At 32.8% G+C, this 137,919-nt stretch overlaps 7 protein-coding genes across 12 annotated transcripts; 4 read left to right on the forward strand and 3 right to left on the reverse strand.

Annotated features, from left to right (window-relative positions):
• Window positions 1–6,767: 6,767 nt before the first annotated feature.
• On the forward strand, window positions 6,768–9,215 carry LOC110662887 (glycosyltransferase family 92 protein RCOM_0530710). Its single transcript, XM_021822036.2, has 2 exons — window positions 6,768–7,225; window positions 7,487–9,215. Exons 1-2 carry the CDS (start codon window positions 7,099–7,101, stop codon window positions 9,073–9,075), a joined length of 1,716 nt encoding a protein of 571 aa, XP_021677728.2. The 5' UTR covers window positions 6,768–7,098; the 3' UTR covers window positions 9,076–9,215.
• Window positions 9,216–14,241: 5,026 nt separating this feature from the next.
• Window positions 14,242–18,877, reverse strand: LOC110662889 (probable carboxylesterase 11). Its single transcript, XM_021822043.2, has 2 exons — window positions 17,682–18,877; window positions 14,242–15,215 (listed from the first exon to the last, which is right to left on the reverse strand). Exons 1-2 carry the CDS (start codon window positions 18,569–18,571, stop codon window positions 14,678–14,680), a joined length of 1,428 nt encoding a protein of 475 aa, XP_021677735.1. The 5' UTR covers window positions 18,572–18,877; the 3' UTR covers window positions 14,242–14,677.
• A 955-nt stretch (window positions 18,878–19,832) lies between these two features.
• On the reverse strand, window positions 19,833–37,943 carry LOC110662888 (serine/threonine protein phosphatase 2A 57 kDa regulatory subunit B' theta isoform). 6 transcript variants are annotated; one of them, XM_021822041.2, is made up of 4 exons: window positions 37,696–37,943; window positions 37,379–37,456; window positions 35,637–36,921; window positions 19,833–20,896 (listed from the first exon to the last, which is right to left on the reverse strand). In XM_021822041.2, exons 3-4 carry the CDS (start codon window positions 36,849–36,851, stop codon window positions 20,537–20,539), a joined length of 1,575 nt encoding a protein of 524 aa, XP_021677733.1. In that variant the 5' UTR covers window positions 36,852–36,921; window positions 37,379–37,456; window positions 37,696–37,943; the 3' UTR covers window positions 19,833–20,536. The 6 variants fall into 6 exon arrangements, with proteins under 6 accessions (XP_021677733.1, XP_021677732.1, XP_021677730.1 ...); XM_021822040.2 differs by having other exon boundaries at window positions 37,379–37,484; XM_021822038.2 differs by having other exon boundaries at window positions 37,686–37,943.
• Window positions 37,944–40,486: 2,543 nt separating this feature from the next.
• Window positions 40,487–48,505, reverse strand: LOC110662886 (AUGMIN subunit 6). The gene is made up of 13 exons (XM_021822034.2): window positions 48,143–48,505; window positions 47,964–48,020; window positions 47,718–47,812; window positions 46,962–47,112; window positions 45,902–46,027; window positions 45,645–45,801; window positions 45,139–45,199; window positions 44,767–45,055; window positions 43,852–43,977; window positions 42,816–42,977; window positions 42,483–42,735; window positions 41,865–42,341; window positions 40,487–41,116 (listed from the first exon to the last, which is right to left on the reverse strand). Exons 1-13 carry the CDS (start codon window positions 48,356–48,358, stop codon window positions 41,076–41,078), a joined length of 2,211 nt encoding a protein of 736 aa, XP_021677726.2. The 5' UTR covers window positions 48,359–48,505; the 3' UTR covers window positions 40,487–41,075.
• A 23,604-nt stretch (window positions 48,506–72,109) lies between these two features.
• LOC110662885 (glucose-6-phosphate 1-dehydrogenase, cytoplasmic isoform) lies at window positions 72,110–78,371 on the forward strand. Its single transcript, XM_021822033.2, has 15 exons — window positions 72,110–72,362; window positions 72,618–72,703; window positions 73,125–73,185; window positions 73,292–73,478; window positions 74,587–74,744; window positions 74,827–74,895; window positions 75,149–75,207; window positions 75,539–75,575; window positions 75,918–75,989; window positions 76,271–76,418; window positions 76,584–76,679; window positions 77,013–77,083; window positions 77,531–77,646; window positions 77,804–77,849; window positions 77,933–78,371. The coding sequence occupies exons 1-15, from the start codon at window positions 72,189–72,191 to the stop codon at window positions 78,098–78,100; spliced, it is 1,548 nt and encodes a 515-aa protein (XP_021677725.2). The 5' UTR covers window positions 72,110–72,188; the 3' UTR covers window positions 78,101–78,371.
• A 6,655-nt stretch (window positions 78,372–85,026) lies between these two features.
• LOC110662884 (F-box protein SKIP14) lies at window positions 85,027–88,798 on the forward strand. Its single transcript, XM_021822032.2, has 2 exons — window positions 85,027–85,885; window positions 87,420–88,798. The coding sequence occupies exons 1-2, from the start codon at window positions 85,523–85,525 to the stop codon at window positions 87,984–87,986; spliced, it is 930 nt and encodes a 309-aa protein (XP_021677724.1). The 5' UTR covers window positions 85,027–85,522; the 3' UTR covers window positions 87,987–88,798.
• Window positions 88,799–121,596: 32,798 nt separating this feature from the next.
• Window positions 121,597–124,469, forward strand: LOC110662883 (cytosolic Fe-S cluster assembly factor NBP35). Its single transcript, XM_058140917.1, has 3 exons — window positions 121,597–121,805; window positions 121,910–122,011; window positions 123,403–124,469. The coding sequence occupies exons 1-3, from the start codon at window positions 121,769–121,771 to the stop codon at window positions 124,308–124,310; spliced, it is 1,047 nt and encodes a 348-aa protein (XP_057996900.1). The 5' UTR covers window positions 121,597–121,768; the 3' UTR covers window positions 124,311–124,469.
• Window positions 124,470–137,919: the final 13,450 nt, after the last annotated feature.

The raw sequence follows: 137,919 nt of genomic DNA on the forward strand, positions 1-137,919 counted from the left end.
ATAGTAAAAATGTCGGATAAATGAGATCGGTCAACAAAGGTTATCGGATTGAACAAATTTCCAAACCCACGAATTGACAAATGGCGATTCGTCTAGGGATCAGATCGGGTACACTTATCAGAGATCAGAAAAATAACCAATGTAATAATAAAACAAAAACATTCAAGTAAAATTTCATTTCATTTCCAAAAGATTAGATTATATCATTTGGGCGATCTCAAAAGATCAGATTACATCATTTGGGCAATCTCAAAAGATCATATTACATCATTTAGGCGATCACTCAAAATCAGCACTACATTCTACCTAACTTAAGACTACTCCGAAGCCCAGAATGCTGGCCTATGTCAAAGCTTAGTCTTGTGGCTGAATCAAAAGATGTGTTTGATCAGAAAGCCAGCAATAAATACTGGGCAGATGTACAGCTCAGATAGGGTGACTATGACTCTCATGATATTGAGTGGAGTCATCGCCGATGTCATTGACCAAAATCGAGCCACAATCGCGACACCCGATATGGTGGGGAGCCAAATGAATTTCAAGAGGCGGTCACCGACATCAAGATTAAAATTAACAGTCCTCTTGTTCCAGATCGGTCTACCGATTGTACCGGTAGACTGACTCGAGATCGGCACGGCCGTCACTTTCGACCTTGATCAGTAAATTAGTCTGGTTCCCTCGCTATCATTAGATGACATTCTCATAGCTCTCCAATCATCGGGGTCATAAATTTTCAGGCAAGGGGTAAAGGAAACAGTCAGAAAAAGATCAAAATGACCATCATAATTAGAATTATCGCCGGAAAAGCTAGAATTGGGGAAGTAGTGCATTAAAAATAAACTGAAAAAGGAAAAGTGAAGTTTGAAGGTGATTTCCTATTGCTGCATATATATAGGACCCTGGCATTTATTACGCAACTCGAAGCAGGCTCATTGGTAACCGAATAATTTATTGCTTTAACCGATACAGGTCAGATTGAGTAGGAGGTTGGAAAATAGTGAGATCGAGAAATATAAAGGACTGGATGTAAAAGAAGATAAAGATCGGAATAACAATCTTAAGATGGGTCAGTCATAACAAGATCGGAAGAAACAAGGGATAACCTATAGAGATCGGAAAACGCAGAAGGGTTGAATAACTTCCAGTCAGGACCTTCAATTAACTCCCTTCACCGTCAGATTCGAGTTAGTTAAAGTAATGCAGACATGATCAGATCCTCACCACACATCTCATTTGCAAGGACGCCCTCCTAGCCGCCAAACGCCAAACAGTTAAAGCAGTCATGTACATATCAATCTACACCATTGATTATAATTATAAAGATGAATCTAGAGCCCTCAAATCAAAAGCAGATGACAGATTCAGCGCCTTTTGTTCCCAGCCTTTGGATCCATTTTGTAAGGCGAGACCCTTGATTGTTGGATTAAGGGATGAAAGGACAGATATTTTGAACGGAACCACGACCCTCTATTTTTATTCTCTTTAATTCTTAGATATTAGGTTATGTCCTTTTGAATCCAAGCCTTCTGTCACCCCTTGATAAGATCCCAACCCTTCATTTTGAACACCCATTCCCTATAAATACCTGCATGCAACACTGTAGAAAGGAGGGAGGTGGTGATTATCGTGGAAAGACTCTAAACTCTAATTCAGTCTTACTGCATTGCCATTCGAAGCTCTCAAAGTTTTGAGAAACTTCAGAAACCAGTTTTCTGAAGTATTTCATCTAAAAGAGCCCTAAATCCTACGATTTTCATTTTCAGTACCTGTGCACTACTCTGTGAACCCATCTTCACACTGCCTCATTCCTACCACTCTAGCATCTGTGCATTACCCTCCCAGCTCAACCTCATTCTACTTTATTCCCATTACCTCGGGTAAGCTCAAGCTCTTCGGCTGTCTGCCCTCAGCTCTCCAAGATTTGTGGATACCGGAGTTGGCTCTCCTGTCTCCCTAACTTTCCACAAGTAAGCATCTAAACTGTCATTTTGTTGACTATCCTTGATTTGTTTTCTCAAGTTTTCTTTTAAATTTTTTTTATATATCCAGTTACACTAAATCTCAGAATAGGTTATCTTAGCCCGTAGTTATTTCCTTTGTCTTCTTTTTATTCATTCGTAAATTCTATTCATTGTCACCTCGTAGATGTTTGAGTCATTGGCAACTCATAAATACTCTAAAGAATATAGGCAGGAGTACTTTAACATGAGAGTTTTTGGTCTGAATAAATGAAAAATGATAAAGGAAAATAGGTATAGCAAAGGTCAAATAGGTTGGAAACAAAATTAGGTCAAACAAATAAGTTATGAGATCGGGCCTTGGGAGCCCAAACGATAAGACAATAGATCGGGAATCAAAACAAGTTCGGATCTCAGGCGAGCGACTAAAAAGAGATCGGATGTCGCAAACCAAAAAGTTCTAATAAAGCGATCATGCGGAAGATTAGCGAAGAGTTCGACCTATAGTCCGCCATCTAGTTATAAAGTCTCGTAGGCTAGGAAAAGCTTTACACAGGGGTTTCCTGTGTCTTCGGTATTTCATTCCCATATAAAAGGGATAAAAAAAGACGCTTTACTTGAATCCCTAGTTCGAAGTTATTATAAAACGTTGTTCTTATCAATATATTAAGAGATCGGGAGAGAGTTCTTACCCGAACTCAGCTTAATTTTCAATGTAATACATTGAGAGATCGGGAGAGAGTTTTTACCCGAACTCAGTCTAATTTTTAACGCAATACATTAAGAGATTGGGGGAGAGTTTTTACCCGAAATCCTTCGCTTAAATTTTAACGGAATACATTAAGAGATCGGGAGAGAGTTCTTACCCAAATTCTCTTAGCTTAAATTCAAATTAAAATATACTAAGAGATTGGAGGAGAGTTCTTACCCGAGCTCTCAAATTAAATTCTTAATACACCAAGGGATTGGCAAGAGAGTTCTTCCCAAAGTATACCAAATATTAGGTTAAGGCCCGATGGAGAGTCATCCTCAAGGAACTCATATTTATAAGACAAAAATCCCCCCTAAGAATATCACAACTTTAGTATTCATATTAACCCCCCTAAATACCTATTACACAACACCTATTCATTGAAGAGTCATCTCATGTACTCGTGTTCTTGGGCAACCCGAAATAATGAATTATCAAACACTCCTTTTATCCGTACAAAGGATTAACATCATCATTCTAACCCCAAAATTATCAATTTCAATTTATAAAGAGCACAACATTAAATTTGCTTACCCTCATTGAGGGACGAAGTGGGGTACCTAACACCTTCCTCACCCGTACACAGACCCCGAACCTAGAATCTCTGTTTTCGAAGTGGTTTTTTAATCTTTACGAATGGTTTTCTTTAATTTTCCTCAAAATTAAAGTGGTGACTCTTCACTTTTCCCACTTCGGTGAGAATCGTCCAGCGACCGCAAAACTCTTCCAATAGTATCCTTCATGTTATTATAAAATTATTATTAAAAAATTAAATATTTTATCATATAAAAATTTAGCGTTTACTACATATTAAAATTAAAATTTTAAATTTTTAATCCAATTCAAGGAGATAAACCACATTATTAGTCATAAATCTATAGCTTTTTTTTTAATTATTTATATTGAACAAAATACAACTTTAATCAAACTTAAATTTTATTTTTATATATAAATAAATTTTATTATTTCATTTTTATTAAGAGTAAAAATAAATAATTTTATATTCTCAAATTATTGTTCAATATAATAAATTAAAAATAAATTTTATTGAAAATTTTAATGAAATTATTATAATTGCAAACTTTAATGAAATTATTATAATTGCATTTCAATTTTGGCTAATTTAGGTATATAGAATAAAACTAACACTAATTTTATAATTTTAAATAAAATCAACTAAAATTTTAAATAAAATTAAAAAAGTGCTTAGAATTTTTTTAGTTAATTAATCCTATTTTATAGTTGATTTTATTATTTGCATCAATAAAATATTATAATTTATAAATATATTAAAAATTTTAGAAAAAATACTATTCATAAAAAAATAATTTTATATGAAAATATATTAATTTTATATGAAAATATAATAAAAAGAAACATAATATCAAATTCAAATACTTATTCATTTCAAATTTTTATCAATTTATATAAAATTTATATTATTATTTAATGGTCAAATGACTAAAAAAATCAAAATCTTTATAAATTTCTTTAATTTTAATCAAATCTTTTAATTTTATTAATTTAATCTCAAACTTCTACATTAGTTTCAATTTTAGTAGTTAGCATAATTGAATTACTTAATTGATAAAAGATTTAAATATTTGTGTACATTATTAATTTTACTTAATTTTTTTATTTTTATATAAATTTTAACAGTTATTCTCAAATTAATAAAAAAATATTATTTTAATTAATTCATCTATTGTTTTTAAAAATTATAATTACATTTATTTTGGTTTTATTATTTGTTCATATTTTATTTTTAAATATTTAATTTTTATTTTTTTTAACTTAAATTTAAAATAAAATGATAAAAAAGATGTGAATTAAAAGTATAAGTCTAAAGAAATAGAGAAAAAAAATTAAAATTCAGATAATAATATTAGATATATTATTCATTTATTTTTTTATCAACATGAAGTTTATTAAATTAATAAATTGAATTTATTAATAAAACTAAAAAGAGTAGTTAAAATTAATAATAAATAAAAAATTAGATTATTTTTACTAATTGATGAGTTAATTGTTTTAATTAAATGTATTATTAAAATTAAAAACATTTAAAATGGTTTATGATTAAATTAATATAATTAAAAGTGTTTACTAAAATTAATAATTGACATGAAGTTTTTGATCTTATTTTTATCTTTTAACCTTATTTAATTATATAAATATATGAGTATTTAAAGTTATATTAAAAAATAAAATTAATATATGATATATAATTATAATAATATATTTTTAAATTATATAATTTAACTTTTCATCAATATCCTACAATATATATTTTTTTAAATACTCCAATTTTTTTGATTTTTAATTTACATTACATAGAATTATATATATATATATATATATATATATATATATATATATATATATATATATATATATATATATATATATATATATATATATAAATAATAAAAATTCATTAATCATTAACTTAACCTTTTACTTATAGTGTTATAGTCTTTTCTAATAATTAATTGATAAGTATAAAAATATAAATGGGAAAATTTATGAAATGATCAAATTATTTTCTATTTTTTTAATTTATAATAAATAATAATTAACATATTAAAATTTTAGTCTTATTATAAATCTTATTTCAAAAAATACTTATATAAATAAAAATTATAACTCATAAATAATTTATTAATAGTAAATGATAATATGCAATTTAAAGGCTTAATATTAAAATTTGTTTTTTTTTCAAATTTTTATAATTATAGCTATTTTTTTTTACAATTTTAGCATGTTTATAAAATTTTTTTAACCTATAATCAAAATTGATTTAAATCAGTTAACATAATGTAATTTTGATTATTAATTTCTCTTCTAGTCATAATTTTAACCGTTAATTTATTTCAATTTTTACTATTTACTAAAAATAATAAATATTTAAAATCAAGCTAAAATTTTGAAAAATTAAAAAATTGACTATAATAACAATAAGTTTAAAAAAATTTAAAAAATGGGAAGGGGGAACATCAAGATTTTCAAAAATACCATTTATTATTTTTATTTTTTACACTAATACTAAAAAAATGTTTTTATAAAAAATTGTTAATTCTAAAATTTTTATTGTAATAAGATAAAGTAAAGCAATAAAACATATATTTTTAGCCTTATATTCCCTATTTTAAATGAAAAAAATTTGAAACTATTTTAAAAATAACTTTTAGTAAATAATAAATTTTAATTTGTAAAATCAAAATATTTATATTCTCATATCATATATTTATGGTATTTTATTTATAATATTTTAATCACTAAAATAATATATATTAAAAATTTTATTTTATGTATTTTATTTATAATATTTCAATTGGCTTAAGGAATATAAGTTATTAATTTTATTTTCTTATAACTTTTTTAAATCAATTTTAGTTATAAGTAAAATATAGCTTTACTAATAAATAACTAAATTTAATTGGCTATTGAAAATAATATATAATAATATTATTATATTATATAAAAAATTTAAAAAAATTATATAAAATAATTTTAAATTATAAATTTATATAATAATTAAATTAACGTGCAACGCATGTTAAAATAAGAATTAATTATTTAAGTAGTAATAATTTTAAATATATTTTCTATTTTCACTTATAGAGATTGTGAGAAGGATTTTTTATTTTTTATTATAATTTAAAATAAAAATAATATAACATTAAATTTATAAATTAAATATATAAATTTTATATGTCTTATAAATTAAATTTATAATAAACTAAATTTAGCTGAAAATTTTTAACAAAATAAACCTCGTAATTATGCTACCTTATAGCAAGCGATGCTCAACTTTGTTTTCTTGTCATATATATATATATATATATATATATATATATATATATATATAATTTTAAGATTTGAGTGTAACGTTCAAGTTTGAATTAGTTTTCACTTTTCATTTTCTTGTCTGCTAATTTTATGATTTTTTTTTTTTTTTTCTGTGAAGTGGCGAGAAACTACTGGTAGATCATATTTGTGTTTAAAGTTGGAGAGACACACCTGATTGCAACCATTTTGACAATGTAACGACCGCATAAAAACCGAAATGAACGGTCGAAACACCAAAGATTAGACGATGAGAGATGTTAGCCGTCTCTCTCTCCCTCCCTCCCTCCCTCTCTTTCTATCTCATTCTCAGATAAAACTTTCCGTAGACGGTTGGAGTGCTAAGTTGAATAAAAACACTCAAGAATTATATTCCACCATCTCCAAAGATTATATAACCAAACCCTATCTTTGCCTATGCCTTCATGTATGAGCAGAAACTAGTGGGTTTCCTTTTGGATTCTTTTGTGTGTTCTTCGTGGTTGTTGTTGCTTTTAACAACAGCAGCCGCCGCCGCCGCTGCCGCTTCTTCTTGTAGCGATGAAGGATCGTAGGAAACGCGACGTCGTTTCCTGGAGCCGGTTCTTTTGGTGTACTCTCTTCGTCGTTTCCTCTTGCGTCCTCTACACTGGTTTCAGTTTCTCCACTTTTCGCCTCTTACTTGGAGGTAATTTGTTCCTTTACTTTTTCTTTTTTTTTTTTCAATCCCCTTTATTCATACATATTAATTGCTAAGTTGGTGCTAAACTTGGTTCAATCTCTGATTCCTGAGTTTATTATAATAATTTTTTTTGTTTTTTCTGTTATTTAAGGAAATTCTGTTTAAGATTTTTATTAATCTTTTAAAAAATTGGGGGGAAAACTGAAATTTATTAGTCATCGATTATTTAGTATTTGTTAAATTTATTTCTATATTGTTTTGCAACAGATAAATTTCATCCAGAAAAAATCGTTTCTGCATGGCGACCGCCGGCGTTGCAAGCTATCTCCGGCGACTCTCAGATGAATTCGGCTACTATTTCAATTCGAGAAACAGTTATTCTACCAGACCAGGTTCTTATTTTCCTAAAATACCCTCAATCAGCTCGCTTATTTACCAAAGAGGACTTGGATTGCGTTTATTTCGCGGCCGGGAAATCCTCATCGTCATCCCAGCCGCAGTTCAAGCAGCCTCCTAATCAAATAGATGGTGCTGATCTGGATGACCAGATCATACGGTGTCCCCTCAATCCACGTGGCTTCCTGGTTGCGCTCGCCTTGAAATCTGGTGGGTACATCAAGCCTGGGCCGATCCACAGGTGGGACTCACTCGTGTATGAAGCAATGATCGACCGTGACAATACCACAATAGTATTTGTGAAGGGGCTCAATCTACGGCCAGATAGGCTGTACAACGCATCAAGATTCGAGTGCGTGTACGGCTGGGATCTCAGGAGGCCAAAGTTCTTATTGAGATCCAACGTCATATCGATAGCCCAAGAGATCGTACGGTGCCGAACGCCTTTTAGCATATTGAACAACCCACAGAAAGTAAACAATTCCATCAAGGTCTCAGTCAGATTGAAAGGCAGAGGAACATTACACTCTATAGCCCGACCGGCGCTCCAATTAAATCGAGACTCAGACCCGACCGCCCGAAAGCCGTATGAAATGTGCATATGCACAATGTTGCGCAACCAAGCGAGGTTCCTTGGGGAATGGGTTATGTACCATGCTCAAATTGGAGTCCAACGTTGGTTCATTTACGATAATAATAGCGAGGATAATATTGATAGTGTCATAGCATCGTTAGTGGATAACAATTTCAACATTTCAAAACATGTGTGGCCTTGGATCAAGACCCAAGAGGCAGGACTCGCGCATTGTGCATTACGGGCACGCAGCTCTTGTAAATGGGTTGGGTTCATAGACGTAGACGAATATTTTCACTTGCCAACTGGATTGAATTTGCATGATGTGCTTAGAAATCAATCCGAGTCTAGTAGTAGTGATGTCGCAGAACTACGTGTATCGTGCCATAGTTTTGGACCATCTGGGCTGGAACACATGCCGGAGCAAGGCCTCACCGTAGGATACACGTGCCGGATGATGGTGCCGGAAAGACACAAGAGTATAGTGAATCCTGAGGCATTGAATTCCACATTGATCAATGTAGTGCACCATTTTCATTTGAGGGATGGGTTCAGATATGTAAATGCTGATAGGGGAGTTTTGGTGATTAATCACTATAAGTATCAAGTATGGGAGGTGTTCAAGGAGAAATTTTACAGGAGGGTGGCTACTTATGTGGCTGATTGGCAGGATGAACAGAATGTTGGGTCCAAGGATCGTGTCCCCGGGTTGGGGACTAGGGCCGTTGAGCCACCGGATTGGGGCAGTAGGTTTTGTGAGGTGACTGACACTGGACTTAGGGATCGAGTGTTGGGAAATTTCAGAAACCCAATAACTAAACTTTTGCCATGGCAGGAAGATGGGGGAATTTTGGATGTGCAAAATATGGGCTTGTCCAGGTTATGATGGCTTTTGGGATTTTTTTTTTCTTTGGCTTAATTATGATGTAAAAATTATGTAGATATTTTATTTTTAGTGTAGATGTATACCTTTGATGTTTTGTCATCGTGTATAATTTTGAAATCAATGTCCGATTACATAGTGTCCATTTTTTTTATCATAATTTACACTTGAAAATTATAATTAAGAAAATAATTTTGATGTTTTAAGGAAATATAAATACTATTTAAAATGAATAAATTAACATTTTCAACTTGAATTAAAGAATTTCAAAAATGTAATTTAATATTTCTTTTATTAATTTTAATTTAATAAGATATCTTTAGAGAGCTCAAATATGCCTTTCTATAATCATCATGCTTACCTTTTAAAATTTAAGTGAGATTTTATTAGGCCGAAGTATATTGTTTTAGTATGATAACTATGTATCTAATAATTTTACAAGATAAAGTAAAAATTAGATTTTATTTTATTTTTTTATTTTATACTCTCAGAGGAAGGTATTTTATGAACATTTCTTTTGAAAAATTTTCATTTCATAATTTAAATATTCATATTTAATTACGTAATAAAATTTTCAAAAAAAAAAATCACACAGAGATAAATATATTGGAAAAAAAAAAACATAAACATAGAAAAATTTAATTTAATATAAAATGTCAAAAGGCCCGACATGAATAATTAAGTAAAGAAAAATTCTATGATTATTTAGTTCAAAGTAATATTTTATTTTCATAAAATAACCAAAAAACTTAAAATTTTATAAAAACTACATATTTTATTTTAGAAATTTTCTATAAAGCAAAGTAATTATTTTATGAAAATATTAAATCACCATATTTATTTCTTGTGGAGCACAGGTAAACCAAAAGTTCACCCTTCTGGTTTGGTTGTAGGAATTTTCATTTGGCTATATGATTTCATTCAGAGATCGAAGCAACCTTAATTATAATTATATAAGCATGTCTAATTTTGTGTTCTCTGGATATGTTTGTTGATCAACTTAGTCCTCACTCCTGAGAGCTTCTCTGTCTGTAGTTTTTGCAAGAAATGCCTACAATCTGCTTCTGATAAATGTGGGAAGAAATGTTCAAAGTGCAGACAGTTAATAAGGTGTGAATCCCACTAACTTAAGCTAATTTTTAGTTATTTTTGTCATAGATTTTAATTAGAATAATCTTGTATGATGATCTATATTATGTTTATTAAACTTGAGAAATGATGGAGAAACTGTCTAATGTTTATCAACCCACAAGTGCAGCAGCTGTACATACATGCATATTGTACTTGAAATCAACTGTATCAGAGTAATCATTTCTTTTTAAAGGTCAGGTTTTGATTAATTTATGATTTACAAAGGTCAATTCTTATATCAGCAATACCTAACCATGTGCAAGCAACATTTTTTTTTTTTTTTCATGCACAGGCTCTATCTCACACACACTCAGGGGCTGTTGTTTTTGATGTTTTGTTTTTCTTGCTGCTCATTTCTAAATCTTGATCTTAGGTCTTATGCATCGACAATTGACAGCCCCTTTTCTCCTCGAAACTTAATCAATTATTATCCATTAGACACAAATTTTTAATCTTCAAACATAAACAACTGATAAATCCAGCTGTAGAAACTTCACTGACTCAATAAAGAAATTTCATGCGTAACTGCCCTAGGTATCGCCATTGATGTAATCATATCATCTTCTCCGTCTCATCTGCTATAAAGCTATCCCTCTGTTTTTAGGAGGAGCCTCAATTGTGTTTCTGTGCTTAATACTCTTACAAGTTATTAGATATGGCAAGTAGAAGACTATACATTCAGCTGGCCTCAATTTGCATGATTTATACAATGCTGGCATTGCCAGCTATATCTGAAGGGGCAGTGCCTGAGCCTGCTCCATCTCCTCACCACTCCCCAGTGCCAGCTCCATCTCATACTGGAGGCACTAGTGCTGCTGTTGGTGACTGCTCTCCTCACATGTTTGCTACGACATTATTTGCTTCCTTATCCTTCTTGTTACCATTCTATCTCTCAATCTTTTACTAGTCATGGAGGAACAAGGATTACTAGTGTGTTCTGACTTTTTCTGTACATGTAAAATAAAGGGAGGAGGTTGATGCGGTTTCAGGCAGGTGATTGAGGTTGAATTTCTTCTCTTGGTTCGGTGTCGGTGTTTCTTTATTGTGATTGTATTGGAATTATTGTAATATTGATTTGTTATTTGTTTGCTAGCAAACACATTCAATGACAGCAATGGACAAGAACTGGCATGTAAAATATTGGTATCTGAAATCTGCATCCATTTGTCTAAGTATGATATGTACTTTGTCCTGTTTCTTAATGGGATCCTCATTTTTGTCAAAATGAAAAAGGGTTGAATAAGAAAGAAAAGCATATAGAGATGCTAAATTCAAATTCCAGCACATAGATATATGAATCTAATTGACAGCACTTTGATTGGTGTGCAAAAAGTTCAAGAAATTGACAAGAAACATAAGCTTCTGCTGTTTTACTCAGTAATGAACAATAACAAGTACCAAGGAAAAACACAATCCTGCTTATCCCATCAATTTGGCTATTTAATTGCTGCAAATTTTTTGCCTAAGTCATTATACACTGTGCAAGATGAACATCATAGGCATGGCCTTCTACATCAGCAGTGCTTTTTGAACTTTGTTACTGCCTTATATTTTTGTCTCTTTACAATAAGGAACTTGATTAGCGCATGTAATGCAGAAAATCCAATTCTGATCTCAGCTATACCTAACCAGGGATGGCAAATTTTTTTTCAGCTGAAGGTTGCAACATCATTTACTCCTCATTGGCTTGTCTTGGAAATGATGAGATCTTCTTTTGATCTTTCTATATTGGATCTGAAATGCATATTGACTTCTTCCTTGGTATCTTCTTAATCAAATATTGTGCATAGTCTGAAATCTTTTGTGTTTTAAAATGATTAAATAACTTATTAGCCTAAACGACTAGTTGGTTGATGAAATTTTGTGTCACAAGAGTTAACTACCCAGGTTTTAACCTCTCTTTCACTCATCATCCATAAATCTATCAGTTCTTGGGGAGTGCACTCACTTGTAATCTTTAAGAGTTCTGATACGGCCAGCAGAGGGCTATTGTTTCAGCTGGCATTCATTTACATAATTTATGCAATGCATGCATTGGAGGGCATGTCCCAAGTAATACCACCAAAGATCTCACCTGCACCAGCTCCTTCTCCTCGCCAATCACCTGCTCCAGTCCCTTCTCCTCCTTCTCCCCGCGCAGTCTCAGCTATTTAACCATCATCTAATGGCAGCACTGGAGCTGGTAACACTGGCAATGCTAGTGACTGCATTCCTCGTATGTTTGTCACAACACTAGTTACTTCCTTAGCCTTCCTATTCCCATTGTGCCTCTCAGTCTTCTACTAGGTAGTTGTTTCTTTTTTGTGCTTGTGCCTCCTTATATCTTAGTATAATAAGGATGAGAGGTAGAAGCTAGCTGCTGTCTCCATTGAACATCCCAGCTTGTGGCTCTATTGGTATTTTGATTGAATGTAATATACAGAAGTTATGTTTTGGTCCTCTAAATTTAGAAATTTTTGTGAAGATATAGTAAGATCAAATAAGCAATATCACACAAGACACTACCATGAAAGTGAAAAAATCAACTTTCAACAGCTGATGCCTGGAAGTTCCTGCTAAAATGGAAGTAAAATCAGAGTTAGTACAAACCACTCTCAAATGGAAGCCTCTTCAAAGTAATTACTATGATATTGTTATTTTTTAATTTAATAGAATAGGATATTTGAAATGTTAATTACAATTTTGTAAGAACTTCTAAAAGAATTAAGTTCAAATAACAAATAATTGCAGTTTGGTTATTCAATTTTGAATAAATTTTTTTCAATAAAATCATTATACATCACTAACCACATATTTATCATATCAAGAAAATTTTAGAAACAATATTATTGTTTATTATTTTAGCATAAAATGGCTACTCTCCATAGTCAAATCTATGTGCTAATAGAACTTTAGCAAGCAATGACATTCAACTCTAGGACATCAACAGAAAGAGATGATTAGTAAGGAATATAAAAAAGGAGAAGATGATGAGATTATTTCTTTTAAGTTGCCACAAAAGGCAACAGCAAATTTAGAGCTATGGGCACAACCTCATGTTTTCAGAGACTGCTGCTATCTGTAACATGGATGAAGTACAGAAGTAGCAGAATTCAGCAGTTATATTTGCCCCTGGCCCCAAGTGCTACCTCCGGTGCAAAACCTTAAATCTTTTATTCCCCAAGTTAAAAGATTCCTAAATTTACCAAATAAATTGCTCACTCACTACTGCCCCTCGTCACATATGTTCAACAGCAAGGTAGCAAAGTAGCGGAGCAAAGGACATGGCCTGCTACGTCCAAATGAACTCAACCCGCTCAAAGTGCTTCCAATATTGAGGCATATAGTAGCCGATAGGGCGCTGCCGCAGCTCTGCTAAAATGCTGCTGCTGCTGCTGCGCTTGCTTGCATATGCAGGGAACCAAGAGATATAGCCTCTGCCATCTCTTGTAACAGCCGGATTCTGCACCGTCATTCACTATCTCAGCTCAAAATTCTTCTTCGGCTTGTTGGTGGTTCTGAGTCACAAACTCCGATGGGAGAATGGCAAGAAACATGGTGAGGCATGGCTCATCACGTGCATTGAAGCCCCACGAGTTTCTTGGGCAATGCAATTGGATATATTTATACACTAGAATGGGACTATCAACTACCAGTAAATAGAAAGCTTACAACGAGAAAAATAAATAAATTAGTGGCTGTAGCACAATGCACTATGAATTCCATTAGCTGCAAGCTTTAAATATAAGATTATCACGAGTTGCATTGTTATCCACTTTGGAATTTCAGCGATTGTCTGCCTACCAAACTCTTCCCACCCAAGAGAGGCATCATATGCTGTCTCAAGTTGTCTGATTAACCGAGGTCCGACCAATGTTAAAATTACATGCTATCTATATTGGAATGAATTGGTGATGTTACGAATTGGTGATGCTACCAATCTAACTCCCTTATTCGATAAGCATTGCACATCTCCACCATGCTTCCATTTGCCCTCGTCTAACTAATGCACAATATAGATTACAATTCAAACTGGAGGGAGAAAGAGAGAGAGAGAGGGATCCATTAACTCTTTTCATGAGCAATACTACATTTTAATACACGGAGGGGGGAAAATTCCATCGAGATTGTCCTAATGTGGCACAAACTCGAACAGGATGTAATTTCATCTCACAAAGTCCTAAAACCTAATCCCAGAAAAAGGTTCTATATCTTACAAAACAGGAACTTGACAGGACAAGTTGTAAACCCAAAAAAGTGAGAACAACCAGGCGGCTCCTTTACCCAAAAAACAACCAATGAAATAATTATAGAACCCCTTATTCTACAACCCCAAGTAACTGGGCAGCCCCGTGTTCTCACCATTTAACATCACACAGGCAAATGATTCTCCTGCTGCAACCTTTTTCTTGACGTGCTATCCCCTCAATAAGAGAACTCATGTCCTCTGAAATGAAATTTAATTCTTGACCCAGATGGCAACGTCCTCAGCACCTCAATAAGAAAACTCATGCCCTCGGAATGAAATATACTTCTTCACCCAGATGGCAATGTCCTCAGCACAGGCCTGAGCCTGGGGGGTCTTCAGAAGCATGTCAAGAGTTGCAAATTCATGAACTGCATCCTTGTACTCGAGAACTGGTGCATCAACATTCACCTTCCTCAACTCCTCAGAGTAAGCAATGGCTCGGTCTCTCATCCAGTCATGTTCAGCAACAATTGTCAATGTTGGAGGCATGAGCTTTAAAGGAGGTCCCCTGCCTGGGACCAAGGGGTTGGCAGCGGGGTGGTCAAGGCTGAACTCTTCCTCTGGAAGGAAGAGTTTCCATGCGAGTATACACATCTGCTTATCATAGAAATAGGAATTTGCCAACTTTATCTCAGAATGTGTGGGGACACTCCCGATGAAGAATGGATACATCAAAACCTGTGCCACAACCTTAACAGGGTCCAATAGCTTGCCTGCCTCTACAGCTTTTCGAGCTACATAGTCTGCAATATTTGCACCACAACTCACTCCAAGTAGAACACATCTGTTTGAACAAAAAAAGTTAGAAATTTCAAAACAGCAACCTTGCTTTATTGTTATGGTGATTTTGCACAGAAGACAATGGTGTATATATGTGTGTGTGTGTGTGTGTGTGTATATATATATATATATATATATATATATGCACATTTTATTTACAGGGAAATCACAACTTCAAAAACAGAATAAATAGCATAGTGCATAAACATCTTCACTCAATACATAATTTTGGTAACAAGGTTTGAACAGTGAAATTTAGCCTGCTTCAATCAGGTGCAAAACTTCCAAATTAACCATGCTGTTTATTGAGAAATATATCCTAATTCCCTTTTCATATTATTGTTACATTATTAGAATTAACAACTAGACCATGTTCACCAAATCTTGTTTCTTTACTCAATCTTAGAGATTATATCTCTCAAGTTACTCCAATTTGCAGACTCCACTGAAATTCTAATCACAAAACATCTTTAAATTTGTAATGTCCAGATCAAGGTAATGGTATAGGACTAAAAAATGAATACATAGTTGATAAGTGCGTGGGGGAAGGGAAAGAGAGGAGCAAGAGCAGCAAAATTATTTCTTTTACATGCATAAGAAAAATTACAAAAAATGAATGAAGGTAAACCACTCTAGCCATTTCAAGATACATAGTTCCAACTGCTTCTTCCTTTACTCAATCTTATATCACAATCTCACTCAAGTTATTCCAATTTTCAGAATCCACTGAAAGTATAACCAAAAAAAAAAAAACAACACTTTTAATTAATAACATCCAGATCGAGGTCTTCATGTTAACATCCTATAACAATTTGAAATCTTATTGTGCTTCCCCTTTGGAAGTAACTAATATGCTTTCTAACCAAAATCTCAAATTAGTCAGGAAGTTGCCCAATCAAATTCACCAAGGCAGTGATTTCAAGAATACACACAATTTGGACAAGACACAAAAAGTGTTCACCTGAACTCTTGATCTCTCAACTTTGACCATCCACTGCTACATTCATGTAATAGACATGATGACCATTGTCTAACAGTGACTATCTCTCATGCTCAATTGAAATCTGTAACAGCTCTATTAAATGGCACTAGTGTAGGCACACAAGACCAAAAAGTACGTTTGCAAGAATTTGGAAGGCAGAAGTGAGGAGGGCTGGAGACAGGGAACTTTTACAAAATTTTATCACATTCTTAGAAGAAGAAGAAAAAAAAAAAATATATATATATATATATATATATATTACTCTCAAAGAAAAAAATTTCTTTGCCCCTGAAATGATTAAAATAAATGGAGTTTCCAACCACAAATGCCTTGCCCAAAGATACTATCAGATCCATTGTCTCTTTGCTTAAATGAATGACACACAAGCCCTTCTGTCCCACAACTGGCTTTGTTAGCACATTATGTCTAATTTTTTGAACCATTAAATTCATCACAAGCGCCCCGGCTAATAACACCTTCTGGTATCTAAAATAGGCCCAGAGCAAAGCACAACAACAATCTTTTGAAGGAAACAACGTGTCAAAGACACAAATGGCAGATTAAAAGCCAATTATTGATTCTAAAACATAAGGAAAAGAAAACAGAGAATGCATTCTGTGTTCTGCAGCTCCAAATGATATCACTTCATCTTTTGAATTTTTTCTAGCTGAATCTTGAAAGAATTAATCCTTGACTTTCTTGATCACAGAAACAGATAATCATCTACCGCTTGCACATGAACTACATAAGTATTTCAAGTGATATAACCAAAAGGAACTTTGAATTTTGGCAAGTTCTGTATGCTGAAGAATTGCTTGTATACTTCACCTTTAATGTTTCACTAGACTCCATCTCCATAAGAATTATATAGTCAGGCAGAAGTTTTAGTGTTTTTACTAGACACTGTAAGATAATTGATAATAGTTCCATTTAAAATAATTGGAAATTAAAATCAACAAGAAAGGATGTACATTAACTACCAATGCTCTTCAAGCCCTTCCAAAGTTGTCAATTTAAGAAACAGAACAAATAACTTTTTGATACCAACCAAGAAATCAATTGTTAATCATATCAAAAGTAAATTGCATTCACCTTCAAACCCATAAACCAATAAACAGAAACATAATCATATGCTTGTCAAATGCAAACTGTGCTCAATATTAATCCATTTGATAATTGAACAGCATCAATCTTGTCTAAAACTCTACTGTCATCTCCCATTTGACCAATTGCATTTCCTACTGAGGTAATGATGTTTATTTCCTAGCTTCTTTCCATTTTACCAAATCAGTAAATCAGGTAACAATGTATTATACAAATAATGCAGATCAGGAATTCACTTCCAACCTTATGGAAGCAATGTCTCGAATCCTAATATAATTTGCTTCAGTTTTCACAAGTTTGTTAACGAAAACGTTTCAAAACAGTACAATATCCAATCATTAGAATGCATATAAAATATAATAAAAAAAAGGATAATTTACTAACCTGGATGGATCACCATGTGCTGCAAGCCATGGCTCCACCATTGATGCTCCGAAGGTGTCCACAATATGCCGTTGTAGATCAGCCTTCTTGAACTCCGTGCCACCCTTGGCATTCCCCATGGACTTACTGCACTCAGCCAAATTCGCCTGCTTCCCCAACCAATGCAAAACCTTCAACCCATCCTCAAAAGCAGCTGGGTACCTATTTTCCGGCGCCAATCTATATCCAACGGCCACCACAATCACATCACAGAGTTTCGCAATCCTTCTACAAAATAAATCATTAGCCACCGAATCATTGCTCCCACTCACCCATCCACCGCCATGAAACTGCAACATTATCGGTAATTTCCTCGACTTATCAATGGAAGGCAAGTATCCTCTATACACTCCACCGACACCGTCGGATCTACAATTAAAGGCCTCCACATCATTGCTGCAACCATAGCTGTTCCTTCTAGACTCTTCCCTAAGGGATGATTCCGTGTTGCTATTTGTAGCTGAGAGGCCAAGGCTATTACGGCGTAGAGTCTGGAGGTGGTGATTGGGAATGAAGGCGGTGGAGCTGTCATTTTGATCAAGACCGAGCCATCTAGGGTTAGGCTTGGATTTAAGTTTGGAATGGTGCTTAGAATCAGGTTCAGGAGGATTAAGAGCAGACTCAGGAAGGAAGATCCTTACAGAGAGAGAGGTTAAAGGGTCGATATGAATATCCTTTGTGGCGAAGCCATCGGCAAATGACGGATTGGCAGCGGAGACGGACTCTTCGGGTCGGGTTGTAATGCCGAAGGGATTAGAATCATCATGTGGGGTTTGGATCCGATTCTGCAAACGGTGCTTCAAGAGGAACTTGAAGAAGACACTATACAACTTGACGGCGACGCTAGGCATTTCTCCCCCCTCTCTCTCTCTGTCGCTCTACTTTGTTCGCTCTAATGGAGGATTGGTTGGTGAAATTTTGAGGATTGGTTGGTGAAATTTTGTATGGAAAATTTGAGAGGTTAAGAGAAATACATGGTTAGATTAATCAGAGGACAAAGTATAATTGGGGGATTCACATGCCATTAGGGTTTTTGTAAATCTGTGGTTTGCTTTGCTGCTTTGAATAATAAAAGAATCTGATTGATTCCAATGGCGATTGAGAGAGAGGATGGGCATGAACTGCTGCTTTACGTCGTTTTTTGGGTTTTTTAAATATGTGAATTTTTAATGCAAGGTGAAGACAGAATGTGTGTGAGATGATGTGGCGTGTGGGAGATTAGGTTAGGTATTATAATTCTACGTGAGCGCTACTTTCAAGTTGTGCCGTTGAGACGAAATTACCCCTGCAGTCATTGATGTTCAAAAGGTACAATACCCAGCGATATGTTATATAATTGCTTCACAGATAATACATATTTATTATTAATTTTTTTTATATTTTAAAGTGAATCAATATTCATTAATTATATACTATAATTGTAATTTATTCAATTGCAAATGCCTACCAAAAAAACATTTTCACAAATGACATGGTCCATCATATATTATAATTAAAGTTTTAATGATTAAAAATTAAGTATGATAGTGATAATAACGGTGGTAATAAAATGGTGTAACAGTGATGATAATAACAAGGAATAATAAAAATAATAATAACTAAATAATAATAAAACAATAATTATAACCGTAATAACGGTGAGATGTTAAGCTAGCTTAGAAATGCACTCTGGGTTGATATCTCAGGGACCATTAGCATTGCCTTGCTCAATGTTATCTGCACCCTCTTTGACCGAGAACGAGAAGTCATGAGTTAAAAAGGGGCTAATGACTTATACTAATAACATTTATCGATTTGTTTTTTAATTTATTAAATTTTAAATTATATTATGAGAATTATTAATTTTTTAACATTATATAAAATTAATTTATATGTTAAAAATGAATTTTTTAATAGTATACTTTTTAACAAACAGAAAATTTTAAATTAAATAGGAATTAAATTTAATTACGAACTAAATGAAAAAAAAAATTAAAATTAAGGATGTCCCGTTTCATGTTGGTGTGAGAATTCATACCATATCAGTGAACATTAATTATAAAATTTATTTCTTATAATTTTTTTTTGTGCCTTAAAAGGTTTATCTCAACTATTAATTAACCAGACTAATCATCCCTTAAACTCTCACAATAGCCTGAAAATCACGAAAACTAAATAACGAGCTATAAAACCCCAAATCAAACGATACACTTACAACCCCCAAACTCAAACCTAAAATCTCGTCTAAACTCACATCATCATTAACCACTAAGCCAATGAATCATTGGTTCCTTGTACCTATTACTAGAAATAACAAAAGCCCTTAGATGATTGTAGCGAGCTCTGAACTGGCTGCCTACGGTCTTTTTCAACATTATCCTCAAATTTAAAATCAAAGTGTTACTTTTTCTTTTTTTTTTTTTTTTCAAGAACATGGGCAGACTTTTCATTAAACCAGAAGCAATAAACAATTGTACAATGAGTTCAAGCTTTCTTTGTCACCCTTCTCCTCGACATTAAACATATCACCACCTCAAATTTACTCACAGAACCGCGCTTTAGATATCCTCTTACCCATTTGTTTCTGCACCCTACCTGTTCTGTTGCACGCAGTCCTCCAGGATAACCAAAATGGGATTTTCCTTTTTCTGCAACAGTTGCGCCTTTCCCCCCATTGTTTTCTAATCAGATCGCAAACCAAAAATATTGAAGGTGACTATGCAAAGGAATCAATGTCTAACTTCATATTCCACCTCTTCAATCACCACCTCTATCTATGGTTTGCGTCGCACACCAACTGCTAACCAAATCAAATACCATTGAGAGTCTCCAACTATCTAGCCAGATAGTGCACGTGTCATCATTTTTGGCGAGACAAGCACTGGCTCATTACTTGTAGCCTTCACTGCAGCCATCTCCTCTAAGCGTTTCCATGTGGTTTCGCGTTTCACCTTCATCTCCTTCTCCCTTGTTTCATCTTCCTGAAACTTCAGCAGGCACTCCTCAAAGAGCTCCAGGTCAATATCAGAGAAGATCTTGCGAACATTTAGCGTCAAGCTTTGTACTGCCTGATTCCAATGCTGTCTTGCATTTCTCTCCAAGGCAGGGAAGATGATTGGTAGTATAACTTTGCGATTCTGTTGGATCAAGTTCTCAATGTGATCATTGTTCCATAAAAACAAAGCCCTCTCTGCCACCTGCAAATAAAAATAATGAAAAATTAGAGTGGAGAGAGCAGCCAAACAAATTAATGATACTATATCCCCTCTTTAAACAGAAATTTGTCTGTCTATTCATTTCACATGATTCCACACATAGCACCAAAAACCGAAGTTCTTCCCATTGAAAAGCCAATGCTCTGTTCTATTGGCTATATGTATCCAAAATGACAAATTCTGTATTAGGAAATCTTGGGTATTTTGCTCGCCATTTTTTTTTCTGTTGAAATTTTTTTCTTTTGCATGCGTGAAAAGAAAAAATGAGCAAGCCAAAAGGGCTTATTTTCAACCACCATCCCTCAAAATAGGGGGTTAATTCAGCACCATCCCTCAACATCAATTTGTATCACAAAAATCCTCCAACTTTAATTTGATATGCCACAAAGTCCTTTTGCCCAGATTCTGCTGGGACTCCAGTGAAATGCTGACCTGGCATATTGAAGTTGGCATTTTTATAATTAAAAAATTGTAACTCTCCTACACATGGCACTGACAGACTTTCTCAATTAGACTCTCGATCTTTCCATCTGTTTCCTCTTACTCTTCTCTTTAGCTTCCTTCTCTTTCTATCTATCTTGCCATGAAATATAACTGCAAGTGATTTCAGTGCATATCCAAATAAACATGATAATTTTTTCATCCATTTCCAATCTTATTACAAGTATTGAGGGGAAAAAAAAAAAGAGCAATACAAAAGCTTTTACTGCAGTGTCGCTCCTCAATTTCTGTCCAATTCCTCTTTTTTCCTATGGGCAGCATTAGGATGAACTACAACAACATGCTGTTAGTCCACCGTTCCTTTATAAAATTTCAAAAGCATAGAGGTAAAAACCCAAAAGCACACAGATATTTTCAGTAGCAGATTGCTACAAGCATGAAGCTCCCCAAATGCAGGATGTGAGTAGGGATCCTTGGGTGAAAATAGAGCTCTAACTTGCTTGATTGTGAATTGGGTATAACATCCATCCGGGTCTAGGTATAATTTCTTGGTATGTAGAAGAGGAAAATGCTAGATAGAAGAAAGAAAGAAGCAAAAAATCTGCAACAATTCATTTTCAATCAAAAACCCATTCTCAAACTGATGTAGAACCAAGAATAAAGAACAACACAAGGACTAATCCTTGGAAAAGAGAACTAATTCTCAATAATTTTCTCCAATAATAACCATAGTCAAAGCTACTAAATAATAGAAAATTAACTTTATTTATAGAGCTTACAACCCCAATCAAATTAGAAATAGAAACCTAATTAACTCTAATTAAGAATACTAAATAAAATAAAATAAGAAATAATAGACCTAATAATAATAAAATTCTTAAACAATAAAAACTCTTCAAGTCTCCTAAATCTATAATAATTAATATTCCTAAATAAAATTTTAAGCTTCCTATACTGCATCCAAATTGATGTAGAACCAAGAACAAGGACAAAGAATAAAGAACAAAACAAGGACCAATCCTTGGAAAAGAGAAATAATTCTTAATAATTTTATTAATCTCAAATAATAATCATAATCAAAGCTACTGAATAATAGAAAATTAGTTCTATTTATAGAACTTACAACCCTAATCAAATTAAGAATAGAAATCCTAATTAACTATAATTAGGAATACTAAATAGATAAAATAGAAAATAATAGACCTAACAATAATAAAATTCCTAAACAATAACAATTCTTTAAATTTCCTAACTCTATAATAATTAATATTCCTAACTCTAAACAATAAAATTCCTAAACAATAAAAATTCTTTAAATTTCCTAACTCTATAATAATTAATATTCCTATATAAACTTTAAACTTCATATGCTGCATCACAAACTAAAAACCTATTCCCAACTAAAAACCCATTTCTCAAACCATGCAAAAACCCATCCACAATTAAAAATTAAAATAAAAAAATAAAACTCCAACATTCCTTTGAATTGAACTTCAATCAAACTCTATCAAAATCCATTCCCAAACTAAAACTCCAGCATATGGTGAAGGGTGTCCCAAGCTCGGACCCGTCAATCTTATTGTTAGCAACGATCTAATTTTTTGCTTCATAGCTTCCTCTTCGCATTAACACCATATCACCAAGTTCACCAATGCATCCTATCTCACGAACCACACTATATTCATTTTTTTAGGATTTTTGGAGAGAGGGGACTTGGCAAGTTTTGATGAGGCTGGTAGGGGGTGTTTTAGAAGACTTTAGGAAGGAGAGGATGAATAAAAATCGAGTGGTGCGAAGATAGAGGGAGAGAAGAAAAGAGGAGAACAAGGGGGAATGGCAAGAATGAAGGTGATGGAAATCAACAAGAATAATAAGATCCTAAGAATGTTCGTGAGATGATTCAAGATGCAATTGCACAAAAATCTCCAATCACAAGGACTAGAGTTAAGAAGATGCAAGAGTTGATTGAGCAAGTAGTTGCATAAGAAGCTAAATATGGAGATACAACCAATAAATTGGGATTACAAGAAGACAAGAAGTAGCTTAATTTGATCCAAGTTTGCGTGGGTAATGATCAAGAAATATTTGGACAGAATTGATGGATTGTTATGCAAATTTAGTGTTTTTTATTTTATCTAGGACAAATCTTAATAGTTTTATTTAATTATTTTTTGTCAGATATATGTTTTCGGCCTTATTTATGTGTTTTTGGGCCTTAAGTAGGAGTGCAGCCCACTCCAGGTTTTTTATTAGTTTTAGAGTTTTATTTTATTTTTTTAAGTTTAGGGAATTAGGGTTTTCGCCGCATGTATAAGGCTAACTTAATACTTTTTGAGGGGAACATTACTTTTGATTAAATTAATACAAGAGAGGGATTTTTTTTAAGTTCTTTCTTGAACTAAACTAAATTCTTTAAAAGTAATTAATCTTGTAGGATTTAACAAACTTGATATTCTTGATTCTTGTTTTATTATAAACTTTGGGTCAAGAATCCTTCATTCTACTTTTGAATTATCTTGATTTTCAATTCTATATAATTGATAGGTCAAGGTATTCTTTGGTGTCTAAACTTGATTTTGGCTTTCTTGGGATTATAAACCAAACCTGTTCGTGGGTTTCAAGGCATTGTTATTGAGGTTCGCATCAATTTTGGTATCAAAGCTTTGGCTCCAAATCAGGTTCTATCTATCCTTTTGTACTTTCTCTTTTGTTATTTGTTCATCGTATTATTTCGTTTTATGACTTGTTCATCGATTTCCTTATTTCTTTATGTCTTGCGTTTTCTTCAATAATTCTTAATCTGAATTTTGTTTTCTTCCTTCCTTTCCTTTTGTGTCTCTTGTTTCAAAAAAAAAACTGCAGATTTTTTTCCTGCAAACAAATTTCAGATTTGCCATTTGAGTATTAAAAAAAAAAAAGAATTGCAGATTTTTTTTTTCTGCAAAACTTCAGTTCTGCCAAAAAAAAAACAGAACTGCAGATTTTTCTGCAGAATTTCTGTTCTGCTGTTACAGTAAAAAAAAAAAACTGCAGAATTTCAATTTTTTTTTCTGCCGAATTTCAGTTCTGCCATCTAAAAAAAAAACTGCAGAATTTCAGATCTGCTGCTGGAGTAAAAAAAAATAAAAAGAGGCAGATTTGGTGTGACACAACTAGGGTTCACTACACATCCTAAATTATTGAATTCTTATCTAGGCTTTTGCTTCTTTACTATTTCGTTTGCTTCACAACAATAACCCTCCCATGAAGAGTTCGAATATGAGCAGGATGAGGAAGATGAGAATAATGATGATCGAGCTTCGATCATAAATGAAGGCAGATTTTATCAGAGGAGAGAAAGGCATGAAAGAAAGCTGAGGAGAGATGACAGAGGGGGTTGATCGACACATTGGGAGTATCAAAATGAAAATTTCATCTTTCCAAGGGAAGAATGATCCAAATGTTTACCTTGAGTGCGAACACAAAGTTGAGCTATTCTTTGACTGTCACAACTATTCTCTTGTATGATCCAAAGGTAAAACTTGCTGCTGTTGAATGTACTGACTATGCTCTTGTATGGTGGGATCAAATGATTTTAAGCATAAGAAGAAACAGAGAGAGGCCTATTGATACCTGGGATGAGATGAAAGCTATCATGAGAAGAAGATTTGTCCCTAACCATTATTAGGGAGAATTGCATCAGAGGCTCCAGAGACTCACACAAGGGAAAAAGAGTACGGAAGAATACCATAAGGAGATGGAGATGGCTATGATTCGGGAAAATGTTGAGGAGGACAGAGAAGCCACAATGGCTCGATTCTTAGGTGGTTTGAATAAAGAAATAGCTGATTTAGTTGAGTTACAGCATTATGTGGAGCTAGAGGACATGGTGCATATGGCCATCAAAATTGAAAAGCAACTTAGAAGGAAAAGGATGCCGAGGTATGGGAGTAGCACAAGTTCAGTTCCTAAGAGCTCATGGAAATCGAATTGGCCTAAGGAGGATAAGACTGTTTCCAAGCCTAAGCACGAAGAAAGTAAGAGTAAGCCTCATGGGGATAACAAAAATAAAGGTATGAATTCTTCCCAATCTCAAACAAATAGAGATACAAAGTGTGTTAGATGTTTGGGGATAGGTCATATTGCTTCACAATGCCCCAATAAAAGGGCAATGATCTTAAGGAATAATGGGGATATAGAGACTGAAAGTGACAAAGATAGCAATTCTATGCCTCCATTAGAAGCAGTGTTGTAAAAGGTGAGAAAAGGAGTCAGGCAAGTCGAGAGGCAAGACGAGGCGAGCATGCTGCGACTCCCATGGCCAAGGCAAGGTGACTTCAAAGAGGCGGCCGCCCCGAAGCCAAGAGGCGACGAGGCGCCAAGGCCTCTTGAAAGTGACGGGAATTTTTTTTTTTTTATTCTTAACAGCTGAGAAAAAAATGAAACTCTAAAACCTATTGTCACTTACTTGATTGCAAGAAGCCAGCGAGCCACCAAGACGATCCTTCCCAGTGACTGCAAGAAAATGAAGAACAGAGCATCGCGCACCACAGCAACGAGGTATGTTGTCCCTCTGTCTGTCTCTCTCTCTCTCTCTCTCTCTCTCTCATTTGCACTTCTCCTCTCACTACTGCCATCAATCTGCTCCTGTCATTGCTGCAATCAATCTGCTCTACTTCTTTCTTTTTTTTCTTTTCTACTCTGGTCCATGCCGCCATCACATGCCGTTATGTTGCCCGATTTATTACAAGGTCTAGGATATTTTTTTTTTTGTTAAATACTTAGATTTATTAAAAATTTAGTGTGATGTAATTTTATTATTAAATGGGTATTATGTGATAATGTAATTAAATGAGTATTGTGATTGTGATTATGATTATATGATATGTTTTTATTAAATGAGTATTAATGCTTTTGATGTGTAAATTGTAATTTCTTATTGTGCAAATTATTATTTATTTATTAAATGTTTAACATTTTAATTTCTTATTTGCTTGAATTGGGAGTTTGGGGGAGAATTGAGAATTATTGCTTTAATTAATTAATTTGCAATTTGCTTCTCTATGTTGCATTATTGTTAGTATTATAAATGCTTTTGAAATATACCAATATAGCATGATCTATAACTATGCAAATTATTGAAAAAAATCAAATGTTTAATATTTTAATTTATTATTTGCTTGAATTGGGAGTTTGGGGAAGAATTGAGAATTATTGATTTAATTAATTAATTTGTAATTTGCTTCTCTATGTTGATTATTGTTAGTATTATAAATGCTTTTGAAATATACCAATATAGCATGATGGATAATTATGCAAATTTATGAAAAAATCAAATATTTAATATTTTAATTTCTTATTTGCTTGAATTGGGAGTTTGGGAAAGTATTGAGAATTATTGCTTAATTAATTAATTTGTAATTTGCTTCTCTATGTTGATTATTGTTAGGATTATAAATGCTTTTGAAATATATCAATATGGCATGATGTATAATTATTAAAGTTTGAACTTCTAGAATTTGCATGTTCTATTTTATGATTCAACTTCTTTTATTATTATTATCAGTATTGTTACTTATGCTATGAATTTCAATTTTATACTATCAACTTTTATCTCGTACTTTAGTAAGAAATGTAGGCATACACGATTTCTTTTTCTTTTTTATATTAGCATCTCTTATTATTATTTGTATTATTGCTTATACTATGAGTTTTAATTTTATAGCCCCACTTTTATCTTTTACTTAAGCTGAAAATGCAGGTCTGCACAATTTTCAATTTTTTTTATCTTACATATAGACATAATGTAAATAATGTTTTTCTTTTCTTTTCAATATGTATTTTTTTACATATCAAACTAGTTAAAAGTATGAATTTTATGTTACAAGTACACATATATATATAATTTAGACAATTTAGACTATGGCGCCTTGCTTCGAAAAGGCCTCATCTCGCCTCGCCTCGCCTCTCGCCTCTCGCCTAAGGCCATAAGGTCTCTTGTCGCCTTAGTGTCGCCTTTCGCCTTGATAACACTGATTAGAAGATGCTCCTGATGTGGAGTATGCTATAGAGGGTAGTGCATTAGTTACTAGGAGAGTATTGAATATGCAAATGAAGGGAGAGGTTGGTGAAGAGGAGCAAAGGAAAAATATATTTCATACTAGATGCCTCATTCAAGATAAAGCATGTAGTATGATAATAGATGGAGGTAGTTGTGCCAATGTAGCTAGTACACTATTGGTTGAGAAATTGAAGTTGCCTACTTTGAAACATCCTAGGTCATATAAGTTACAATGGTTGAATGAATGTGGAGAAGTTAAAGTGATTAAGCAAGCACTAGTTGCTTTTTCCATTGATAGATATCATGATGAGGTTATATGTGATATAGTACCTATGCATGCTGGTCATCTGTTACTTGGTAGACCATGACAATTTGATAGGTGAGTGGTACATGATGATTACAGAAATCGATATTCTTTTAAAAAGGATGGCCGAAAGATAACATTGGCTCCGTTAAATCTTAGACAAGTATATGAGGATCAAGTGAAATTGAGGAGATCAATTGAGAAGGAAAACACCGGTGAAACTGAGAGTAAAAGTATAGAAAAAGAAGAGGCCGAGAGTTCTAGCAAGGAGAAGAGAGTGATTGAGAGTAAAAATAAAGAGAAAAATAAAGAGATGAGTGAAAAGTCATTGAGTGAGACTGGAAAGAGAGTGAGTCAAGTGCAAAAGGAGAGCAAAGAGAGAAAAATGAGCTTATTTGCAAAAGAAAAAGATCTTAAGAGTGCATTTTTTGCTAGAAAGCCAATGATTGTACTTATGCACAAAGAGGCTTATTTGAATCTTGCTGACCTTAACAGTTCTTTGCCTAGTTCTGCTGTTTCTCTTTTACAGGAGTTTGAAGATGTCTTTCCTGAGGATATGCCTAATGAGTTGTCACCTATTAGAGGGATCGAACATCAGATTGATTTTGTCTTGGAGCAGTAATTCTTAATTGACCAGCTTACAAAAGTAATCCTGAGGAGACAAAGGAACTTCAGAGGCAAATTGAGGAGTTATTGGCAAAAAGGTATGCAAGAGAAAGCATGAGTCCATATGCAGTTCCAGTGCTATTGGTGCCTAAGAAAGATGGTTCTTGGAGGATGTGTGTTGACTTTCGAGTTGTCAACAAGATAACGATAAAGTATAGATATCCCATTCTCAAGCTAGATGACATGTTAGATGAATTGCATGTTGCTTGTGTCTTTTCGAAAATTGATTTGAAAAGTGGATACCACCAGATAAGGATGAAAGTAGGAGATGAGTAGAAAACTGCTTTCAAAACAAAATATGGTTTATATGAGTGGTTAGTTATGCCTTTTGGATTGACTAATGCACCTAGTACATTCATAAGATTAATGAACCATATTTTGCGTGCATTCATTGATAAATTTGTAGTGGTATACTTTGATGATATATTAGTGTACAATAAAAACATGGAAGAACATATGCGTCATTTGAGGCGTGTTTGAAGTGCTTAGAAAAGAGAAATTGTATGCTAATCTTAAAAAGTGTACTTTTTGCATAGAAAGAGTTGTGTTTTTTGGTTATGTGATTAGTGCAAAAGGTATTGAGGTGGATGAAGAGAAGGTGAAAGCTATCCGTGACTGGCCATTTCCTACATCTATTACTGAGGTACGTAGTTTTCATGGTTTAGCTAGTTTTTATAGAAGGTTTGTGAAGGATTTCAATACTTTAACTGCACCCTTGACGGAGATTATTAAAAAGAATGTTGATTTTACTTGGGGTGAGGAACAAAACTGTGCTTTTAACTTAATTAAAGATAAGTTATGTTCAGCACCATTACTGAATCTTCCTGATTTCACTAAAACATTTGAAATAGAATGTGATGCTTCTGGGATTAGTATAGGTGCTGTTTTGATGCAGGAGAGACGTCCTATTACATATTTTAGTGAAAAGCAGAATGGTGCAGCATTGAACTACTCAACGTATGACAAAGAGCTTTATGCCTTGGTTTGAGCATTGAAGACATGGCAGCATTATTTGTGGCCAAAGGAATTCGTGATTCATTCTGACCATGAGTCATTGAAACACTTGAAGGGGCAAAACAAGCTCAACCGTAGGCATGCCAAATGAGTAGAATTTATTGAGACTTTTTCTTATGTTATCCAGTATAAGCAAGGTAAGGAAAACGTAGTTACTGATGCATTGTCACGCAAGTATGCTCTTATCTCTACTCTTAATGCTAAATTGTTAGGCTTTGAGTATGTGAAGGAGTTGTATGCTAAGGATTCTAATTTTACTGTTGTTTATGATGCATGTGAGAAAATTGCCTTTCAAAAGTTTTATAGGCATGATGGATTTTTATTTCATGAGAATAAATTATGTGTGCCTAATTGCTCTATGAGGGAGTTACTTGTGTGTGAGTCACATGGTGGTGGTCTCATGGTACATTTTGGGGTTAGTAAGACTTTGGATATATTGAGGGAACACTTCTTTTCACCTCATATGAAGAGAGATGTGGAGAGAGTCTGTTCTAAGTGTATCACATGTAAGAAAGCGAAGTCCAAGGTCTTACCTCCAGGCTTATATACACCTTTGCCTATACCTATTGAACCATGGGTTGATTTGTTTATGGACTTTATTTTGGGGTTGCCTAGATCTAGGGAATGTAAAGATTCTATATTTGTGATAGTGGACAGATTTTCCAAGATGACACATTTTATTCCTTGCCATAAAACTGATGATACCACAAATATTGCTAATTTATTCTTTAGAGAAGTTGTGAGGTTGTGTGGCATCCCTAAGAGCATTGTTAGTGATAGAGATGTTAAGTTCCTAAGTTACTTTTGAAAAGTATTGTGGTGTAAGTTGAATACTAAACTGCTATTTTCTACTACATGCCACCCACAAGACTGATGGACAAACTGAAGTAGTTAATAGAACTTTAACAACTCTTTCGCGTGCTGTTATTAAAAAGAATTTGAAATCATGGGAAAGATGTATATCATTTGTTGAATTTGCATATAACCGAAGTGTGCATTCTTCTACTGGTTTTTCACCTTTTGAGATTGTTTATGGGTTTAATCCTTTAACTTCATTAGATTTGTTTCTTTTGCCTGTGTATGAGATTTCAAGTTTAGATGGAAAGAAGCCTGAATTGGTTAAAAGGATCCATGAACAAGCTAAACAGCATATTGAGAAGAAGAATAAGAGATATGCAGTTCAAGCTAATAAAGGAAGAAAGCAAGTTACTTTCCAACCAGGAGATTGCGTTTGGGTGCATATGAGGAAGGAAAGATTTCCAATTCAAAAGAAGTTAAGCTTCATTCTAGAGAAGATGGTCCATTTCAAGTGATGGCCAAGATTAATGACAATGCTTATAAGTTGGATCTTCCTGGTGAGTATAATGTGAGTGCTACTTTTAATGTTACTGATCTTTCCCTTTTTAATGTAGGTGAAGATTCGAGGACAAATCATTTTGAAGAGGGAGGGGATGATGGAAATAATAAGAACAACAAAATCTTAGGAATGTTCGTGAGATGATTCAATATGCAATTGCACAAGAAGCTCCAATCACAAGGACTAGAGTTAAGAAGATGCAAGAGTTGATTGAGGAAGTAATTGCACAATAAGCTAAATATGGATACAACCAATAAATTGGAGTTACAAGAAGATGGGAAGTGGCTTAATTTGATCCAAGTTTGCGTAGGTGATGATCAAGAAATATTTGAACAGAATTAATGGATTGTTACGCAAATTTAGTGTCTTTTATTTTATCTACGATAAATCTGAATAGTTTTATTTAATTATTTTTGGTCAGATATATATTTTCGGCCTTATTTATGTGTTTGGGCCTTAAGTAGGAGTGCAACCCACTCCAAGTTTTTTATTAGTTTTAGAGTTTTATTTTATTTTTTTAAGTTTAGGGAATTAGGGTTTCCGCCGCACATATAAGGCTAACTTAATACTTTTTGACGGGAACATTACTTTTGATTAAATTAATAAAAGAGAGGGATTTTCCTCAAGTTCTTTCTTGAACTAAACTAAATTCTTTAAGAGTGATTAATCTTGTAGGATTTAACAATCTTGATATTCTTGGTTCTTGTTTGATTATAAACTTTGGGTCAAGAATCCTTAATTCTACCTTTGAATTATCTTGATTTTCAATTCTATATAATTGATAGGTCAAGGTATTCTTTGGTGTCTAAACTTGATTTTGACTTTCTTGAGATTATAAACCAAACCTATTCGTGAATTTCAAAGCATCGTTCTTGAGGTTCGCATAAGAAGGTAAGGAAGATGGTCAAGTCAACTGATGAAAGAGAGAAGATGAGTAAGTCAAAAAGGAAAGAGAAGGAAAAAGATTAGAATGAAGGTGAGAGGTGGAGGAGAGATACAATTTTTTTTATTACGAATGTCCCAATTGGACATGTTAAGTCAGCATTTAGTCGAAACCCTAACATAATCGAGGTAAAATGACTTTGTAGCATATCAAATTGAAATTAAAGGATATTTATAATACAAATTGAAATTGAAGGACGGTGCTAAAATAACCCCTTAAGTTAAGGGCCGATAGGTAAAATTAAGCCAGCCAAAAGTTTTTGGGTCATGTAACAAAAAAAAATAGCCAAAAGGCCAAAAAGAATAGTAAAGACATGCCAAGGACAATAAAGAGTGCAAATTGCTCTCATCCATGATTGTCATTAGAAAAGATTGCAGGCTAAAAAGGCCAACGAAGACATGCCAAGGACATTAAAAAGTTGCAAATTGCTCCCATAAGAGTGTTTTCAGAAAGGATTGCATATAATTTGGAAGCCCATTCAAGCAGCATAGAACTCAACTAAACTTCAATAGCAACTAAAATGATCAAACTCATTTTGCACCATTCTTTTCCATTAGAAGTAAGATCTTGTCTCAAGTTTACAATATTACCCCCTTTTCATAATTTGAATAATTGTGTTCCACTTGTCTTTGATGTCCTGCACTCTTCACAAGTCATCTTCCATTTTTGTCCTCAATTCAATCCATTTGTCCACAATTAAGTTTATATCATAATCTAGTTGTTCATGTAATACACCCCCCCCCCCCCAAAAAAAAAAAAAATTCTTGGCATTCTTATCTCCCCAACACTCATTGTTTATCATGTCCCTTTACTGCCAAAACTCATTTGCATAAACCATAGCTTTTCATTTGAGTGTACTTGAAAAGCTTTATTGTGACATAAGAACCCCATATTCTTAAAATACAACGCATAAACTAAAGAAAATCCTTCCAACCGAGTCCCCTTATATCCAACTCCACACCACTGGCACCTTCTACCAATGTCATCAACACTTTCTAGCTTTACATCAATAATCATACCCACACTAGATAGTTAAAATTGAAATGATAATAAAAACATAAAAGAAGGGCAAAAAAAAGAACGCATTTCATGTCTAATAAAATTATTCAATATTCAATATTACCAACACATTATCCACATGCTAAACTTCACAGGATATAAATCTTGTAATTCCATTTTATTCTAAAAATCCTCAAAACTAAAATTATGCTTCTAAAATCCAAGCATCGCCATCAATAGATTCACAAAAGCAAACTATTCCATCGTAATAGCACAAGAAAAACATGATCCTCTATAATGCATACTCATCCATATTGCAAGGATGGTTTGTATCAAGTTGGTGCGGTGATGGATATCACAAAAGGAGGCTTCAGTCCATTTGTACACAAAATACTCAAACTGAGGACATTCTAGTTACATATAGAAGGATCAGATATAGAAAAAAGAGAGTTAATGGAGCTGAGAATGAAGTTGAGAAAAGTTGAGAGCTGGAGTTGACTAAGAAAGAATTTGGAGGGAAATCAGGAGTAGTTTTATAGATAAGTTCTGTTATAGGCAATTAATGCTAAAAAAAAAAAAAAAAAAAAACTGTTGCAAGTCTAAGTCAGAAATTAATAAAGAATTCTCTCATTTTCTCTAATTCTCTTATGTGCTTTCTTTCTATTCTTTCTTCCCATTTCCTTCCATTTCTTCCCTCCATTTCCCAAATTTCTAAGTTCTGGATTCGAGACCATGTTCCTAGGGTTTCAAATTAACAATTCCCAAACACAATTACGAAACCAATATATTCAGGTAGCCAACATCTATAAATCTCGAATCACCTAACTAGAGGCCTAATTACCAAAATAAATATAAATTTGAGGCTTTTGCTAGTTTCTCAAAGGTTCAAACTCAAAACAAAAATTATCAAGGACCTATTCACTTGCGAAAATTTGGAGTAGTTTTCTGCAATGGTTTTATAAAAAAGCTGAAAAACAGAATTTCATATTCACATGCGCTAGTTTTTTGAAATTTAACTAAGATTTGAAAAACGCCTTTAAGTTGTTTTTCACTGTTTTTCTTTATAACAAAAGTCATGTTTTCTAACTAATTCCCAAGTAAAAAACAACTTTTCTATAGCCAAAATTATACTATAGCTTTTTCATAACTAAAATTGAATATTAATTATTTGGAAAAATAATTAGTTATAATGATAAAAAATTAATCATATTATTACAAAATAAATGAATAACACATATTGAAAATTTTTTTAAGTAAAATAAGTTTTTCAATATATTTTATAATGATTTTTTTTAATTATAAAATATATGAATATTTTTTAATTTTTTGAACTAGAAAACTGTTTTCATTTATTAACAGAAACACATTTTTCATATCTTTCCTTGTTTTCCATGAAAAATGAAAAATGGAAAACAGAAAATTGTTTCCACAAGTAAATAGGCCCTAAGCGTTTTGATTCGGCATTCAAAAATATTGATCCTTTCATTTCATTGAAGATTTATCTGGACTTCACCGACTCGCCCATGCATCTAGCACTATTAATGGCTAAAATCACCTCATTACAGAAATAAAGCAATTTGCGTAATGGTGCGCTCAGTTTACTTTATCACTCTTGTATTCTCTCAATGCCATCTGATTTTCCTTTTATTGTAGTAGCTTGCACCTTGCCACCATCAAAAGATATTGTCTCATGTCATGTAATTGATTCATCATATCTGATCCTTTTGATTATGTCCTATCCCATGCATTGCAACCTAGAGGGTAAAGACAAATTCCTGTTTTACAACCAAGTGATCCACTCACCTCATAACCGTTGTTGGATTGCTCTCTAATTCTTGCTTTCTCATTAGTTTTTCAAAGGGCTTTAGAAAGATGAGCATTACAAAGCTTCCATCGAAAAAAATAAGGAAGTGAAATGAGAGAGAGGCAAATAGAGACCCACCAATCCGTTCTTGAAAATTCAGTGGACAGCATCATTTCAAAATAATTGAAAGTGTTAAAGGATATAACTTAATGACTTTATATTTAATGACCTTAATCACTTTCGAGTGGATGCATCAAAAATTTGCTCATATCTAATTCTGTGACAGTTGGCTTCAATAATTACTATTCTTTAACTAACAAATCCATACTAGATTTATTGCAACTCAAATATGCAATAACATGTGTCTAGCTATCCCATTGACTAGAGCAAAATAAAATACAATTAAGACAACAGGAAAACCAATGGGAAGGAAAGGAACAACAAAATTAAATGGAAAAATGTTTCTTACTTGCATTAAAATGTAGAAACAAGACTAACCATTTAATTCAAAAAATTAGAGCTGCGTTTGCTCTTTGATCAAAGAATCTTATAAAGAGCAAAGATGAACAGGACAAAGCAAAATAAAATGTAATCAAGACAACAGGAAAACCAAAGGAAAGGAAAGGAACAACAAAATTAAATTGAACGATATTTCCCACTTGTATTAAAACGCAGAAACAAGACTAATCATTTGTTAATATCACATTTGTTGGGATAAGGGTAATGTGCCCTTTATAAAGCCTTGGGCACTCCTCTCCCCCCCCCCCCCCCCCCCAACCCCACCTTGAGCTAGCTTTTGGTGTGAGTTAGGCCCAACCCATTTTCTTAAGATAGTATCAAAACCTCCCCAACCAATGATAGGTCTCCCATAAGTGTTTCATGCTCCAGGTGTTTGGTCCTTGGAGTGGTGGAGGGTCTATTAATATCCCATATTAGTTTGAGATAAGGGTAATGTGACCCTTATAAAGCCTTAAGCACTCCTCTACTTTAGCTAGTTTTCGGGGGTGAGTTAGACCCAGCCCATTTTTCTTAAGATCATTCAATTGAAAAAATTATAGCTAAGTTTGCTTTTTGATCAAAGAATGTTATGAACAGCAAAGAAGAACTGGCAAAAAATTACAGGTAAAAATTGACGAAACAAGTTAACTACCTACCTGAAAATGTGAACTACTCAAGCAACGGCCAATCTGGCGGAACAAGGGTACCATGCAGCGCTGAAACTCAGCAGGCTGTGTTGCTTCTAATACTTCCTCCAGCTCACCTAAGAACATAACCTCTTTTGAACTATTTGTAATTGGCCAATATTTTAGCATCCCTCGTATAACTGTATCAGCAAGTTTGCAGTCCTTCTCCACAAATTGTGTAATGCAATATGATAATTGTTGGTGGTACATGGGCAAGCATTTTGGTTTGTGTAATGGAATGAGTACTCGAACAAGGAAAAGCTTGTGCTCTTCTTTCAGAGGTAGGGCAAACCCATTGATTATACTTCCCAGAATCTCCAGTAGCTCTGCAATCCCATTATGCTTCTCAGTTTCAAAAATAAACCGATAAAAGATGTTGTTAATTGCTTTCCTGATGAATGGCCGGTGCACCATGAATTTCCCATAGATACGGTGCAGAACTGTTTTCAAATACTCCCTCTCTCTAGGGTCCTCTGAATCAAAAAGATCTAACAACCTGAGAACAAAAGAGTGATCAATGTACCTCTTAGCCAATTTTGCATCTGTCTCAGGTGATGCTATAAACCTCAGAAGAAATTCATACACAACTTGCAAATGAGGCCATGCAGGGTCCATTGAGGGCTCATCCTCTTCCAAATCATAGGCTTCCAAAATTTTGTTCTCACGTGGCGGAGAAGAGAGTATTCTAAACAAATTTGAGGACACCATCTTAATCATTTCTTGCATCATAGTTTCTGGGAACTTCCCATTTGCAGAAGAAACATAGTCCACAAGCTCTACCAATGTTTGTCGCTTGATATCCTTTTCTTTGAAGTTCTTAGTAGGATCAGTGAAGTCAAACACAATGCAACATAAGTTCAGCTTTCGGATAAACAAGTTCTGCTTCTCAGAATTTGGAACATCTCTGAAACTTGGCAAGGGCTCATAAGGAGCAGGCTGATTCCCATTCAGCTTTGCATTAACAGCTTGAGAAAGTTTATTGCCATAATTTGTTCCTAAATTTGAAGTTGGATTAAACCCTGCTACTGACGTAGCACCTGCGCTTGCATACCGGTTACCGGATAAATCACCGTTCCTTGGGCTGGTAGAAGCATTTGATGAGGAAGTAGAGGTTCCCCCTCCCTCACGATTTTCAGATGATTTAGATGGCTTCCTAGGGAGCCTATTGAGTATCTGTTTGATCATTACTTAAATGGAGTATGATATCTCCTGTTCAGACACTCAACCCACACTCCTTGCAAAGCAAAAGCAGCAACTGCAATAGAGAAGAGAAACAATCTGACGAGACAAAATGAAGAGAAAACACCAAAACAATTTCAAGCCAGAACTAGCATTCGACCACTGAGATAATTGATTGTCAATGCCACAAAACAACAATCATTTATAAAAATAGAAAACAGGAATATAAAATGCCATTCCAAGCTACAAACAACAGGACATTTAATTTCAAATCTACTGCACAAACAAAACAAAACCTTCAATAAACCTTTTTCACACACAAAACATTTGTACCATGCTTTACACTTCTACACCCAAAAAAGGGGAAAAAATGAAATCCTTAGGCTTGAATCATAAAACCCAGATGCATTAAACATTGAAAAATCAGGAACTACCCAATAATTCTTCAGATTTAAATAATGTGAACAAGCTCCTGTTAATCTAACTCCCACGGTCGATTTTGCAGAAAAGAGAAAGGCATAACGGATATTCACCTCTCTCTCCCGTTCAGCTTATTCAAAGACGATATACAATTCAGCTGGATCAAAAGGTAACAAGATCTGGGTATCGATCTGGACAACCAAAATAAGCAAAAGTAACCTACAAATATATTTAGGAAAAAAAAAAAAGAAAAACAAAAAGCAAAGAACAAATTACACATTAAACTAACATTAACAAATAAAAGCAGATACAGATTCAACCAAAAACGCAAAAAAAAAGGGGCGAGAGGAAATTTAATTCCAAGAATTAAAAGAACGTAAAAAGAAACCGAAACAAAGAAACGATGACTGTCATCCGTACCTACACTTACAGAAAAGTTCAATTGCCCAATTCAGTGTGTTGGGCTCCAAAAAAACGAAGAGATCAAGATAAAAGATTCATAAAAGAACAGTCACCGGTGGTCTTTTTTCCTCTACTGCTATGTTTTGGTGGCTTAATTCACTGTTCGTGGTTTGCTTCCTTTCTCATTCCCTTTCTAAAGTTTCTTTTTTCAGGACTTTCTCAGGGATTTCAACCTCAAAACCACAGGGTTTCCGTTTGTCAGATTCCTGCCGATTTCTCTTTTTATATATATATACACACACACACACACCCACACGCACAAAGATACGAAATTGATTTGACTAAAATACCCTTCGCATCCCGTGCGACCTGACGAATGGAAGGAAGAGGTCAAAAGTGGAATTGGATAAACTGAGTGTGCACGCGCCAGTCGTCTGCGAAAGGGGATTGTTAAATCTTGGAAAGCATGTACCCTGTTTGTTTTGTCTTTCGAGCGTTGGAAACTGGAAATTCCAAAACGTACCCCGCCAAAATGGTTCGATCAAAATTAACATCGAAATTATTAACCAATTTCTGAATTTAGATTTTGAGAGCTAAACTCAGTCTCATTCTCCAATTGTTGAATCAGACCGAAATCAAAATCAACTATCAAAATTGAGATTTTATCCTATTTAATTTAAGATTATTTTTTAAATTATTATGTAACACGTCTTGAGTACACCACATAATGCCTGGACTAAATTAGACCATTGTCGGACGTGTTACATACTGTTTAGTTAAATTCAATTATAAATTTAGAATCCATTTAAAATGAATCTTAATATTTAATATAACACGATTTAAAATACTGAATTCAATTGAATTTAATGTAGTTTATGTTTGATATAATTTTGTAATTAAAATTTATTTATTCTCACTTTTTAAATTATTCTTAATAGTAAAATTAAAAATTATAATTTCTTTCTATATAAAAAAACTTATATGCAATAAATTAATAATAAATATAAATCAATTAATAATAAATATGGGAGACCCATTTAACAGCATAAATATCATCTAAGTGCATAATGATAGAAAAAGATATGGGAGAGAGAGGGAGAGAAAGATGAGAAATAGAGGGGAGAGAGAGCCAAGAGAGAGAGAGTGGATGCATGTCTGTGAAAAATAAATGGATAATTTATTAAAAACATTTTGTTGTTTTAAATTTAAGAAATTTATTTTAAATTCTATTAAATTTGATAAAAATTAATTTTAATTATAACTTATTTAACAAAATTTAATTTTAAAATTTTTACAAATCAAATATATGATAGATGAAATTCAATTGCACTTCACAAATTACATCAAATAACCTACTTAGTATCTATTGGAAAGTTGTCTTTTTCATTGGAGTAAAAATTATATTTTTAATTTACTAAAATTTTTTAAACTCTCAATTCAAAAGAATACCAAAGATACCATGAAAATAACAATTTTTTTAAAAAAATAGTAAAATTGTTCATTTATTTTAATATTTAGAGTAATTATTGATAAGTTAATTCTTTCATAAAACTAACTGTTCATTTTGTAATTAAAAAAGAAAAAAGACTTTTTTTAGCTTTTTTTTTTTTTTTTTTTTTGAAAACAGCTTTTAGAGACTTTAGTGAAAGTACAGAGTATTTTTAAGTTTGATAAAAAAATATTTTACATAAATATTCTTTAACATTTAAAATTTTTTTATTGATTTTAATAATACTTTTGCCAAAACTGTATCCATTATTAACGTAAAAAGTGCCTGTAAGTAAATTTTTGGCGATACTTTACCATTTTAAATGTATATATTATGTGTTAAATTTAAGCGTTTATGATGCTTTTAGATCTTTCTATTATTCAACTAATTAAAAATGTGTTAAGTTTTTATGGATGCGTAAAATAGCCTTAACCTCAAAATGCCAACTCCATCATAGCCAAAATAATTTGAGATTACAAAGCTGTTCTTCTATTTCCTTCTGGGCTCGAATCAATGCCGTGTGTACAATAAACTCCAAGAAAATAGGTAGAGGATCACATCAGGATCCAGTTTTGGATTTGACAAATGAAATGCCAGACCACAACCAGCACCTCTCAGGGCCACTAACCTGGGATATGTCAAGCTCTAAAGAATGGTAAATTATGAACACCCTGCAATTAGTGAAAGTGACCTTATCACTTGTCAAAAACAAGACCCATGAAGCTCTATGACCATGAATTGAAGATTTCAACAACTATCACCTAAACGAGCCTATGAGAATTAATTCAACTCATCAGACCCAGGCGTCCAATACATAAAAATAGAAGACCTTACATCAATGAAGGTAAACACATTTTCTTACCAACTTCAATGGTAGATGCTTCAAATGTATTAGAAATTGCAAAAAAAGAAAAAAGTACAATCTTTACAGATCCATACTCCAAAACCACTTAACATGCCCCAAACTGAATTCAGATGCACTCAGTGCAGAACATATCTGCATATGTGAATGAGTAATACGACAGTTTGGCATCATGAGGTGACCTTCCCATCAATGGCAACTCACAAGTCCAAAGAATAAAAAAAATCAACAAATGCAAAGATCACATCAAGGCACAAATTCAAATTTAACAGCTCACATCCTCCATTCCTCCTACATGATTGGATCATTGAGGGATTTAAACTCCACTACAAATCAACTAAGTCTTTATCCCAAAAATTTATTGGGGTTGGCTATATGGATTCTCTTACTCCTCCTACATGATTGGATCATTGAGGGATTTAAAAAAAAAAAAAAAAAAAAGAAATTATTCTTATAGAAAATATAAAATAATAAAAAAAGCAAATGTTAATCTGTTGTTTTTGATCAATTACCTAAATACACAATCAACTCCCTTGTTATACACATCTATCAAATACACAAGGATTAGTTGATCAACAATAAATCTTGACAGTTACCTGCAGCCATACAATGGAGTGCAGACTAAAGGCCTCAAATCCATCATATTAAGAATGGAATGCACAAGATTCTCATATTTTAATCTTCAAGCACCAGATATAGGAACAATTTCCCCATAAACAAACCTACCAAAAGAATTAGCACAATAATCTGATTTGCTTGGATTGAAGCCTACAAGATCCTTAAAAAAGTTCTCAAATGAAATGGCCAACTTGAGTTCTAGGTGTTGTCCAGCATGAATGACAGCACTGAATTGGTCCAGATTTTACCTCAAACAGTAGGAAATCGACTGTGCCAAAAATGAGGTCAGAAAGGTATAGAAGAGGAAGGAGGAACGCATAAAAGCACCACCCTTGCACCAAATTAGCGGCATGGAGAAATTCCAATGAATGAAAAAAAAATTATCACAATGACCAATCACCTCCTCAAGACTGAGAACAACAGTGCCTAAACACCACTTTCAATGTTCCATTAAGGCAGTTTCAGTTTCTGACAGTGGAGCTGCAAGAAAATTAAAGAAATTTATCTGTGACAAAGTCGTTATTGAGAAAAGGGTATTGGGGAAAATAGAGAAAAGAAAAGAAACAATAGCAACACAACAAAAAACAAAAGGTTTTAATAAATAAATAAATATACTCTTACCCATCAGTATAACTCATGAAGGCTGTGCAAATTCAATTTCTTTCTTTTTTTTTTTTTTTGTGGGGGGGGGAGTTGTGTGTTTGGGGGGGAGGGTGGGAAGGGACAGAGAGAGAGAGAGAGAGGGAGAGAGAGCAGCCGAGTAAACAATGGGAGAGAATCTATTTTAGTACAGATCCTCAGATTTCTACATCAACCTCTTTTATTAACTTTGCCAAGAATTTCAAGGTTGGACCCAACAAGTTATCCTGGGATGTATATGGTAGGTCTTCAGACAAACTAACCAAACCAGTTCATTCACACGCACCCACGGGCAGGCGCAAGAGAAAGTGAGGGATCACAAATTAACCATCCAAGTTTCTGTAGATTTTGAAATGCAATAATATTAAAGAAAATCTAAACATAATTGATCTATGGTGTGAATAACCTGACGTGCCAATGCAAAAGACATCAAGCATGCTAGCTTAGAACAAAAAGAATTTTATGTTTGAAGCTCTAAAAATATCAATGCAAATTGCACACAAAATACAAATACATTTGACAGTAATAAGATCTTAAACAGATAATGAACTATACATACAGAAGCATGACTTGCAGTATAGCAACATACCAAGTAAATCTTCATATGAATCTGTTAATAGGGATGTGTCCATTAGCAAAGGAGGTGAGAAGACCTGATCATGTGATTCCTCAATATCATAAAAAGGCCTGTGCCCACCAGACATTGCACCATTTGAGCCAGCAGCCGAAAGAAAGCCATTTACATGGTTGTAATCAGTAATAGAATCCAAATCATTTAAAATGTCTGGTATATCATTGTAATTCCCAACTTGACCACCAGGAGCATGATTCTCAAGCAAAGCAGTGTCCTTTTGAGATGTAAGCAATCTTTCACTCCTCCTTGAAGCTACTTTGTTTTCTAGGTCCAGGGAAGAAAATCTAGTTGCTGATAGAGGTAAAAAGAAGTGCTCAGAAATTTCATCAGTGTGACTGTCTCGAGATGATTCTGAATTCAAGGATTGTCGGGTAGAAAGCGCTGCTTCTCTTACAGATCTTTTTAAGTTTTGAACATAAGAATTATCACTATCTACAAACACAAAGAATTAAGAGTCAATCTCCTCCTGAAGCTCTTATAAGACAATTTTTTAGTAACAGAAAAATCCCACAAGCACAGATGCATGCAGATTGCAGAAGGCTATGAAGTAAGTGGCAAAAAGCTGCATCAAACCTTGTGGTGTATTATCTAATCGACTATTTGACAAAGGCTGGTCCAGAGAGTTCCTTTCAGACATATTTTCCATCTGGTTGATTTGGGGAGCTACAGTTTGTCTCTTTTGCATGTTTCCACCTTTTCCTGAAGAATTTGGGGTCAAACTGAATAACTGTGGCAGTTTTAAAGCAGGGGGACTAGCAGACACCTTGTCAAGATGAACAGCGGACATTTTTGAGGTCACCTCAGCAACATCATCTGAGCTACTTTCCTAATAATTCCAAAATAAAAATCAGTTCCATAGAAGGAATTCACTAGTTTGGCCGAAACAATCGTCTGCCAAACAATTACCAGGGTCCTTCCACTGCTCTGAGCCTGTGTAGGTGATGTTGCTCGGCCACGATGCTTGGGCATGGGTGGAAGGCTGGAGGATATATTATTTACCTTCTCTGTACACTCAGCTATTGACTTTTGTATTGCTGGAGCAACTTCCTTGAGTTGATTTATAAGCACCTGTACAGAAAAGTATTTAAATGGGATAATTCCTCAACATGCCATCAGGCAAATAAGAAACCATGGTGATCTACAGAACATTAATGCAGGTGTCACAGCTGCACTTCAAGCGCAATTTAGAACCATAACCTAAAACCAAATTATTACAACAGATATCAAGTGATTGGCAAGAAAATATCCTTCACCTATCTCATGAACAAAAATGTGTTGCCAGTTGCTCAACAGAAATTACCAGAATGCACTCAAAATATTTGCCTAACACAATACCTTAACCATTTATATCAACCCTTAAAATGAACACAATTCTTGCAAAATGCAAGGAAAGGCCTTCTCTCAGTTCCTAAATCCTACTTACTAAATATAGGAACTCAAAAGGAAACACACAATCAAAAACAAACTACAGTAGTTCAATAAATTTTTAGCTCCAAATGGTGACTACAGAAAAAGCAAGAATTTTACTGTTGCTAGATATAGCAGTAGAACTTTGAAATTCTTTACTATAATGACCACAGAGAATCAGCAATCATAATATATAAGGTTCTAAAATTTAAAATCTATAACAATATCTTAGTGACAAATCAACATGCAACTAACATGAAGTCCCCTCACATTTTGAGCAGTAATCATGGTGTGATATCCTTGCTTCATGAATGCAAGGGCAGAAGCTCAAAGAATGAGTAATTAACTATCATGTTATGACACAAATAACAGGAAAACAAGATAGAGAATATATCTGTTCAAATGTCAAATATTTTCAAATGTTTTAGCACAACATCCAGTGGAAAAAAATAACTGAAACCATTCAACTTCAAGTTGGTGTTCTTCAGGTTTTTACAGGAAACTCATCACTTATGTAAACAGAATATCCCATTACCTGAAAACTAGCCAGGTGTTGCTGATGTTCTGCAAGAGTTGCAGCTAAAGACTCAGCATGACCACTTGTACCACCATCGTGTGCACTTCGCAACAAATCTGGACCTTCTCCATCATTAGCTTTGGCCTGGAAAACAAATGTTGCTCAATAGGCAATAGCACTTCATTAAATAATCAATGTTAGCAAATTCCAATAATATTCAATCATTCTTAAACACATAACTTATGCAGTTCGTTACCCTGCCCTTTTTCTACACAAATCTGGTAATCCAACTTTTAATGGGAAAAGTATTAATTCTGTTAACGTTAATGAGTAACAAGATAAACTTTGTGCTAGTGAATCACCAAATGGGCATCCCATGCTCTATGAGGATCAACAAAAGATTGCATTCACACAAACATCAAAGAGCCTGTCTCACGATGCAAAGGAGGTAAAAAGGTAGAAATGCTTTTGAATGAAATCTTCCTAAATAGAATGCAATATTTACCTTCAATTTTCTATAAAAATTAGTGCATGTCAACCACATTATTATAAATTAAAATACCTCAATCTGAGTTCAAGATAAGAAATTAGTACTGCAAAAAAATTTTACTGGAAGTAACTAGTTCACTTCAATATATATATTGCACTGCATCACAAATTCACAACAAGGATATTTACTTCACCTATCAACTCAAACTCACCATAGCACAAATATCAATTAAAGTATAATTTTAAAGAAATGAATTCCAAAATACACACCAAATTCATGATTTATATTTTCACAGGGAAACAAAGCCACAGCACATATGTCATGGAGGACATGCAATGGCATGCAGAAAAAGTAAACTTTTACAGATAAGTGAATTACCAATTTAAATAACAAAGCTTATGACCACACACACTGGGGGAAAAAAAAAAAAAGAGAAACCATACCAGATGAAGCGACTGTTTGTGAATTCGCTGCAATGCATGTGTCCAACGCCTAATAATTTCTGCTACATCAACAGAGGGATGGACTCTACCGCCTCTATCATCAACCCAAGAATGTGTGTCGTCATTTACTTGTAGATGGGATGAATCTAAATTGTTCTTCAGCTTTTCCCTATTTACATTTAGATTAGACCCGTCACTTTGTTCTTTGTCATTTAAATGTGTATCAGAAAGAGGAACTTGAGAACTCTGATCCATAGCCGAAAGCAATGATGATCCAGAGATGCGGTATCTGTAAAGAGAATAATATGCATGAAGATTTTAAATGGATAATTAGCATCTCAAGCATTTAAAATGATATCTAACAGTAATTACCTATGCTCCCGATGAGCTATTAGGTCCTCAATTGGGCCCGAAGCAAGAACTTCATGCTGACCTATAAAAGGAGAACATATATTCAGGCATATTCAATGACGTAATTGGAATAAAACAGAATTAGCATAATTCAATTAGAATGCAAAATTTTTTTGTAAAAAAAATTCAGTTAAAATCAATTTAAGCCAATATAATATCTTAGGAAGGATAACTATCATTTTGTCTCTTATGCCTATATTAGGATCCCGATTTTCTCTCCCTAGCCTCGTGATAAAGAATTCCCAAATTATATATCCTCTGATTTGATTTAAGATAGATTTGACATGGTTTCGTTGTGGTTTTGTTGTAAAATCTCCAAAAAGCTAAAGTAAAGTTTTTAAACTGCATTTCGCAACATATAAAAGGTTGTCTTTAAAAAAAATTCAACCATAATGCCAAACAAATACTAATGTAGTTAAAATTTTGTAGGAAAGGAGAAAAGGAAACTATAATGTTTTTCAACTTACTTTTACGTGCTAATATAGACTCCCACAAGCGAGTAGCCTTTGAGACTAAGTGAGCATTTTGACTCGAACTTGATACAAGATCATCCCACATTTCTCCTTCCAACTTCACTTTGTTCCTCAAATCATGAAGTTTTTCAAGTTCTTGCTGCAAATAAGCCTAACATCCAAGTTTTGCACAGAAAAAAAGTGAAGAAAAAAAAAACTCAGTTGCTATCAGCTGAAACTTTCGCAAGAATGTCAAGGAATTTCCCCTTTACCTCTTCAGCACAAAGACCACGAAACTCTGCAGTCATTTCATGAGCCAAATTGGACCACATTGCCTGCCTCTGCACAGCTGTTTCTGCATTTTGAAGAAACCTCCTTCTTTCAAGTGCTATTCTAGCCTGTTTAAGATAGGAGTTTCAAATCACTGCTACTGAAATTCAAGCAAAAACTTCAAGAAATTACCATTAAAGGGAAACATATAGATTCAGTGAAAGTAATTTTGTTAATAAAAGGGAATTAAGCTGAAAGACCACAATAAACAGTCAAACTATTTTCCTAAACATTGTCCAGCCCATGGTTGTCATAATTATTAAAGGCGTGCCTGGCTCAAGGCTCACCAGGCTCGAACTCTAGCGCCTTATGCGCCTAGTTGTGCACCTTTGTTCCAGGCACAAGGTTCTAGAAAGGCATGCTTTTTTATTTTTATCTTTACTGAGCACTTTCATTAGCAAAAAGGACAACCACTTAAACTCAAACCAGCAAACCTAATTCAATATATATGCCAAAGGAAAAAAAAGAAAAGCATCACATTTATTTGATTTTTATGAACTTTTTAAATTTTTTACTTTTGCGCCTCACCTCGCTCAGGCGCGCACCTGAGCCTTGCGCCTTGCGCCTAGGCTCCAGGATTCCTTAGCGCCTTAATGCGCCTTGAGCCTTTAATAACTATGATGGTTGTACACAGAAAAATGCACAAAGTAGCAGCACCAAGAAGTCAAAAAGGATAACAACTTCTACAACAGGTAATTTGCACACCAAACAGATATAATGCCACAGAAAAACACACTCATCTTCCGATTTGTATTCAAAAAGGCACATAATAAGAAGTCTAGCACTTCAATGGAGAAAAACTAGAACTTGGAAATTTGAGATGTTAGTCCTTTTTTGGGTCTTTTTAGATCATGCCCATATTAGAGCTCAAAATTACTTTATTTGTAAATTTAAACAATTTCAATATCACAACCTTGAACATCCCATGCCATTGACTAAAATTGATTTGTGATGCTTTTCTCTTTTTAACACAAGGTAAACAAATCACATAATTTTTATTACCTTCGTTACAGGAAGCAGTGTAGCTGCATGCTGAAAGGCTACATCAGTTAGGGAAGCAGGCAGTGGGTTGGAAGCTACATCAGAAGGAAATGTCCGTCTATGAACCTCCCGCAGAGCATGCAAAGAAAGTTGCCATAAAAGCTCAACAAATCTGCAGTAACATTGGAAGTTCATTACATAAATAAAAAATTGACTTTGCTAGAATGCATAATTATTAACTAATTAAACATGTTAAAAAATTCACAACAATCAGCATCTAAGTTCAAATTTCATGACTTCTATGCACACAAATTTCTCAAGTTTTTTCACCCACATGCAAAACCCAAGCAGTCTAGATACACAGTGTACATGTTAACCATGACTTTTGTTACTGCTTTTCATTGAGAAACAATAGTTTACATGGTCAGTTGGGCTATACGCAGAAAATAATTCCTCATAGGTCATAGCATTCTCATGAATTCATAGATAAAGGCAATTTTCTACACATTGGTTTGGCTCTTTGTTTCCCTGAAGCCAAAATTACCCGACTCCTACTCTGGTTCGCCTTGTCCAAGACAGAAAAACTTTTTAATAATCCTTAACTTCCCATCTTGCACTATGAGAACTAAAACCTCTACTTAGAAGAATAAGATATGCTGAACAAGCATGAAGAGTAACATTCATATCTGCATTTGCATTTATATGCACTATCGTCGCAACCAAATGCAAATTCACTTACAGACATAGAAGACAACAACAGATATCACAAGAACCCACCTTGGTCCACAGCAAGTAGCAAGCGATGAAACCCTCGAATTGCTCCTTGGAAGTGCCCCTTGAGATTCGAGCTCACTGATAATCCCTTGGACAACCTAACCACCAAAAAAAAACTTCCAATTCAATTCCAATACAAAACGAAATCTAAATCGAATCAAAACACAAAAAAACCAAATTAAAATTCTCAGAACCAACATAAACAAAATTCAATCGAATAGAACTCTTCACGTAAAACCGTAACCTCACCTTACGAAAATCACGCGACTGTGCAGAATCGAAAATCGGCCACACCTTATCGAAATCCTGAGAGATCGCAGCATTAGCAACACAACGAAACGAACAAACACTAGTACCAAACAAAAACGCATAAAATTAAAACAGAAATTCCTGTACATATGCAGGCTTGAAAGGAGGAAAATGCATACTTTGGCTGATTGAACGGGGCCACGAAGGGAGGAGAGGATGAAATAGAGGAGCTGCTCGCCCAATTTAGGGTTGGAGTGGCGGAATAGCCCGACCCTAGGAGAGCCGTTGGACGCTCCGAGTCCGATAATGTTCGGATCCAGACCTAAAAGCAAGCAATTGGTGTACATTGCGCTTTCTAGCTCTATCTCTCTCTCCTTCTCTCTGTCCATCGTCATCTAAATTTCGTCCTCTGCTCTCTCTATAGGTTTCTCCTTCTGCTCCTCCCCTCTCTGTCCTGTCTGCTTTGCCTCTTCTGATTTCTTTTTTTTTTTTTTTGCGATTTCTTTACTTCGATTTAAATTTTCTCAAAAATGGAGGTCCCTGGGGAGCTTCTTAATTACGTGATGGACCCGAGTAATTGCCAGCGAATTGGGGCAATTTTTTATTTTAAGAAACTTGTGGGGCATTGTTTGGAGTCTTACTTTTGAAATTGGGTCCGGAAGGATAAAGCCCCGTAATGGGAATCACGTTTCTGCGAATTTGAAATGAGAGAGGAGAAGAGAAGAAAGACGCTTCTAAGGTATGTTTAACATTAAAAAGCATTTTTCTAAAATATATTAATTAGAAATTATTAAAAATATAATAAAAAATATAAATATATATATTTGTTTAAAATAAAAAAAAATAATTTTTTAATTTAGAATTACTATAAAATATATTTAAAATTTATATATATATATTATTTATTTTATAGTAATATGATTGATATTTTTAAATAATTATTAATTTTAATTGTTGACAATGTTATAATATAACGTTGATTATAAAAAAAATTATTAATTATCATTTGAAAAGAGGGTTTTTTTTTAATAATTATATTTTAAAAAATAAAAAATAAATAAAAATCTTCCAAAAAATTGTTTCAGACATAACGTGGGCCCGGATTACGCTGTTGCCGAAAACAGGCCAAATTCTAATCGTTTAGGTGTCATTATCTTATGACTTGGGATGGTAATTCAATGCGTCGGAGTCTACTCTATCACTATCTTTTTATATTTTTAATGATGTTTTATTTAATTGTTGATATAAAAAAAGAGATAATTTAGAATAAATTATTTTTAAAAATATCTTTAAATTATAAATTATAATCTAATTATATACTTTATAATAAATTTTAAATTAAAATAATATGGCGCAAACTTTATAAGTGTATGCTCAATAATGTTTAATGTAATATTATTTATAATTATCTTTTACTGTAACAATTTTAATGACGGTAAATGTGTATGTTAATTATAATATTAAAACAGTGTTTAAATTTATAACTTTAAAAAAATTTGTTTATTGAATGTATATTTAAAATGATGTTATTGTAAATTATTCAAAATCGATTCTTCTTCTTCAAACTCTATACTACAATTCTTTAAAACACACCATTTTTTACACATCTATTTATGTAATACATAAAACCAAATTCCATTTTTTCATCACAACTGAAAAATTTATTCCCATTTTCTTCTTTATTTTTCCATCACAGCTAAAGCTTCTTCCCCTCTTCTATTTTTCCATCACAATTCAAAGTTTCTTCCCCCTTTTCTTCTTTATTTTTCCATCACATCCAGAGTTCTTCTTCTTGTTTGAAGACCCACATGCACAAATCCTATTCTCTGTCCTCATTGATCTTATTCACAATTCCTCAATGTCCCTTCACAAACCTTCACTCATCCTGTCGGCTAGAAGACAATCTCTTGGCTTGATGACCGGAAGACGAACATGCATTGGCTTTTCCTCAGAGACCCACATGATACATTGTTCAGATGCTTCGACTTCACCCATGATTCATATGGACGAGGCTCATTCATATCGTTACTCCATAGCTACTTATTTGAGTTGGTACTTTGGTTGCATGCTTGGTTTTGAAAATATGAGATTGTTGATGGTTAATTACTTTGTTGATTATACTCTATGTCTCCAGACACTGTCTATTGAATCTTTTTTTTTTTTGGTCTATTTTGTTAATTGTTTGATTGTTTATGTTGTTGATGGATTTTATTTGTATTATTATGGTTTTGCTTGATGGAGATTTTGTTTGATGGGTTATTGTTGATTGCTTGCAAAAATTTGAATGGTTGAAAATGTAACCCTATTTATGTGGATTGAAGCATTGTGAATAAGATTTTGCAAAGCTTGGAGAACTGATTGATTGTAACATTACTGAATTTTGGATACCATGGCATGTGCACATTGATATTGATATGATACATGAGGTGAGATACTAACTGAAGATGGCCCTTTTGAAATATATTTTATTTATGATATTATGGATGGCATGTACACAGTGATTTGATTCGATCTCTGGTGAGGTGAGAGGAAAATTGAAGATGGCCCTTACGGATTTGTCTTGCATGATACCGGTGAGAATAACAATAAGTGAACAATTGTGCTTTAAAGAGGGAAGTTTATGCATAAATGAATTAAAAAGAAATTGTTTACTACAATTGATTTATACTTTTATGTTTCCTTTTTAGGGAAGTTGAATATCTATTTCCATAATTTTATATTTTATTTATATGTAATTAAAAATAAATATATATTATACTAATAAATTTTAACTAAGTAATGCTATAATAATATTTATAGCTGTGAAATTTCGAGTTTGAGTTTTCATCAAACCTAATTATACTAAAAAAATAAATATATACCTTACATGTATATCAACTTGAGACAGAAAATATAGCATATGCTTGATCTTACATAATAAAAAAGATTCATATTTTGCATTTTTTTTAATTGTTTAGTCTTATGGAATTTAATCTCTAATCAGAATTAATTGTATTAAAAAATAATTAATAATTATTGATTAATATTGTGTAATGTTAGATGTATTTCTTTTTGTCATTTTTTTTAATTATTAATATATATATATAGGAGCAAGGGTTTAAACAAAAATATATAGAAAAAATTTATTAGGATTATAAAAACTAAAAGATTTAATATTCCATTTGGCCCCAGAAGAATTGTAATTGAGGCTGAAAATGGAATTTAGTCCCTCAAATTTCAATCGTGGCAATTAGCTACCTACATAATTGATTTAAAAATAATAATAATAAAATCTTTGGAATTGGGCAACAAACACAGACATGCCTCTTTCATTTTTTAAATAAGCAATTAATCAATAATTTTTATTTCAAGTCTTTTGGAATTATAGAAAACTGGTATGGGTTTTTTTTTTTTTTACATTTTTTATGATACTTGTCACGACCCAACTTATGTGCTGGACCGGCACTAGGACCTGGGCCAGCTTAAAGCTCCTGAGGCCCGTAGTAAGCCTAACTATTCTTAACCCATGACTAGGCCCACAATTTAGGCCAAATATACATATAAAATAATTTAAATTAAACTGTTATAATTGTAGTTTGAGCCAACTTAATCCAGTAATTATCAGAAACTAAAATTAAGGGAGCCTAGCTCAACCCTGTTACCTCATTTACAACTATTTAAAACTCATAAAAAAAATTTCATTTGTTAATACAAAAACTTAAATTCATGCAGTCACTAACAGGCTTAATGCTACTACTAACACATGTAAAGTCCTAAATTACAAATTTGGAGAATAATAATACAATTAAGTAATCTTTTCATAACCTGTGAGGAAAGAAACAGGTTATTCTGAAAAAGGTCTCCTCCAATAGCTTGGAAAAATATGGTGAACAGGAGTGAGCGTTAGAGAGTAAAATATCAATTGTAACCATAATCTCTATAGCTATCTAAAACTAATGCACCCTGTGGAGTGAAATGCAACAACGTCAATATTTTCACATCATAATAGCAAAAAGATAATCTGGACACACCCGATAAGGTCAAACAATACATATATGGGAGTTGATCCCCCTATACAGCCCTCTTAATCCAACCTGTGCCAGCGAAGAACTCAAGCTTGACTTTCGCTTAATAAACCAAATCGGGGTCCCAGCGAAGAACTCAAGCCGTGTCTACCCCGAAGGACCGGGTCTCAGCGAAGATCGCAGACCGTGTCTACCCGTCCTGTCCATAGCTAATACCATACCAAACGCACGCCAACTCACGCACACTACTCTAAATTACCACAATAACATCCATGGCACTTTAATAATTATGAATGCAACATAAAATATGCCTAGTGTTTAACTACATAAATACATATTTATAAGTGATGCATGGGCATGCTTGAACATATAATAATATCGAAATTACAATTAAAATTAATATTTTACTCACAGTACACCGAAGACTACTGCGACTGCTGGATGGAAGAAAATAGCTGACATCGATCACCTAATAATTAAATTATAAATTTATTAGTACTAAGTCAAAATAAAACTCTAAAGAGGCAACAGACAGCCTAATTCATGCCAGAAATTCGGCAGAATTTCCCCTATACCTGGGACATACTCAACATGTAAAAAAGGCTCAAATAACACTTCTAAATTCAACTCATATCTCATCATCATTATATGGCCCTTCATGGGCCATCAAAACCAAGCAATACTCAAAACTTTAAAAATTATGTTTTAGTCCCTATAATTGATATTTTGTAAAAATTCACTCAAATAAGCTTTAAAAATTTTAAAATTTTGCCCCGCTGTCCTTAATAATATTATAAGGCTATTGCAAAATAAATTGTAATTTTCTAATCATCCATGAATATTTTATTCAAGAATATTACTCAATTTCATAAGTTTCCAACAGCTAACATATTCTTAATTCGATCAAATTCAATATTCACATATTTAAACCTCCATCCTCAAGCTTCAACAAATCATATAAAATTTAAATGTCTTAATTTCAAATAATCTTATATGCCCATATACTAAAAATCTAACTAAAATTTATCTATATTTTTCAAAAATATTATACATTCACTCAAAAATTCAACAAACACCATAGAATATCTCCAAATAATTTTACTTTCATAATATATTTTTCTTATAATTTTTCTCAAAATTTTCCTGTTTAAGGAACATTGCATTTATGCTCTACAGACATAGAAATAATGAAAATAATCTTACCTAAAGCTTATTTGTGTCTTAATAATTCTAAAAATTTATGAGAAAGCATCTGAAAGTTGAATCATCCTCAAAGCTCACCGGAGTCACCGCAAGAACCACCGCACACAGTGGCCGGCCGCCGGCGACATTTACCAGATCTGATCATACCATCATGTTCCTCTCCTCTCCCTCAGTCCATAGGTAGTCTCGGATCGTCAATCCAACGGTCGGATCGTCAGAAATCTCGTCGGAAAGTAAAAAAAAAAAGGTCGATTTTCTCTCTCTCCTCGTCAACGCCGGAAACGGCCACCAAATCCTGCGAGGCTGGTCTCATCTGAAAGGGCTCGCTCTTAGGAGTCTATAGCCGCTGGAATCACTCCAATCGGAAGTCGAGATCGCTAGAAGCGAACATTCAAATTTTGAAAGCTTTTTTTTAACTAGCAATTACAGTGGAATCCACTGTCACACGCCAAGTCCCATCCCCCTTTCCCCTTTCTTTTTTATTTTTTTAAATTTTTTTTTGTTGTTACAATACTCTTTTTCTATCTAATCCCATTATTATTTTGTTAATTTAAATCTTATTATTTTGTTTATAACAACAATTCAATCTTAATTTTAAATATTATTTTTATAATATTCTAAATTTTATTTTTTAGTATATTTAATTTTTATTTTTTAATAAAATTTTTATGAATTTATTTATAATTTTAAATTTTTACTGCATTTTATTTTTACACGTGATAGAAGCGTGCACTAAAGTTAGAAATCTTAGGCTGATGTTTGGATTGAATTTGTTTTACTATTTTACTACAGTTCTGATCTTTTATCAATAAAGGAATCAATAATTGTACCAAATCGAATAATTAAAGTTAAAATCAATTTTATAATATTTTTTTATATATTTTTTTAGATATTTAATTTGACTAAAATTAGTTAAAATTATTTATAAATAAAAAATTATAAATAAATTAATATTTAATTTAACTTATAAATTAAAATACTATTTAAAATAAATTAAAAGTCACATATAAGATACTCTTATCTATAATTTTTTTATTTATTTTAAAATTATTTTTTAATTAAATACAAAATTATATTATTTTAATAATTTTTAAAAATATTAATATTATTTTATTTTAATAATTAAAACATTTAATTATATATCTATTTTGATTATTTTAATAAATTAAGATGATTTTAAGTATCTTTAAACTAAATATTTAAATTATTTAAAAGTTAATTTTATGTAATTTTACTCAATACTTAACTACTTTAATTAAATAGCTTATAAATTTAAAAATATATTTTAAGTCAAAAAATTAAAAGTAAATAGTCAAATAAAAAATCCCTTTATATATTATATAATTTTAATATAATTAATCATATATGACATATAATATATATTTATAGTATATTTATAATGCAGGCATTGAATTAGTTATATTATATTTTTCTTTTAATAATCTTTATGCATATTTTTCTTTTAACTTTTTAGCAATTTATAATTATGAATATATTAAAAAAATTACGTAGATATCACCTGTTTCATATGTGAATTGCATCATATGTATTATTTTTTAAATTTATAATAAATCAAATATAAATAAAAATTATTCCAATAATAAGAATTAGGTATGAGAATTAGGTATGAACATGTAAAAAGGAGAAAAAAAAAAGGGTAGTTTGGTCAGTGTTGGGGTACAATATATCCAGTGAATGCTTGAAATCGCACTGACTATTGCATTGTTTGCTTTGCTTGGGCGCCAAATAATCCCAAAGTTGGGACTTTAAGAGAGGATAAAAGGAGTATAGGAAAAAGTTTAGTACAAAAATTTAAAGTTTATGAAATAAAAAGTTTTTATTAAAAGATAAAAAAAATCTCAAAAATTTAATTTTTTAATTAATAAACTATTTATTTACAAAATTTTAACTTCTCTGTAAATAATTTGTTTTTAGTTAAATTGAAAAATAAAATTAAATGTAATTTATAAATTTAACTATAATATTAGTTTATTATAGTATTAAAAATATTATGTTTTTAGAGCATTTTAAATTGTAATACAATAAATAAATCACTTAAATAATAAAAGTTGCGTTGTTGGTGTTTTGGTATGACATGAATGGCAATAATAAGACGGATTGAGGAAGCTGGGTCGCTGTACTTGTTCTCATTTCACGGGAAAGTAAGGTTGAGGTGGATTTCAACAGCAAATTTTGTTTTATTTTTTAATAAATAATAAGTTATTGAGATGAATTATTAAAGGTTAGTATGAGATTAAAAAAAATAATCAAATTTATAGTAAGGTAAATCGAGTTGGGAAAATAATTGGGATTTTTTTTATCAAAAAGATTGTAGCTTTTCCTTAACAATAATTATGTCCAAAGCCAGCCGGCCAGCCAATTAACATGTCCTCTTTATGAGAGCTCTAAAGGACGGACTGTTTTACGTTAAAATGGCTTATGGTAGAAGAATTATTGGACATTGAAGGGCTAAAAATAAAGGAAATGTTGCGCCTCTTCATTTTTGCTATAAACACTATTTTAAAATAGTATAATTTTATTATTATTATTATTATTATTTAAAAAATATTTAAAAAATTTATAAATATTTTTATAATATCTATTTAAAATTGTTAATCTATTTATTAAGTTTTCTTTACTCTTAAATTCACGCGCGATAATTTATTAATAATACCATTACTTATTGAAAAAGGAAGTTAGCAAAAAAATCCTTTATATTTTGGAATTGTATTAAGTTAATAATAGTTAATTATTTCCTATTAATATTTAATACAATAATCTTTATATAAATATATATAATTTAGGGGAAGTAAAATGATGGAGTGGGTGTAGCTGAATTGGAAAAGGCTTTCAAATATCAAGCTTGCATTCAAGGATAACGTCCTGTTCCCCTATAGATGGTAGTTGGTCAGGTTTTCACACGTATTTGATCTGATCTGTAACATCTCAAAATTTTACATTTATTATTTTGTGAGTAATATTAATATTTTTATTTTATTTAAATTTTAGAAAATTATTTGAAATTTTTTAGATTTTCGAAATCGGATTTGATTTCCCGAAAATATAAAACTTTGATGATTTTTAAAAATTAATTTAAAGACCACGTGGCAAAACTAAAAATATATTTTGAGTTTATGAATTTTTCTGAGTTTTCTAGAATTTTTTTCGAAATTTTTGGGCCTCGTTTTCGGTCCTAAGGCAGAGTCAAAATTTAAAATTTTGTATCCTCAATCGAACCGGCCGAATCTAACCGGACCGAATCAGACCGATCGAATCGGATCGACCCTTTTCTTTTTCTTCCTCCTTCTCCCTCGCGCGCTCGACCTCTCCCCTTCCCCTCCCATTTTCTCTCTCCTCCCTCACCCCCAAGTCGCGCCGTCGCCTCCCCACCTTGTCGGCGCGCCGCCCCACCACCTCCTCACGGCCGGCCGACGCAAAAGGCGGCCGGAAAACGCGTGGGCGCCATTTCATCTTCCCGGCTAAAATCCGGTCGATCCGACCACCAATTGGGCCAGGTCTTGTGTCAAACACCATCTACACCTCGATAGTTTTCAATAGACACCAATAACACTAAAATCCATTAAGCGGTTTGTCCAATTTTTGTCCGGGAAGTTTTAGCCCATTTTGACTTTTGAGTTAGATTTCTCGCAAACCGTGAACCCCACGAGAAAACCGAGAGTACCAGAGCACTCCACTCGTCGAGAACTTCGCGAGAATATAAATTTCGAAATTTTTCGACACCATTTTTCGGTGAGTCCCACGAAACTTCGTAGTATTTTTTCGAGCATTAAATGAGCTTAGAAAATTCCGTAAAATTTATGTACTAACCCCCGTGTTGTGGGCTTCGTGTAGGTACCTTCAATTCGAGGAAATTCGACAGTTGTCCGGATCTATGAATTTCAGGCCAGACAGACCGGCTACCGAAAAAGTTTTGGAATTGGATCGAGATTTTGGCTATCCCACTGTTGTCAGATGCCCCGAGCGTGTTTCGGAGATCGGAATCGGCATAGGTAAACCCGATCCTTGCTTTTTCGTAATTTTCTAGTGCTTAAATGGGATTAAAAATTCATAAAATATTCGTGGTAGCTCAAAAAATTATGATTATTTTTGCATTAGCCTAGTAATATTGCTAAGGACCCCGGGGCAAATTTTTAGAATTTTTAGAGTTTATTTGGATAGTTTTTTCAAAAAGGGTCAATTATAAGGACTAAACTGTAATTTTACATAATGTGATTGATGACTGTTTGGATGGGTCCAGGAGGGGCTGTGTAATGTGATTGAGATGTGGATGCATGGTTGGTCGATATAGAAGTGTGTTTTAAACCCATTTGCAGGTTGGGTAGATTCTAAGTATAGAGGAGACTCTACCGGATTTTCAACACGACTTAGGACGTCTTTGGTCTTTTTCTTAGTTTGTATTGAGTCAAATTTATTAAATGATTGTAATAAAATTGTCAGGTGAGCTGGGACAGCCTTCTTCCTCCGCCCAGCCGCCACAATGACTGCTGTCAAGTCTGTGAGTAAAATATTAATTTTAATTGTAATTTCGATATTATTATATGTTCAAGCATGCCCATGCATCACTTATATGTATATATCTATGTAGTTAAACTCTAGGCACCTTTTATATTGCATTCACAACTGTTAAAGTGCCATGGATGTTGTTGTGATAATTTGGAGCAGTGTGTATGCGTTGGCATGCGTATGGTATAGTATTGGCTATGGATAAGACGGGTAGACACGGCTTGAGATCTTCGCTAAGACCCGGTCCTTCGGGGTAGACACGGCTTGAGTTCTTCGCTGGGACCCCGATTTGGTTTATTAAGTGGAAGTCCGAGCTGAGTTCTTTGCTGGCATAGGTTGGAATAAGAGAGCTGTATAGGAGATCAGCTCCTGTATATGTATTGTTTGACATTATCGGGTGTGTGAGTGCTCCAAATTACCTTTTTAGTGTTATGATGTGAAAATATTGCTGATATTGCATTTCACTCTACAGGGTGCATTAGCTTTAGATAGTTATAGAGATTATGGTTAAAATTGATATTTTACTCTCTGAGTCGAACACTCACTCCTGTTTATTATTTTTCAGGCTACAGAAAGATTTTTGTTATGGTTAACCTGCTTTTCTCCTTCGCAGGTTGTTTATTAATGTTTGTGTAATTTTATTAACTCATAGAATTTCCGCATGTGTTAGAAGTATTTATTTGATTTAGGTATGTAATATAATTATCATGTTGGACCTATAAACATATTATTATACACATGTTTGATGGACTAGATGAGGGAGCTGAGCTCACATTTATTTTTATGACATTGAGAATGTGGAGGGTGAGCTGAGCTCCCCAATTGATTATATATTGTGTTTATAGGTTGAGTGAGTCAAAAACTCCCCGTTGAAAGGTCCACTTTATGGCCGGACTCTGTCCGATTGAATTCTTGAAATTGAGCCCAATGGGCCTTAGAGTTGGGTTGAGGAATAGTTAGACTTACTACGAGCCTCGGAGGCTTTAGGCTGGCCCAGGTCCTAGTGCCGGTCCGGCCCATAGGTTGGGTCGTGACAAATGTGGTATCAGAGCTTAGGCTCCAGATTCATAGGGATTGTCTAAAGTGTTGGGAAGAGTCTACTAGGAGTCACATGCGGAAAATAAGGTCCACATTCGTCTTGCATTGTCATCTTTGCTTCTAGTTTCTGCTTCATATAATTATGTATAAATATGAGTCTATAGAGCTGTGTAACATGCTGTTTTGAATTTTGTGGGCTAATGCTGCTGAATTTCAGGAAAATGCATAGAAGCAGGAGAGCTGCCACTACACCAGAACCAGATATGCCTGAAGAGGTGTCAGCACAGGATGAGGCGCCTGCCCCGAGGAGGCGGGGTAGGAGGCCTAGAGCTGCTCAAGTAGAAGAGCAGTTGCCACTGATTCAGGATCAATCTTTTATGGCATAGGGTCCCATGGACCCAATGGCAGCTACTCTAGCTGGGTTGTAGAGAACCATCGATATGATGGCACAGTATATGGTCCACCATCCACAGCAGCAGCAGTCCACCGCACCAAAATGGGAACCTTGCAAACAGATAATCAATTTTAAGAAGTTGGTGCCTGGTACTTATGATGTGTCAGACGATGCATATCGGTTTTTAGATTCCTCCAGACAGGCAGGAACAGAGTTGCAGTTGACTGATAGAAGACTTATAGAGTGTATACAGCATGTCATGGCACCGATGCCTAGACAATGGATGAATGACTACATATTACCTCGGATGGAGGGTTTGTCGTGGACTCAGTTTGTGGAACTGTTCATCAACTGGTTTGTACCATAAAGTTTCAGAAATCAAAAGCAGTGGGCCTTTGAGGCCTTAAGACAGAATGGCAGGTCTGTAGATAAATATGCTACAGAATTTCTGGAACTGAGCAGGTATGCCCCTACAGTAGTAGTTACAAAAACTATAAAGGTGAAGAGATTCCTAAAGGGGCTTGACAGGAGATATGCAAACCTGGCTATGATGTCTGATCAGTCTTTTGATGTGGTAGTTGATCGAGCCAGACAGATTGAGATTAGCTATACTGTGGATGACAGCGGAAGGGCAAAGAAAAATAGAGCAGAGGGTTCTTCAGGTGTTCCCCACATGGGTACTACGGATAGTGGTAGCCAAACTAATTACAGAGGAAGAAGCAGGAATAAGAGGAGTGGTTTTAGACACAAATCTCGAGGATTCAGATCAGGGTACGGATCTAGCAGTGGTCACAGTTCGGGATACAGCAGTTCTGGGTCTGGTTCAGGATCACCCTTGGCACCTTGTGCACAGTGTGGAAGGGGACATTCAGGACCTTGTCTGATGGGTTCAGGAGTATGTTTCAGGTGTGGCCAATCAGGTCACTTTGCTAGGGAATGCCCCGTGTTCAGCGAGCCACAAATGGGGTCACAAGGTTCTGTTGCGAATGTTCCTCGTCAGTTATATCTTAGTGCTTCCAGCATGGCAGGCAGTCAGTTTAGTGGCCAACAGGGCTGAGGATAAGGGGGACGTGGATTTGGAGGCAGATCAAGAGGTAGAAGTCAGTATCAGGGTTTTGCCACCCAGGGTAGGGGTCAAGCTTGGATTTTCACCCTAACCCACCAGGATGCTCAGGCTTCCAATGCAGTTGTGGCAGGTATTATTCTGGTCTATTCCTATGAGACTCATGTTTTAATAGATTCGGGTGCTACGCACTCATTTATCTCCCCAGTGTTTACCATGAGATTGGGTAAGAACCCTACAACTTTAGAATACCCTTTGTCTGTGGCTACCCCGCTTAGTGACAACATAGATGTAGACATGGTTTTTTTGGGTAGTCCAGTAGTAGTAGATGGAAAGATCTTCTCAGTAGACTTGGTTCCTCTACCAGTAATAGATTTCAATGTAATTTTGGGGATGGATTGGTTAGCAACTCATTATGCCACTTTAGACTGCAGGAACAAAAAGGTGTATTTCCACATACCTGGTATGGAAGAGTTTAGATTTGATGGTGATAGGAGCGTGGTTCCATATAATTTGGTGTCAGCAATTAGTGTGAGAAAAATATTGAGGTGTGGATGTCAAGGGTATTTGGCATTGGTGAGAGATACATCTGTGGAAGGTGTCAATATGGAAAATGTTCCTGTTATCAGAGAATTCATGGATGTCTTCCCTGAGGAGCTTCCAGGATTGCCACCAGGAAGGGAAATAGAGTTTTGCATTGATGTTGTGCCGGGTACAAACCCTATATCAATGACGCCTTACAGGATGGCACCAGCAGAATTGAAAGAGTTAAAGGAGCAATTACAAGAGCTTTTGGACAAGGGTTTCATACGTCCGAGCACTTCACCCTGGGGTGCTCTTGTTCTATTCGTGAGAAAGAAAGATGGGTCCTTGAGGTTGTATATTGATTATAGACAGCTGAACAGGGTGACAGTGAAGAACAAGTACCCACTTCCTCGGATCGATGATCTGTTTGATCAGCTCCAAGGAGCTAGATTCTTTTCCAAGATAGACCTGCGATCAAGCTACCATCAATTGAGAATCAGGAATGAGGATGCATCCAAAACAGCATTTAGGACAAGATATGGTCATTATGAGTTCTTGGTGATGTCTTTTGGACTCACTAATACACCAGCAGCCTTCATGGACCTGATGAACAGGGTGTTCAGGCCATTCTTGGACCGTTTTGTCATCGTGTTCATAGATGACATTTTGGTATACTCTCGGACCGAGCAAGAACACGTGTGGCACTTAAGGATGGTGTTGCAGACTTTGAGGGAGCACCAGCTATATGCCAAATTTTCAAAATGTGAATTTTGGCTAGAAAGCATCTTATTCTTGGGACACGTGGTTTCTAGTGAAGGCATTCAAGTGGATCCCAAGAAAATTGAGGATGTGACTGATTGGCTTAGGCCTACAACAATCACTGAGGTGCGAAGTTTTCTAGGCCTAGTTGGCTACTATAGGCGTTTTGTGCAGGATTTTTCCTGGATAGCAGCTCCCCTCACTAAGTTAACTCAGAAGAATGTTCCATTCATTTGGACAGAAGAATGGGAGGAGAGTTTCCAGAAGCTTAAGGAGTGTCTAACCACTGCCCCTGTGTTGACACTACCTATGAGTGGTGAAGAATACACCGTGTACTGTGACGCCTCCAGGGTTGGCTTAGGGTGTGTTTTGATGCATAATGGAAAAGTAGTGGCTTATGCTTTAAGGCAGCTGAAGAGGCATGAGCAGAACTACCCCACTCATAATTTGGAAATGGCGACTGTAGTCATTGCACTAAAAATCTGGAAACACTACCTGTATGGTGAAGTGTGCGAGATATACACCGACCACAAGAGTTTGAAGTATATCTTCCAACAGAAAGATTTAAACTTGAGACAGAGGAGATGGATGGAGCTTCTGAAGGGCTATGATTGCACCATCCAGTACCACCCTGGGAAGGCCAATGTAGTAGCAGATGCTTTGAGCAGAAAATCTTCTGGTAGCTTGGTGCACATATTAGCGGATAAGAGACCGTTGATTCAGGAAGTACATGAGTTGATGGATCAAGGTCTAATCCTAGATCTTTTAGATGAGGGGGTATTGCTGGCTCTTTTTTCAGTGAGATCAGACTTGCAAGACAGAGTTAGAGTTTCCCAGCACAAAGACCAACAATTGATGAAGATCATAGAAAGAGTACAGCAAGGTGAAGGTGGTGAGTTTGGATTTGCCAATGATGGCTTCCTAGTGCAAGGTTCTAGGATATGTGTGCCCAATGTGGACAATCTCAGAAATGAAATCATGCAAGAGGCACACCATACACTGTACAATGTCCACCCAGGCTCCACCAAGATATACCATGATGTGAAAGATAGCTATTGGTGAAATGGCATGAAGAGAGACATAGCAGACTTTTTGTCCAAGTGCTTGACTTGTCAGAAGGTGAAGTTTGAACACCAGAGACAGTCAGGGAAGCTGCAAGAGCTCCCTATCCCAGAATGAAAGTGGGAAATGATTACTATGGATTTTGTGACTGGGTTGCCTCATATCACGTGAGGATATGATTCGATATGAGTAATTGTAGACCGCCTAACTAAATTAGCTCATTTCTTGCCTGTGAAGATCACATATTCTGTTGCATAGTACGCTCGACTCTATATTCAAGAAATAGTCAGATTGCATGAAATTCCGGCTTCCATAATATATGATCGAGGGTCCCAGTTCACTTCTCAGTTTTGGAGAAAGTTGCAGGAGGCATTTGGCACACAGTTGAACTTTAGTATCGCTTTCCACCCTCAGATGGACGGATAGTCTGAAAGGACAATCCAAACACTGGAAGACATGCTTTGCATGAGTGTTTTGGATTTTGGAGGTCAATGGATGATCAACTACCTTTGGTGGAGTTTGCCTACAACAACAGTTACCATTCCAGCATAGGGATGGCACCCTATGAGGCACTATATGGAAGAAAGTGTAGGTCTCCTCTGTGTTAGACAGAAATGGGAGAAGCAAAGGTGTATAATGTAGACCTAGTGCAGTACACTTCAGAGATAATTCCTTTAATCAGGGAATGATTAAAAACAGCTTTCAGTAGGCAAAAGAGTTATGCAGACCCCAGACAGAGGGATGTGGAGTTTGCAATAAACAACTGCGTATTCCTAAAGGTTACTCCGATGAAGGGAGTCATGAGATTTGGAAAGAAGGGCAAGTTGGCACCTCGGTATATTGGACCTTTTGAGGTTACTGATAGAGTTGGAGCAGTTGCCTATCGGTTAGAGTTACTACCCAACCTTTCCCACGTTCATCCTGTATTCCATATCTCCATGCTCAGGAAATACATTCATGATCCTTCTCATGTGTTACAGCCGGATGTAGTATAGCCGAAAGAAAACTTGATGTTTGAGGAGCAACCTGTAGCCATAGTGGACTATAAAGTGAGGCAGTTAAAATCAAAACAGATCCTTATGGTTAAGGTTTTGTGGAAGAGCCAGTTAGTGGAAGAGTGCACATGGGAGTCAGAGCGGGACATGCGTAGCAAGTACCCTTATCTATTCAATGTATAATTCAGTACCTTATTCTGCCTTGTGTAAAAATTTGAGGACGAATTTTCTATAAGGGGAGAAGAATGTAACACCCCAAAATTTTAAATTTATTATTTTGTGAGTAATATTAATATTTTTATTTTATTTAAATTTTAGGAAATTATTTGAAATTTTTTAGATTTTCGAAATCGAGTTTGATTTCCCGAAAATATAAAACTTTGATGATTTTTAAAAATTAATTTAAAGACCACGTGGCAAAACTAAAAATATATTTGGAGTTTACGAATTTTTCTGAATTTTCTAAAATTTTTTTTCAGAATTTTTGGGCATCGTTTTCAAAATTCAAAATTCAAAATTTTGTATCTTGAATCGAACCGATTGAATCGAACCAGATTGGATCGGACCGATCAAATCGGACCGGCCATTTTCTTTTTCTTCCTCCTTCTCCCTCGCGCGCCCCACCTCTCCCCTGCCCCTCCCGTTTTCTCTCTCCTCCCTCACCCCCAAGCCGCGCTACTGCCTCTCCAGCCTCCCCACCTCGCCGGCGCGCCGCCCCACCACCTCCCCACGGCCGGCCGATGCTCCAGGCGGTCGGAAAACGCGCGCGCACTGTTTCGACTTTCTGACCGAAATCCGGCCAATCCGGCCACCAATTGGGCCGAGTCTTGTGTCAAACACTATCTACACCTCGAGAACTTTCCATAGACACCAATAACAATAAAATCCATCGAGCGGTTTGTCCAATTTTTGTCCGGAAAGTTTTAGCCCATTTTGACTTTTGGGCTAGATTTCTTGCAAATCGTGAACCGCACGAGAAAACCGAGAATACCAGAGCACTCCACTCGTCGAGAGCTTCACGGCAATATAAATTTCGAAATTTTCCGACACCGTTTTTTGATGGGTCCCATGGAACTTCATAGTGTTTTTCCGAGCATTAAATGAGTTTAGAAAATTCTGTAAAATTTATGTACTAACCCCTGTGTTGTGGACTTCGTGTAGGTACCTTCAATTCATATAAATTCGACAGTTGTCCGGGTTTGTGAATTTTAGGTCAGACAGACTGGCTACCGAAAAAGTCTTGGAATTGGATCGGGATTTTGGCTATCCCACTGTTGTCAGATGCCCCGAGCGCGTTCCTGAGATCGGAATCGGCATAGGTAAACCTAAACCTTGCTTTTTCGTAATTTTCTAGTGCGTAAATGGGATTAAAAATCCATAAAATATTTGTGATAGCTCAGAAAATTATGATTCTTTTTGCATTAGCCTAGTAATATTGCTAAAGACCGCGGGGCAAAGTTTTAGAGTTTTTAGAGTTTATTTGGATAGTTTTTGCAAAAAGGATCAATTATAAGGACTAAACTGTAATTTTACATATTGTGATTGATGACTCTTTGGATGGGCCCAGAGGGGCTGTGTGATGTGATTGAGATGTGGATGTATGGTTGGTGGATATAGAAGTGTGTTTTAAACCCATTTGCAGGTTGGGTAGGTCCTAGGTATAGGGGAGACTCTACCGGATTTTCGGCACGACTTAGGACATCTTTGGTCTTTTTCTTAGTTTGTATTGAGTCAAATTTATTAAATAATTGTAATAAAATTATCAGGTGAGCCGGGACAGCCTTCTTCCTCCGCCCAGCCGCCACAGTGACTGCTGTCAAGTCTGTGAGTAAAATATTAATTTTAATTGTAATTTCGATATTATTATATGTTCAAATATGCCAATGCATCACTTATATGTATATATCTATGTAGTTAAACTCTAGGCACGTTTTATGTTGCATTCATAACTGTTAAAGTGTCATGGATGTTGTTGTGGTAATTTGGAGCAGTGTGCGTGCGTTGGCGTGCGTATGGTATAGTGTTGGCTATGGATAGGACGGGTAGACACGGCTTGAGATCTTCACTGAGACCCGGTCCTTCGGGGTAGACAAGGCTTGAGTTCTTCGCTGGGACCCCGATTTGGTTTATTAAGTGGATGTCCGAGCTGAGTTCTTCGCTGGCACAGGTTAGAATAAGAGAGCTGTATAGGGGATCAGCTCCCATATATATATTGTTTGACATTATCGGCTGTGTGAGTGCTCCAAATTACTTTTTTGCTGTTATGATGTGAAAATATTGCTGATATTGCATTTTACTTACAGGGTGCATTAGCTTTAGATAGTTATAGAGATTATGGTTAAAATTGATATTTTACTCTCTAAGTCGAACGCTCACTCCTGTTCATTATTTTTCATGCTACAGGAAGATTTTTGTTATGGTTAACCTGCTTTTCTCCTTCGTAGGTTGTTTATTAATGTTTATGTAATTTTATTAACTCATAGAATTTCCGCATGTGTTAGAAGTCTTTATTTGATTTGGGTCTATAATATAATTATCATGTTGGATCTGTAAACGTATTATTATATGCATATTTAATGGATTGGATGAGGGAGCTGAGCTCCCATTTATTTTTATGACATTGAGTATGTGGAGGGTGAGCTTATATATTGTGTTTACAGGTCAGATGAGTCAAAAACTCCCCATTGAAAGGTCTACTTTATGGCTCGACTCTGTCCAGTTGAATTCCTGAAATTGGGCCCAATGGGCCATAGAGTTGGGTTAAGGAATAGTTAGGCTTACTACGGGTCTCGGGGGCTTTAAACTGGCCTAGGTCCTAGTGCCGGTCCGGCCCATAGGTTGGGTCGTGACATGATCGAAACCTAATAGAATGGTTTGAGTATTGTATAATCAGGTTTGAGATGAGTTTGAGTTCAAATTTTACATGTTGGATATCCATTACCAAAACATGTTTATATAAATACTTAATTAAATATAAAATATATATTTTTTATAATAATATTTATAAATTTTTATATATTTTATTTTATATAAAATGAAATTTAAATATTTTATGAAATTATTAAAATTTTAAAATATAAATTATTAATTAAATAATTTTTTATATAAAAATATTAATTAAAATATATAAAATTAAACGGATTCAAGTTTTGTTTTTTATAATAATAATTGGATTTGGAATGAATTCGAATTGTTAAGAATAAATTTTAATCGGGTTTGGAATAATTAATTTACTTTTTTTTTATCTACTATTACTATTATAATTAATTTTTGTTGTGATAAATTATATTTTATTCAATATATTATAATAAGTAAATAATAAATATTAATATTAGTTGGTTTTAAACTAAATGACATATGCAGAATTAATAGGCAATATAGTAAATAATTAAAATTTTATTTTCATTGAATTCATTAATTAATTTTAATAATTATTAATAGGTAATAACTTTATTTGTAAAATGTAAATATAATATTTTATATTATTATAAACAATAATTGAATGTATTTTTTATATAAATATTTTTCTATTTATTAATTATATTAATATTAATATGATAAATACAAAAATAATATTCCAACATCATACTCTCTCTCTCTCTCTCTCTCTCTCTCTCTCTCTCTCTCTCTATATATATATATATATATATATATATATAAACACAATAAAATTATCCAAAATTCATGAATTTTAGAGTAACGGTGAGTATTATTTAATTTGAATCAAATGAACTGAATTAAATTACTTTATTTTAGTAATTTAATTTAATTTTTAAAATTATTTGGGTTCAATTTAATTTAAAAAAAATCAGTTAAATCGAACTGAATTAATTACTTTATTTATTTTTATAGGAAATTTATGAATTATATATAATTATATATATATAAATTATTTAATTTCATTGATTAATAGTTATTAAGTTCAAACCAATATCAAAATCAAACTAAATAACTTGAAAATTAAGTCTAAATTAAAAATCATTAAAACTCAAAAATCAATCGATTCAAACCAAATCAAATAAAAATAAAGTGGTTCGATTTAATTTGATTTTTTATTTATTTTGATTTGATTTAATTTTTAAAATATGATAATTTGGTTAATTTGATTTTAATGATTCAATTCAATTTAATTTAATTTAATTTAATTTAATTTAAATTGAATACTCAACCCTATTTTGAATTAAGTGAAAATGAAATAAATTAGACAAGTGAATGAGATAGATTAAAGCATGGAAGGCTACATAACAGGGGGGGAGATCTCACTTGTAAGAAACATATTAGAATCGCTTTCTTTAAGTTAGGTTATTTCTCTCTTAAAGCTAGCCTTTTAAGTCTTTAAAAAAAAAAAAAAAAGAAGCATTGCCTTTGTCTCAATCAATAAGCTAAGTTTTAATTAACAGTGTATTCTTTGTATAATTCTATACTTGTGAGGTGTGAGGGAATGTCATTTCAAATGGTCCAAAAGGTTGGTTCCATTAATTGCCCTATAAGTTTGTTGTGATGCTATTATTGGACAAATGAAAAGTGACTGATTGGAAAGGGTATCATTGTTGACAATAATCAAGAAAAAAATTTTTTTTTTTAACATTTTTAGTGTAACTTTATTGTTTTGAATTTATTATTTAAATTTTATTTTTAATTATTTTTTAGAAATTTTAAATTACCCTTCTATTTTTAACTAGACACTTCTAACTAACATGACTCTGTTTAAAACTTGCAACTTCCTAATGTTCGGTTTATACACTGAGGGCCATTGACGGCCCAAAGTCGATACCTTTTTTCACGTAGATAATAGACTCCAAATATATATATTTAATTAATAATTTTAATATTCAAATTCTTTTTAAATCTGATAAAATTTTATTTTAAATTATATAATTTTATTTCAAATTTAATCATTATTATTCGAATATTATTTAAATTTATTCAATTAATAATTTATATATATACACTAATAATTTAAATAAAATTATTAATTATTTTATATGCTAAAATTGCCTTTCAAAAAAAATAAAAAATAAAATTATCTTATTAAATTTAATTTTTTAAAATAATATTTAAATTTAATTTTAAATCAAATTTTAATATTATCTTATTAATATATTTAAAAAAATGTTTTCTGGACATCAATTCTAATAGCAATATTATACGACCTTAATTCAATTGAGAGATTATCAGTGCACTTTTAAATGATAAAAATTTATCATGACTCAAAATTAATTTTTTTAGCACTTCAAAAATTTATACTACTGAATTATTATTAACAATACACCGTTGAATTATTATTATTATTATTATTATTATTATTATTATCAAAATGTGCAAGTGGCTTCAAATACTTATGCTAAAGAAGCATTACAAATAGTAGCCCAGCCCATTAAATTGCCCACCCAAAGATTTAGATAGACAATTGAAGGTCCAGATTATTAAAAGGCCCAAGCCCATCACTAACCCTAATCAGGGCAAGAAACTCAGAGAAGATGCAAGTCATCTGTGCTGCCTCCCGCTCTTCCACTGCCAACTATCACTGGGAAACTTGAGATCACGGAAAGCAGAGTCTTACAAGGCTAAAAGCCGGTTAAGGAGACCCAAAACAACCAACCACGACGATAAACATGAGCAAATTAGTATCCAAAATAACCAATAGAAACAGAGATCCATGAGTGAGCAACGGCCAAGGAGACGAGAACCAAAAGGTGCGAGAACCCAAGAGAAGCAGTCTGCACCATCTACACCTGTATAAGTAGATAAAGTTAGTGGTTTCAACACTACAATTTTAGATGGATCAACTTAGATACAAATTTATTTTTATTGATATATTTACTTTATTATTTTATTAATCTCTAATTTTTTTTATCTTTTTAATTTTAATGATTATTATTATTTTTTTAATCTTATACTATCATGCCATATAATCTAGTTATTTAATGTTTATATTTATTTTTTACTTTTGGTTCTATGCATTTTATACAAGGATTTTGTATAATATTTTGACACTAATTGATTTTTATTTCTTTAAATTATATAATTTATATTATGAAATTGAATAATAATGCAATTAAACTATAATAAAATTATAATACTTATATTTATTATAAAAATTTTATTATAATTTTTTGAAAATAAAAAATTTTTACAATTTAATATTTTGTGTTTTTTTTTTATTTACTATGGCCCCAATGAAAAATTTTTAACTCCAAACAATCATATTTGAAATGAAATAAATTAATAGTTTTACCTTAAAAAAATTATTTTAAAAGAAATAGAGATAAGTATAATTTAATGATTTATTTCAAATAAAAGAAAAGTCTTATCTAAATTAACTTAATTAAGGAGATCATATAATATGGACTTGAAGATATACACACACTCACCTTCTTGTCGCATAGAATTTAGGTTACTAATTTTTTTTTAAACAAGACTTTAGATCAGTAATTAGCATAAATATTGGATTTATTTATGCTGGTCATATTATTTATGCTGGTCATAATCACACGGAGACACTTCAATTTCGTCAAACCCTACCCATCTACGAGTGTGGATTGACCGTTGAAAAATGTGTTCACCCACCTACTACTGTCAGTGGGATGACAAATGATGGAGCATCCGTAAAATTTATCATATTTAAATTAAATTTAATTAATATTATTAAAATTTAATTTATTTTAAATAATTTCGTCTTAAATTAAATTATCATGATAAAAAAATTTTTAAACACGTTTAATTTTATATATTTTAATTAATATTTTATATAAAAAATTATTTTAATTAATGATTTATATTTTAAAAATTTAATAATTTTATAAAATATTTAAATTTTATTTTATATAAAATAAAAAATATAAAAATTTATAAATATTATTATAAAAAATATTCATAAATTAAAATCAAATTAAAATTATAAAAAAATTTAATATGCAGAATTAAAATTTAATCTAAATTCATTAAAAATATTATTTTTTTAATTTTAAATACATTATAAATTTAATTATATAATATTTAAATTTAATTATTAAAATTCAATTAGATTGAATATGCCGTGAAAATTAGAAACATTATCATTCCTTTGCGGAGGATAGTTTTGATTTAAACTGAAAAATCGAATCGAATTGATTCAATTTGATTTAATCAGTTTGGTTTTAAAATTTAATTGATTTGGTTTATAATTTTGATAATTTTGATTAATCGGTTCGGTTTGGTTATTTTTATAAAAAATAAAAAAAATTGAACCGAGCCGAAATTATTAATATATATAAGAAATTAAAGAAAATCGAATCAAACCAAACTGAAATCAAAGAAAATCAAACCGAACCTTAAGATTTTTAAATTTTGATTTCTAATTTTTTTTATTTTTATATTTTATTATTTAAATTTAATATTAAAAATATAAAATTTTATAAATTTTAATTTAATTAATTTAAAATCAAATCGAATCGATATTTATCAATTTAATTTGATTTTATTAATTAATTTAATTTAATTTTAAAAATTTTTATTTTTAATTTCATCGAAATCAAATCGACGGTTTGCTCACCCTTACCTTCGTCATTATTATCGTCGTCGTCGCCGGTGAACCAAAGAAGTGGAATTATAACAAATCCCAAAGCCGCGTTTTTTTATTCCGCTAATTATAAAAGAGTAAAAATTTTTTATTTGTTCCCTAGTCATGTGTGTGGGGCCCTTTAAAATCTTAAAAAATGCGCTCTCTTGGTCAACATCAGTCGACTTTTTTGGCAGTTGTACGGAATTGATGGGAACGCTAGCACTCCTTGTATTTATATTGTTGTATTTTCATTTGTGGCCCTCACCTTTCATGATTTTACATTTTGACTCGAGATGATAATTTTCACTTCCATTCTGCACTATATATATTTTTTTTTAATAAACTTCGCTAAATAGAATTAAAATATATATTTATTAAAACTAAAAATATTTAATCAATTATCGATTATAATAGAATTAGCTAAAAAAAATATAGTTTATATTTATTAATTAATAAATATTAATAAAAATATATATTTATAATTTTTGTATTTATAAAAATAATAAAAATAATTTAATATTAATAAAATAATAATTATTATAAAATCATAAAATAATTATAAATTATATATTACTAATAAAAATATATTTATATAATTATTAACAGAAATTCAATTAGCTTGATTAATTTATTTATCAAATCTAAAACAACAAAATTAATAACTAAAAATAAAAATTTTAAAAATTATTAATAAAATCAAATTAATCAAATGTATTTTATTAAAATAATTGAATTAAATCAATTCAGTTTTTCAATTATAATTGAATAATGTAGCCTATTAATTTCTAATTTATTGGTTATTATTGAATGATGCAGCCTACTAATTTCTAATTTATTACCTGTCAACAGTGAAGATAATTATCCAATGCAGAATTTCCCATCTCACTGGAGCAGCTTATTTCTGATAAATACTAAAATCAATAATGGGATGCAGTTGAAATAGTTTATGCAGAGATGGGCACAAGTTGAAATAATAGGAAACACAAGGAGATCGTGTGAAACAAGCATCTCATGTTTTGTTTATGCCAAAGCAGATCAGGGGAACCTCACTTCTTTGCTTATATATTTCAGGAAGCTAATTCTTAATTAGAAGACTCTGTGTATAGAGGTAGAAAATGGGTTCGGGTCAGTGGTTAATGGAGAAGAGATCTAGTTTAAGAAGCGATTCATTTTCTAAAGAATTTGAGAATGTGCCTGAAACTGGCTGCCTCTCAATTATTGTGCTTGGTGCCTCTGGTGATCTTGCCAAGAAGAAGACTTTCCCTGCTCTCTTCAATCTTTACCGTCAGGTATAGCGATAATTCTTTGCTATTGTGATGTGGAATTAGGAATTTTCTCGTTGGGTGTTTTCTTTTTTGGATTTGGAACTGAAATGCTATTGATCTATTTATCTTCTATTATTCAATTGTACTTGCTAATTGATGTTGAAGACGGTCTACGTGGCGGATATTTCATGATTCTTCGATTCATCAGGACATATTCATTTTTGTTTTGGCTGGTGATCAGCTAAAGTTCGATCATCTGTTTGTTGGGGGTGTTTGCAGGGTTTTCTGCAATCACATGAAGTTCATATTTTTGGGTATGCAAGGACTAAGATTTCAGACGACGAGCTCAGAAGTCGTATTTCTGGGTGAGATTTCTTGTCATTTTATTTGTTCACGAGTCTTCTTCCTAGCTTGCATGAGTGATTAGTGTGCGTTTTAACAATCTTCTGGGTATCATTCATAGTGGGCAAGGTAAAAAAAGGTTTTTCATTGTTGTATGATTTCTATTTTCGAGCTTATCTTTCGCACTGAACATAATAGGGAGGTAGAGGTAGTAGGAAGTAGAAAGCCGTACTTAATGGCAGCTGCTTGCTATTATTAACTTATTTGTTTCTTTGTGAGATTATGTTTGTTCATCTGCCATTTTCAGTACGATCATATTTTCCTTTCCATTTAACACGATCCTTTTATCAGCTCTCTTCAATTGTGTTTTTGAAATGTCAATTTTCAAATTTAGATGACTATTTCAAATAATAGGATTTAATTCGCATTGAGAAATAATTGCAGATATCTTTGCAAAGATGCTTCACCTGGGCACTCAGAAGACGTATCAAAGTTCTTACAGTTGGTTCGTTTAGTCTTTTTCTTCATTGTTATTCTGTTGTATTTTCCTGCCTACCTGCCTGCCTGCCTGTCTGCAGTATTAATGTGCTAATGCTTTTGTAATCTTGTAGATCAAATATGTAAGTGGTTCTTATGATACTGAGGAGGGTTTTCAGCTGTTGGATAAGGAAATTTCAGAGCATGAATTAGCCAAAAATAGTGCAGAAGGATCATCTCGAAGACTATTTTATTTTGCACTTCCACCATCAGTATATCCAGTTGTCTGCAAGATGATAAAAAAATGTTGCATGAATAAATGTAAGTTTTGCTGATTTAATCCGGTTGGTTTCACAGAAAGCAATTTGTTGGTGGAAATGTTTTCTAGGATAATAATTTATGTTCTCTTGTTTGGTTAAAATACTAAAAATCAATTGATTTTTTTTTTTCTTGAAATTAGGTGTAATGGAGATTTTAATTTAATTTCAATAAATAAGACTGTATAAATGTATTGACTTTTATGAGCACTTGATATTTTTCTGTTATAGTTAAATATGAGACAAAATTTTACCAGAAAAAAAAAAGATAAATTTTGGTTTTGATGCTGGTCTCAAGGGGTTGTGGTGATGGCTGGAGATGATAGGTGGACTGATGAGTACATGCTTATATGATGTTTCTTATAAATTCCTTTTCTGGATATCATTTTTGGAATGGGAATATTGAAGTTGCCTTACATTTTCACCTTTCTGCATTGGCGTAGAGATATTTCCGAACTGTACTTGCAAGTCCAATCATCAGACAGTTGAAACTGGGTTGCCCACTGATGTGTTCAACCATCATAGAGTTTGCTTTTGCTAGAGAACCTCAATTTATGTTTCTTGTTTTGTTTGTCCCTCAATTTCAAATAACAAACATGCACTTCAATGACCCAGGAAGAATAATCAAAGATTGAAGTTGCCATTCTACTTTTCTTCAGCAGCATGGATTAAAAATATTTATTTTTCATTCACTAGCATGACAAGAACATCAATTTTTAATGGTTGCGATACTTCATCGGGTGTTCTAACTTCTAAGTATAACGAGAACAGCGTTCAGAAACTTAATTTTACATAATATTTAAATATATATGACTAAGGTGGTAATTATGACTCTGTATTAGCAAATATAATAATGAGACCTCTGAATTTCTTTGTTTATGTCATGTATCATTCTTCTTTGTTGTTTTGATTTTCCATGATAATCTGCATAGCATAGTCACATATTACAAGTTTACAATGAAAATTCATGTTCCTCTGAGCTAGAGGTTATGGTCAAACAATCGGCATTTAATTACTCCAATGATATGCTTGCATCTTATGGTCCCTGAAACTCTAGAACAGAATATCTAATCTTGCTTTTTATGAATGCCGCCTCTCATGATCCTTTCCAGCTGATCTTGGTGGCTGGACTCGGATTGTTGTTGAAAAGCCCTTTGGCAAGGATTTGGAATCTTCAGAACGACTTAGTGCTCAGATTGGAGAGTTGTTTGAGGAACCGCAAATTTATCGCATTGATCACTATTTGGGAAAAGAATTGGTGCAGAACATGGTAAGACATGTAAATAAGTGCCTTATCATTTTTCATCTTGGTTTGGTGACTGATTTATCTCTTTGTTGCTTGAATTTTGTAGTTGGTACTTCGTTTTGCAAATCGCCTCTTTCTACCTCTTTGGAATCGTGACAACATTGCCAATGTACAGGTGAGAATCTTTCTTTGAGTCAATCTGTTCTAAATGTGTTTAAAAAGGTAGTGCAAGTAGTTTGTGTGTACCAAATAAATATATGTAACCATGCTGATGCTGATAAGGTTAGGATAGTTATGAATTTATAATTATCAATGATTGTCTCTGCACATGAATGAGAGTCTTTTTTGTCAAGTGTATCTGTGGTTATTTCATGGCAATAACATTTTCATAAATCTTAATCTGTATCTCCTTGGATCATATTTGGCAGATTGTATTCCGGGAGGATTTTGGAACTGAAGGACGCGGCGGATATTTTGATGAATATGGGTATGCTTCATAAATGATTGCTTCCCAAATGTTCTATAGAGCTAGATCTCTTAGCAAAGAATCGATTTTTCTCCTTGCATAGTTTTTTAATTTAATGTTATATTTAGATTTGAATTGTTGAGGCTCCCCCTTTTTAAATATTTCTGTATGCAACTTAAATTCATATATTCAAAATAAATATGTGGATTATATATTTGCAACTTAATTTAGTGTCATATAATTGCATTATTTTTGAAAAAAATAATTTATGTTTTTGACCTTTTTGTGTGTTTTATATTTAGAAAATTAAGAAGTTTTCATTATTAATTGTCTTTTGCTTTTTTCTCTGCAGAATTATCCGTGACATTATTCAAAACCACCTATTGCAGGTAAGGGCCATAATATTAAACTAAAATATAATTTAATAATGCTTTCTTTGAAGTGTACATTAAACTTCATATGGGAGAAACCATTTTTGTTGGAGTGTTTGGATATTGAAAAATCATTTATTTTTTTGTGTTATGTAAAATAATTCAACTGTGTGCTTGGATTTTCTTGGGTAGGTAACTCATAAAAACTTGAGACCAAGTCTTCTGTTGGTCAATGTCCCAATATTCTATAATTTCTTTTTTCCAACAGTATCATGCATGAGAAAAAAATAGAAGAGAATGAAAAGTAAAGAAATTGTCTTTTTGCCTGACCGATTTGTTACTTTTCTAAATGAACATCAGGTTCTTTGCCTAGTTGCCATGGAGAAACCTGTATCTCTAAAGCCTGAGCACATTCGAGATGAGAAAGTGAAGGTGTGTATCACTCCACTAATTCAAAGTATCAGCAGCATTATATTTTTCATCTTCCAAAAGATATGGCCTGAGATCCCTTCAATACTAGTAGATCCTGAACCAAGAGGTTGGTTCCATAAGGGATTACAAGAACTTTTGTGGACTTAACTGTATGGATTTTCCCAAGAACTCTGATATAATCTCCCATGAAGACACCTCATCTTCCTTCAGAGTTTGATGCTATAGGTTCTAAACATGTTATGTCCATTTCATGCCAATTCCTATTACATGGTGAAATTCAGGTTCTTCAATCAGTACTTCCAATCAAAGATGAAGAGGTTGTGCTTGGACAATATCAAGGCTATAGGGATGATCCAACAGTTCCTGACCATTCAAACACCCCGACATTTGCGACTGTTGTTCTGCACATACATAATGAAAGATGGGAGGGTATCATTTACCTCGTGATTCTTCAATTGTTTTATTCTGACTATTAGACTTGATTTCTGAATTTGCCACTTGAAACTTTATGTACATTGTTGCTTGTCAGATTGATCAAATCAAAACCCTGATTTCAATTTGTTCTAGCTGCTAACTGTACAGTTTGTTTTTCAGGTGTTCCTTTCATTCTAAAGGCAGGGAAAGCCTTAAACTCAAGAAAGGCAGAGATACGGGTTCAATTTAAGGATGTTCCTGGTGATATATTCAAATGTATGACACTGGAACTTTAGAATTCTACATTACTAGGCTTCTTCATTTTCTTGCTTCCAGTGAACCTTTTCTGCGGTTTATGTGAAATTTGGATGTAGGAAGTAACAATACAATCTGACTATAGAAAATTACAGTGGCTCATATGCAGAATAGTTCTTCATGTGTGGATGCATTGTAATTAGTTTTATCTCAAAACTTTTTTACATTTATGACTAATTATAGCTGCTTATAGCTGCTGGGCTGCTGCAGTATTCTTTATTTTGGTCTGCATGTGTTTTTGGCTTAGGCGTATTCCTTTTTGCTTTGTTGCTTGACTTGTGTCTTGTGATTTAGGTAAAAAGCAAGGAAGAAATGAATTTGTAATACGCCTGCAACCCTCAGAAGCTATCTACATGAAACTTACGGTATGTATGTAACTGGTATTTTATGCAATGCATTTTTTTGCATCCAGAACTGAATGTATGTTTTGTCTGCTGGAATACTTGAGCTGTAGATTCTTGTGGATGGTTCTAGAGACTTGTCCTTCTATATATTCCTAAATTTGATCCACAGTAGAAAAATAAAATCTCAAGTATGAGGTTGCCACAGCTGTGTCTCACTCGCATTAATCATTTTGTTGTGCCTGTCATTAGACTATTGTCTTTTACCCGCTACATCTGTAATAAAAATCAAATACTTGATTATGTGCTCTTGAGATACAACATCATGTATTCTTTGAAGAAAAATACCAATGCGTCCGACCCTGGATAAGATAAATCGAGTTTAATGGAATTTTTAAGCTATGAAGACAGTAACTAGAGAAATTTGATCAGTCTTTGTACTTATTCTCTGAATTGCTGTCTTCCATGCAGGTCAAGCAGCCTGGGCTGGAGATGTCAACTGCTCAAAGTGAACTGGACTTGTCGTACAGGCAACGATATCAAGGGGTTACCATTCCGGAGGCTTATGAGCGCTTGATTCTTGACACGTATGCTTCCTATATATATATATATATATATATATATGCCTTGGAAGTTCAAAGAACTTAGAAGGCTATTATAAGCTAAAACACAAAGATAAAATTTATAATTTTAGTGCAAAATTTACAGCAACACTGATAATGAGAATGGAATTTGATTCTACAGAATAAGAGGTGATCAGCAGCATTTTGTTCGCAGAGATGAGTTGAAGGTAAAAGTTGTTTCAACCGAAGTATATTTATTTGGCTGAAATGATTTCTTCAAAATTTGATGGTTGCACCATTCAATCATCAGGCAGCATGGGAGATCTTTACACCTCTTCTGCATAGGATCGACAATGGTGAAATGAAGCCAATCCCATATGAGCCAGGCAGCCGAGGTCCTGCAGAAGGGGATGAACTGCTGGCAAAAGCTGGTTATGTTCAAACACACGGATATATCTGGATTCCTCCCACACTATAGAAATGCAGCATTTTGGTGGATAACCCATTATCTAGTTCCCATTCCAGTTAGGGTTTCCCACGAGCCCGTCTAATGAATCTATCATACCTAATCTAGTAATCCTACCTATCTATGCTTCAGTGTACCACAGTCCACAACCTTATGCTTCTAGTTTGTTGAGAGAATTTCATGTAAGCTTTGATCAACTGCCACCCAGAATACAAAATCTGTTGTCTGTATAATAAGTTTCCGGCAGAATAAAATTGTGAAATAAGTGTGGAGTTCGAGAATATATTGGCTTCCTTTGAAATAAATATTTACAAGAAAATAATTCAATTGCATGTTTATTTGATTTTTATTTCTTTTATTTTTTTAAATTAAAAAAATTGTAATTCTTTCATCGATAAAAAAAAATTAATTAAATTGAATTAAATTCTTATAAAATTTTAATTTTCAAATGGAAGGATTAAGTTTTTAGTTTGTTTTTGAACTCAAATTCAAGCGGAAGCAGGATCATGTAATTGTTTATGTTTAACAAGGGATCTGAAAATGATTTTCTTATTTGAACTCTGCAAAATGAAATCATGCAAAATTGCCGACCATAAAATCAACTCAGAGATTGGATCAGAAATTTACAGTATTCCCTGTTTGTGGGATCAAAGTATTCTGCAGTGCTCATCCAGAGGAATGAACTCTGGTCTATACCTCTGCAATGTAAAGCGATCACACCAAATACATATATACACAATATATATATATATATATATATATATATATATATATATATATATATATATATATATATATATATATATATAGAACGGACATTGTAATGCATTAAATTTAAAATATATATTATAAAAATATATAATTTATTTTTTATGTTTAATTATATATAAATATTTTAATTATATTAAAATTATATAATACATGTTAACAAATACAAAAAATATGTGTAAAATTAATTTTAGCTTTATTTTTTTTATTTCGTACATCAACTTAAATGATAAAATAAGTTTGATCTAATTCAATTATGTCTTTACAATATTATTTGTTTATTTTTATTATTATCAATATTAATTTTTTTTCAAATTATAATATTTTAAACTGTGCATACTTCTTATTTAAAATTTTACGGTAACAAATAATAATAATAATAATAATAATAATAATAATAATAATAATAATAATAATAATATATCAATATTTGTCCTTTATAAATGTAAAAGACTATACGTAAAATGTGGTATAATGCTAATTGTATAATATTAATTTTCGGCAAAAATATAATTATAAAAGGTTAAATGGAAAAAAAATAAAAATAAAATTTTTATATTAATTATTAATTTTAATCAAAATTTTTAATTTTATCAATTTGATTATAAACTTTTCGTATTTTCAATTTTTGCATTGAGTTTAAGTAAAAACAGTTAAAATTTATCGGTCTTTTTAATTTTATTAATTTATTCAGTAATTTTAACATTTTATGACTTTTAGCAAATTTATATTAATAGATAAATATAATAATTAAATAATTTATTTAATATTATTATTTTAATTTTTAATGTGTTCTCACTTTCTTTTTACTTATAATTTTAATTCACGTATTTTTCATCGTTTATGTCGATTTTAAAGGCTCATAAATTAAAAAAAAAATCAAATATTTAAACTTAAAATATGTATAAATAATATAACAAAAGAAATCTACAACTTTCAAAAAGATAAATATTTATAAAATAAGTGCACGGACACATGAAAAAAAAGATAAATTAATTAAAATAATATTTTATTTAATTTATTAAAATAATATTTTATTCATTTAAGAATAATTACTAAAATTGATAAAAAAAAGAGCTAATATTGACAATATAAAGCAAATATTTGAATTATTTTTGTCAATTGAATCATCCAATTAAGTTAATTGTGAAATTAGAAATTAAACAATTTAGAGATTAAATAAATAAAACTAAAATGTTTGGATAAAAATGAAAAAGTTAAAAAAATTTATTTTATTAGTAATTTAATCAGATATAAAATAATTGAAATAGTATAAATATATAAATTAAATGATATATGTTCTGGCAAATCACATATTTCGTATAGTAGAATTTCTTTTACTTTCTATACAGTAAATAAATTATAATTAAAGTTAGATTTAAAAGTTTATAATTCTAAAATTTTTGAAAATAAATAAATTTAATAATATATGTTTTGTCAAATGGTTTTATATTTTAATACGCATTATTATTATAGTTAATATTTTTTTAAAATGTTATTATTTCAATGTATATTTTTATAATATTAATTATAATTATATCATAATTTAAGAATGCTTTGAGATTAGAATTAAAATTTTGTTTAAGATTATAATTATTTTTAAAAAAGAATGATTAAATTAAAATTTCTATTGAGATGCATTGCAAATTTTGTTAAGTAAAACTGAATTGGTACATAATTTTTATTCATTAATTTATTTTTTTTAAATTAATTACTTAGTTTATGAAATTTTGTGGAGAAGACTTCTTCTTGGAATAGAGAAGACTTCTCACACTTAATTAAAATTATATTTTAATTAATTAATTAATTAATATAATTTGCATAAAAAATAGTCATTAAATAGAATTCAACTTAGTTAAGGATTTATATTCAATTAATTAATATTATTTATAAAATTTTCCATTATGTATAGATAAAAAATTAGTTGTTAAATAGAATTTGACTTAATTAAGGATTAATATTCTAATCAAGTTATGACAATATTTTTTTTTCTTTTATTTTACCATTGCTTTTTTTTAATTATTAACTTAATTATATTTAAATTGATATTTATTGATTAAAAAATTTAAATTTATATAAATTCTAAGTTATTTTAAATAATAAATTATTTTATATAGACATGAATGCATAGATATCATTATAAATCGATTATAAAATAATTATATTTTTTATTTTTTAATTTTTAATTTTAATTAATTACTTCTTATAAAATTTTATATTTAACTAAAGTTATAATATAAATATAACTAAAAATTTTAAATTTATATAAATTTTAAATTTATTCATATATTAAAATTAATTTAAATAATAAAAATATAGTTATAGTTAATTTAAAGAATAGTGGGCATTTTTGACGAAGCAAATATTTCCTCTCCCCCTTCCCAATATATATATATATATATATATATATATATATATAAGTCGCTGTCTTGTTAATAGTTCTCTTAATTAAGTAGAAAGAGACTTATTGAAAGCTTAATGTCGAAGCTTTAATAACTCGTACGGTAGCATATTTAAAGAGTAACGGGCACCCATATATAAGCAGCCATGTTCACCAAGAATGTGCTTTTTATTTTTTCTGTGAAAAAAAAAAACAATATGGACAATATTGTTCCTTATGTTCCTTTACTCTTTTCTTGTAATCACACTATTCCATTCAACCCAAGTATAGAATGTGTGACAAGTAGGGGTGTGTAAATGGTCGGTTTGATTTTGAATCAAATCGAACCGATAAAATTAAAAATTAAAAATAAAAAGTTTTAAAAATTGAATCAAACTGATTAATAAGAGAAAATCAAATCGAACTAAACTAATAAATTAAATCGATCAAACTGAATTTTATAAAATTTCATATTATCAACATTAAATCTAAATAACAAAAACATAAAAACAAAAAAAAATTAGAAATCAAAAGTCAAAAATCTTAGGGGTCGGTTCGATTTTCTTTTATTTTTCTTGATATATATAGAAACTATTAATATATATATATATATATATATATATATATATATATATATATATATTAATAATTTCGGTTCAGTTCGATTTTTTTTTATTTTTTGTGAAAATAATTAAACCGATTAATCGAAATTATAAAAAATTATAAATCAAACCAAACCAATTGAATTTTAAAACTGAACCAATTGAACTAAATTAATTCGATTCGATTCACTTTCTTCCATAATGGTAAATTTACATTCTTAATTTGATTTAAAAACAATTTTTTTTTTACATTGATGTTAGAAAATTTGCAAATAATAAGAATAAATAAAATGGAGATTAAATTCAATATCTAAATAAAACTATTGTTTCTTTCAAAATTTCTTATGATTCAATTACGTACCTTAATCATCTAATTAAAATCTTCATAGTTTCCCCTTATTAATTAGACATACATGTCTCATTTGATAACGACTTTTAAAATAACGTTTAGTATTTTGACGTTTATTTATACTATTTAGTGATATAATGTTTATACTAATTTGTAGATATTGAGATAGCGTTTTGACTAGGCCAATAAAATTGTATCACCATTTATACATTTAAAGCTAATCAAACAGTTATTTTTATTAAACACTTCTACTTTAATACCTATATAAACAACTAACCACTAACAACTAATATCTAATAGTTAACAATTAATAAAACAGCTGATAGCTACTAAAATAGCTGATAGCTAGTAAAACGGTTAATATTGCCGAACAAGACCTTAGGCCATACTTGGTAACAGAAGATAGCGTTTAGTGTTTTTGTTTGTCATAACACAATCGCTTTTATTTATATTGTTCAGTGTTATAGTATTTATACTAGTGTTTAAAGATTAAAGTATTGATTTATGAATGTTATTCCTCCTAAATTTTAGAAAATGAGAAAGTGTTTTGATTAAAATCAATAAAATAATTCAACTATTTTTACATTTAACTAGTAATTGAATTGCTATTTTTACTAAATATATTTACTTCAAATCATTATATAAATAATTAATCACTAATAATTAATTATTTAATAACTAATGGCTAGTTAAACAGTTAGCATAAATAACAATTATTAAAATAACTAATATTATCAAATAGATCCAAAATAAAATTATTTTTTTTATCTCAGAATTCATTATTTTTTAGCCAAAATATTAAGTCCCCATTTTATAAGGAAAAAAAAAAAGTGTGAATATTCATCTAGAATTTCTTGACACAACAATAAATGATTTTACCAATTAGTTAATAGATGAATTGACATTTCGTTTAAAATATTAAATTACAATAATCTAACTTCCAAAAGTACAATAAATCTCTTCAAGATTTATGTTAATTAAATCATGATTAATACAATAAATAAGCCATAATATCTATTAACCATACCCTTCTATTAAAATCATTGCGTTGGCACTTTAATTATAACTTAAATATATTTTATATATCTATTTGGGATACTTAGATTGTAATTTAATCCAAATTATGCCAAGTTGATATTGAAATTAAATGATAAAAAATTCACATCTCAACTCACAAATTCAATCAATCAATTCAATTTAATTTTTTGGATTGCCTTGATTATCATAATCAATTAAAAAGATAAGAGTAATATTAGAGCAGGTAGAATGTCATCATAAAAAAATTAAGAACTCTCATCTTTGGATCTCCTAATTTGTATAATTATTTAATTTACTATCTAAATAATAATATCAAGCTAATAAATTAAATATTATTATTGAAAATAATAAAATTTAAGAAAAAAAAAACTAACTTGTATTTTTTTTAATAATTCAATGGCTAATCATTATTTCAATAACATTGTATCTATTTCATAATGTTTTAATTTTAATCCTTTATTTGAAAATTAAAATTTTATAATAATTTAATTTAATTAATTTCTTTTTAATCAATTCTCATATTTGAAATGAAATAATTCAATTATTTTTAACTTATCAAAATTTAATTCTTACAAGTTCAAAAAAAAATTCAATTTAATGGCTAGTAATATCTTGTTCCATAATAATTTTAATTTTTTTAAAAAATTAAATATAAAAATAAAGTATAAAATTTTTTATTAATAAGATGATATTATGGACTAAGTTTTATACACTATCTAAAGACCTATAATAGAAATAAAGGATTAATATTAGTTGTAATCACAATATCATAAATAAAATTTAATTATAGATGATAAAAGCATTAAATAATATTCAATGTTATTAATTAATGGCAATTCAATGGGATCATTCTAATTAATCACCCTCACAATTTTCACCCATGGCATGCCTAAACTCAAGAAAAGAAAAATTAAGGCATAAAAATAAATTAAATCTCTATTTACTTTTGCTCAATCTATTTTAATTGAATTACTCATACTTAGTTAACATTAATCCAACTTAAACATTAATATATTTTAATTGCATTATTCATATTTATAAAATCTCAATGATTTATATCAAATTTCTCTTTTCCCACAATTTGACATTGGAGAACAATAAAGGCATATTTATTAAAAAAGTTTAATTTAACTTATTTTTTATTTAAATTAATTTAAAAGTTTCAATATAAGTTTAATTTAGCTCAGAAATTAAAATTTATGAATTAAATTTCTTAATTTTTTATTTAAATAAAAAAACTTAATTTCTTAATTTGAGTCTACAAATTAATATGTTTAATTTTATAATTTTTTTTGGATTAAACTGAGTTTTAATTAAAATTTTTAAATAAATTGAATAAAAAATTAAAATAAATTAAATTAAACTTTCTCGATAAGCGTATTAAATTTTAAGTTAAATAATATAAAATATTTAAAAATAATTAAAAAATAATTTTAACCTTCTTAATATTTTATTTTCATATTTTAAGAAGTAAATTAAAATATTCCTAAAATCAACTTAGTTATTTTATTTTTCCAAAATATTAATGTCTAAATAAATTAAAAATAAATAAAAGGACTCAGAGTGTTTAATGAAACTAAATTTTATAGACTTTTTAATTTATTTTTTAAAATAAAAAATAACAATAAATATAAATATAAAACCTAGGTTGATTAATGTGACAACAATTTTTGACCGAATATTGTTAAGAATAGACCGTTGGATCATATTCGCAGCATCCACAAAATCCAATCCAACGGCTAGAAAAGGTTGAGTGGATCTTTAGGCTGACTTGTACGCGGAATTAAATATCCTAAGAACCACAGAAAACAATAGCTGGGACTGTGTGACCTCGCATTGCCTCACCCTACCCACCTAAATTTCCTACAGAGGAGGAGGAGCTCTCGACGGATGGGATCAGCTGAACTTGGGTTTCGCTGCGCACGTGTTCTCTGCTCCTCTCCCTTGTCTCTTCTCTTTGCTAAATTTAGCTAACACACACTCTCTCCCTCCCCTCTGTTTTCTGGTTTTTGTTCTTGCTCTATGAATTTTTCATGGATGGGTCAAATCTTTGAATTGAATCTCAATCTCTTTTGTCTAAGATTCCTTTGAAAAAACCAACAATTTTTTAAGTAGTAATGGTTTTTGGTTTTGTTCTCCTAATCTGCTTTGGTTTTCTTTTCATTCTATGTGAAGGATTTATCGCTAATTACACGTCTTCCTTCTGCTTTTCTTACTAGTATTCCATTCCCAGAAAACCCTTTTGTGTTGGTTTGGAGTTTTTATAATTATATACGCGTGTTGAGTTCTTTCTTGCAATGGAAAAGAATTTGGATTTTGTTGGTGACGATAAAACTGAATTGGTAGGTGGATTATTGCAAGATGAAGGAGGTGAACCCCATGATGCTCTGTTTTTTGCTCTGGGTTATCTAGGTGTGAAGGACCTCCTTACTACTGGGAGGGTCTGCAGATCCTTGCGGAATGCTGTTAGAGGCGATTCTCTCCTGTGGAAGAGTATTCATATAGATCAGCCGCTAAGCGTGAAAATAACTGATGAGTCTCTTATCAAATTAACTAATAGGGCTCAAGGTATTATGGAATGCTTGAGTCTAGTGGAATGCATTAAAATAACTGACAATGGGTTGAAGGAAGTGCTTGAAAGCAATCCGAAGTTAACCAAGGTCAGTATTTCTGGCGTATTAAGCTTTCTTTAATAAATCTTTAGAATTAAGGGTTGTTGTGTTGTATGCATGTTTATCGTGGATGAACTTTCTCTTTTTGAGATGCTTTCGTGTAGATCAAGAATTGTTGGATGTCAAATTGAAATACTCTGTCAATTTCTATGGATTTCTTTTTTTGGCAATCGATCATTGTGCTTTAGGTAATATTAGCATAACAAAACGACTAAGTTTACTGCATCATGCATTTGAATTTTGATGTGATAATTTATGTTTTTTAATTCAAAATTTTATGCACAATGATTGCAATTGAATTAATTTTTAAATTTGAAGTTTGAAATTAGAATCAGCAATCTTATTCTATTTGCTTTGGTACATATTGGCAATTTTTTTACATTCCATGCAAATTAGAAGTGACATCTCACTCTATATATAGTTATTGGTTGGTTAATTTGAGAGCATTTGCATCACCTCTCGTTCTCTCTATATCTATCTATTATTGGCTATGTTTAGTATACCCTTAATGATGACAAATTTAAAGATTCATTATGTTCACTCAGCTAAGTATGCTACACATCTTATTTTAAGGATTTTGCCACCTTGTTGTGAACATTTATCTTGGGTGGATGGGCCTAAAAAGAGCAAATTCTTCATGTGAGATGGGTACAAAATTGGGTTCTGTTTCTATGTTAGTATTTTAAAGCACTGAGTAAGGAGATACGTGTATAACCTTCTGTCTTGGTGGTTTAGATGAAAAATTTAATAGTTTTGTAATTGGAAGATAAACAAGTTACTGCACAAAACGGACACAATCTTGGCATAAAGTTCTCTTTTTTACGATGAGTAGCTGGTGAGAACTTATCTTGGATAGCTGGCCATAGGTTTCACCACCTTACTATGTGCTTATTGTTTTATAAACATTGTAGAAGTGTTGGTGGAGAAGGGAAAAGGACTAAAAGATTGTTGGAAATTGTTAGATTGTGTGTGTCAAGCTTAAGTTGCCTCAAAGCATCAGGATTTTGTTTTTCAATTTTTTTTTTTATACTTTCTTGGTTTGTCATTTTTTTTTTCTATATTTGCTCCTAGATGATAGATTTTTAAAAGTGCTACAACATTTTAAAATCTTTTCTATAACTAGCCTTTTTCTTCCTTGCACAGATAAAACTAGAAACTAAATAGAGATTGAAAATGGATTTGGATGTAAAATATAAAATCTCACATGACTACTATTCAAATCATATGACCAGTAGGTACACTTCCAAAGCAGTAAAAATCACTTTCCATAAAAATCTTGCACTATTACTGCTCTTCTGACAGACATGCTAGTGACATCATTATACTATATATGGGTTCTCAATTTAATTTATTCGATGTCTGTTTGAAATTACAACAAAATGAATATCTTATTGCATTTGTAATTCTTATTGCTGATTTCCTTATCTTATTGTGCTTGTTTTATTTATAGCCTATAGCTTTGGATCCAATCTGTATAATTTTCCTGCTTTCTGATGTCAAATTTATACTTTTTTTCCTGCAGTTATGTGTGCCAGGATGTGTGAGACTCAGTGTTAACAGTATCTTGTTTAACCTGAGGGTTCTCAAGTCAGCAGGAACACTGAGAATAAAACACTTGAGAATTGGCGGGCTTTCTGGTGTAACAGAAAAGCAGTTTGAAGAGTTGAAGTCCATACTTGGAGCAGATAAACACATGCAACTGAAAGCAAACAAACCACGGTTTTATCATCTAGGACGGTTTTATCTCTCTTCTGATGATGATTGTGCCATTGACATTGAGACATGCCCCAAGTGTCAGAAATTGAGACTGGTTTATGATTGTCCAGCAGAGAGTTGCCAAGGGAAAGATCAAGCTAATCAATCATGTAGGGCCTGCACTATGTGCATAGCACGTTGTATCAATTGTGGATCCTGCATTAAGGATTGCGATTATGAGGAGACCTTCTGTCTAGACTTTATTTGTCTGGTTTGTTTGAAGAAGCTGCTAAGTTGTCAGGAGACAACACCAGAAGCGAAGGGCACTTCCTCTTCTGGGGAGACAGTTGTTCCTAGAGAGATGACATACAAGTTCTGCTTTTATGGTGAATAAAAAGTAAATCCTATAAGCCCATGGCTATGGTCTATTGACATGCTTTCGCAATGTCAAATAGTTGCTTCAAATGTAGGGTTGTGGCAGGCTTTGAAATCCATGGTTACCATGTGTAGTATTCCTCTACTTGTTGGACTAGCTCTTCCTGCGGCTTGATTCATGGTTCAAGTTTGATGTTGCATATGGTGAGCTTTGGCTTGAATTTCTGTGGGCAGCTTACATTGCTTTTATGCTAACATTGATCATGAAGAAAAGATGGAAGAAAGGGGAAGACAAGCTACATTTCTATCAGGGGAAAAAAGGAAGACTGAAAAGAAGTTGGAAAAAATGGTCATGAAGAAAAGGCGAAAAAAAAAAGGTGAATATTTATCAAATTACCAGTTGACGTCTACCTGAATAAATTATATATTTGAGATTTGCTACATTGGCTCTCATCCTGGGAAGGACAATGAAATAGTCATCGGAATTGTTTGCTGGTGTGATCGAACTTTGAAGTGAAATTCGATGCGGCTTGGCCATCAAACTTGAGGCTAAATGCTGCAGATAAGAAGGCGGCTTCTTGTTGAGTAACAATATGGCAGCAAGTGTGGAAGAAAGGATTCTTTTGCAGCAGAGCAGATCGATTAGGCAAAATGCATATTTCCTTTATTGTTGCCCTGTATTCCAGCAAGAACAAGAAGGATCTGATTTCTTTTTTATAAGATCTGCTTGTTAGAATACAAAGCTCTGGACAAGATTTCTAGATCAATTTTGGATTTGTATTCTCTCTCGTTCTAGTCAACTAAATAATATGATGAATGAATTTGACTTGAGCTGATATCTCTGATTATAACTAATTTATTTATAAAATTAATAAATATAAGCAATTAAAAGTTAAATCAAATTTGAGTTTCATTAATTTAATGTTTATAAAGTCCATTAAATTTAGTAAAATTTCACTCAAACATGGCTAATTTCGTGTAATTAGTAATGTGTGTAATTAGTAATGTATAATTGCGCGCGCGCACACACACACACACACACACATATATATATATATATATATATATATATATATATATATTGTAAATTAAATTGAATTATTTTTTAACAAAACTCAAAACTGAATATTCTTTATTCATTGGATTTTGAGAATCAATTTGTTAATCTATATTATATATAAATGAATTTTGAGAATTAATTTGTTAATCGATATTCTATACTCAATGTAAATGTATGAAGGAAAACATTAGTTTTGTTCAAATTGCTCTTATTTTTAAAATTAATCACAATTAAATTTTTATTATTAAATTAATTTTAAAGTTTATATAAGATTAAAATTATTTAATTTAAGAGTTGATATAAATTTAAAATTTTTAATTTAACTTATATTTAACTTCAATTACATATAAAATTTTATAAAAAGTAATTAACTAAAATAAAAAATTAATAAATAAAAAATAAAAAATATTATTAATCTATCTATTAATTAAAATTATATTTTTTATTATTGAAATTAATTTTAGAGTTTATATAAATTTAAAATTTTTAATCTTACTTATACTTAACTTCAACTAAATATAAAATTTTATAAGAAATAATTAACTATAATATGAAATTAATAAAACAAATAAAAAAATATTATTTATCTATCTATTTTTTTGAAAAATATAAAAATACATATTTATAACAATAGATAAATAATTCATCGTCAATAATGCATTTTAAAGCTAATGCATATAAATTCACCCCCTAGTACTATTTAGCGATAAAAATATGTTGCTAATAATTTTAGCAATTAGTGACTCTAAACATTATTTTTGCTAATCTTTTAGCAACAAATAGTTTGTCTAAATCCTTTAAAATGCCAATTATATACTATTCTATATTGTCTCTAATAGCTTTTAACGACAAAATATTTATCACTAAATATCTAATAATTTTATTTTTTAATATTATAATAATTAATATATATTAAAATTTTAATAAAATTTCTACTTTATACTAAAAAAATATATTATAATTCATAATATAGTAATTTTATATTATAATCCTATAAGCATTATTAATTCATTAAAATTTATTTAATTTATTTTAATAAAATTAATAAGTACATATATATATATACATTTAATTAAATAAAAATTTAGTATTAATTACATATTAAAATTAAGACTTTGAATTTTTAATCAAATTCAAGTAGGCGAATTACATTATTGGTCATAAATTAATAATTTTTTAAAATTATTTATAATGATAAAAATATAACTTTAATCAAATTTAAAATTTATTTTTATATATAAACAAATGTTATTTATTTCATTTTTAATAATAATAAAAATAAATAATTTTATATTCTCAAATTATTATTTAATATAATAAATTAAAAATTAAATTGCATAGCAAATTTTAATGAAATTATTATAATTGTATTTTAATTTTGAATAATATAGATAAAAAGAATAAAATTAAACTTATTTAGGTAAATAGAATGAAATTAACACTTATTTTATAATTTTAATAAAATCAATTAAAATTTAAATAAAATTAAAAAAGTTTTTAGAATTTTTTTAATAATTAGTCCTATTTTCAAATTAATTTTATTCTTTATATTAATAAAATATAATAATTTATAAATATATTAAAATTTTTAAAAATTACTATTTACAAAAATTATTTAGTCTCTATTTAAATAATTAATTGTTTCAAATAAAAATAAATTTTAATTTTATTTTAAAATATAACAAAAGTATATAATATCAAATTTAAATACTTATTCATTTCAAATTTTTATCTATTTATATAATTTTTATATTATTATTTAATACCTAAATGACTAAAAAAATTAAAATCTTTATATATTTCTTCAATTTTAGACAAACATCTTAATTTTATCAATTTAATCTAAATCTTTGATATTATTTTCACTTTTAACAATTAGCCTAATTGGATTACTTATTAACAAAAGTAATTCAAATATTTATATACATTATCAATATTAGCTAATTTTTTATTTTTATATCAATTTTAGTTGTTATTCTCAAAATAATATAAAATATTATTTTAATTCATTTATCTATTATTTTGAAAATTATAATTACATATATTTGAGTTTTATTATTTGTTCATATCTTATTTTTAAATATTTTATTTTTTATGCATTAAATTTGAAATAAAATGATAGAAAAGATGTGAATTAAAAGTATAAGTAGAAAGAAAGAGGGAAAAAAATTAAAAATTTAGATAATAATATTAGATATATTATTTATTTATTATTTTTTATCATCGTGAAGTTTGGTAAAATTAATAAAAATACTAAAATTATTGAATGTATTAATAAAACTAAAAGGAGTAGTTAAAATTGATAATAAATAAAAAAATTTAAATTATTTTTGCTAATTAATGAGTTAATTTTTTAAATTAAATTTATTATTAAAATTGAAAACATTTAGCAAGGTTTATAGTTAAATGATATAATTAAAATTTTTTACTAAAATTGATAATTGATATAAAAGTTTTGATTTTTTTTGTCTTTTAACTTTATTTAATTATGTAAATATATGAGTATTTAGAGTTCTACTAAATAATAAAATTAATATATGATATATAACTATAATAATGTATTTTTAAATTATATAATTTAACTTTTCATCAATATATTTACCATATATACTTTTTTGTTTTAATTACATTTTTTTAATTTTTAATTTACCTTACATAGAATTATATATATAAATTAATAAATAATAAAAATTCATTCAATCATTAACCTAATTTTTTACTTATAGTGTTGTATTTTTTTGTAATAATTAATTAATAAATATAAAAATATGAAAGGAAGAATTTACTAAATGATCAAATTATTTTATAATTTTTTAATTTACAATAAATAATATTAACATATTAAAATATTAGCCTTATTATATTTCTTATTTCAAAAATACTTGTAAAAATAACAATCCCAACTCATAAACAAATCTATTAATAGTAAATAATAATATGTAATTTAAAGGGTTAATATTATTTCTTATTTCAAAAATCTTGTAAAAACAACAATCCCAACTCATGAACAAATCTATTAATAGTAAATAATAATATGTAATTTAAAGGGTTAATATTAAAAAATATATTTTTTCAAACTTTTATAAGTATAGCTAATTTTTTTAATAATTTTAGCATAGTTTTAAAAGTTTTGTTTTTCTTAATCTATAGTTAAAATTGAGTTAAATCAGTTAAAATTATCATAACCTGAATTTTTAAAATATAAATTTTATATTTCTATATAGTATTTTAATATTATTTTAATCCAACTAATTCATAATTCTTGTAAAAACTTTCATTTATGCATTTTTAATATTATTTTTAAACATATTTTATAAATTATTTAATAGTCTAATTTTAATTGAAATAATTAGTTTTATAAATCAATATAAAATCAATTATCATAATATATTATTTCATTATTTTCAATCTTAGTTCTAAGATTTGATTAAATTGTTATTATTATTATTATTATTATTATTATTATTATTATTATTATTATTATTATTATTGTTGTTGTTGTAATTAGTTGTTGTATTTTACTTAAAAATCCAATTTTAATTATTTAATGCAATGTTGATTTCTCTTGAAAAAAAAAAAGAAAAAAAAATACAAAACACTATGCAGCAGGTCCCTCCCCCCTAACTCTCTCTCTCTCTCCCCTACTCCTTCTTCCTCCCTTTCTTTTCCTTTATTTTTTGGTCATAACCCAAACAACCCATCGTCTGCCAAGTGTCCAACCGCTCCCATAGCAGCGCCAGCATCGACCAGCCATCCTTCAGCAGTCATGGATGCCAGCAAAGACTCCCATAGCCACAGGAATTAAGAGAGAGAGGGATGGACGTGCGTGTGAGGCAGCAACTTCCAAACCTCATTCCGACATTGGTCGGTGGTTGTTTCCGACAAGGCAAGGCCCGTTCAACTCCTGGCACAGCAAGCTTCAAGACCTGACCAGCCTCGCCTCTAATGGTGGCCGAAGAAAGAAGATTTGGCGAGAGAAAGATGAGAGAGAAATATATGGGTTTCACCCCTTTTTGGTCAAATTTTTGGTGATCCGATCGTTGGATTGAAAATTCGAGACCATCGTTGAACTCAAGGTAATGAAACCTTCGAGAACTCAAGGTAATGAAACCTTCGAGAACTCAAGGTAATGAAACCGTTGGACTAACCCTACTTTGATCGGACACCATTTGAAAAATGTGATTATCAAACGGTCTAAATCACTTGGTGAGATTTTTGACTTTTTTTGATGCCCTAAAATTTACTATAATTTTGTGATAAATTTTAATAATTTTTGGGCTTTGTTTAGGTGCGATTGGATCTGTAACACCCATAATTTTTGAATTTATTATTTTGTAGGTAAATATTAATATTTTATTTTATTTAAATTTTAGAAAATTATTTAAAATTTTTCGGATTTTATAAATCTGATTCGATTTTTCGAAAATATAAAACTTTGATAATTTTTAAAAATTAATTTAAAGACCACGTGGAAAAACTAAAAATATATTTGGACTCTACGAATTTATCTGAGTTTTCTAGAATTTTTTTGAAATTTTTGGGTATCGTTTTCGGTCCCAAGGCAAAGTAAAAATTTAAAATTTTGTATCTTGAATCAGACTGACCGATCGGATCGGACCGGATCGGACCGATCGAATCGGACCGGCCTTTTTTTTTCTTCTTCTCCCTTCCGCCGCGCGCCCGACCTCTCTTCCTCTCCCTCCCATTTTCTCTCTCCTCCCTCCTCCCCATGCCGCGCCGCCGCCACCCAGTCCTCCCCACCTCGCCGACGCGCCGCCCCAGCCTTCCCCCACTGCCGGCCGGCCTTCCAGGCGATTGAAAACGACTCGCGAAGAGGCACAACCCGCAGCTCTCCGTTTCGATCGATCTGGCCACCGATTGGGCCAAGTCTTGTGTCAAACAACATATACACCTCGAGAGCTTTCCATAGACATTAAGAACACTAAAATCCATCCAGCGATTTGCCCAATTTTTATCCGGAAAATTTTAGCCCATTTCGACTTTTGGGCTAGATTTCTCGCAAACCGTGAACCCCACGAGAAAACCGAGAGTATAAGAGCGCTCCACTCGTCGAGAGCTTCGCGGTAATATAAATTTTAAAATTTTTCGACACCGTTTTTCGGTGGGTCCCACAAAACTTTGTAGTATTTTTCTGAGCATTAAATGAGCTTAGAAAATTCCGTAAAAATTATATACTAACCCCCGTGTCGTGGGCTTCGTGTAGATACCTTCAATTGGCGAAAATTCGACGGTTGCCCGGGTCTGTGATTTTCCGGCCAGACAGACCGGCTACCAAAAAAGTCTTGGAATTGGATTAAGATTTTGGCTACCCCATCGTTGTCAGACGTCATGAGCGTGTTCTCGAGGTCGGAATCGGCATAGATAAACCCGAACCTTACTTTTTCTTAATTTTCTAGTGCTTGAATTGGATTAAAAATTTATAAAATATTCGTGGTAGCTCAGAAAATTATAATTCTTTTTGCACTAGCTTAGTAATAATGCTAAGGACCGCGGGGAAAAGTTTTAGAATTTTTAGAACTCATTTAGGTAGTTTTTGCGAGAGAGTTAAATTATGAGGACTAAACTGTAATTTTACATATTGTGATTGATGACTGTTTAGATGGGCCCAGGAGGGGCTGTGTGATGTGACTGAGTTGTGGGTGTATGGCTTGTGAATATAGAAGTGCATTTTAAGCCATTTTGCAGGTTGGGTAGGTCCTAGGTATAGGGGAGACTCTGCCGGATTTTTGGCACGACTTAGGACATCTTTGGTCTTTTTCTTAGTTTGTATTGAGTCAAATATACTAAATAATTGTAATAAAATTGTCAGGTGAGCCGGGATAGCCTTTCTCCTCCGCTCAGCCGCCACAGTGACTGCAGTTAAGTCTGTGAGTAAAATATTAATTTTAATTGTAATTTCGATATTATTATATGTTCAAGCATACCCATGTATCACTTATAAATATGTATCCATGTAGTTAAACTCTAGGCACGTTTTATGTTGCATTCACAACTGTTAAAGTGCCATGAATGTTGTTGTGGTAATTTGGAGCAGTGTGCGTGAGTTGGCGTGCGTGTGGTATGGTGTTGGCTATGGACAGGACGGGTAAACACGGGTTGAGATCTTCGCTGGGACCTGGTCCTTTGGGGTAGACACGGCTTGAGTTCTTTGCTGGGACCTCGATTTGGTTTATTAAGCAAAAGTCCGACTTGAGTTCTTTGCTGGCACAGGTTGGATTATAGGGGATCAGCTCCCATATATGTATTGTTTGACCTTAATCGGGTATGTGAGTGCTCCAGATTATCTTTTTGCTGTTATGATGTGAAAATATTGATGATGTTGCATTTCACTCTACAGGGTGCATTAGCTTTAGATAGTTATAGAGATTATGGTTAAAATTGATATTTTACTCTATGAGTCGAACGCTCACTCCTGTTCATTATTTTTCCAGGCTACAGGAGGATTATTGTTGTGGTTAACCTGCTTTTCTTCTTCGCAGGTCATTTATTTATGTTTGTGTAATTCTGTTAATTCCTAGAATTTTTGCATGTGTTTTTTTTATTTATTTGATTTGAGTCTGTAATATAATTTGCCAGGTTGGACCTGTAAACTTATTATATGCATGTATGTTGGACTGGATGAGGGAGTTGAGCTCCCATTTGACTTTATGTTATTATGAGTATGTGGAGGGTGAGCTGAGCTCCCCAATTGATTATATATTGTGTTTACAGGTCGGGTGAGTAAAAAACTCCCCGTTAAAAGGTCCATTTTATGGCCGGACTCTGTCTAGTTGAATTCTTGAAATTGGGCCCAAATGGGCATTAAAGTTGGATTGAGGAATAGTTAGGCTTACTACGGGCCTCGGGGGCTTTAGGCTGGCCCATATCCTAGTGCCGGTCCGGCCCATAAGTTGGGTCGTGACAGGATCGATGATAGCTCACCAGCGTCCAAGATCGAGTTTTCAACCAGATCTGGTTGCTTAGTAGCTAGTCTCAGAATATAGTCAATATTATAGTCGATCCTAATATTTTCAAACGTTCTGAACATGTTCCAGATAGCGAAATTTGTAAAGGTAGTTTCGAACTTAAGTTATGTAATTTTTTACCTTGGTTAAGCTAGCTGATAAATTTATAAAATATTCCTGACCTAGTAAAATTAAGTAAGATAATTTTAATTAATACAAGGACACTGTAGAGGACATCCAAGAATATTTTTATAATTTTTAAAGTACTAAAATATTTACTTGGACTGTAGAGGAGTTAGAGACCAGAGCTGGAGTTTAGAGGATTGGACCTAGATTAGGATTTTAGTCGGCTCCGGATGGGCATTATAATTATTGTTGTGGGCTTGAGGCCCTGTTTTGTTGTTGCTAGTTAAATTTTCTTGCAGGAGGTTAGGTCCAGTTATAGGAGAAACTTTATCAAAATTTTGGCAAGATCTTAGGATTTATTTGATTCTATGGTTTAAATTAATTATTTAATTTTGTCAGTCTTTTGATAGAGGTCAGTGTGTATATTTAGGTGATTGGTGCTGGCTGTCTTCTCCTTCTAGCTGGACCAGTTGCAGTCCGATCGACCAGTCTGTGAGTTGGTAATTGATTATTTTTGCAATTTTAATATTAATTATATATCTGGCATACTCATACATTTTATAAATATTTAATTAAGCACATGTGTAGTTAATATATTAGGGGCATTTTGGTTGCTGCATATTTAATTATTGCTATTTATTTGTGATTGTCGCTTCGAGGATAATTTAGAGCTCTGTGCTTATATCGGCGTGCGTGTGGTGTGATATTGGATATGGATATGATGGGTAGAACGGTTGGAGCTTGACTCGCTGGGACCTGATCCTCTTTGTGGATAAGTCAGGGTGAGTACGACTTTGAGTTGATCTCATGCTTACAATATTTTTTTTTCGACCTCTCATACATAGATTAATAATCACTTTCAAGTTTGGTGTTCTAATATGTTCAAACAATCAGGTGCTTGTACAACTTAGTTTTGGTCATTTCAGAGTGTGACACGTGGCACCATGAAATGGTGACACATGGGATTACACATAAGCTTGCCAAATGTTTTTAATCATGTAAGATGACTAAAATCAAGATTAAATATAGGTTTGACACTTGGCACAATGTGATTGGGTCAATTAAACCTAAAGCTAATCAAAGGGTGACATGTGGCAAGGGTGACATGTGTTAACCTAGCTATATAAGTGTTGTTATGAAAAAGAAAAACAATCAGCAGCCACTCCTCTCCTTTGTCACGCCATTTTGAGGCTCTCCATCTATTCTTCTTCATCTCTCATCAATTCAAAGAGACTAGCCATCAATCTCTTGAATTAAGAACACTAGAAATTGTTTCTAGTGTCCTGTTTACATCTCTAATCTCTTAAAAGGCAGAACTTGAATTTCTAATTAATAAAAAAAGCTTTAGAAGCTGTTCAAGGGCTGCCATAGGTGTTCTTGGTGTGGACAAGCTAGAGGGACAACATTTGGTGTCCTGAAGACAAATCTCAAAGGCACAGATACGCTGCAGTACATCAAGAGGTTAGTGTAATCGTTCTTGATTTAGTCTAGGGTTCTAAAATTAATCTGATTAATTTTAAAATCTTAAATGACAAATATAGATCCAAAAACATATTAAAAGAGTTTTAATATGTTGTTTATCATTGAAATCAAATAGATAAAAATAAATCTTGCATGATGCATATGACCCTAGGTGAAAATTTTTGAATTCAATGGTATAAACTTGTGTTTTTCACGCTTCCATTCCTTTAATTGGTATCAGAGCCACTATATTTGACATTTAGATTGATGTTTATATGATTTAATTGTGTGTTTGATTATGAGATCAAAAGTTCATTGCTGGTTGCAAAGCCAAGGTGGCGGCACAAATGATAAACACCATGGTGCGCATGGTTGATGCACCACAATGGTGTGCAAAGGTAAATGGATGGTGAATGTGCAATTGTTGTATGATCTAAGATCCATTTTATGTCTAATTAAATTGTTTAATTAGAATTTTTATCACACAATTAAATTATGATTCAAATCAGAATTTTAAAAATTGTTTGAATGTGATTCAAATCTCAATTTTAAAAGTTGTTTGAATGTGATTCAAATCTGAATTTTTAAAGTTGTTTGAATCATATTTAAATCTGATTTTTTAAAATTGATTAAATAAAATTCAGATCTGATTTTTTAAAAAATGTTTGAATGTGATTCAAATCTGATTTTTTAAAAAATGTTTGAATGTGATTCAAATATGAATTTTTAAAGTTGTTTGAATGTGATTCAAATCTGAATTTTTAAATTTGTTTGAATGAGATTCAAATCTGAATTTTTAAATTTATTTGAATCATATTCAAATCTGGATTTTTAAGTTGAATATGAAATATTCAATTTAATTTAAGTATGTATGTTTTATTTAATTGTTAAATAGTGATATGCATGATGGATGATCATGGACTATAAAAGACCAATGTGATTGGATTTATTTCTTTTATGTTTCTTTGGGATTGTAAATTAATTAATTTATTTTAATTTATTTTGGGCATGTATTATTAAGTTTGTAATAATTTTTGGGTTGTAATTTCATTTATTTAAGTTCTTGTAAATTCGCCTTGGTATGCCAAGGATTACTATATAATATTGGATTGCAAGAAGTTCAAGGAGGTCAAGAGCATTGGTGGGACCAGTGGGAGGAATTCAAGATCAAGTGTTGATTATGTATTCCTTCAGCAACTCTTGTAAAATGAATGAATGAAATGCACCTAGGAATGCCCTGATTCAATTCTTGGTAGCTCAGAATTGAATCCCTTAGAAAGTCCATGATCATACCATATTTATTGCTTATCCATGAATGCATGAGATGTATGGGAATGTATGCTATTATATGATATATGCATGCTAATTGGATAATGTGCAAAGTGAGACCTTAATAGTAATTAGAATGACCATAAAATCTTCCAAACAAATGATTAAGTTGGAAATGCTATAATTAAAGTAATTATAACATAGGCCCTCCATTGGGGAAATTATTTTAAGAAATTTTAAATAGCTGCATATGATGCAATTAATTTAAGAGATTTTCTTAAGAATAATTGTTAAGCATGAGATGTTGTAAATATGTCAATAGTTTGGTGGCCAATATTGGATGTACCTGAGGACATTAAAATTATTTGCATAATTACTGGCTCATTGGGATCAACTTAACTAATGCAAGATAAATCAATAATGGATGTACCTGAGATTTTGAGCATTAGGGGCTAGGTAAAGGATTGAACCTCACATGAGATGTGATGGGCAAGGAATTGCTCACTTATAGTTTATTGTAATTCCAATAATGGATGTACCTGAGGATGATCAATAGAATTATAAGAATTCAATCACCCACTAGAAATCCATCCAACTAGGATTTCCATTTTCTACTTTGGAAGTGTAGGATTCGCTAAGTTAGTGGGAGGACCAATTTGATTAAAAGACCATAATCATTTTGGTTAATTACATGATACATTTACTAATTAATCTATTTATTTTCTGTAGTTAATTTTCTAATAAAAATAAGCACAGAACAACCACCACCATCCAATATCCTTGCAAGCATACATGATCGCAATAGGTTGACAGGACCTAATCTGTCTGATTGGCTAAGAAATTTGAAACTTGTCCTGAACCTTGAACATATAGGATATGTTCTAGATTCAAATGTTCCTGGTCCTTACCTCCAGAGGCCACACAAGAGGAACATGAAACTTTGGATAAGTGGAAGGAGCATGACATAAGAGCTAAGTGTTACATGCTTGCTTCCATGAGTAATGAGTTACAAAAGCAGCATGAGAACATGTTGAGTGCGAGTGAGATCCTCCTTCACCTACGAGAGTTGTATGGTGAGCACAGCAGGAATGCTAGGTATGAGATATCTAGACAGCTATTCCGTATGAGGATGTCTGAGGGACAGAATATTGGGGATCATGTCCACAAGATGATTCGGCTGATTGAGCAGTTGGAACATCTTGACTTCAACATGGATTTCCAACTACAGACGAATTTGATCCTTCAGTCCCTTCCTGAGTCTTTTGGGAATTTTGTAACAAATTTCCATATGACTAAACAGGAATGCACCTTAGCTAGTTTACTCAACATGCTGGTTATTGCCCAAAAGAATTTGCCGGGCAATAAAGGAAAAGAGGTAGCTTTGATTGCATCTTCTTCTGCTGGAAAGTCCAACAAGAAGAAGGGTAATAAGAAAAAGAAACCTCTGATTCTTGGTCCTTCCAAGAAAATAGCTAAACAGAAAAGGAAGACTAAAGCTGATGGAGGCAAAGGAAAGTGTTTCCACTACCAAAAGGATGGGCACTGGAAAAGGAACTGCCCAGAGTATCTTGCTTCTCTGAAGGACAAGAAGGATACACCTTCGGAAGATATATCCATATCTTGTTATTTAGATTCTGATGATACTCATAGTTCATCTACAGCTTGGGTTTTAGATATCGTGCGCTTCACATTTCTAATGATATGTAGGAACTAGCAAATAGTAGCGACTTGCTTCTCAAAATATTAGAGTCCTGATTGGCAATGGCTCAATCACTGAAGCTTTAGCCATAGGATCTAAATCTTTTTACATATTTGGACATGTTTTGTGTTTGGATAATAATTTATATGTACCTGATGCTTTTAAGAACATCATTTATATATCTAGTTTGACTAGAAATGGCTATGAATTTCAGTTCACAGATGATGTTTACAATATTTATTTTGGAAATAAATATGTTGGTTCGGGTTATATGAATGATGGTCTTTATTATTTGGATAATAATGACAAACACAAATTGAATGCAAGTGATCTAAAAGAATGCAATGCCATGGTGAAAACCAACTCAAGTTCAAAATATATTTGGCACTTAAGGTTATGTCATGTTGCAGAAGATAGGATTGCAAAACTGGAGAAAATGGGGATTCTATCCTCATTGGGCTCTGAGCCTACTCCAACTTGTGAATCTTGCCTTCGTGGCAAATGACTAGATCGCCTTTGTTGGACAAGGGCAAAGAGCTGAAAATATTTTGGAGCTAATACATAGTGATGTATGTGGTCCATTTAAAGAAATGGCTAGAGGGGGCTTTCATTATTTTATTACCTTTACTGATGATAAGTCAAGATTTGGGTATTTGTATTTAATGAAATACAAACATGAATCCTTTGAAAAGTTTAAAGAATTTAAATCTGAAGTAGAAAATCAAACAGGAAAGAGTATTAAAGCTCTTCGATCAGATCGTGGAGGTGAATATTTGAGTACTGAATTTGATGAATACTTGAGAGAGCATGGCATTGTTTCTCAGCTGACTCCTCCAGGAACGCCACAGCTGAATGGTGTATCTGAAAGGAGAAATCGTACCCTATTGGATATGGTACGTAGTATGATGAGCTATATTGATATGCCAATCTTCTTTTGAGGATTTGCATTAGAATCAGCTTTGTATATTCTGAATAGGATTCCATCAAAATCAGTTTCTTCCACACCTTATGAGATATGGCATGGAAGAAAACCAAGTCTTAAGCATATTAAGATTTGGGGTTGTCCAGCTTATATCAAAAAGCTGAACACTGATAAATTGGAGACCAGATCAGAAAAATGTCGATTTGTTGGATATCCAAAAGATAGTTTTGGATATTATTTTTATTTGCCTACTTCACAAAAGGTTGTGATAAGTAGAGATACCACATTTCTTGAACAATAGTTTGTTCAAGAAAGAGGCAAAGGAAGGCAAATAGAGTTAGAATTGGAGAATTCTGACCAACCAACAGATCAGATGGATATAGATCCATTTAGTCAACCTATACCCGTTGATGAAACATCTACAGTTGTTCCTCGTAGAATAACCAGGGTATCTCACCCACCAGTGACATATGGTTTTCTTCATGAAGAAGAACAAGAGTTGTCTACTCATGAAGAAGTAGATCATGGAGATGATCCACTTACCTATGAAGAAGCTATATCAGATATAGACTCTTCAAAATGGATTGATGCTATGAAATCCGAGATTGATTCCATGTATAAGAATCAAGTTTGGGATCTTGTTGACCCACCTGAAGGTATTGTACCCATAGGGAACAAATGGGTTTTCAAGAAGAAAATTGGTTCTGATGGAAAGGTAGAGACCTATAAGGCAAGGCTAGTAGCGAAAGGGTTTCGCCAAAGGCAAGGAGTCGACTATGAGGAGACTTTCTCACCTATTGCCATGCTTAAATCAATTAGGATTTTATTAGCAATAGCTGTATACTATGATTATGAGATTTAGCAGATGGATGTCAAAACAGCTTTTCTCAATGGATACATTAAAGAAAACATGTTCATGGAACAACCTAGGGGTTTTGAATCCTAAGATGGTTCCAAGGTATGCAAGCTAAAGCGATCTATTTATGGGTTAAAACAAGCTTTGAGGAGTTGGAACATCCGTTTTGATGAAGCCATTAAATCCTTTGGTTTTATAAAAAATGAGGATGAGCCATGTGTATATAAGAAGGTTAGTGACAGTGCTATCACTTTCCTTGTCTTATATGTGGATGACATACTGTTGATGGGTAATGACACAGGTATGTTGACAACTATAAAGGTATGGTTGTCAAATACATTCTCCATGAAAGACTTAGGGGAGGCAACCTATATTCTTGGGATTCGCCTCTATAGAGATAGAGCGAAAAGAATAATTGGTTTATCCCAAAGTCTATACTTGGAAAAGGTGTTAAAGAGGTTTAACATGCTTGATTCCAAGAGAGGATTGTTACCAGTGAGACATGGTATCCACCTTTCTAAAGAGATATCTCCAAAGACACCTGAAGAAAGAGATAAGATGGCCAGGATTCCATATGCTTCGGCTATTGGAAGTTTAATGTATGCAATGTTGTGTACTAGGCCGGATATCGTATATGCTGTTAGTTTGACTAGCAGGTATCAATTCAATCCAGGTTTGGAACACTGGATAACTGTCAAGAATATCCTTAAGTACTTGAGATGAACTAAGGATTTATTCTTGATTTATGGAGGTGGAGACTTGCAATTAGATGGTTATACTGATTCTGATTTCCAATCAGATATCGATGATAGAAAGTTTACCTCTAGATATGTGTTCATTTGTAATGGAGGTGCAATCAGTTGGAAGAGTTCTAAACAGAGCACGATTGCACATTCCACTACAGAGACTGAGTATATTGCTGCATCAGATACTGCAAAGGAAGCTGTTTGGATAAAGAAGTTCGTGACAGAACCTACAGTAGTTCCTTCCATTGAGTCAGCAGTTCCACTACACTGTGACAACAATGGAGCAGTCATATAGGCTAAGGAACCAAGGTCTCACCAGAAATCCAAACACATAGAAAGACGCTACCACATTATCAGAGAAATAGTTGGGCGAGGCGATGTAGCCATGCAGAAAATAGCATCAGCTGAAAATCCAGCTGATCTATTCACTAAGCCTATATCACAGACTCAGTTAGACCGACATCTTGAGAAGATAGGTCTAAGATATTGTAATGAATGGCTCTAGTGCTAGTGGGAGATTGTTAGTAGTATGCCCTAGAGCATATCATTTAGTATGTATCTTGTACATATTTTTATTAATAAAAGGCATTTCCACTTTTCCGTTTACATAATATATTTATGTGTAATAGAAAAGGTTCATTGATATTTTGTTAGAAATATTATTATTAAGTTGTTAAGAATATGAGTGACAATATTTCTAGCACAAAGTATCATAAATAGGTTCACAATCGAGGATACTTCATAATAAGGACATGACTTATCTAGAAAGATTGTATTCATGTTTGTTACCAAGTTATTTATATGAGATATAAATAAGATGGAATGGTGAGTCTCATGCCATATGATAAACATGATAGGCACTTATAAATGATAAGTAGGCCGAACCAGTGACACTTATGACAAGCACATGGAGTTCACTCTTGTCAATGTTTTGTTATAAATCATATCAGTGCATATAATCTTTAGACTTGAGATAGCACAGTTATCTTGTATATAGGTAGTTTGAGTTTGATACTGCTTTCATACTTGTACTGTGTATGGGTATATGGGCATTTGTTGGCTCCTACTAGTTATATATGGAGGTAGGTGTTGATCAAGATGGAATCTGTTCCTCTAAGTAAATAGAAATAAAATCCTATGTTCATTTAATTGTTCTTGATGTTTTAAGTTTCTGGCCAGGACAGATAGATTTATTCAGAAAAGAGTTTCTGATGAGAAAATCTTTTTAATCAAGAACTGGAATTAAAAGAGAACATAATATTCATAGCAAATGGAGTTTGACATAAACCATGACTCCAGCTTGAGTTGGGATTTTGTAATAGAGATATTCTAGTGCATGGTAACATATGATTATAGGTTCATTTAAGGTAAACCTTATTACTAATTGGGTGGCCATGGCATGCTATGCTAGGTGTTAACCATGATCTATGAAGTTCATAAAATGATTTAGAGAAATCATTTATAGTAAGAAAGAGTTCTGATGATATTAAGAGTTGATATCATGTCTCATTACCAATTAGTGATGAGCCTAGTAAGTCACATACATACACAAGTTATCACCTATTTAAATATGATTTAATTAATTAATTACAGAGTTTAATTGATTAATTAAATAGGTTTGGTTTGCAATTAAATTGTAAAGTCCCTAGCATGACTTGAAACCAAATCTAGATTATTGGATGTATAGTATAAGTTAAATTTATATTTAAAGTGTTTAAATATGAATTTAATTAATGAGAAATTAATTAATAGAGATTAATTAATTAATTTATATTTGATATAAATTAGAAGAAGAAAAATAATTATTTTGAGTTAAGAACTCAAAATTAAGACACAGAGGCATTTTGATCATTTCACAGTGTGACACGTGGCACCATGAGATGGTGACACATGGGATTACACATAAGCTTGCCAAATGTTTTTTAATCATGAAAGATGATTAAAATCAAGATTAAATATAGGTTTGACACTTGGCACAATGTGATTGGGTCACTTAAACCTAGAGCTTATCAAAGGGTGACATGTGGCAAGGGTGACATGTGTTATTGTTATGAAAAAGAAAAACAACCAGCAGCCACTCCTCTCCTTTGTCACGCCATGTTGAGGCTCTCCATCTATTCTTCTTCATCTCTTATCAATTCAAAGAGATTAGCTATCAATCTCTTGAATTAAGAATACTAGAAATTGTTTCTAGTGTCCTGTTTATATTTCTAATATCTTAAAAGGCAGAACTTGAATTTCTAATTAATAGAAAAAGCTTTAGAAGCTGTTCAAGGGCTGCCATAGGTGTTCTTGGTGTGGACAAGCTAGAGGGACAACATTTGGTGTCCTGAAGACAAATCTCAAAGGCGCATACACGTTGCAGTACATCAAGAGGTTAGTGTAATCGTTCTTGATTTAATCTAGGGTTCTAAAATTAATCTAATTAATTTTAAAATCTTATATGGCAAATACAGATCCAAAAACATATTAAAAGAGTTTTAATATGTTGTTTATCATCGAAATCAAATAGATAAAAATAAATCTTGCATGATGCATGTGACCCTAGGTGAAAATTTTTGAATTCAATGGTATAAACTTGTGTTTTTCACGCTTCCGTTCCTTCAATTTATATGGCATGAGACTCACCATTCTATCTTATTTATATCTCATATAAATAACTTGGTAACATACATGAATACAATCTTTCTGGATAAGTCATGTCCTTATTATGAAGTATCCTCGTACTTTATGCTAGAAATATTGTCACTCATATTCTTAACAACTTAAGAATAATATTTCTAACAAAATATCAATGGACCTTTTCTATTACACATAAATATATTATGTAAACGGAAAAGTGGAAATGCCTTTTATTAATAAAAATATGTATAAGATATATACTAAATGATATGCTCTAGGGCATACTACTAACACTTAGATACTTTCCGATCTCATCAAGTCATTGAACAAAAGAGAGAATTTCATTTCATTTCAAAGTAAAAAAAAAAAATACAAGTCATTCGGCTGGAGGATCACCCCCAGCCTGTTCGACATTTCGCTCACCCTCTCTATCTCCCTCAGCTTCCTCCTCGCTCTCCTCTTCATCTTGGGGAGCCAGGTCCACCATCCAAGAAAAGTCCTCCTCAGGATAATGCCTCTTGAGCTCGGCCAAAAAGTCCCCGTGGGCGTTCACGTAAGCACTGGCCTCCCTCGTCACTGCCTCTTCTTCTTTCGCTCTAAGTTCTTCAGTGAGGCGAGCGACATCAGTAGCTCGGAGCGCTCGAGCTTCTTCAAGATCATGAGCCTACTGGGCCAATTTATCCTCGTAGAATTTCATCCGCCCCTCAATTTCAGCTATATAGTCCTGGGCGGATGAAAGTTGGGCTCGGGCAGAAGCTGCATCCTGGCTCGCCTTTTGGATCTCCTACCTCAAATGATGAGCCTTTTCCCTGATGATATGCTAGTTCACCAAGCTCTCCACACTCAAGCTCATCATCTAGGCCAGGAGATCATCGATATTGCCCTGGGTCAGCCTGTGCCGATCCTCCTGGAGGTATATGGAAGCTCCCAAAACCTTTGCCAAACCCGGATTCTCCCGTACAGATCGGTTCTTCTCCAAGGAATGAATGAGGACCTGGGTGCTGCGGGAAATGGTCCTCGTAGTAGGTTGGGAAGGACCACCTTCCGCACTCGAAGGAGCAGGTGGAGGTGGTGGTTCTTCTAGTCGAGGAGGAGACCGGACTACTTCTATTTCAGAGATCGGTGGTCCTGAGGGTTGAGACGAGCCTCCCAACACCTCTCTTGAATCATGCCTTGGCGTCTGTGAGGCCTCGGTGAGCTTCATCTCCCGCACTTTCTTGGAGACCTCCCTCTTACGCTTTCGGCTCTCTTTGGAAGCCTCGCTACCCGCCATACCTACACAAAGAAAAGTCAGTGAGTTCGCTAAGGCCTAGAGATCAGAGATGTAGAAAGTACCTGGGCCGAGGTCAGAGAGCTGAAGCCCACGTTCTTCGCCGATAACCAGCTGCATCATCCAATGATGTAGTTCGGTTATCACCGTATCTAAATAGGAGAACTTCTGAGTGGCCGCCTGATCCTTTAGCTCCATTACCATTGCGCCCTCTTCCCTACTCAGGGCGACATGCTTCGGAATTGATGGGCCCAGATGCAGCCAGCTACGTGGGAAACCCTCAAAATCGTTCGGAATCTTGCTCCTCAGAATAAAGAAGCGATTCTTCCAATTTTTCAGTAAAGAGGGGAGATCGATAAAAAGCCCACAGTGCGGTTTGGATTGGAAAAACCAATACTCGTTATCCTTTTGATGAGTAAGTCTATGCAGCTCGGCAAAAACCTTTGCTGTGGGCTCGAGCTTCTTGGCTTAGCATAAGCCTCTGAAAGCCACTAGAATTCGCCATGAGTTCAGATGTACTTGGGCTATACATACTTGGTGGAATTTCAGAACGTCCTTGAAAAAGATATCAAGGGGAAACCACAGCCCGACTTTTAATTGCTCTTTATATATCATGATCATATCATTTTTTTCAAAGAAGTGATTGGCTCGGAGATCGCCATGACATCTGATAAGCTCGTATGAGTCGGTCCGAAGGTTGTATTCTTGGCTAATCGACTGCATATCGGTTTCTTGGAGGATTGACGGTAACTCATCCACAGGAAAGTTTTCTCTCCCTGCGGAATGCGTTCGTCTTGAGGGTGTCGCTTGACCACGGGCTGAAACGGAGGTCATAGGAGTTTCAGATTGCCCACCTGGTCCGACCATTTCAACTTCATTCGACGACCACGAGACATGGACAGAAGGGGGGCTCGTCGCTCTCTGACCCTCAGCGCCGCTCATTTTCAAAGAAATAAAAAGGTTTAAGTAAGAAAAGGATTAAAGTCCTTACCGGAGTGTGATCGGTGCCGGAAGAACTTGAAGAAACGAGAGAATTTCGGAACCGCTCGCGAAGTGCTGAAAATAACATAAAGGAGCAACTGAATGACCCTTCCCCTATTTATACTCGTCTGAGCATTCAATGCTCACAGTGTCCCAAGCGGCGCATCGGTTAGCAGAATTCGCCAGCTTTTCTGACACGTTGCAAGAACATTCCAGAAACTCCATAAATAAATAAAGGGAGATCGGCTAGTTAAAGATCGATGAATTAAGGTAGATGTTCAGAATTACAGATTGGCTAAGGGATATTCAGCTAGGAATCAGATCGGATATGCACATTAGAGATCGAAAAATAACCAATGCAATAATAATAAAATGATAATTGTCAAAATAAAATTTCATTTCCAAAAGAGCAGATTACATCATTTGGGCGATCTCAAGAGATCGGATTACATCCTTTAAAGGTCAGATTACATCATTTGGGCGATCTCAAAAGATCGGATTACATCATTAAGAACCTTTAAAGGTCGGATTACATCATTTGGGCGATCTCTAGAGATCGGCAGTACATTCTACCTAGTAAGGACCTATGTCAAAGCCTAGTCTTGTGGCTGAATCAAAAGATGTGTCTGATCAAAAAGCCAGCCATAGGCATCGGATAGATGTACAGCTCAGATGGAGTGACTATGACTCTCATGATGATGAGGAGTCATCGTCGATGTCATCGACCAGAACGCCCGATGTAGTGAGGAGCCAAATGAACTTCAAGAGGCAGTCACCAATGTTAAGAGGGAAATTAACAGTCTTCTCACCCGAAATCGGCTCACCGATTATATCGGTAGATTGACCCGAGATCGGTATAATCGATATTTTTTATCTTGATCTGTAAATTAGTTCGGTTCTCTCACTGTCATCAGATGTGGTTATCATGATTTTTCGATCACCGAGGTCATAAATTTTCAATCGGGGAGCTAAGGGAATAGTCGAAAAAAGATCAAAAGCAGTCACCATGGCCAGAATGTTACCGGAGAAATTAGAACAGAAGAAGAGAGAAATGGAAGGAGGAGAAATGGAATATGGGAGAAATTCCCCGCTGAAGCATATATATAGGGGGTCTGAGCATTTATTACTAGCGAAAATCGAAGCGGTGCATCGGTAACCGAAGGATTAAATGATTTGACTAAAGCAGCTTGGATAGAAGGGAAGATTCTGGAATCGGAGAGATCGGGAGAAGGGCCCGGTATGAGAAATCGGAAAAGGTCATCGGAAGGGATGGGAGATCAGAAAGCCAGGAGAGAATGAGACAACTTCCAATAACTGTCGTCATAATCAGAGCCGAGGTAGTTAAAGCGTTGCAGACGAGATCAAATCTTCACCGCACGCCTCATTTGTAGAATCGCCCACATTGCTGACAGGTGCCAGGACATGTCATGACAGTTCTGTACATCTCGATCTCCACCATTGATCTTACTTGTAAGGACAAGCCCGGAGCCCTTGGATTAAAGAGAAGACGACAAGACCAGCGTCTTTTATTCCCGGCCCTCGGATCTCCCTTGACAAGAAGATTTTGAACCATTGGATTAGAAAAGAGAAAGGAAAATTATTCTGAATAGGATCTCAGCCGTCCATTTTGATTCTCTTCAATTCTTAGGCATCAAATCATGTCCTTTAAAATCCAAACCTTCCATCGGACAAATATTCTGAATAGGATCTCAGCCGTCCATTTTGATTCTCTTCAATTCTCAGGCATCAAATCATGTCCTTTAAAATCCAAACCTTCCATCTCCCTTAGAGGAAATCCTGACCCTTCATTGGGAGCACCCATTCCATATAAATACCTACATGCAATACTGTTGAATGGGGAGGATGAAAAAAGGGTGGTGATTATAGTAGAAAGGCTCTAAAACTTGATTCAGTCTTGCTACTCTGCTATTTTTAAGCTTTCAAAATAGGAAAACTTCAGAAACCAGTTTTCTAAAGTATTTCCATTGAAGGAGTGTTGGACACTAAAACTCTTTATTTTTAGTTTGTTCATTACTCTGCGATCCCATCTCTCAGTTTCAATTTTGTCTTCATCATCTTTATATCCATTTTTATTTTCCAAGCTCAATCTCATTCAAACTCGGTTACTGTCATTTCGGCTCAACTGCATTTTAACTTGGTATTCTTTATTTCAAGGCAAGCATTAGTCCCCAGACTATTAGCACGCAGCTCTACTATATTTGTGACTCCATAGTTAGTTCAATAGATTCAACTCCCTACAGGTAAGCGTCTAGACCGTTGCTTTATCAAGTGCTCATTTTTTTATTATTTTCTTTGTTTTCATGCTCGTAATTTTCGTCAAGTTTATGTTATGTTAAAGAGCCCCACTAAGGTGGTTATTCTCTTGAGTTTACCTTTTGTTCATCAGTTCATGTTATTTATTTTTAGCCTTTATTACCTTCAAATGTAGGTGTTCTGGTCACGAGTAACGTATAGGTAGTTTGATAAAATGTTGGTAGCTGTATCTTAACACGAGAGTTCCTTTAAAATAATAAAAGTTTGGGTAATAAATCAGAGGAAAATTATGAAGTCGAACCACTAAACTAGCTCAGAAGATAACTTGGTATAGTGGGGGATCGAGGTAAGATCGGATCCCAGACTAGTAAACGAAAGAGATCGAATATTGCCTGTCAAAAGGTACTGGTAAGGCGATCACATAGGAGATCGGTAAAATTCAGTCTGGTATCCCCTCCCTAGTTATAAGGTATCAATGGGTTAAGAGAAGCTTTATTCGGGTTCTCAGCGTCTTCGGATGCCAGAACCCTTAGTCTAAGGTTCTTACGATATACGATCGTAATTAAATTTTAAGAGGTCAGGGGAGAGTTCTTACCCGATCCTCATTCAAACAAAAAACAGGAGATCGGAGGAGAGTTCTTATCCGAGATCCTTCATTAAAACTCTAAAATTGCATATTTAAAGAGATCGGAGGAGAGTTCTTATCCGATTCTCAGTAAAAAATTTTAATAAATACTTAAAGAGATCGGAGGAGAGTTCTTATCCGATTCTCAATGAAAAATTTTAATAAATATTTAAAGAGATCGGAGGAGAGTTCTTATCCGATTCTCAATCAAAATTTTTAATAAAATCGGAGGAGAGTTCTTATCCAATTCTCAGTCAAAATTTTAATAAATACTTAATAAAATCGGAGGAGAGTTCTTATCCAATTCTCAATCAAAATTTTAATAAATACTTAAAGAGATCGGAGGAGAGTTCTTATCCGATTCTCAAATCAAATTTTAATAAATATGCGGAGATCGGAGGAGAGTTCTTATCCAAGATTCTTCATGTTTAAGTCTAAATTAAAATTTAAAGAGATCGGAGGAGAGTTCTTATTCGATTCTCAAATCAAATTTTAATAAATATGCGGAGATCGGAGGAGAGTTCTTATCCGAGATTCCTCACTCAAACTTTAAACAGATTACTCCTAGAGATCGGGAGAGGTTTTTACCCGGATTCTCTCAAATCCAAACTAAAATAACACAATACGCAAAGTAATCCTCTAAACCAAAACCGCTGCGTAATATCAACTCACTAAGGGTCGTCTCATTTACTTATGTATCTGGGTAACCTGAAACAGTGAAAAATCAAATATTCTCTTTTATCAAAGGGATTAACACCATCATTCTAACCCCCCCAACTTCGGATTTTAATTTGTAAAGAGCATAATGTTAAATCTGTTTACCCTTATAGAGGGACGAGGCAGGGTGCCTAACACCTTCCCCGTCCGTATATGGACCCCGAACCTAGAATATCTGTTTTCAAAGTGATTTCTTTTAATTCATCTTTTTTTTTTCGTGTACAAATGGTTTCCTTTAATTTCCCTCAAAATTAAAGTGGCGACTCCTCACTCTTTCCCACTTCGGTGCGTGTTTGTCTAGGCGACCGCAGAATACCATGCGACAAGCAACAATTTCATCTATTCAAACTCATCCGCAATTAGTATTTCCTCCAGCTCATAGTTTAAAACAGTTGCAAGCCTTAGTAGCTAACTCAATTTAACTCCTGTCATTACTCTGATCGTCCTTTCATACTTAACACTAGGTATGCACTTACTGTCATTCTCATATCAGGAAATTGTGTATGAATTGGTGCCTGCCAAACTCTCAAATAACTAGGTCTCCTTGACTCAGTCTCTGTTCCTTATATAACCCTCTAGAACTAATAGCACAAGCTAAACTTGAAAAGAAAGAAAAATATCCTCTTATATTCAACTACGCCGATTGTCCATATAATAACGTTTAACCTATGTTTCTTGGTCTTTTTCTTCAAATTTCATCATCTCCTAGCACAATTGTGCTCTACCAATAAGTTATCATCTGTATGAACCCTTTATCGTACCATTGTCCTTCCTGACATAATACTTTATAATTTTATTAACTTTACTTATACTTGACCTATGATTCATATCTATCATCGTTTATATTGTGCCCTTAACTTTTGTTGAATCCTAAAAGATTTCTCTTACTAATAGATTCTTCCAACACTAATTCCACCCTTATCTATGGTCATTAATTTGATCCTTGAACTTTCTAGTGATTTATAACCACCCAGACTTGTCACTTTTCGTTTTACCCCTACTGTTGTTCTGTCGTTATTGCTTCACTACAAAGTGATTTTGTTGATCACACTAAAAATGTTTGCCTGATATTCATAATGAACCTCTAACTACCTTCTCACTATCTCAAAAGTCTAACCTAAAGCCTCTGTGTCATTATCTATCATTCTTTTTCTCTCATCATACTTTTTTTTTTATCCCTTAGATTGACTTTTATTCAACTTATTACTTACTAACTTCTTTTTCTCTGCCTAATCTTCTTGATACTGTTAACAAGTTAAAAGAATCTTGCCCCATTACTATCCACTTCACTTTAGGAATAGGGAATAGATAGAGTATGATCCAATCATGCAACTCCAAGCTCTATATTTTAGCCCCTGGCACTACCTCAACTACATCATGCTATGAGTATCACATTACTAGATTCCACACCTCCATCACTATACTCACTAATGTGGTCCCATTTTGGGTTCTCCATCCTTGTCATTCACCTTGCCAAGAATAACACTTAGCTTATCCTATATCTTAACTTTGTTCCTTTTATTATACGCCCTTCAGATTGTCCTTTCATTTATTTTCTTTGTCTTACCCAAAATAGAACTAGACTATTCTATCCCTGGTTCCATTCTTCTTCCTAACATGACAACTGTACTTGCTAACTATATCTTTCAGAGTCTCTATCGCGTTATCATTTGTCTGTGCTACTCAGATTTGGTCCTTTGACCACTTTAGCTAGTACTTCCACTGGCATTTAGATTATATTGCATCTGCAACTAATTGTCCAAACCTTCATTCTGCACTTTCTTTATCTATTGGCCTTCTGTAATTTATCTTCGCTAATTTATTTCTCTTAACACTATTATAATTAGATTATACTATTGTTTTGAACAATATGAAGTCAGAAAGGAACTCAGGAAATTACAGTCATACTTTTATTGTATGATCTCTATTCTTATCCTTTAGCTTACATAATACCCTTACTACCTCGAGAACTGATTCTGCAGAAATTTTATTTATTTGTTATTATTATTATTATTATTTTATTTTATTTTATTATTTTTTTTCCATGTTTACTCAATTTGTCAAAACTTAAGATACCAGGCACCCAAACCCATCATCCCATTCAAAGGATTTACATCCATCATGATCTGATTATATATGATTCTTATAATGGAACTAGTATCAATCTCCAGAATACCCGAGCCAACTACTCTCTACCACATTCTACAGTCCCATCTGGGCACTATTTTGTTGGTCACCATTATTAGTAATAAATCCCTATCCCTCTTGAAAAAATAAGACCACTTTACATCATAATTGACTGTGAAAAAGGTACTACATCTTCCACCTTGCCACAACCATGTCAGGCTATCTACTCTCTTATCATACTGCAAACCCCTTAAAGCGTTGTTTCACAGGCTATAAACATCATCCATAGCATTCTGTCACCCTTAGGGGAGAAAAATTGTACCCTGCGCCCTATTGCTACACAAGGAAGATACTGTTTTTTGCTAAACTTTAGGCAAAAGGCCCATTACAATGCCAAAACTCTCTAAGACCCCATATCAAAGACCAAATGGCCTCACCCTATAGGTGTTACCTTTAATTTATGACTATACTGAAACCGCTAGTCTTTCAGCAATTCCTGAGGTAACTGTAACTTATGTTAGGGTAACTGAGTCAATGACTCTAGCTACCTTGCAATTGTGACCCTTTAATATTCTAGCTATAGGGTTTTAAATCTCTACCTAGGATTTCCAAACTCTTTTGCAGTAATAGAACCCTATTCTAGCATAATTGTACCAAAACAGAGACTGCCTGCAAACATCCTTATCATGAGCACTATAGGGAAGTACGCAACTCTACACAATAATCTCATGTCGGTACTGTAATCTGCAGCTTACAGAGCAGACATTGAGAATATTGTATAGTTACTACGATACGTCCTAACAGACTAGGTCTCCTAATCTCTTATCTCTCTAGAATCTACTATTATCATAAACTTACTCTGACTGCGTCATCCACTGATGACTGCCAGTAGTGGTATCCTCATCCTTATCTAGGGCAACTGTACTTTCAAGACTCACTTTATGTACTCGTGCCTTGCACGAAATGGGCACACCATTTAAACCCATACAGATAGAAACATAACATTTCTTAGAGTACTTATCCTCATGACAGACCTCAACATGTCTGCTAACTCTATTTCACATTTCTATGTACTCCATGAAAATCAAGACACTAACTGAGGCACTTTTATATTTTCCGAGGTATAACGCAGAATCTAGAAACAAAGAATTTACAGAAAAAGACGAAACAGAATCCTATACTCCGCATGTAACATCCTAACAAGACTCCTTTTATACTCCCAAGTATATTCTTTCCCATGAATCTGGAGCCTAAGCTTTGATACCAACTTTGTCATGACCCAACCTATGGGCCGGACCGGCACTAGGACTTGGGCCAGCATAAAGCCCCCGAGGCCCTTAGTAAGCCTTACTGTTCTCAAACCCATGACTGAGCCCATAATTTAGGCCCAATATGCATATAAAATAATTTAAATTAAACTGTTATAATTTTATTTTGGGCCAACTTAACCCAGTAATTATCATAAACTAAAATTAGGGGAGCCCAGCTCAACTCTGTTACCTCATTTACAATCATTTAAAACTCATTAAAAAAAATTTTCATTTATTAATACGCAAACTTAAATTCATGCAGTCCCTGATAGGCTTAATGCTACTACTAGCACATGCGGGTCCTAAATTACAAATTTGGAGAATAATAATACAATTAAGTAATCTTTTCATAACCTGAGAGGAAAGAGACAGGTTATTCTGAAAAAGGTCTCCTCCTTTAGCCTGAAAAAATATGGTGAACAGGAGTGAGCGTTCGACTCAAAGAGTAAAATATCAATTTTAACCATAATCTCTATAACTATCTAAAGCTAATGCACCCTGTAGAGTGAAATGCAACATCGACAATATTTTCACATTATAACAGCAAAAAGGTAATTTGGAGTACTCACACACCCGATAATGTCAAACAATACATATATGGGAGCTGATCCCCTATACATCTCTCTTAATCCAAACTGTGCCAGCGAAGAACTCAAGCTCGGACTTACACTTAATAAACCAAATCGGGGTCCCAATGAAGAACTCAAGCCGTGTCTACCCCGAAGGACTGGGTTCCAGCGAAGATCTCAAGCCGTGTCTACCCATCCTGTCCATAGCCAATACCACACCACACGCACGCTAACTCATGCACACTACTCCAAATTACCACAACAACATCCATGGTACTTTAATAATTATGAATGCAACATAAAACGTGCTTAGTGTTTAACTACATAGATACATATTTATAAGTGATGCATGGGCATGCTTGAACATATATAATATCGAAATTACAATTAAAATTAATATTTTACTCACAGTACACCGATGACTATTGTGGCTGCTGGATACAAGAAAATAGCTGACATCGATCACCTAATAATTAAATTATAAATTTATTAGTACTAAGTCAAAATAAAACTCTAAAGAGGCAATAGACAGCCTAATTTATGCCGGAAATCCGGCAGAGTTTCCCCTATACCTGGGACCTACCCAACCTGCAAAAAGATTCAAATAACACTTCTAAATTCTCAATTTCTACAATCACATCTCATCAACATCACATGGCCTCTCCTAGGCCCTCCAAATCAGACAATAGTCATAAACTTAAAAAATTACGTTTTAGTCCCTATAACTAGCCCTTTTGCAAAAACTACTCAAATGTGCTCTAAAAATTCTAAAATTTTGTCCCGCGGTCTTTAATAATATTGTAAGATTATTGCAAAAGGAATTATAATTTTCTAATCACCCATGAATATTTTACTCAAAATATTACTCAATTTCATAAGTTTCCAGCAGCTAACATACTCTTAATTCATCCAAATTCAATATTCACATATTTAAACCTCCATCCTCAAGCTTCAATCAATCATATAAAATTTAAATATCATAATTTCAAATAATCTTATATGCCCATATGCTAAAAATCTAACTAAAATACACCTATATTTTTTCAAAAATATTCTACAATAACTCAAAAATTCAACAAACACCAAAGAATATCTCCAAATAATTTTACTTTCATCATATATTTTTCTTAGAATTTTTCTCCAATTTTTCCTTTTTAAGAAACACTGTATTTATGCTCCACAGACAGAGAAATAATGAAAATAATCTTACCTGAAGTTTATCTGTGTCTCAAAAATTCCAAAAATTTATGAGGAAGCCTCTGGAAGTTGAATCATCTCCAAAGCTCACCGGAGCCACCGTCGGAACCACCGCGCACGGTGGCTGGCCGCCGGCTACATTTGGCGAATCTGATCATACCATCATGTTCCTCTCCTCTTCTTCAGTTCATAGGTGGTCTCGGATCGTCGATCCAACGGTTGGATCGTCCTAGATCTGACGAAAAAGCTTGAAAAGCTCGAAATTTCTCTCCTCCATATCTCACTTATCTGACCTCCATTTGCTGCAACATGGGTATCAAAAGAAAGCTTTCGGAACAAGCTTTCCAACGCCACCTGAATCGCCTTGATCGGACGTCGGATGAAGCCAGAATCGGCCTGAAAAGCCGTTGCCCACTGTGGGCGCGTTTTCTCTCTCTTCTCCTTCTCTTACCGCCGCGTCTGGCGGTGCTACCGGCCAATTGATTATATATTGTGTTTACAGGTCGGGTGAGTAAAAAACTCTCGGTTAAAAGGTCCATTTTATGGCCGGACTCTGTCCGGTTGAATTCTTGAAATTGGGCCCAAATGGGCTTTCGAGTTGGGTTGAGGAATAGTTAGGCTTACTACGGGCCTCGGGGGCTTTAGGTTGGCCCAGGTCCTAGTACCGGTCCAGCCCATAGGTTGGGTCGTGACAGGATTTATGATAGCTCACCAGCGTCGAAGATCGAGTTTTCGACCAGATCTGGTTGCTTAGCAGCTGGTCTCAGAATATAGTCAATATTATAGTCGATCCTAATATTTTCAGACGTTCTGAACATGTTCCAGATAGCGAAATTTGTAAAGGTAGTTTCGAACTTAAGTTATGTAATTTTTTGCCTTGGTTAAGCTAGCTGATAAATTTATAAAATATTCCTAACCTAGTAAAATTAAGTAAGATAATTTTAATTAATACAAGACACTGTAGAGGACATCCAAGAATATTTTTATATTTTTTAAAGTACTAAAATATTTACTTGGACTGTAGAAGAGTTAGAGACCAGAGCTGGAGTTTAGAGGATTGGACCTAGATTAGGATTCTAGTCGGCCCCGGATGGGCATTATAATTATTGTTGTGGGCTTGAGGCCCTGTTTTGTTGTTGCTAGTTGAATTTTCTTGCAGGAGGTTAGGTCCAGTTATAGGAGAAACTTTATCAAAATTTTGGCAAGATCTTAGGATTTATTTGATTCTATGGTTTAAATTAATTATTTAATTTTTTCAGTCTTTTGATAGAGGTCAGTGTATATATTTAGGTGATTGGTGCCGGCCCTCTTCTCCTTCTAGCTGGACCAGTTGCAGTCCGATCGACCAGTCTGTGAGTTGGTAATTGATTATTTTTACAATTTTAATATTAATTATATATCTGGCATACTCATACATTTTATAAATATTTAATTAAGCACATGTATAGTTAATATATTAGGGGCATTTTGATTGCTGCATATTTAATTATTGCTATTTATTTGTGATTGTCGCTTTGAGGATAATTTAGAGCTCAGTGCTTATATCGGCGTGCGTGTGGTGTGATATTGGATATGGATATGATGGGTAGACCGGTTGGAGCTTGACTCGCTGAGACCTGATCCTCTTTATGGATAAGTCGGGGTGAGTATGACTTTGAGTTGATCTCGTTGACCCCCCGCATTTGGATTATTAAGTGAAAGTCCGACTTGAGTTGACCTCGCTGACCCCCCGCATTTGGATTATTAAGTGAAAGTCCGGCTTGAGTTGACCTCACTGGCAAGTATTGGATTAAGAGAATTGTATAGGGGATCAGCTCCCATATATATATATTGATGTCATACACTGGGTGTGTGAGTAGCTCCAAATTAATTTCTCGTGCGAGTACTAGGTGAATTACTTATTTTATGTGTTGGATGTGCATTTCATGGTAGGATTACATTAGTCTTAGATAGTTATAGGAATTGGATTTATAATCAATATCTAAACTCTCTGAGTCGAATGCTCATTACTGTTCAAATATTTTTTCTCAGGTTGCAGGAAGTGCGTATTTATTTCTTCGAGTTTAACCTGTATTTTTCCTCTGCAGGTTATATTATTTAGTTTAATAATTTCTTGTGTCTACTTATTTATTTATTTAATCATCTGTTTAATAACTAGCACTATGCTGTGACATTGGGTTATGTATTTTTTGTATTAATAGATGAAAATTTTTTATAATAGTTAAATAGTTTGTAAATGATAGTATCAGGGTTGAGCTGGACTCTCTTAACTTTAGTTTTTGATGGTTATCGAGTTGGGTTAGCCCGAATAAAAATATAATATTTTATTTTATTTTATTTTATGCGTTAATTTTGGCCTGATTATGGATTTGAAAATAAAAAGGCTTACTATGGGCCTCGGGGGTTTTATGTCGGCCCAGGTTCTAGTGCCGGTTAGGTATAAAATTTGAGTCGTGACAAAAATAATATAATTTTGATTGTTGGTTTCTCTACTAGCCATAATTTTCACTATCAATTTATTTTAATTTTCATTGCTTCCTAAAAACAATCATATAAAATTAACATATAAAACTAAAGATAGAAGTAAAAAAAACATCATAATTATTATCAAAAAGTAATTATTATTTTAATATTTTTATTTTTATTATTTAAATTCAATTATTAATTATTTATATTTATTTGTTTGATTTTATTAATATTTATACTGAAGTAATAATATTTGATTTTATAATTATATACAAAAAATTAATAAAAAACTATATGAAAATAAATTAAATCACTATAAATAATGTACATAGCATGTTTAAAAAACTACTTATATATAAATGTGGGAAAGAAATATTAGTTTTACCAAAAATGTCATTTATTTTTTAAATTAATTATAATTATATTTTATTATTTAAATTAATTTTAATATTTATATAAATTTAAAATTCTTAAATTTAGAGTTTATATGAATTTAAAATTTTTAGTTATACTTATATTTAACCTCAATTAAATATAAAATTTCATAAGAAGTATTTAACTAAAATAAGAAACTAATAAGTGAAAAATAAAAAATACAATTAAACTATAATATATAGTCTATCTAATTTTAATATAATTATAAAGTTGTTGTTTATAAAATATTAATTATTTAAATTTAAATAAACAAAAATATGCAATTTTAGTCCCAAAATATTAGAAATTATAATGTATCAAATATAATTAAGTTAGAATCGTTAATAATAAATTATAACTAAACTAAGATTTTATTGAGATAAAAAAAGACAAAGGCTCTAACTGTATGAGTTATTTTAAAAAAAGTTATAAACTTAATTAATTAATTAGCAAATAAACAAGTGAAATTGTGAAATTATGGAAATATTCTTAATTTTTATGTTATTTATAATATTAAAATTTTTAATGCTAACAATAACAATTAAGCAAATAGATTTAAAAAATTAGAAAAATAGATTATAAATAAAATGAACAAAATGAATTACAAAAATAATATAAAATATATAAGAAAATAGAAAAATGGTTAAATCTTTTTATTTATAATTAATTAATAAACATCCACTTTTGTTAACACACGCATATATAAAATATATTCTTATAATAATTTTTAATAAAATATTAACTTGACATTAATACTAATTAAAATAAAAAAAAGAAAAACCATGTCAGTATTACATAAATGGATACAAATATAATGTAATATCATAAAATTTCATAATATTATTTTGATAAAAATAAAAATTTTATACTTTTATTATAACAATATGTTAAATCACATGTTATAATTTTTGAAATTATCTTTAAAAATTATTATAAATAGAGGGAGGGTTATGAATATATTATTAGAAAGGTAAACTAACTAAAGTATGAGTATATCAATCAAATAAAAAATTATAAGCATGAAAAATTTTAATTATTGAGCATATTTTAATAGTTATTTTTAATTTATAATTCTACAAATAAATTTTATATTAAAATAAATTATTTTAAAGTAAATATTATCTTTTATTAAGGATTTTATTTTTTATATTTTATATTTGATTTTTCACTGATAAGCTACCTAACTAATTTATTTTTATGAAGAGATTTAAAATTAAAATTTTTATATTTAATAATATGGTTTATATTTTTAAAGGTTCTTTTGAAAGATGAAAAACTTATACCATACCTAATGGTGTAGTTAAGGAAATTAATCATATTTTTTTTTATAGTCTCACACAATTTACTATGGTAAAAAATATATTATACTAATTCTTGAAGAAATATTAATATATAACTTTAAGACTTTTAATAATATAAATGATTATGGTAAAATAAAATTATAATTTTTTGCTTTTAAATTATAAAATTAATTTATATTATATTAATTTAATAATTTTTTTATATAGATTTTTTGAGTATATGTATTCATTTCAAATCAATATATAAAACTAACTAAAAGAGAAGGAAAAGAAACATTATAATTGTTATTAAAAAAAATTATTATTTTAATTTTTTATTTTTATTATTTAAATTCAATTATTATTATTATTTTTGTTTTATTTATTTTATTTGATTTTATTACTATTTATATTGAAACAATAATATTCTTTTTTATGATTATATATGAAATATTAAACAAAATTATATAAAAATAAATTAAATTATGAGTAATAGTATAAACAACTGTTATATATATTAAAAAATAATAAAATAAAATATAAAAATTAAATTATTATTTAAAATAAAATATAAGAATTAAATTATTATCAAACTCACATTAAAATTTAATTTATAAATTTTGCTAAATCTAAGAGTTTTTGCTGTAATTTACCTTTTTATTATTTTTTTAACAAAAAGTTTTGACCAGAGCATTTGCTTGAATTTCTGGATGATTCGGCCGAGAGACGCCGTCGTTTTAAGTCGAACCGATCAATCTTCTCTTCTTGCACGAACTTCGAATATTATATGAGATTGGAGAAGAGGAAAAAGGCAAAACTTAGGGAAACAAGAATAAGCAGCGTCCATGGAGAACGGTGAAATTCCTGAAAACGCCAACGAAAGTATGGCTATGGCCTTTTCTTTTTCTTCTTCTCTTTTTATTACTTAATTTTTCCTAATGATTTTTTTTTTTCCATTTTCTCTTGCTGGAACTTGTCAATTACAGATTGCCCTGGTACTCAATCAGAATTAGCAGGAAAATCAGATGCTTGCCAAGGATGCCCTAACCAAGAAGCTTGTGCTTCTGCCCCTAAAGGCCCTGACCCTGGTTTCTCTCTTTCTCTCTCTATGTATTTTAATTTGAAAGAATTTTAGTTGCTGTTGTTTGCTCATTAGAAAATTGATATAGACAGAGCTACTACTTGCCATACTCAATGGTGCAGAATTTTTAAGTATTTTCAATTGTTTTTAATTACTTTATTATTGTTTAAAATATATCATTAGTTTTAGATTAGAGATGAAGATTGCCACTTTATTTTCTTCAGCAGCACATATTATCAGAAAATTATGATATTATCCTAATTTTGATTCCTACTTCATGATTGTTTTATATTAATAATGGGGAATTGATATCTCTGTTTCTGGGATTAATATTCTTGGCATTTAGTTATATTAGTTTTCTGTGCAGCTGGCTGACTGAGATATGGTTGTTTTCTTATGTCTAAGAATCCAATTTTGCACTTGTTACTACTTACTAGGCTTTTTAATAGCATCTAACTGTAGATTCTAAGTCAACAGAGCCGCCCTTTTTGGTGTCTTCAATGTGCATAGAACTTTGATGTTCTTTTGGTTGTTGGGATCGTTAGATTTCAATCCCTTGTATACAGTGAAAGTTCAAAATTTCATGATGGTAGGTAGCTGGTGCTCTTCATTTGAGATACCTGGAAAACTGAAAAATTTGGTGTTGCATTATATTGCCAAAGTAGTTTTCATTCTAGGGTGAAGCCATGTAGAACAGACTAGGAATTATGAAAGATTGTGGATTGTCTTGCAAAGAGAGTGAGGGAAAGCTATTAGGATTTGGGACTTGGGATTTGGTAAAACTGGGTTTATCAAAGTGATGCTGAGCCTGTGAGAAAACTGGGGGGAGAGAGAGAGAGAGAGAGAGAGAGAGAGAGAGAGAGAGATTAGGAAATCATGCCCTTGAACAAACTGTCAAACTGTGATTTTATTCCATAAGCTTTGAGACATTATAGGAAAAGAGAAATTCTAGAAAAGATCTTTTGTATTTTTGCCTAACAAATGCATAATTTGTATTTTCTTTTTGGAAATTATAGCTGTGCACCAAGGTGAATGATAGGATAGATAGGATTGTAGATTATGCTAAAGAATGTACAAGGCAGAACTGTTCGAAAAGTTAAAAGAGCACACGGTGGTGGCTCTTTCTTCCCAAACCTCATTGGGCAATGTGCCAAGTTAAATTGAATATTAATATGGATTATGTATTACTAAGCTAGTAGCGTGAAGGAATGCCTTTTAGTGATCTTATGATGTGATATGCTGTGTTTGGCTTTCATTTGAAAGCTGGAGAACTTGCAACATTGCATGCCCATATAGACTGACCCTGTTCTGATATTTGTCCTACTTGGATTGACAACATTATGCTGCTTAACTCAAAATCAGGTGTTTGCTTAATGTTCTGTACATTTGTTTTTGCAGACTTGGTTGCAATTGCTGAACGGATGGCTACAGTGAAGCATAAAATATTGATTTTATCAGGTAAAGGTGGAGTTGGCAAGAGTACATTTTCTGCCCAACTCTCATTTGCACTAGCGTCTATGGACTTTCAGGTTGGTCTCTTGGACATTGATATTTGTGGACCAAGCATTCCTAAGATGCTTGGCCTAGAAGGTCAAGACATTCACCAGAGTAACCTTGGGTGGTCTCCTGTGTATGTTGAGTCAAACCTTGGGGTTATGTCAATTGGGTTCATGCTCCCTAACCCTGATGAAGCTGTTATATGGAGGGGCCCCCGCAAGAATGGGCTTATAAAGCAATTTCTAAAGGATGTGTACTGGGGAGAGCTTGATTTTCTAGTGGTTGATGCCCCACCCGGGACCTCAGATGAGCATATCTCAATTGTCCAGTTCCTTCAGGCTACTGGAATAGATGGTGCAATTATTGTCACTACTCCACAACAGGTCTCTCTAATTGATGTGCGTAAAGAAGTGAGTTTCTGTAAGAAAGTTGGAGTGGAGGTCCTTGGGGTTGTCGAGAATATGAGTGGCTTATGTCAACCATTGACAGATTTCAGGTTTATGAAGTTGACTGAGACTGGTGAACAACAAGACGTCACAGAAAAGGTTTTGGAATATATGAGAGAGAAAGCTCCAGAGATGCTAGGCTTGATTGCTTCTAGTGAGGTATTTGATAGCAGTGGTGGTGGTGCAGCACCAATGTGCAGAGAGATGGGTGTGCCTTTTCTTGGGAAGGTACCATTGGATCCACAGCTTTGCAAGGCAGCTGAAGAAGGGAGGTCCTGCTTTGCTGATCAGAACTGTGGAGTAAGCGCTCCTGCACTGAAGAATATTATTGAAAAATTACTGGCGGCGAAACAGTGGAATTAGAAAATGCAGTCTGCTGCAGATTAGCAAAAGATGACTCATAAATTATTATCTATACCATTTTATGGATCAGTTTTTCCTTTTTTTTTTTTTGTTTGTAACTTTTATGTTTGATATTCTTTCTTTGCGGAAATAATTTTGTGGAGTATTGTTTTTCTGGTATATGGATTCATTTGGATTACGCAAGTTGACAACCATTAGTGTTGCATCAGCTCAGCAATGCTATACGATTGCTATACCGTTCTGATCACTTGTCTTCATTGGAAGGTGCTGATAATCTAACATCCCTCCATGTAGGCCGGCCTTACTCCACCATATCATCAAAGATGATAAACTTAGTATAGAATGTCACAACCTTTTTATGGACCGGACCGACACTAGGACTTGAGTTAGCATAAGGCTTTCGAAGCTCGTAGCAAGTCTAACTATTTCTAGTCTAAACATAAAGCCCATAAATATAGTTTAATTTCAAGAAATCAAACAAACAGAGTTTGACTTTAAATTGGATTATCTAATGGGGAGTTTTAATTTAATCGATCTATATAAACTAGTAAAACAACAATACGAGGAGATCAGCTCAACTTTACAATCCTTAAAGCAAATAAATAATAAAATGGGAACTCAGCTCCCTCATCCGAAGGAATGAATATCTCATGCATTCAAACATTTCCACATAAATAAGGTTATGACTCCAAAAGTTTAGTTAATACGACTCCAAATAAGGATAATACACTATTGATATATGCGGAGTTCTAGAATTTAACAAAACAATAAAAGTAAACTGAACATTTCTGGTTTAACTTGCAAGAAAAGAAAATATGTTATTTTCAACAAGTCCACCTATCACCTGAAGAAAAAATAGTTAAACAAGAGTGAGCTTTTGACTCATAGAGTTAAATATTGATTTTAAATATAATTTCTATAACTATCTAAACTTAATGCATTCCTATGTATGAAATGCAATATACACACAAACAATTCAAACAATATTCGCACAAAAGATAACTTGAAGCACTCATACACCCACGTGTCACATCAACATATATACATATGGGAGCTAATCCATTTCTGTTAATTCCAATACTTGCCAACGAGGTTAACTTAAGCCAGACTTTCTCTTAATAATCCAAGTGCGGGGGTCAGCGAGATAAACTCAAAACCGTACTCATCTCGACTTATCCACATATAAGGATCGACTCCTAGTGAGTCAAACTCCAGTAGTGACTACCTATCCTAACCATATCCATATCCACACTACATGCACGCCAACACACACACATAGAGACAATTCAGCAATAAAATATATAACATAAGGGCGTGCCTAGCATTTAACTACATATAAATATATATTTATAAGTGAATGCATGAGCATGCCTTGAATATATAATAATATTGAAATTATAAATAAAATTAATATCTACTTACAAATTATCCAAATGTCACTGGAGCGGCTGAGAAGATGAGAAAGGGTGACTCGGATCATCTAACAATCATATTCAAGAAATTTATTAATATTAACTCAAAACAAAAAACTAAAGAGCCTAAGACACCTTAGGTTTATGCCGGAAATCCTACAGAATTTTCCTTGTACCTAGGTCCTACGTAAGCTGTAGAATAACTCAATTAACACTTCTCAATCCAAAAGGCCTTAAGCCCATAATACATTAACTACACAATGCCTCTCCTGGGCCTGCCAAATCAGTCACTTCCCACATAAAATAATTATTTAAAAATTTAGGACGTTACATTCTTCCCTCCTTTCACAAAATTCTTCCTTAAATTTTTATACAAGGCAAAACAAATACACTAAGTTATATACTGAATAAGTATGGATACTTGTTGCGCATATCTCACTTTGAATCCCAGGTGCATTCCTCTCCAGATTGACTTCTCCACAAGACTTTAACCATAGCAATCTGTTTTGACCGAAGCTGTCTCATCTGATAATCCACTATGGTCACTGGTTGTTCCTCAAAAGTCAAGTTCTCATTTAACTCTATTGTGTCTAATTGCAGTACATGAGAAGAGTCAGAAACATATGGAAATCTGGAACACTGGGCGGACATGAGAAAGGTTTGGTGGCAAATCTAACTGATAAGCAACTGCTCTCACTCTATCTGTGATCTCAAAAGGTCCTATGTAACGGGGTACCAACTTGCCTTTCTTTTTAACTCTCATAACCCCTTTCATAGGAGAGACATTTAAGAATACATAATCACCTACTGTAAATTCTACATATTTCCTCTTTGAATCTGCATAACTTTTTTGCCTGCTGAAAGCTGTCTACCATTTCCAAAGTATACTACACAAGATCTAAATTATGTACTCTCGTTTCTCTAACTTCTATCCAACACAGAGGGGACCTACACTTTCTGTCATATAATGCCTCATAGGGTGTCATTCCAATACTAGAATGATAGCTATTATTATAAGCAAACTTCACTAATGGTAGCTGATCATTCCATTGACCTTCAAAATCCATAACACACATGCAAAACATATTCTCCAATGTTTGAATTATCCTTTCAGACAATCCATTTGTCTGTAGGTGAAAAGTTGTACTAAAATTCAGCTGTACCCCAAGTGTTTCCTAAAATTTCCTCCAGAACAGAGAAGTAAACTGGGATCCTCTGTCAGATATTATGGAAACAGGAATCCCATGCAATTTAACTATCTCACGGAAGTACAACCTTGCATAGTGAGCAATAGAATAGGTCATTTGTACAAGCAAAAAGTGAGTTGAATTGGTTTGACGATCCATAATCACCCATATAGAATCATACCTTCGGATAGTATGAGGCAACCCAGTCACGGAATCCATGGTAATCATTTTTCACTTTCACTCTGGGATGGGGATCTCTTGCAACTTCTTTAATGGCCTTTGATGCTCAAACTTTACTTTTCGACAAGTTAGGCACTTAGACACAAAGTTTGCTATGTCTCTCTTCATACCATTCCACCAGTACCTATCATTCACATTATGGTACATCTTTGTATATCCTGGGTGAACACAATAAGGTGTATAGTGTGCCTATTGCATAATTTCATTTCTTAGGTTGTCCACATTTGGCACACACACCCTGGAGCCTTGCATAAGGGCTCCATCAAATCCAAATTCACAGTCTTCTCCCTATTGTATCCTTTCCACAATCTGCATTAATTATGGGTCTCTATGCTGAAAAACTCTAATTCTGTCTCGCAGATCCGACCTTACTCTGAAATGTGCCAAAAGTGCACCCGAATCAGTTATATCCTAGATCAAATCCTAATCCATTAACTCATACAACTCCCAAATTAATGGTCTCCTCTTTGTTGATATATGTACTAGGCTGCCAGAAGACTTTCTTCTCAAAGCATTTGCCACCACATTCGCTTTATCTAGGTGGTGCTGGATGGTGCAATCATAGTCTTTTAGAAGCTCCATTTATCTCCTATGCCTTAAATTTAGATCCATCTGTTAAAAAATATACTTTAAGCTTTTATGGTCAGTGTAAATTTCGCAAACTTCACCATATATATAGTGCCTCTAAATTTTAAGTGCAAAGACTATAGCTGCCATTTTCAGATCATGAGTGGGGTAGTTCTGCTCGTGGCTTTTTAACTATCTTGAAGCATAAGCCACTACTTTACCATGCTGCATCAAGACACAACCCAACCCCACTCTAGAAGCATCACAGTACACCGTATATCCTTCTCTACTCACAGGTAAAGTCAATACAGGAGCTATGGTTAAATATTCCTTAAGCTTCTAGAAGCTTTGCTCACACTCGTCTGTCTAGAAGAACGAGATATTTTCTCAAGTTAATTGTGTTAGAAGAGCTACTATTCTGAAAAAATTCTGCACAAAATGCTTGTAATAGCCCACTAGGCCTAGAAAACTTTGCATCTCGATGACTGTGATAGGCCTAAGCTAATTATTTACTGCTTCAACTTTCTTGGGATCCACTTGTATGCCTTCATTAGAAACCACATGTCCTAAGAATGAAATACTCTCTAGCCAGAACTCATATTTTGAAAACTTAACATATAGCTGATGCTTCCTCAAGGTCTGCAACACCATCCTTAAGTGCCAAGCATGTTCTTCCTCAATTCGGGAATACACTAAAATGTCATATATGAAAACAATGACAAAAGGATCCAGAAATGGCCTAAACACCCTGTTCATTATATCCATAAAGGTTGCTAGTGCATTAGTGAGTCCAAACGATGTCATAAAAAACTTATAATGACCATACCTAGTCCTGAATGCTGTTTTTGGCACATCCTTACTCCTTATTGTAACACCCCTATTTGTATAGCTAGGTATATTTCATTGTTCTGGTGATCGGAGTCGGTCCGGACAATTAAGGAGATTAGGACCACACTTAAGACGACTAGATAAGTCATAAATACAAATAATTAGTAATTGTCAATTAGTTAAGTATAAATAAGAAAAACAGAACATAAGAAGTTAAACGAGCCGAGAGTCACAACGATGGGTGACCTTCTCGGGAAGGACTGCGAAGTCGATTTAAACTCAAATCTTGAACCGTAAAATGTGACGTCGCGGTACTTAGGACCATTACGAACACAGTGAAAAAGAGAAAATCACGAAAAAGAATTGTTAAATCAGTCAAATAATTATGTCAGGGAGTCAAAAGAAATATTGAATTATTTGGAAATCGGGTTGAACCGGCGAGGGGCAATTTGGTCAATTGACCCTGAGAGCTGACTCTTGACCTAACTGTCAAATAAAATCGAAGAAAAGAAAATTTCGGAGTCGGAAATTAAATTAAAGAACTAATAGAAAAATAAATAAAAAAAAGAGAAAATAAAAAAGGTGTAGGGAGATGACATTATGCATGATGCCATAAAGATTATAATTAATAAATTTAATTAAATTGAATTTTGTTCTTCCTAAAGACATAAAAAAGAAAAGAAAAGAAAAGAAAAGAAAAAAAAAAACTAAAAGTCCTTCTTCCCTAAGTGCTGCCTCACTCCCTCTCTCATCTCTCCCTCACAAAACCACCATGAAAGCTCATCTTTGAGCTTGAAAAACCAAAAATCTCACTATAGAAAATTATTCTACCATGGTTAAAGCTTATTTTGGCAACCTAAGAAGAAGATTGAAAGAGAAAAAAAAAGGAAGAAAGGAAGAAGTTTGAAGGAAAGAAATTCTGCACTAAGGTTAGTAAATTAAATTTGATTTTTTAGTTGAATTAGTTATGTTTATAGCTTAGTTAACTTAGAAATATGTTTAAAATGAAATAAAAATTTGTTCAGGGACCATGAATGATTTTCGGCCAGCATGTATATGGGGGTGTTATTGCATGATTTGATTAACTTAGATGGTGATATGAACTTTAGGTAGTTAAATGGTTGTGATTAAAGGCTTAAATTGGCTAAATGCAAGAAAATTGTGAATTAGGGTTTTGGACATTAGGGTTTAGAGACAAAAATGTGAGAAATTTGTAAATGATATCTTGGACCTAATTTGAAGTGAGAAATGGTCAATGGTGACCAAATGAAGTGTGTTGGAATGGTTGGAGTTAAAGCCAAATTCGGATTCAATGTGGTCATGCGTAAAAGACTTAGAATTTGAGTAAACAACCAAAACCAACCAATTTAGTGACCAAAATGTGGTATGTGGGTGAAGTTGAAGTTCCCATACCTATTAAGCCTTAGAAAGTCAATAAATTGACTTGAATAGTACCATAAATAGTAACTCCAAAATGAAAATTTTCAAGAATATTAGTTTAAGCATATTTGGGCTAGAATTAAGTATTTATGAATTAATAATTGAATTTACTGTGAAATAAGATACTGAAACACTATAAATTTCGTGTTTCAGCTGAAAAAGACACAGAAGGTATAAGGAACTGAGTCAAGGCCTAGAGGTGACTCACGTCAGGTTTGTGCACAAAAATTTTTAAATTATAGTTTTCATAATGGAAATTGATTTGTTATACATTGTGAATGTTTTTATTCATTATGAATTTCGAGAATGTTGTGTCGCCTATTTTACAATGGAAATTTGGAATGAAAATTAATTATTGATTTGTATGAAATATTTGAACAATATGGTTTTGAATTTAGTTATGGCTTTGAAAATCTTATTTGAAAAATAGTGTGTTGCCTACTTTGTAAATGAAAAGTTTGGAATGAAATATGATTTGTGAATTGTATGAAATGTTTGAATAACTTGATTTAAATTGTTTTTATTCACACTTGGCATGGCAATATTAATATGTTCCTCCTCCACTTGTGGGGTGAGTTTGATATTTGATCACTTTCCTCCCTCTCTGGCTTTCCAGTTTGAGGGGCGTGTTTGGATGAGTACTCATTAGCTAGCTAGCCACCTCCCTCATTGATTTCGATTAGTGGGGGTGTTTGCCTTGTCGTGATGTACACACGGCATGTTCAGAAATTTTGTGTCATGGCTTAAGTTGTGTTATTGTTTGGCAACACTATGTTTATTAAATTGTTTGATCAAGTTGTGCTCTATATTAAGCTTTGAAAATTATGATTTGTTATAAATGTGATTTGAGAAAAAAAATTGTGAAATGCGATTATGAGATTTTTGAATGAGGATTTGTTCATAAATGTTTTATATTATGCTTTATTGTGCACCACTAAGTATTTATATACTCAGCGATAGCTTTAACTTGCTGTTGCAGATAGGGAAAAGGACATAGCAGCAGAGCGAGCTGCTACAGTTAGAGAAGAGCACAATTGAAAATTTTTTGTACGAGTATTTGTCTATACCCTGGTAGTTTAGTTTGATGTAAATATGATAGTATGCATATGTATCCCTGTAATTTGAGCAGTTGTACAAATAAAATTATAATAATATTATTTTTGAGATTTTGCATCTGTAAATTAGTTTATGATTGTAAATTAATGATTTAAAATGCAAAATGCATGAGTTATGAAATATTTTGAGATATTAATTCTTGATTTGAAATTTAGATTTTGAGTTGAAGTGTTGCCATTGTTATTGATTTGAAGTTTGGTGGTTGCAAATGAAGTTGTAATTGAGAAATGTATTGGGAGTGTTTTTATTTTCAGGTTTTGAAGAACTGTTTTCTCAAAATATAGACGGCACTCTGCAGAAATTTTTGTAAAAATTATGGAGATTTTAAATATCCAAAAATTTGATTTATGTTTGGACTCTAAATGAAGGTTTTTAATATTTAAAAAAAAATTTTACCCACCAATTCCAAAATGAACAAAAATTATTTTAAAATCCCTTGTAGTATATTTAATGGGTTACCGGTAGGTGAAGTATGGTAATTCATTAGGTGTACTACGAGAACATGTTACATCTTACGAGGAGTAGGGTGTGACATGTTTTAGTGGTATCAGAGCAAGGTTTTAAAATAAATTTTGAACTATGAATTTGAAATATTTTGTCGTTAATACAACTGCTCAAATGTTTGATATATATGACATATTTACATCATGAATATGCACTAACGGAGGTCAACCTCCTTATGTTTGTTATCAGAGAGTAGAAAATATCTAGAAAACAAAATGGAAGAGGGAGATCATTCGGCAGAGCAATCTGTTGAGGCTAAGGCCGAAGGAGAAGCCCCAGCACTCCAGAATGTGAGTGGGTCAGCCACTCCAGCTCCTCCTCAAGCACCGCAGTTCCCTGCTCAGTTTGCACAGCAGATGGCTGCGTTCTTTCAACAAATGGTGGGAAATGTGCCACCTCAAGCACAAACACAAGAACCTGTAGCACAACCACAGCCTCCGACTCGGCAATATGAGAAATTAATGAAATTTGGTGCTACAGAATTCAAAGGAACAGTGGATCCACTAGAAGCAGAACAGTGGTTAGAGAGGATGAAACGGGTTTTCAGAAAACTACAGTGTGCTGAAGAGTTGAAGTTCGAATATTCAGTATCACTTCTGCAAGGGGATGCATATGAGTGGTGGAAGACCGTCCCTTACAGTCTGGTAGAGCCACCAGTCCTCACATGGGCAGACTTTTTAAGGGAGTTTCGGCAAAAGTGGGTTCCCGATACTTATGTAGACATGAAGTTGCAAGAGTTTTTAAGTTTGAAGCAAGGGGATAGAACTGTAGCAGAGTATGAGCAGGATTTTTCAAGGCTAAGCCATTATGCTGGAAGCTTAGTCTCCAACCCCAGAAACTGGTGTAAAAGGTTTGAGGCTGAGTTGAGGCCTAGCTTAAGAATGCAAGTGGTAGGGTTCTGACACCAGAATTTTTCTAAATTGATTTCACAAGCCCTGGAATTGAAAATGATAGAATCAGAATGGGCAATGAAAAAGAGTACACAAGAGAAAGAGAAAATTAAAAAGGTAACTGGTCAAGCTACTGAGAGTGGTTCTGGGAAAAGAAAACATTTTGGAGGATCTAGCTCATGCAAATTGAGTAGAAGTATATCTTTTAGACAGAAACCATCCCAATCCGATCAGCAAACTCAACAGACATGCAGAAAAATGCTGTCGGATCGACTTTGTGAGACTTGTGGTAAACCACATAGTGGAGTATGTTATAGAGCTATAGGAGCATGTTTCAATTGTGGAGGGACTGGTCATTTTGCTAAGGATTGTGTAAGTCCACGCCGTTATGGATCATTCACCACATCAGAAGGATCAGCCCAAGTTTCTACCCCGAAGAGTTTACCAACAATTGGTAGAGGTAGAGGCAGAGGCAGAGGTAGGGGTAGTACACCTGGAAGTCAGAGTACTGTGAATCAACCAGGACAAGGTGATGCTTCAGTGAGAGTATACACTATGCGACAGAAGGACGAGGATGAGACTTCTGGTATGGTTGCTGGTATTTTCTCAATTCTTAACTGAGATATGTACATATGTAAAAAAAAAAAAAATTGATATGTTAGTGACTAGTCTTTTTAAAATTAATTTTGGAAGAGTTTGTCAGTGAAAAGTATTTGCTAGCACACAAGAATTTGTAAAGTTAATTAGTAAGCCTAATTATGTAAGGAAAGAGAACCTAAAAGTAAGTTATAGTAATATAGCTATCTTAGATGCGGGTAAAGGTATTACTGCTGATAGATGTCAGTGGTTACCATAATCAAAATAAGTTCAACATATTAGTGAATTTAAAAGAAATAAGATATAGGGAAGTTTGTTCTATTAGGATGTATCGTAGTAACTATGCAATATTTTTGATATTTGTGCTGTAAGCTGCAGATTACAGTACTGACTTGGGATTTATTGTGTAGAGCTACGTACTACCCAATAGTATATAAGGATAAGAATAGTTACAAATGATATCTGTTTTGGTATAGTTATAATAAGATAAAGTTTTCTTATTGGAAAGGAGTTTGAAAATCCTAACTTGGGATTTAAAACTCTAAATTTAGAATATTGAAAGGTTATAGTTCAGTACAAAAGAAAATAATGACTACACATCAGTGCAAAATAAGCTATAGAACATCGATAGATAAAAATAAATAAAACAGTAAGAAATGAGAAAAATACTAGATGAGGAATTGCCACCAAGGTAAACAATTTACTTAAGATGCGTAACGATATTCCTAATTATTTTATCAACAAAGAAATAAGTTAAACCAAAGCAAACAAGATAGTGCAAAATGGCACATAGGCCTTGGTCATAAATGGAGATGGTAAGATAATGGTTATGGACCTATGGCCAAGAAAGAAACGACCACAAAAGAAAATAATTGCTAAAACAACAGTAATAAAAGACTAAAATATTTTAAACTAAACTAAAGGTTACATCAAATGATTAAGAGATTTGATAAGAAAAGAGTAAAACTAAGTTCTCACCCATAGGATCACACGAGGTCCTAGAAAAGCGGATCCACTAGCACACAGATTTGCTTACCTCTAAAATTGAAATGAATTTGAATCTAACTTATGACAGAAGCTCATAAGGAACTTGGCACACGAGGTGAGCAACCGATGATGAAATAGCGTTGGTTAAAGTGTTAGGGACCATTATTCTGATTATAAAGCTATGTAGAAATATGAGAAGAACAGGAGAAAACAACACGTATGACTATTTGAGGACAGATAGTGGACACAATTTCGAGGATGAAATTATTTTAAGGGGGGGAGAATTGTAACACCCCTATTTGTATAGCTAGATATATTTCACTGTTCCGGTGACGGGAGTCGGTTCGGACAATTAAGGGGATTAGGACCACACTTAAGACAACTAGATAAGTCATAAACACAAATAATTAGTAATTGTCAATTAGTTAAGTATAAATAAGAAAAACAGAACATAAGAAGTTAAACGAGCCGAGAGTCACAATAATGGGTGACTTTCTCGGGAAAGACCGCGAAGTCGATTTAAACTCAAATCTTGAACCGTAAAACGTGACACCGTGGTCCTTAGGATCATTATGAACACAGTGAAAAAGAGAAAATCATGAAAAAGAATTGTTAAGTCAGTCAAATAATTAGGTCAGGGAGCCAGAAGAAATATTAAAATATTTGCAAATCAGGTTAAACTGGAGAGGGACAATTTGGTCAATTGACTCCTAGAGCTGACTCCTGACCTAACTGTCAAATAAAATCGGAGAAAAGAAAATTTCAGAGTCGGGAATTAAATTAAAGAACTAATAGAAAAAAAAAAAAAAAGAGAAAATGAAAAAGGTGTAGGGAGATGACATCATGCATGACATCATGCATGATGCCATAAAGATTATAATTAATAAATTTAATTAAATTGAATTTTGGTCTTCCTAAAGACATAAAAAAGAAAAGAAAAGAAAAGAAAAAAAAAACTAAAAGTCCTTCTTCTTCCCTAAGTGTCGCCTCACTCCCTCTCTCATCCTCTCCCTCACAAAACCACCATGAAAGCTCATCTTTGAGCTTGAAAAACCAAAAATCTTACTATAGAAAATTATTATACCATAGTTAAAGCTTGTTTTGGCAACCTAAGAAGAAGATTGAAAGAGAAAAAAAAAAGGAAGAAAGGAAGAAGCTTGAAGGAAAGAAATTTTGCACTAAGGTTAGTAAATTAAATTTGATTTTTTAGTTGAATTAGTTATGTTTATAGCTTAGTTAACTTAGAAATATGTTTAAAATGAAATAAAAATTTGTTGAGGGACCATGAATGATTTTCAGCCAGCATGTATATGGGGGTGTTATTGCATGATTTGATTAACTTAGATGGTGATATGAACTTTAGGTAGTTAAATAGTTGTGATTAAAGGCTTGAATTGGCTAAATGCAAGGAAATTGTGAATTAGGGTTTTGGACATTAGGGTTTAGAGACAAAAATGTGATAAACTTGTAAATGATGTCTTAGACCTAATTTGAAGTGAGAAATGGTCAATGGTGACCAAATGAAGTGTGTTGGAATAGTTGGAGTTAAAACCAAATTCAGATTCAATGTGGTCATGTTGCTGACAGTATGATAAAGTTACGTTTGAAGGACCAAAACTGAAAATTTACAAGTCCAATTGGTATGAGACCAATTGGGAATGAAAATATACACTAAATGACACAATTTTTATTTAGGAAGCATGCCCAAAAAGTGACTAAAACCTAGTGAACAAATTGACCAAACTTAGAAAATCTCAGTCTGTCCCTGTATAAACTGACCAAATGAATAGTGTTTGTTCATTTGATCATAACTCGAGCTAGGCAGGTCAAAATGACCTGAAATTTTACCAGTGGTTAGATGAGATATAGACCTAAAACTTTCATGAAAAATACAAACCCAAATTATGCCATTAACCAAGTCGTTTGGCCACCCAAAGTTTGTGACCCAAAACTGCCAGAACCAAAAAATTGCCCAGAATTCTGGGTTGAGTCCAATCCGGCAGCCATGGTTCAAATGGCTATAACTTGAGCTAAAAAACTCCAATTGGAGTGATTCAAAAAGGAGAATAAACTTAAGACAATAGGGAATATTTTCTATAAAGAAAGTTTTGCTAAATTATAACAGTAAAATGACCAATGGAATAGTGCAACTTAAGACACTAAAACTGAAAATTTGCAAATTTGCCTAAAAGACTTAGAATTTGAGTAAACAACCAAAACCAACCAATTTAGTGACCAAAATGTGGCATGTGGGTGAAGTTGAAGTTCCCATACCTATTAAGCCTTAGAAAGTCAACAAATTGATTTGAATAGTATCATGAATAGTAACTCCAAAATGAAAATTTCCAAGAATGTTAGTTTAAGCATATTTGGGCTAGAATTAAGTATTTATGAATTAATTATTAGATTTACTGTGAAATAAGGTACTGAAATACTATAAATTTCATGTTTCAATTGAAAAAGACACAGAAGGTATAAGGGGCTGAGTCAAGGCCTAGAGGCGACTCACGTTAGGTTTGTGCACAAAAAATTTTAAATTATAGTTTTCATAATGGAAATTGATTTGTTATACATTGTGAATATTTTTGTTCATTATGAATTTCGAGAATGTTTTGTCGCCTATTTTACAATGGAAATTTGGAATGAAAATTAATTATTGATTTGTATGAAATATTTGAACAATATGGTTTTGAATTTAGTTATGGCTTTGAAAATCTTATTTGAAAAATAGTGTGTTGCCTACTTTGTAAATGAAAAGTTTGGAATGAAATATGATTTGTGAATTATATGAAATGTTTGAATAACTTGATTTAAATTGTGTTTATTCACACTTGGCATGGCAATATTAATATGTTCCTCCTCCACTTGTGGGGTAACTTTGCAGGTGCTATCTTTACTTGTGACTGTACTGAAACCTCTAATCTTATGGCAACTCCTGATGTAACTCTAACTCATGTTAGGGTAATCAAGTCACTGACTCTAGTTACGACCCAACTGAGACCTTCTATATTCTAGCTCAAGGGTTTTAAACCCCTAATTAGGAGTCCCAAACTCCTTTATAAAAATAGAACTCTATTTTGGTATATCCATTTGGGACACTATTTCATAGGTCACCACCACCAGTAGTAATCTTCTGTCCCTCCTGAATAGATAAGGCCATATCCTACATCACAACTAACTGCAAAGGAGGTACTTCATCTATCACCTTGCCATAACCATGTCAAGCTATCTGCTCTTTTATCATACTACAAACTTCTTAAAGCATCATTTCACAAGCTATAAATACTATTCATAACATTTGGTCTCCTTTTTAGGAGAGCAAAGTCACACTCTATGCCTTGTTACCACACAAAGAAGATAATATTTTCACTAAACTTTAAGTAAAATGTCCATTATAATGCCAAAACTATCCAAGACCCCATATTGGAGACCATATGGCCTCACTCTGCAGGTGCTATCTTTACTTGCGACTATACTAAAACCTCTAATCTTATGGCAATTCCTGATGTAATTCTAACTTATGCTAGGGTAATCGAGTCACTGACTCTAGTTACGACCCAACTAGGACCTTTGATATTCTAGCTCAAGGGTTTTAAACCCTAACTAGGAGTCCCAAACTCCTTTGTAAAAATAAAACTCTATTAGGGTATATTCATAATAAAACAAAGGCTAGCTGCAAACATCCGTGTAGAACACATTAGGGATGCACGTAGTTCTACACAATAATCTCATGTTGGTACTGTAATCTGCAGCTTATTGTACAAACAATGAGAGCATTACATAGGTCACTACGATAAGTCCCAACTAATAAGGTTTTCTAATCTCTTATCTCTCTTTAGCG

Source organism: Hevea brasiliensis, chromosome 18 (genome assembly GCF_030052815.1).
Source record: "Hevea brasiliensis isolate MT/VB/25A 57/8 chromosome 18, ASM3005281v1, whole genome shotgun sequence".
Classification (NCBI taxonomy): Eukaryota; Viridiplantae; Streptophyta; class Magnoliopsida; order Malpighiales; family Euphorbiaceae; genus Hevea; species Hevea brasiliensis.

Bases quoted from the DNA above. Each gene is read 5' to 3' on its own strand.
- LOC110662889 (XM_021822043.2), bottom strand. From the start codon at position 18,571: ATGCCTAGCGTCGCCGTCAAGTTGTATAGTGTCTTCTTCAAGTTCCTC. The intron at 15,216-17,681 runs GTTAGTAAATTA...TTGTTCAAACAG, and splicing joins GCACATGGTGATCCATCCAG to ATGTGTTCTACTTGGAGTGA.
- LOC110662887 (XM_021822036.2), top strand. From the start codon at position 7,099: ATGAAGGATCGTAGGAAACGCGACGTCGTTTCCTGGAGCCGGTTCTTT. The intron at 7,226-7,486 runs GTAATTTGTTCC...GTTTTGCAACAG, and splicing joins TTTTCGCCTCTTACTTGGAG to ATAAATTTCATCCAGAAAAA.
- LOC110662883 (XM_058140917.1), top strand. From the start codon at position 121,769: ATGGAGAACGGTGAAATTCCTGAAAACGCCAACGAAA. The intron at 121,806-121,909 runs GTATGGCTATGG...TGTCAATTACAG, and splicing joins TCCTGAAAACGCCAACGAAA to ATTGCCCTGGTACTCAATCA. The intron at 122,012-123,402 runs GTTTCTCTCTTT...TTGTTTTTGCAG, and splicing joins CCCTAAAGGCCCTGACCCTG to ACTTGGTTGCAATTGCTGAA.
- LOC110662886 (XM_021822034.2), bottom strand. From the start codon at position 48,358: ATGACGATGGACAGAGAGAAGGAGAGAGAGATAGAGCTAGAAAGCGCA. The intron at 46,028-46,961 runs GTAATAAAAATT...TATCTTAAACAG, and splicing joins CACTGCTTCCTGTAACGAAG to GCTAGAATAGCACTTGAAAG. The intron at 45,200-45,644 runs GTAAGTTGAAAA...CTCCTTTTATAG, and splicing joins GTCTATATTAGCACGTAAAA to GTCAGCATGAAGTTCTTGCT.
- LOC110662884 (XM_021822032.2), top strand. From the start codon at position 85,523: ATGGAAAAGAATTTGGATTTTGTTGGTGACGATAAAACTGAATTGGTA. The intron at 85,886-87,419 runs GTCAGTATTTCT...TTTTTCCTGCAG, and splicing joins GCAATCCGAAGTTAACCAAG to TTATGTGTGCCAGGATGTGT.
- LOC110662885 (XM_021822033.2), top strand. From the start codon at position 72,189: ATGGGTTCGGGTCAGTGGTTAATGGAGAAGAGATCTAGTTTAAGAAGC. The intron at 77,084-77,530 runs GTATGTATGTAA...TCTTCCATGCAG, and splicing joins CTATCTACATGAAACTTACG to GTCAAGCAGCCTGGGCTGGA. The intron at 77,647-77,803 runs GTATGCTTCCTA...TTGATTCTACAG, and splicing joins GAGCGCTTGATTCTTGACAC to AATAAGAGGTGATCAGCAGC.
- LOC110662888 (XM_021822042.2), bottom strand. From the start codon at position 36,851: ATGATCAAACAGATACTCAATAGGCTCCCTAGGAAGCCATCTAAATCA. The intron at 20,897-35,636 runs GTAGGTAGTTAA...TTTTATTTGCAG, and splicing joins TGAGTAGTTCACATTTTCAG to GTGGCAGAGAGGGCTTTGTT.